Source organism: Rutidosis leptorrhynchoides, chromosome 10, assembly GCF_046630445.1.
Source record: "Rutidosis leptorrhynchoides isolate AG116_Rl617_1_P2 chromosome 10, CSIRO_AGI_Rlap_v1, whole genome shotgun sequence".
NCBI lineage: Eukaryota > Viridiplantae > Streptophyta > Magnoliopsida > Asterales > Asteraceae > Rutidosis > Rutidosis leptorrhynchoides.
In genome coordinates, this window is record NC_092342.1 from 242,433,457 (window position 1) to 242,577,635 (window position 144,179).

The 144,179-nt window shown below is 34.2% G+C and overlaps 3 protein-coding genes across 4 annotated transcripts; 2 read left to right on the forward strand and 1 right to left on the reverse strand.

Moving 5' to 3' along the window:
• The first annotated feature begins 23,728 nt into the window (after window positions 1-23,728).
• On the forward strand, window positions 23,729-67,272 carry LOC139870914 (protein fluG-like). The gene is made up of 18 exons (XM_071858676.1): window positions 23,729-23,899; window positions 26,074-26,325; window positions 61,091-61,162; window positions 61,271-61,394; window positions 61,688-61,793; window positions 61,955-62,111; window positions 62,175-62,270; window positions 62,366-62,414; window positions 62,839-63,116; window positions 63,231-63,403; window positions 63,684-63,804; window positions 64,161-64,213; window positions 64,305-64,434; window positions 64,956-65,101; window positions 65,536-65,724; window positions 65,804-66,036; window positions 66,762-66,904; window positions 67,044-67,272. Exons 1-18 carry the CDS (start codon window positions 23,729-23,731, stop codon window positions 67,104-67,106), a joined length of 2,556 nt encoding a protein of 851 aa, XP_071714777.1. The 3' UTR covers window positions 67,107-67,272.
• Window positions 67,273-71,840: 4,568 nt separating this feature from the next.
• LOC139873285 (protein fluG-like) lies at window positions 71,841-81,051 on the forward strand. 2 transcript variants are annotated; one of them, XM_071861216.1, is made up of 18 exons: window positions 71,841-72,116; window positions 74,650-74,901; window positions 75,100-75,166; window positions 75,264-75,404; window positions 75,790-75,895; window positions 76,441-76,597; window positions 76,677-76,772; window positions 76,913-76,961; window positions 77,236-77,513; window positions 77,622-77,794; window positions 78,157-78,277; window positions 78,920-78,972; window positions 79,064-79,193; window positions 79,677-79,822; window positions 79,908-80,096; window positions 80,203-80,435; window positions 80,535-80,677; window positions 80,777-81,051. In XM_071861216.1, the coding sequence occupies exons 1-18, from the start codon at window positions 71,946-71,948 to the stop codon at window positions 80,837-80,839; spliced, it is 2,568 nt and encodes an 855-aa protein (XP_071717317.1). In that variant the 5' UTR covers window positions 71,841-71,945; the 3' UTR covers window positions 80,840-81,051. The 2 variants fall into 2 exon arrangements, with proteins under 2 accessions (XP_071717317.1, XP_071717318.1); XM_071861217.1 differs by lacking the exon at window positions 71,841-72,116 and having other exon boundaries at window positions 74,882-74,901; window positions 75,090-75,166.
• A 42,276-nt stretch (window positions 81,052-123,327) lies between these two features.
• Window positions 123,328-124,029, reverse strand: LOC139870915 (uncharacterized). Its single transcript, XM_071858677.1, has one exon. The coding sequence runs from the start codon at window positions 124,027-124,029 to the stop codon at window positions 123,328-123,330; it is 702 nt and encodes a 233-aa protein (XP_071714778.1).
• Between the last annotated feature and the right edge of the window lie 20,150 nt (window positions 124,030-144,179).

Below are 144,179 nucleotides of genomic sequence, written 5' to 3' on the forward strand. Positions count from 1 at the left end.
TATTGTGTAAAAACTGCATTCAAGAAACTGATTTCGATGTAACATATTTGTATTGTAAACCATTATGTAATGGTCGTGTGTAAACAGGATATTTTAGATTATCATTATTTGATAATCTACATAAAGCTTTTTAAACCTTTATTTATGAAATAAAGGTTATGGTTTGTTTTAAAATGAATGCAGTCTTTGAAAAACGTCTCATATAGAGGTCAAAACCTCGCAACGAAATCAATTAATATGGAACGTTTTTAACCAATAAGAACGGGACATTTCACAAGGAACCCTAATGGTCTCCAAAACATCAATAATCACTAATACTAGTGATTATTCACTCTTTGCAAGCCTTACAAGCATAAACTTGCACACCAAACCCAAAACCCGCCAATACCAACAACAAACCCAAATCTTGGTGTTAATCTTCAATTAACAACTAAATGAGTTCCATTTACGAACATACAAACCAAAAGCCCTAATTTTGAATGATGAACACAAAAACGAAATTCGGAGTTAGAGCTTACCACTAGTATCACCGTGTAGCTAAGAACGAGGAGAACAAACTTGTCAACTACGCCAAAGATCAAATCCCGCTTCTTCCTTTCCAAAAATCCCTTTGAATTCAATTGGGTGTTTGAGTTTTTTTGAGAGAAAAATGAAAAGAAAAGGAAAAGGAAATTAGGAAAATGAAATGAATGGACCAGATTTGAGGCTATAATCTGCCTCATACATGAAAAGACCAAAATGCCCCTCACTTTACTTAAATATTGCAAAAACAGGAACCAGTTCGCCCACATTCCGCGCCGCGGCCTTAAATGTCGCGCCGCGACCTTTGCCTAGGTCTGGGATCATTTTTTGTCGAGCTCCTGATCTGATTTCCAGTTAATTGCGTGCTTCCTTTGTTGCACCGCGACGTTCAACGTGGCCTGACTCCACTTCTCGCACACAAGACTTTAATACTAGAAAATGTCCCGAACCCTTCTTACACCTATCGTACATACACGAGACACCTATAAATCGTATACGGGGAAAAACAGGGTGTTACACCCTTGAATGTAATCCACCCCTGTTTTAATAAGTCCAGTGACTATTAATCCATCCCCGTGTCCGGTCAAATGAATAATTATTAGTATTTATAGATATCCCGCCCGCCGTACCCAGTCAAGCGTATGTGGTTATATATAAACACGTCAAATTATAAATCTCTATATTAAATCAACGAGATATCATTTAATTAATATAAAGCCCATTAATAGCCCATAGTCCAATTTCCACAAGTGTCGGTCTTTTGTCCAAACCCCAATTATGGTCCAAAGCCCAATAATTCAGTTTTTAATATTTAGTCCAACATCACGATTACTTCGGCTTAAATAAGCATAATAATAACTTAGCTACGAGATATTAATTTAAAAAGGTTGAACATAACTTACAATGAGTATTAATCGCGTAGTGTTATACGGACAGAGTTTCGACTTACAAACCTTAAAACATTCGCTACAATAACCTTATTATTATTATTAACTTAATATTAAAATTATAATTAAAATATAAATATAAATATAAATATATATATAAACTGAGAGAAGATATTGAAGATGGTGTAAATATTTCTTCAAATTGCATCGCCTTTTATAGTGGGATTTGGGTCCTGGTGTGCTCCGCGAGTGCTGAGGTTTTGTGCCTCACAGCTCCGCGAGTGCGGAGCTTCGAATTCCAGCTCACGCAGAAGTTGGATCCTAGCTTGCCGACGTTTATTTATTTAATATATAAATATAATATATATATATATATATATAATTTACATAATTAATTATATATTATATTATATTTATGTGCATAGTTAATTTGTGATTTTAGGTCCGTTGCGTCGTGCGTTGATAGTGGGTTCATGTATTGGTTCCGAATTTTCGAACGTCCTTTCGTACGCTTAGATATCTTGTACTTTGCGTTTCTCGGCTTGTACTTTTGTGATTTTTAGACGTTTCCCATCAATAAATTGAACCACTTGGATTGTATCTTGTACATTTGAGCTTTTTGGTCATTTGCGTCTTCAAATAGTCGAATCTGTCTTTTGTCTTCACCTTTTATTATTTAAACGAATATTACTTGGAATTAGAACAATTGCAACTAAAAGCTTGTCTTTATGGAAGGATAATGCTATGAAATATATGTTCATTTTTAGCATTATCAACAACATTCAATCCACTTCCTCCATTTTGCCCAGAACCCCATACATCTCATGACGTCTAAAAGAAAGGACTAATTAATGCTATCAAAAGCTTTCTCGAAATCGACTTTGAAAATGATTCCTTTTTTGCGGTTTGTTTTCAAGTAATCAATGGTTTCATTAGCAATTAAAATGCCATCAAGTATATATCGCCCTTTTAAGAAGGCACTTTGCTCGTGGCCTACACATTTTGGTATTACCTTACGAAGACAATTGGAAAGTAATTTCGAGACAATTTTGTAATAGCTTCCAATTAGGCTAATCGGACAAAACTCACCAAGTCCATCCGGATTGATTTTTTTCGGAATAAGAGTTACAAAAGAGGCATTACATCCCCTCGATATTTCACTTTTTTCCCAAAACCAATTGATTGCTTCGATGAGATCACACTTGATTACATCCCAAATTTTTTTATAAAATCTTAGGTTGAAACCATCCGGCCCGGGCGCTTTGTTGTTACCACAATCACAAATAGCATCAAATATCTCTGATTCCAAAAACATCGCTTCAAGATCATCGGCCTCACTAACTGAAATGGATGGGTATTGTAGATCTTCAAGTGAGGGTCGAAAATGATCACTTTCCTCGAATAGTTTGCTGAAGTGAGACCATGATTCCTCTTTAATGTCAACGGGGTTTTCATTCCATATATTATTGATCATAAGTCCCCTGATGTTACACTTGTTAAAATTATTTCGAATAATACCATGAAAAAACTTGGAGTTTTCGTACCCATCTACGGCCCAACGGACTCGGGCCTTTTGTTTAAGCATACGTTTTTTTACCATTTCCTTCTCGACCCAACTTTTCCTAGAATCATTCCACTGTGCGATTTTATGTGCGATTTCAGCATCATTTAAATCTTGAACTTCTACCTTTAGTTCTAAGTTTCGAGCGTCTGTTTTGTGGCCATCGATTTCCGAATCTAGTTTCCCAAATTTCTGTTTGCTCCACGACTTTAGAACATCCTTGAGACGCCTGAGTTTATTAAGAAACTTACAATCTTTTCTTGGTACATGACTGCAATCTTCGTTCCACGATTCAGATAATATTTCTTTAAATTCCGGGTCATCCATCCAAAAATCGAAGATTTTGAAAGGTTTCGGCCCAAAATCTTGGTCATCATCTTTTAGTACAACCGGACAATGATCGGAAGTTAATCTTTCCATGGCCACGGCGGAAAGGTTATCCCATAAGGTTAACAAGTTTCGAGAGACGAGAAACCTATCGATCTTGCTAAATTTGATGCCGTTATCACATACTCGTGTAAACTTTCTTCCACCCATAGGAATATCAACCAAGTTGTTGTTCAAGATGAAACTCTTAAAACGTCTAGCTCGGTACTTTATGAAATCACAATTCAATCATTCTGATTCGTCTCTAACTTCGTTGAAGTCACCACAAAAGACCCATGCTTCATGAGGGTCATTTTCAATTAATTTAGATAACGAATCCCATAACAATTGTTTCATTGCATCTTCGTATGGCCCGTATACATCCACGACGTTTAGCTTTTCACCCGAAGTTCTCCATGTACCTCGTATACCAATAACACGATAAAAAACAATCACATCATAAGCATCGAATAAAGTTGTATCCCAAATTAAAAGTTGTCCCCCCGACTTCCCAACCATAGGTTGTTGAATGAATTCACAATCAACCGACCCCCAAAAAGTTTGGATCCACGAAAGATTAACGGAGTGAAGTTTAGTTTCTTGGAGGGCAAAAAAATTCGGGTTTTCATTTAATATGATACGTTTAGTGGGACCATACTTGCTATCTAACCCCGGCCCGAAACCCCTAATATTATAAGTAATGATCTTCATAATGAAAACAATTAATAACGAAAATTAGGGATAGTACCTAGAAACCTGATGGTTTCTTCTGCCACTTAAGTCCCAATTGGCATCCATATTCGTAGACGCTTTTGGAATTTAAGGGGTTGGAGGTGCTCGAGCCACCTTTTCCATGAGTATTGATCTGCTTCGAATTCATGGATCCCTTGGAATTTAGCGTTTCATTGACACTGCCACTGCTTGATCTAGACTTACTGTTTTTAGCTCATGATGTGCATCTAGACCTAAGAGGTTGTTTACTACCATTACCTTTCCTGGCACTATTCTTTAAGTTCATCATTCTCGAAGAGGTCTTCCATTTGGTGAGATTGGACCAACAACAATCACGTTTTACAGATCTAGCATCAATTGGTTCGTTTGTTAGCTCAGAATCAGGAATAAAGGGTTTGATTGCCTTCCGTCGATTGGATTGGCTATTGTTAGGTTTAGTGGGTGTAGAAGTACCCTGATCGGGCCCAGCGTTAACCTTGCCCTGTAACTTGTTATATCCATTAAGACATTTGGAATTGTTAATAGCCTGCACAGGCCCGTCATTGTTTTTACCCGAGAAATTGGTAGGCCCATTAGAAACATGTGGGCTTACATGACTATTATTGACGACTGAGCTTGAATTAGGACTACTAATCTTTTGGGCTGCCATAATGGGAGTTGATGGAGGCCCATTAGAAATGGGATTCTCAACCGTATCCATTACGTAATCAGTAGAATCTTCGCCTTTATTAGGGTTTGGGATGTGGGTCCCCTGTAAGCCCTTATCATCATTATCATTGGCATCAAGATCCTTGGAAGTTGGAGTGTCTCTTTCTTCTATAGCCCTAGCGTCATTAATGTTCTCAAAACCACCACAACCTGACTCTTCATCTTCATGTGCCTGAACACTCACCGGAGTCCGGCTACCATCATCGGAAAATTCATTAATCTGGGAACCATCGATATTGTTTACATCATTATTCGGGTCAGGTTCATCATGATCAGGATTGAGATTGAAGAAATCCTCATCTTCATCAGAAATATCAAAAGTGTCATCCACAAACTCCTCATCTTCATCACTATTATTCTTATCATGCTCTTCAACGAACTCATTCGAATTTCTAGAACTGAATTCAACCTGCACTTTTCTTTGAGCATCTTCTCTAAAGGACACATAACACATAGTTGCACCATCCATTAATTGGACCCAACCATCATAATGAACTGTCGAATTACGAGTGTGGATTAAAACACTAGCTTTATTTAGGTTTTGATTTCCATCCAATAAACTACAGTTATCCATATCCAGGATTTTGCCCCACCAACCGGCTATTTTCTTGAAAGTGGACTCATTCCATGAGGTGACCGGGACCCCAGTAATATCAATCCAAAGTAACTTGCCCGGAGATCTAATAGGTTCATCTTGAAGAATACTCACCTTATCACACCATTTAAAGATGGCATGATTTGAGTTAGAAACGATGGCATTTGCTGCTGTAAAACTCTCACAAATTATTAGCAGAACCATGCCACCAAGGTATTTTATCGAGAAGTTTGACAAACCTTCGGCCTTGCAAAGATCTTCGAATTGAAAAAAGAGGTCTAGATTTTTTAGCTCACACCAAATGGATTTACCGAATAAGAACGTGTTTCTCTCTTGAATTTTGATAGACCATTCATCCGTATACGACATGTTACCAGAACCAAACCCGTGACTTTTTGCCTGGACGTTGAATCCGGGATTAACTCCGGTATTCATATCTTTATCGCAACCCTTATTACACTGTATGTTTGCTTCTTTTCTTTTCAAAAGTTTAGCCCTAAGATCTTCGTCTTCTCTCTTTTGGTTCAATTTATCTCTAAGATCATGGTTGTGACCTTTTGCAACATCACAGAATTTTCTGTCGTCCCTGAAAGCATCACCCACCGGTTGGCGACGGTAGATGTAATTACGATTTAGGTTCTGATGATGCTGTAGTGACCCGAACTTTTCCATGTTTATATATATTAATTGAGATTGATATTTACATGATTAAATGTTTCCAACATGTTAAGCAATCAAACTTGTTAAGACTTGATTAATTGAAATATGTTTCATATAGACAATTGACCACCCAAGTTGACCGGTGATTCACGAACGTTAAAACTTGTAAAAACTATACGATGACATATATATGGTTATATATATAGTTAACATGTTTTTATTATAAGTATGTAACTCATTAGGTATTTTAACAATGAGTTATATACATAAAAATGAGACTATTAATTTAAGAAACTCGAAAACGATATATATAACGATTATCGTTATAACAACGTCTTACTAGGTACATATGAATCATATTAAGATATTGATACACTTGGTTAATTATGTTAAATGATAAGTAAATATATTATTAAGTGTATTATAATCCTAAAGATAGATCTATTGGGACTAACAAACCCCATCCAAAGTACCGGATGCTTTAGTACTTCGAAATTTATATCATATCCGAAGGGTGTCCCGGAATGATGGGGATATTCTTATATATGCATCTTGTTAATGTCGGTTACCAGGTGTTCACCATATGAATGATTTTTATCTCTATGTATGAGATGTGTATTGAAATATGAAATCTTGTGGTCTATTGTTACGATTTGATATATATAGGTTAAACCTATAACTCACCAACATTTTTGTTGACGTTTAAAGCATGTTTATTCTCAGGTGAATACTAAGAGCTTTCGCTGTTGCATACTAAAATAAGGACAAGATTTGGAGTCCATGTTTGTATGATATTGTGTAAAAACAGCATTCAAGAAACTGATTTCGATGTAACATATTTGTATTGTAAACCATTATGTAATGGTCATGTGTAAACAGGATATTTTAGATTATCATTATTTGATAATCTACATAAAGCTTTTTAAACCTTTATTTATGAAATAAAGGTTATGGTTTGTTTTAAAAATGAATGCAGTCTTTGAAAAACGTCTCATATAGAGGTCAAAACCTCGCAACGAAATCAATTAATATGGAACGTTTTTAATCAATAAGAACGGGACATTTCAGTTGGTATCCGAGCGTTGGTCTTAGAGAACCAGAATTTTGCATTAGTGTGTCTTATCGAGTTTGTTAGGATGCATTAGTGAGTCTGGACTTCGACCGTGTTTACTTGAAAAATGATTGCTTACCAAATTTTGTTGGAAACTATATATTTTTAACATGTGAATATTATGTGATATATTAATCTCTTACCGCGTTTGATATTATGTGATAGATGTCTACCTCTAGAACAAGTCTCATTGACTCACCTAATAATAATGAAGAGTCAAATGTAAATTGGAATGATTCGTGGACTGATTCACAAGTTCCCGAAGAGGAACCGGAAGAAGAGTCGGAACCGGAAGAAGAATCGGAACCGGAAGAAGAATCGGAACCGGATGAAGAAATAGAACCGGTGGGGGAAATAATAAAACGGTTAAGTAAAAGAAAATCCTCAACCAACCGACCAAGGTTAATTATGGTCAATGGTGTTTCCGCCAAGGAAGCAAAATATTGGGAGGATTACCAATTCTCCGATGAATCGGATTTCGACGAGAATTCCGATGATGTTATAGAAATTACCCCAACTGAATTTAAAAAGGTAAAAGAAAATAATAAGGGAAAGGGCATAAAAATAGAGAAATCCAATTCCAACCCCGATGAACTTTATATGTATCGTCTGAAGGTTTTTTCGTATGCCCGAGAGACATATTTAATTAATGTGGCTAATATGTTATGATCCAAGTCGGGTCATACCCAATAACAAGCTTACCAATACCTTAATCGTATTTAAACTTAATGAATGGATCATTAAATCAATACGCAACACTTGGATTTTAGAAAATCGGTTTTCTAAAATATTATTACTTGAGATAAATTATTTGGATAATTTATATGATGAGGATTTAATTATTTATAAGTTTTAAATAATTAAGTTGTGTTATATTTTATAAATGGGTTTATAAAAGAAAGTAACTTAACAAATATCTTGTTTTATAAACAAAAAAAAAAAAAAACTGCATTTGATACATCCCACAAAGAGTGGCAGTTTTGGCATGCATAAATGGGTCTCACCCATGCTTATTTGTGTAGTTCAAGATGACACAACTCCTAATGTGCATGCTCAACATGTTTACCAATGTGTTGACTCAAGTAATAAAAGACTAACATGCATTCAAACAAGGCAAGAGAAGAAAAACACTCCCAATTTATTCTGCTGAGTATTCTGGCCGAAATTTTTGAGGTAAAGAGGGAGTGCTTGAGCTTGATTGAAAGCTCATCTTCAAGTGTAAATAAATCCTAACCATAGTATTAGGTGTTGGCATCAAGTTTGGGGTATTATCTCTTGAGGTTTCATTGTTTTGAGGCTTCATTCAACATCATCTTTGAGCTTGCTGCTGTCCAGTTTTTGGGGTGTGAAAGGAGTGGGTTTCAAGCTTTGTTTGCTAGCTCATTAAGGTTCTAAAGCCTAACTACATTAAGGGTAGTGTTGGTGCATCAAAAGCTTGGGCTTTTACACATTGTTCATCACTTTGTTCTTCATACACACCCTCAATTGACTTGAGGAGGTAAATACTTTCTTATCTTCTTCTATTATTTGTAAGCATATTTTCATGACTTGAGGTCCACATGGAATTCAACTAATATGGTTTAACATATAAACTTGTTTTCTTGATCATCATGCTTCCGCTTTCATTAACTATTGTAAAATTGGTTTGTGATTATATTAACATCAAGAACATGTTATAATGTTGAATTCCATCAATGGTATCTAGAGCCGAAGTCAATGAAATATGCTTCTAATATATGGTCTTTAAAACCCACCAACTTTGCATTCTATGTACATGCATGAAAGTAGAATGTAAAACATATTCGGGTTTGGATGGGTTCATGATTTTGGCCGAATTTTAAGGGTTCCAAAAGTAGGTTTGGAACTTGCAAATTGGTCAATTTTGTTGTATGTTGTAAGTTCACAATCTAGCCATGACCATGTGTTTGAATGAATGCTTATTTGGTTGATTTATTATTCAATTGATATGGTTGTAATATTCATTCATTTGGTTTGTAAAATTAATTATTCATTTGGCATGTAATATTAATTTTGGTTATGTAATTTATTTACATTTGGTATATAAAATAGAATAGGTTGTATTTTCATTTTCTAGATAAAAATGTATTAGGATACATATTTTGTAAAATGAAGATACAAGATGATGAATACTTGAAGAACACAAGGAGCATATGGATGCAAGGTTAAGTGGGAGATTTGAAATCTCCTACTTTGTATTTTACCCCTTAACCCGGTGACATTTGTTTTCGGCTAAACAAATGTCCACCAAAATGGCTAGATTGTGAACAAACTTGTTTTGCATGTGTGGTTGTTTGTATGTTTATTGTGTTTGTATGTTTGGTTGATACAATTAATTACAAGATAACAACAAGCATAACGACAATTTAATTGGTTAAATTAGACATATTAATGACATGCAAAATGACAATTTAATTGGTTAAATTAAAAGCAACTAAAGATCTTAATAAATGATTATTAAGAACAAGAAAAGGATCACATATATATAAAATGGTTTATATCAAGTAATTGGCAAATTACATGACATGTAAATGGATTTTCATAAATACCATACACTAAATGCATGTTGGTGTATGGCATAAATGTTTTCTCAAACTAGAAGTAACGAAAACTTAAAATCCCTTTTAACAACAAGACAAACAAGTTAAATGCCATCCTTTTGTGCAAACACTTAAAAATATTAGGGAACTCTTAATGGGATAAAGGCCACCTAACCGTTATGAGCAAACTAATATGATTGAGGTAAATTTCGCACACTTGTGGGATAAAGGTCACCTAACCACTAGTATGTTGAATTTACACGTTAGCACAAGTAGGACGACTTGATTTGGGAATCATGAACTTAGGGTCACCGAAGCATGATGAACAAATAGGCGTTGATGGGATAATATGCCATGCAAAAGGATTGCATGATCCCATAACTTAGAAGTTGCAAAAGGATTGCAATTGTCATATAATGACTACCTAGCTAAATCAAATGACAGGATAAAGGTCACCTAACCGAAATTTGGTTTACCGTTGGATTCTAAAATTTAATAAATATCAATTGGATTTAAAGGGTATTGATTGTTAAATTAAAATTAATACTTAAACAACTTTGTTAAATTTTGTAGATGGCCGCCAATAACAACAACATGCAAAACGCACCTATTAACTTGAACAACCTATCGTTAAGGTCTCTCCTCGAGAAAGACAAACTCAACCATACGAACTTTATGGATTGGTTCCGCAATCTTAGGATTGTCCTCAAACTTGAGGATAAGGCGTATGTGTTGGAAGACCCCATTCCCGATCAACCCGACGAGGATGATACGGAAGGCATGGCTTATTGGGATAAGTATTGCGCCGATTCGGTGCAAGTCGCTTGCCTAATGCTTGGGACTATGATACCCGAACTCCAAAAGGATTTCGAACATCATAGTGCATATGACATGATTACGCAATTGAAGGAGATGTTCCTTCAACAAGCACGTGTCGAGCGCTTCGAAACGGTTCGAGCGTTACATGCATGTCGAATGGATGACACCCAATCCGTATCCTCTTATGTCCTCAAAATGAAAAGCCTTATTGATCGAGCAAACCGTCTTAATCTCAACATATCTAATGAGCTAGCCACTGATCTTATCCTAAACTCCCTGTCAAAGAGGTTTGACCAATTTATAATTAATTACAATATGAATGGGATGGATAAGACCATTGGTGAACTTCATGGCATGTTAAGGACGGCGGAAACTAGCATGGGTAAGAGGGCTTCACCCATGCTAATGATCAATAATGGTGGGTCCAAAGGTAACAACACCTCTATGCCAAAGGCGGCTAAGAGGAAAGGACTCCCCATCAAGGCAAAGGAAAGGGGAGGATGGTTACCCCAACCAAAAACAAGAACAAGAAGCAAAAGGTTGCCGGACAAGCAAACCCTAAGGAATACCCGTGCTTCGGTTGCGGTGAAATGGGTCACTGGAAACGCAATTGCCCGGTCTACCTTAAGGAGTTGAAGGAAAAGAGGGATGCGGGGCAATCCTCAGGTAACATATATATGGTATATATAGAGCTTAGTATTACTTCTTCTAATACATGGGTATTAGACACTGGATGTGGAACTCACATTTGCAATTCTTTGCAGGGTTTCAAAAGAAGTAGCAAGCAAACGGGAACATCAAGTCTCTTTATGGGTAATGGAGCCAAAGTGCAAGTGAAGGCTCAAGGAGACTTTGTATTAAAGCTTCCAAGTGGTTTGGAACTTATTTTGAACAATGTTTTGTATGCACCGGATTTATGTCGAAACATTATTTCAGTTTCCCGTTTAAAACAATGTGGTTTTTATCTTAATTTTGTTAATGATGATATACACGTTTATTTAGATAATGTATTCTATTTTAAGGCTTCGCCTTCAAATGGAATTTATGAATTGGTTCATGATGACACATCATCTAATAGCTCAATATACCATACAAGCACCAAGAAACTCAAAAGGGATTTGAGTGATTCCTACTTATGGTATTGTCGCCTTGGTCACATAAACAAGAACCGAATGCATACACTTCAAAAGAATGGACTTTTGAAATCAAATGAGATGGACTCGTTTGATGTATGTGAATCTTGTTTACAAGAAAAAATGACTAAAGCACCTTTCAAAGGGACCTATGAAAGGGCTAAAGACTTATTGGGATTAATACATTCGGATGTGTGTGGACCCTTTAAGCCCATGACTAGGAATGGTGAAAGATACTTTGTTACATTCATTGATGACTTCAGTCGTTTCGGATATGTCTACTTGTTAAGGCATAAGGATGAAACTTTTGAAGCATTCAAAGAATATCAAAACGAAGTACAAAATCAACTCAACAAGATAATCAAGGTACTGCGTACCGATAGAGGAGGTGAATACCTAAGCGATGCTTTCCAAGAACATCTTAGGAGTTGTGGGATTATCTCACAACTTACTCCACCAGGAACACCCCAACTTAATGGAGTTTCCGAAAGGAGGAACCGAACCCTAATGGATATGGTTCGATCTATGATGGCAAGAAGCTCGTTACCTCTGTTGTTTTGGGGTTATTGTCTATGCTCCGCGGCTCGTATTTTAAATATGGCCCCAACCAAGAAAGTGGAACGAACTCCTCACGAGATGTGGTTTGGAAAACCTCCTTCTCTTTCATACTTGAAAGTATGGGGATGTGAAGCTTATCCAAAGCGCTATAATGCTAATAAGTTGCATGCTCGATCCACGAAGTGTATCTTCATAGGATATCCCAAGGATGATATGGGATACTATTTCTATGATCCGACCGAGCAAAATGTATTTGTTGCTCGAAAGGCTGAATTCCTTGAAACTAAGTTCCTAATGGAAGGCAAAAGTGAAAGGAAGATAGATCTTGAAGAGGTTCAAGATCAAGTAGATGATACACAATTGGCTGACACTAGCACTCAACATGAAAATGTTGAGAGTGATCAGATAGATGATCAAAATACACAAGATGTTCGCAGATCTGGTAGGATTAGTAATCCTCCTGAGAGATATGGGTTTCTCATGGATGGTTGCTATGTGGTTGATTTGGATGAACCAATAAACTACCAAGATGCTTTATTAAGGATTGATAAAGATAAATGGCAGGAAGCCATGAACGCTGAGATGCAATCCATGTATGACAACCAAGTTTGGGAACTTATTGCGCAACCTCCTGGCTCTAGGCTAGTTGATTGTAAATGGCTGTTCAAAATGAAAACCGACATACATGGAAACTTGGATACATATAAAGCTAGACTTGTAGCAAAAGGTTTCACTCAAACTCAAGGGGTTGACTATGATGAAACTTTTTCGCCTGTGGCGATGCTAAAGTCTATTAGGATATTACTTGCCATTGCTGCTCATTATGATTATGAAATATGGCAGATGGATGTCAAAACCGCTTTCCTAAACGGACATCTTGAGGAAGATGTCTATATGGTTCAGCCTGAGGGTTTTGTTGATTCGAAATATCCTAAAAAGGTATGCAAGTTAAAGAAGTCAATCTACAGATTGAAACAAGCATCTAGAATGTGGAATCATCGTTTTAATGAGGAGGCCAAGAAATTTGGCTTCATTAAAAATGGTGATGAAGCTTGTGTATACAAGAAAGCTAGTGGGAGCACTATCATGTTCCTTGTACTATATGTGGATGATATATTGTTATTTGGAAATGATATTCCGGCAATACAAGGTGTTAAAACTTGGTTAAGCAAATGCTTCTCCATTAAGGATCTTGGAGAAGCACAATACGTCTTGGGGATTGGGATCTACAGGGATAGATCCAAGAAGCTGATAGGTTTGAATCAAAGTGCATACATTGAAAAGATCTTGAAAAGGTTCAAGATGGAGAACTCTAAGAAAGGTTTGGTACCTATTCAAAAGGGAACACTTCTCAGTTCATCTCAGTGCCCCACCACGAAAGATGAACATGAGAGAATGAAGAAAGTCCCATATGCGTCTGCCATTGGGTCTATCATGTATGCAATGATATGCACTAGACCGGATGTGTCATGCGCTCTTATCCTGACAAGTAGATACCAGAATAACCCAGGAAACAGTCATTGGATTGCTGTTAAAAGTATATTGAAATACCTTAGGAGGACTAAGGATATGTTTCTAATATATGGGTCTGGTGAGGAGGAACTCGCTGTAAAAGGTTACGTGGATGCGAGTTTCCAAACTGATCGAGATGATTCTCGATCACAATCCGGTTATGTCTTCACATTAAATGGTGGTGCGGTCTCTTGGAAGAGTTCAAAACAGGATGTTGTTGCATTATCCACTACAGAGTCGGAGAACATTGCCGCCTCATTGGCAGCTCAGGAAGCTGCATGGATGAAGAAATTCATAGACGACTTAGGAGTGGTCCCATCCATTCAGGACCCTCTTGAGATCTTTTGTGACAACGAGGGTGCGATTGCTCAAATCAAAGAACCTCGTGCTCACCAAAAGACCCGTCACATTGAGCGAAGATTCAACTACATAAGGGATGAAGTTGAAAAGGGAAAGATATGTATTCGCAAAGTTCACACAGATCTTAACATAGCGGATCCTCTCACGAAGCTCTTACATGGATCAAAACATGCTGGACATGTTTGTGCATTAGGGCTTCGATATTCTAGTGATTGGTCATGATCTGTTTTAAGTATTGTAACGGAACGAAGTAGTTCAAACTCATTTATACAATTATGGCATTAATTTATCTTGAGTTATGTTCCTATTTTGCATATTTTATCCATGAATAAGTAATTATTCTAAAATTCCGTAGTCGATCACATTCGTGGGAACAAGTGTGAGGTTTAGACTATTATGAACTTGGATTGGTATACATTCACGGGATGAATGTGGGGCAAGGTTGCAACCAAGGTTCATAGATATTTGTGGGACACAAATATTGGAAGACCCGCTCTCAAGACTTACTAAATAGAGCCTTTGTGGTCGATCACATGTAGTCTTGATTAAAGGCGAATATCATTGTATCCTCTGACCTGAGATACATATTGGGTTCGGATATTTACCAAGTATTGTGCCTTGATTCTTTCCTTCGCTAGTCTGAAATATGGTAGTTCATAAGGGAGAGCTCAGGTACAATGCAAGATACATATTTAGGACGTATGTAGTCAAGATGGAATTTGTCCCTCTTATTCGTTGAGAGTCAGATGTCTAAGGCCTGATAAAGTTAAATCTAGAAGAGAGTGATCACTCTGTGTCTCTTGGATTTAACATGACATCTAGGACGAAAGGAAATAATGAAAAGATTCACCTATTCATATTCGAGATGGGAACTCGAAAAGGATGATGTTATTGAATGGCACATAGTCATAACATATTGGGGGTGATGGACGGTCGTTAGGTGGTATCCGTCACTTGCATTAATTTCTTATGTTTCTCGTGCAAGTGGGAGATTGAAGGTTTTTTCGTATGCCCGAGAGACATATTTAATTAATGTGGCTAATATGTTATGATCCAAGTCGGGTCATACCCAATAACAAGCTTACCGACACCTTAATCGTATTTAAACTTAATGAATGGATCATTAAATCAATACGTAACACTTGGATTTTAGAAAATCGGTTTTCTAAAATATTATTACTTGAGATAAATTATTTGGATAATTTATATGATGAGGATTTAATTATTTATAAGTTTTAAATAATTAAGTTGTGTTATATTTTATAAATGGGTTTATAAAAGAAAGTAACTTAACAAATATCTTGTTTTATAAACAAAAAAAAAAAAAAACTGCATTTGATACATCCCACAAAGAGTGGCAGTTTTGGCATGCATAAATGGGTCTCACCCATGCTTATTTGTGTAGTTCAAGATGACACAACTCCTAATGTGCATGCTCAACATGTTTACCAATGTGTTGACTCAAGTAATAAAAGACTAACATGCATTCAAACAAGGCAAGAGAAGAAAAACACTCCCAATTTATTCTGCTGAGTATTCTGGCCGAAATTTTTGAGGTAAAGAGGGAGTGCTTGAGCTTGATTGAAAGCTCATCTTCAAGTGTAAATAAATCCTAACCATAGTATTAGGTGTTGGCATCAAGTTTGGGGTATTATCTCTTGAGGTTTCATTGTTTTGAGGCTTCATTCAACATCATCTTTGAGCTTGCTGCTGTCCAGTTTTTGGGGTGTGAAAGGAGTGGGTTTCAAGCTTTGTTTGCTAGCTCATTAAGGTTCTAAAGCCTAACTACATTAAGGGTAGTGTTGGTGCATCAAAAGCTTGGGCTTTTACACATTGTTCATCACTTTGTTCTTCATACACACCCTCAATTGACTTGAGGAGGTAAATACTTTCTTATCTTCTTCTATTATTTGTAAGCATATTTTCATGACTTGAGGTCCACATGGAATTCAACTAATATGGTTTAACATATAAACTTGTTTTCTTGATCATCATGCTTCCGCTTTTATTAACTATTGTAAAATTGGTTTGTGATTATATTAACATCAAGAACATGTTATAATGTTGAATTCCATCATCGTCAACCCCCGAAGTCCTTAAGTTGTAACAATGACCCGGGAACCTCTAAACCACCAGGTTTTTCTAAACCGTTGTGGAAAACGACAGTTGGTATTAGGGCAACATCATATATCCCTAGAAACTTGGCAAAACGAACCAAAACCGAAGAAGAAGAAACGAGCGAGTCGGAATAAGATAGTTGTATTCGTGTGGTGTAATATATGTAATATAGTGTGCTTATGCTTTATGATATATGTAAAAATTGCTTGTATTAATAAGTATTTTTTTTATGAATCTAACTCTTGTCTATTTTACAGTTTAAAAACACAAAATGGATAGACAACCCAATATTTTAAGAGACCTACCCGGAGACATGATTGATGAAATCTTGTCTAGAGTCGGTCAGAATTCCTCGGCACAACTATTTAAGGCGAGATCAGTTTGTAAGACATTCGAAGAACGTTCCAAGAATGTCTTGGTTTATAAGAGACTTTCGTTTGAAAGATGGGGGATATCACATTGGGAAACCCATAAGTTACGATGTGTTTACTTTGATGCATATATTGCGGGGAACCCAAATGCTATTTTACGCAACGGGTTAAGAAATTATTTTGACTCAATATATCCGAATATTGGACTTCGTGATTTAGAAAAAGCGGCTAACATGCAACATAAAGAAGCATGTTATGCTTACGGATTAGTAATGTTCGCTTCTCACCAAAGTGAGAACAAGAACATCGGGCTACAACTATTAAACAAAACGTTTTCACAAGTGACGGAGTCGGTAATTGGGGTAAGAAATGAGGTTTTTAGATTGTTACGGGACTGTTGGACATTACATAACCCTCGTCCCTTTGACGACGTTACAACACGCTGTCTTATCAACGGCCATAACGGTTATGTTCCACAAGACCAAGGATGGGAAGTAGTCCTAGTAAAACCAGAATGCATGACTTGTTTCTGGACGTATGAATTACGTGTCTTTATTTCCTTTGCTGAACGACTTGTGTACTAGCTAGAATTATCTTCACAACCATCTTGTATCAAATTTATTGTGTGCTATATTTCATGCTATATGTAAAATAAGCGGTATTGTAAGTTTGTAAAATATTGTGTAAAAGTTTGAACGCGAAATATTATTATAATCAGTTTTTCATATAGAATTGTAGTAGTTGAATTGTATATTAGCTACTAAGTATGAACTTAACGGGTAGGTACTACCTGAATTTAAACTTATAAAACGCTAATATGAAGAAAAAGCTTTTATAAATGAGTTCATATTATGCTACGAAATACTATTAACTACTCTTAATATTCTGTATGATTAACTTGTTCCATTTGACTATTTTGAAGGAAATGGCACCGACTACTTGACACACCGTGAATATGAATGAAGACGAATTCCGTACTTTTCTAGCTTCAAACATAGCCGCAGTACAGGCTGCGCTACATACCAACAATAACCTTGGATCTAGCAGTACAGGAAATCGTGTAGGATGCACCTACAAAGAATTCACTGCCTGCAAACCTTTGGAATTTGATGGAACCGAAGGACCGATCGGATTGAAACGGTGGACCGAGAAGGTCGAATCGGTGTTTGCCATAAGTAAGTGTACTGAAGAGGACAAAGTGAAGTACGCTACGCATACCTTCACAGGTTTTGCGTTAACATGGTGGAACACCTATCTAGAGCAAGTGGGACAAGACGATGCGTACGCACTACCGTGGTCAGCATTCAAGCACTTGATGAACGAGAAGTACCGTCCCAAAACCGAGGTCAATAAGCTCAAGACAGAACTTAGAGGGTTACGAACCCAAGGATTTGATATTACCACGTACGAAAGACGATTCACAGAATTGTGCCTATTGTGTCCGGGAGCATTCGAAGATGAGGAAGAGAAGATCGACGCGTTTGTGAAAGGATTACCGGAAAGAATCCAAGAAGATATAAGTTCACACGAGCCCGCCTCCATACAACAGGCATGTAGAATGGCTCACAAACTAGTGAACCAGATTGAAGAAAGAATTAAAGAACAGACTGCTGAAGAGGCCAATGTGAAGCAAGTCAAAAGAAAGTGGGAGGAAAACGGTGATAAGAATCACCAATACAACAACAACAGCAATTACAACAATAATCGCAACAATTATCCCAACAATCGCAACATCAATCGCAACTACAACAAACGGCCCAACAACAACAACAACAACAACAACAGCAACTACAACAATCGTCCCAACAACAATAACAATCGCAACAACAACAACAACAACAACAACAACAACAACAATCAGAAGCAGCTATTCCAAAGGTGTGAAAAGTATCACTCGGGGTTCTGCACCAAATTTTGCAATAAGTGTAAAAGAAATGGTCATAGCGCGGCGAAGTGTGAGATCTACGGACTAGGGGTTAACAGAACGAAAGGAACAAATGGTGTCGGAACGAGTAATGGCGGAGCAAGTAGTGTCGGAGCAAGTTATGCCAATGTAGTTTGTTATAAATGTGGAAAACCGGGCCACATTATTAGAAATTGCCCGAACCAGGAGAACACGAATGGACAAGGCCGCGGAAGAGTTTTCAATATTAATGCGGCAGAGGCACAGGAAGACCCGGAGCTTGTTACGGGTACGTTTCTTATTGACAATAAATCTGCTTACGTTTTATTTGATTCGGGTGCGGATAGAAGCTATATGAGTAGAGATTTTTGTGCTAAATTAAGTTGTCCATTGACGCCTTTGGATAGTAAATTTTTACTCGAATTAGCAAATGGTAAATTAATTTCAGCAGATAATATATGTCGGAATCGAGAAATTAAACTGGTTAGCGAAACATTTAAGATTGATTTGATACCAGTAGAGTTAGGGAGTTTTGATGTGATAATCGGTATGGACTGGTTGAAAGAAGTGAAAGCAGAGATCGTCTGTTACAAAAATACAATTCGCATTATACGAGAAAAAGGAAAACCCTTAATGGTGTACGGAGAAAAGGGCAACACGAAGCTACATCTTATTAGTAATTTGAAGGCACAAAAACTAATAAGAAAAGGTTGCTATGCTGTTCTAGCACACGTCGAAAAAGTACAAACTGAAGAAAAGAGCATCAATGATGTTCCCATTGCAAAAGAATTTCCCGATGTATTTCCGAAAGAATTATCGGGATTACCCCCACATCGATCCGTTGAATTTCAAATAGATCTTGTACCAGGAGCTGCACCAATAGCTCGTGCTCCTTACAGACTCACACCCAGCGAGATGAAAGAACTGCAAAGCCAATTACAAGAACTTTTAGAGCGTGGTTTCATTCGACCAAGCACATCACCGTGGGGAGCTCCTGTTTTGTTTGTCAAGAAGAAAGATGGTACATTCAGGTTGTGTATCGACTACCGAGAGTTGAACAAACTTACCATCAAGAACCGCTACCCACTACCGAGAATCGACGACTTATTTGATCAACTACAAGGCTCGTCTGTTTATTCAAAGATTGACTTACGTTCCGGGTATCATCAAATGCGGGTGAAAGAAGATGATATTCCAAAGACTGCTTTCAGAACACGTTACGGTCATTATGAGTTTATGGTCATGCCATTTGGTTTAACTAATGCACCAGATGTGTTCATGGACCTTATGAACCGAGTGTGTGGACCATACCTTGACAAGTTTGTCATTGTTTTCATTGATGACATACTTATTTACTCAAAGAATGACCAAGAACACGGTGAACATTTGAGAAAGGTGTTAGAAGTATTGAGGAAGGAAGAATTGTACGCTAAGTTTTCAAAGTGTGCATTTTTGTTGGAAGAAGTTCAATTCCTCGGTCACATAGTGAACAAAGAAGGTATTAAGGTAGATCCGGCAAAGATAGAAACTGTTGAAAAGTGGGAAACCCCGAAAATTCCGAAACACATACGCCAGTTTTTAGGACTAGCTGGTTACTACAGAAGGTTCATCCAAGACTTTTCCAGAATAGCAAAACCCTTGACTGCATTAACGCATAAAGGGAAGAAATTTGAATGGAATGATGAACAAGAGAAAGCGTTTCAGTTATTGAAGAAAAAGCTAACTACGGCACCTATATTGTCATTGCCTGAAGGGAATGATGATTTTTTGATTTATTGTGATGCATCAAAGAAAGGTCTCGGTTGTGTATTAATGCAACGAACGAAGGTAATTGCTTATGCGTCTAGACAATTGAAGATTCACGAACAAAATTATACGACGCATGATTTGGAATTAGGCGCGGTTGTTTTTGCATTAAAGACTTGGCGGCACTACTTATATGGGGTCAAAAGTATTATATATACCGACCACAAAAGTCTTCAACACATATTTAATCAGAAACAACTGAATATGAGGCAGCGTAGGTGGATTGAATTATTGAATGATTACGACTTTGAGATTCGTTACCACCCGGGGAAGGCAAATGTGGTAGCCGATGCCTTGAGCAGGAAGGACAGAGAACCCATTCGAGTAAAATCTATGAATATAATGATTCATAATAACATTACTACTCAAATAAAGGAGGCGCAACAAGGAGTTTTAAAAGAGGGAAATTTAAAGGATGAAATACCCAAAGGATCGGAGAAGCATCTTAATATTCGGGAAGACGGAACCCGGTATAGGGCTAAAAGGATTTGGGTACCAAAATTTGGAGATATGAGAGAAATGGTACTTAGAGAAGCTCATAAAACCAGATACTCAATACATCCTGGAACGGGGAAGATGTACAAGGATCTCAAGAAACATTTTTGGTGGCCGGGTATGAAATCCGATGTTGCTAAATACGTAGGAGAATGTTTGACGTGTTCTAAGGTCAAAGCTGAGCATCAGAAACCATCAGGTCTACTTCAACAACCCGAAATCCCGGAATGGAAATGGGAAAACATTACCATGGATTTCATCACTAAATTGCCAAGGACTGCAAGTGGTTTTGATACTATTTGGGTAATAGTTGATCGTCTCACCAAATCAGCACACTTCCTACCAATAAGAGAAGATGACAAGATGGAGAAGTTAGCACGACTGTATTTGAAGGAAGTCGTCTCCAGACATGGAATACCAATCTCTATTATCTCTGATAGGGATGGCAGATTTATTTCAAGATTCTGGCAGACATTACAGCAAGCATTAGGAACTCGTCTAGACATGAGTACTGCCTATCATCCGCAAACTGATGGGCAGAGCGAAAGGACGATACAAACGCTTGAAGGCATGCTACGAGCATGTGTTATTGATTTCGGAAACAGTTGGGATCGACATCTACCGTTAGCAGAATTTTCCTACAACAACAGCTACCATTCAAGCATTGAGATGGCGCCGTTTGAAGCACTTTATGGTAGAAAGTTCAGGTCTCCAATTTGTTGGAGTGAAGTGGGGGATAGACAGATTACGGGTCCGGAGATTATACAAGAAACTACCGAGAAGATCATCCAAATTCAACAACGGTTGAAAACCGCCCAAAGTCGACAAAAGAGCTACGCTGACATTAAAAGAAAAGATATAGAATTTGAAATTGGAGAGATGGTCATGCTTAAAGTTGCACCTTGGAAAGGCGTTGTTCGATTTGGTAAACGAGGGAAATTAAATCCAAGGTATATTGTACCATTCAAGATTATTGATCGTGTCGGACCAGTAGCTTACCGACTTGAGTTACCTCAACAACTCGCGGCTGTACATAACACTTTCCACGTCTCAAATTTGAAGAAATGTTTTGCTAAAGAAGATCTCACTATTCCGTTAGATGAAATCCAAATCAACGAAAAACTTCAATTCATCGAAGAACCCGTCGAAATAATGGATCGTGAGGTTAAAAGACTTAAGCAAAACAAGATACCAATTGTTAAGGTTCGATGGAATGCTCGTAGAGGACCCGAATTCACCTGGGAGCGTGAAGATCAGATGAAGAAGAAATACCCGCATCTATTTCTAGAAGATTCGTCAACACCTTCAACAGCTTAAAATTTCGGGACGAAATTTATTTAACGGGTAGGTACTGTAGTGACCCGAACTTTTCCATGTTTATATATATTAATTGAGATTGATATTTACATGATTAAATGTTTCTAACATGTTAAGCAATCAAACTTGTTAAGACTTGATTAATTGAAATATGTTTCATATAGACAATTGACCACCCAAGTTGACCGGTGATTCACGAACGTTAAAACTTGTAAAAACTATACGATGACATATATATGGTTATATATATAGTTAACATGTTTTTATTATAAGTATGTAACTCATTAGGTATTTTAACAATGAGTTATATACATAAAAATGAGACTATTAATTTAAGAAACTCGAAAACGATATATATAACGATTATCGTTATAACAACGTCTTACTAGGTTAAACCTATATATATATGGGATGTGTATTGAAATATGAAATCTTGTAGTCTATTGTTACGATTTGATATATATAGGTTAAACCTATAACTCACCAACATTTTTGTTGACGTTTAAAGCATGTTTATTCTCAGGTGAATACTAAGAGCTTCCGCTGTTGCATACTAAAATAAGGACAAGATTTGGAGTCCATGTTTGTATGATATTGTGTAAAAACTGCATTCAAGAAACTGATTTCGATGTAACATATTTGTATTGTAAACCATTATGTAATGGTCGTGTGTAAACAGGATATTTTAGATTATCATTATTTGATAATCTACGTAAAGCTTTTTAAACCTTTATTTATGAAATAAAGGTTATGGTTTGTTTTAAAAATGAATGCAGTCTTTGAAAAACGTCTCATATAGAGGTCAAAACCTCGCAACGAAATCAATTAATATGGAACGTTTTTAATCAATAAGAACGGGACATTTCAGATGCCCCTTTTCTTCACGTTCTTTTGCCCTAAAGATTTTTAGCGAAGAGCCTTCAATCGTTATCTTTTCCAATCTGCTTAACAGCACGTCAGATTGCTGCACGTTACCAAATCTAACAAACCCGAATTTGCAGCCATTCTTCAACCTCTTACCGGCAACATATACGTCACGGAGATCTCCGTAAGGAATAAAGGTTCGCCACAGGTCAGTGATTCCCCAATTGTCCGGAAAGTTAAAAAACATGAACGAAGTTAGTTGAATGCCGAATAGTCTCCATAACCGATCTTGAAGTCCCCCATTGTACCCATTCCGGTCAGATCTTGCTCCGCCTCTCTCTCTCTCATTCCAAGTTTTCTCTCTCCTCACACTCTCTCTGTCACACACTCATCCATTTCTTTTTACGTTTTTATTTTAAACAAATTGGCAAGGAGACTTCTATGAAAGAACTACGAAAGGGAATCATTCTATTTTGGTGACTTATTTGTTAACGTTGAAGGCTTTGTATCCGTTGAAATGAAGCACCATTTGACCTTCTATATATGGAGATGCTGATGATATCTTTCTTCTCATACAAAGAGATGCTTTCACATTTAAAGTAAAAGGCTTTTGCTTTTACTTTTTAACAACATGATCCGCCACTTTTGCTGACCTATTTAAGAACCAGTTGCTGTCTTATATCCATTTTTTTAAACACAAAGACACACATAAACAGAAACAGAAACACACATAAATCAGCTTGATTCTTGTTTGATTTGAAGAAAAATAAAAATGGGAGATGAGAAATACGAGCAGTTGAAAAAAGCGGTTGAGATGGCGGAGTTAGTTGATAGTCATGCTCATAACCTGGTTGCACTTGATTCGTCACTTCCATTTCTGTCTTGTTTCTCTGAAGCTTCTGGGAAGGCTTTATCTCATGTTACATCCACCCTTAACTTTAAGGTCCCATCTTTTTAATTCTTTTTAATTACGGAGTATTTAATTTAATTTCTCAACAAGTTTAAAGTTTTTTACTCGCGTTCTTATTTTTTATTTTTTGCTTTTGTTGGCACTCAAAAGTCAACAAAGACTAAATTTGTTTAATATTTGCTAAACGGCATATAATTTGAATATACCTAGCACAAAAAGAACTGGTCATCAAAGTTGGTGAGAATCCAAGAGCAGTTTTTATGTGAAGTGGCCCGTTTAGGCTTACTCTAAATGAAGATCATATTTTCTGAAGAGTGATGAACAATTACTTTAGCCTAGGCAAACTAATATATTGTTAGTATTTTTTATACTTATTTTATGTTGTTAAAATTTAAATTTTCCTATAATTGTGAATTTTTTAATCTGTGGGTCGAGAGAGTTGTCAAAATGGTTCGGTCAAATCTGGTAACTCAAAACTGTACATGTGGGGTCAGGCCAACCGGTGGCCAATGGGTCATGAATTTCTTTCCTGTACTAATTATATTTGAATTCTACTGTTTTGTTTACTAAATAAAGCCATAAATTCTAAAAATATATGAGGTTCTATTGTTAAAAATAGTGGTGTTCTATATAATTTAAAGATTACAGTTGTTGTTTACCTAAAAAAACTATATATTGAAAAAATATATGAGGTCATATAATTATATTCAAAATTTAGTTGTGTCCTGTTTTCAATTTGAAGAGTACTTTGTAATAAAAGTTTTCAAACTAGTGGTGTCCCGTGATCGCACGGACTATGAAGTAGAATTGCCAGGAGGCTAACCCATTTACATGTCGTTTATTCTTTTAAACTTGGTAAAACTTTAATGTCTTGGACATTGTTACAATAACACTAGCCAAATCTCAGCACAATTTAACATTTGTTACAAATGTGAAAGTTAGATTGTGGTATGTGTGGGAACTGGTACCGTAAAATTTTTTATAACACAAATTAAATTTATTACAGATCTCATATTCAAGAAACATAAACAAAAACAGTAAGGTAATTGCAGTAATAAGATTGGTTGGAGCTTGCGTTTACCGCAATTCCTTAAATCATATACAAGTTTGTTTCCAGGGGAGTTGAAACTTGCCTGAAAAATGTGTGTGTACGCGCGCGCGCTCGCCCACGCACGTGCGTGTGCTGAGATTTTTATGGTTGTAGCAGTTGATCTCAAATGACGGAGGTGCTAGGTATTTAACAGCAAATCCATAACGTATGATTAAGTTCATTAAATGACTAATCATCAATTAACATCATATGGAGACTCTTTGTCACCTCCAAACCTCCAAAACTAACTGATGGTGAACTAGAAGGTTGGGTCAAAACACATCCATGCGCCTGGTACAAAACCAGACCAAAATAGACCCATTTTCCCTTTAATTCCAGAATCTACCACCTTACTTTGAAGCACGATATCTCATTCATTAACATAACTTTGGTCTCAAAATATACCATTACGAAGCTCTTATCATAAGCTACGCCACTTTATAAAATATCGCTTGTAAATATTATATCTGCATATATTTATTTAGGTATACAAATACAATTTGGAAAAATGTTTTCCAAAAACAACTTTTCCAACAGTAAGTTGTTGTTCTTTTTTTTCTTTCCCCATGGATGCCATGATGGTGAATTGGTGATTATAGTATAACTGAAATTGTGCATTTAGAGACTTGGGGACATGGGATATAGTGGTATAGTAAGTGATTAATTACATATTCTTAACATATATATATATATATATATATATATATATATATATATATATATATATATATATATATATATATATATATATATATATATATATTCAATATTCAAATGGAAAAAATGAAACTGCTACTGTTTAATTATTCTAAAATAGTAATTAAATTCAAATTGAGGGGTAAAGTTATTCTTATTATAAAGAAGTGATACTTCCACTATTCCTGAAAAAAATAAAGTTAAAATCAAGTTGACTTAGCATATTCTTATTATGGAAGGCCTAAGCATTGAAATATATAAGTATTATCTAATTTCAATTTAACATAGCTATTTGGGACTTCATGAATATCTGAAAATATATTTAGCTACTTCTGACCCAAGTTGTTGAACCGTTACCATAAGAATTGGTTGAAATTGCCACTCTAACATGGATCGGTATTTCTTTAATTACTTATTACAGAGAAGCCTGAGGGATATTGCTAACTTATACGGCTCTGAGTTATCTCTTGAAGGGGTCGAAGAATATAGAAGTTCCTCTGGAATTGAAAATATTAGTAAACTGTGTTTTAAAGCTGCGGGAATATCGAGTGTACTAATCGATGATGGGTTAATGTTAGACAAGATACTTGACACTGAGAAGCATAGGGATTTTGTGCCATTTGTTGGTCGTATATTGAGAATTGAACGTCTAGCCGAGGAAATTCTTGATGAAGTAAGATCTCTATCTTTCCATGTTTTCTTATGACTCAGTTTGACTCACAGAATCCAATTGGATTCCGGCAGAATTGGAATTGAATTTAGACACGCAACAACAACAAAACCACATGAGTAGTGTATGAGGAGGTAAGATGTAGACAATCTTTTCCCTATCATAGAATAAAAACAGGTCATTTCTCCACCCAGAATGAAAACACTATCAAAAGTATAGAAACTCATCCCTCTCTCTATTCTTATAAAGTTATTGCTTCCGAGTGGACATTCGACCAATAAGTAGGAAATTGTTTTAAAAAAATAGTAAAATAAAATTGAGACACCATGAAAATGGTAGAATCAAATTTCCGTGGGGTTTTAAATCCTGCCTGTAATTCAATTTAGGCTCTAAACGGCAGTCAAGATGCCAATAAATCGACGCTTGCTGCTGACTCAAAAATAAAATTGAATTTATACACGCGTCATGTCTAAATTCAATTCCAATTCTTCCGGAATACCATTGGATTCCGTGAGCGAAACGGGGCCTTAGTTTCTTTATTTTCTTTGTCACCGAAATAACACATATTAATGCTCCACTTCAAGCCAGCCGACCTGATTTTTCAAGTTCCGAGTAATTAATTGGTCAATGAGTCAAAATCAGATTTTGTTGTTCAAAGTCGGATTTAGTTAGTCAAAATCGGTCAAACTTAATATCGATCAACATTTTAATATGAGTTTGAATTAGAATTTTTGAGTTCTTGAACAAATGAAGATTATGCTTATGTTTTCAGACAATTATGTTAACGTTTATGTTTATGTTTATGTTTATGTGTTTCTTGTATATTTACACATATAATCTTGAAACGACCTCGACTCATAACAGAAAATCGACCAGATTTTTTTAAATAAATGTGGCCGCATCAGGTTCAGATACGCCGCATTTTTTGAAATTTATTATTTAAATGTATAGTGTTGGAAATATGTTCTCGGGTTGGCTAATAGTTTGACCGTGGTACATATGTTCCGAAGGTATGCCCATGACATTAAATAATATAATGTCTATTTATCCTATTCGGTCACACGCAAAGGCTAATCGTAAATTGTTTGATCTACCTTTTAATCGGGAATTAATTTATTGAACATTTGTTAATAGTTTAATAAATTATATAAGTTTGAGATTTATTTAATTAATTAGTTAAAAATTGTTTAACAAGTAATTAATTAAATAAAGTGTAAGTAAACTAGATACATTGTATCTAGACACCTTTGGTTTAACCAATCTTACACTCCACCTCACATGGGAAATGTAAAAGCATGCTTGCTTTTTATTTAACCCATACATGTGACTAGTAGAGCGTGCATTCATCTAATCTCAAACTCTTCCATTTGCTTTTTCTCTCATCTTCAAGTATCAAAACCGAAAATACTTGTGTTCTTGAAGTGGTTTGGTGATCTTGAAACCGAGAAGAAAGGCTTCGTGAATTAGAAGGTGTAGATCGAGCAAGATTGGAACTTTGGGTGCCTACCGTTTAGAGGAACTCTCTTTTGGGTTCACCGCAAGGATCTTGAAAAGGAAATACAAAGGTTGTAATCTAACCTCCTCTTGTTCAATTTATGTTTTGTTTGCTAAAAGTTTTGTACATAGGTCTTTGGAAAAGTATGATTTTATAATGATATAATTGCTTCCGCTCGCTTTGTGTTTAGTATCATACTCCAACAGTGGTATCCGAGCCATCTTGTACAAGTTTTAGCAAACTTTTCTTAAGATAATCGGTTTTGATGGATGTGTTGTACATAGTTCTTGGAGATGATTATGCATAACAAACATGCAAAACTATTATCACGATTTGTGTTTTTATGTTTCCTAAATGATATTTGAATCTTGGATTTTGGCAAAATGTTAAATGGATTATATTTTCTTAAAAGTTTTTTCCATCATGAACAGTCTGTATTCCAAGGACTATTTCGAGGTTTAAAACTCAGTTTTTTCGTATGAGACCAATTGCATTTGAAAGCTAACTGAAAGAACTTAATTTTGAAAAATAAAAATTCGTCGAAAACGGATTAGAAATGAGTTAGATATGACCATTTAAAGTTGGATGTTGAATCTGCCAAAATCATTCCGAAAATTGGAAAAGTAACTTGCATGTTGACTAAAAGAGATTCAACGTTTAGGAAAATAAAGTACATAAATTTATTTCATGTTTTACATGAAATAGTCAAATGAAATTTGTTTATTATAGACTTTTGGTATGCAAATCTCCAACATGTTTTAATTCACTTAATATGTTTGTTTGGATGGTTTTGGAATGAGAACCATACTTACGAAATATGAAGTGGGTTTACATACATATGTTGTGTAAACAAGGATTGATTATTATGCGTGCCATTAAGTGTTGTTTAAATCAATCCTTATCGAGACATGCTATATGAAAATGGATGGTTGGCACTCCATTTGTTATGTGTAGTTGTTGTATGTATTTGGTAGTATGTGCCTCTATTAGACCCTTGTGTGGATATTTGGTTGTGTTGTTTAATTTATTATTTATTCGGGATGAATGTAATAATTTATTAAACGACTTGCATGTCGTATTCTATTTTTCATATGTATTTGTAATAGCATAGAAAATAGAAGAATTATTTTGTAAATGTATACAAAGAAAGTGCAACCAAGATTGGAATCACGAAGATGATCTTCACAAGGTGACCCATCCGAGCATATAATGGAGATGGCGGTTTTAGTGGGAGCCTATTCTCACACAAGGTTTATGTCCCTAGTTGACCTTGTTTTTCCATGTGTTGGCTCACCGAAAGAACGCATAGGATTTGAGGCATACTACCGATATTTTGTGTTATGATTATCATTGTTTTATTATTTGTCTATGTCATGCTAGCTAGTAAATTGTGTTAAAACAAAAGGACTATAATCATATAAAACGGTTTGGTTAAAATTGGTTTAACAAACGCATCACACAATACTAAATTAGCAATGTTTTAAAATGGTATAAAACTACTTTTGCTAAAAGAAAACAAAAACCCGTTTTAAATGCAAACTTTACGCTATCCATGAGTAAGTATACACATCCAAACCTTCTACCTGTTAGAGTTCGCGATACCTAAGATTCTTAGGCCGGACTTTAATTGGGTGCTGGGAAAGGTGAGGTGATTTTCGCGATACCCGAGAGTTTTGGGCCAGATTTCACGTGTATCTATCACGGACGGTTTACAATCTGAACTCTTGGGTCGCGGCAAACCCACCACGAGGAAGGATTAGCGTAGAAGGGATTAAACATGCCACATGATATAATGGATTATCATTGAATCCCGCGGAAATCTAAGAGTTTCATAATGGATGAAATTGGTAATATAGTTATCTACCTAAATAGCTTATGATTAGCGATCCGCGGCAAACCCGTCGTTACCATAAGTGAAATATGGATCTTAGCCTTGTTAATTATAATTGTTTGAATATTGAACACTTGGGTAATTATTTTAACAAGGATTAAGCATGTCAAACTAACTTATACAACTTACTTTAAAATATGTCAGATGTCTACAAAAAACACAAATCCTACTCCGTCATCAATCACTAATTTCTAATTTCTCCCTTAAAGGGCTCCTCGAAAAGGACAATCTTACGCACTTGAACTACATGGACTGGCTTCGCAACCTAAGAATTGTTCTTAAAATGGAAGGAAAGATCGGGGCTATTGAGGAACCCCTACTGGCAGAACCAGGAACGAGATCTACTCAAGCGGCTAGGGACGAGTTTGAAAAACGTCGTTCCGAGTCTAATGAGGTAGCGTGCTTATTGTTAGTGACCATGTCTCCAGAGCTCCAAAAGAGCATGAAGAGCTTAGGGTCGTATGACATGCTTAACCAATTGAAGGACATGTTCTAACAATAAGTAAAGCAGGAACGGTTTGACACTGTGAAAGCTCTCGTATGTTGTAAAATGACAACGAGAAGTAGCGTTAGTGTCCATGTACTACAAATGAAAGGGTACATAGACTAGCTGGGGCGCCTTGGTTTTCCCATAAGTCAGGAGCTTGCAACGGATTTTATCCTAAACTAGCTGACTAGTGCATATGAAGAGTTTATCATGAACTACAATATGAACAATATGGAGAAAACAATCATGGAGCTCCATGGCATGTTGAAAACCGCTGTGACTAACATGGCCAAAGCTAAACTCGCAACTTTCATCCTAGCCATTCGTGCAGGTGGGATCAAGAAGAAGAAAAGCAAAGCAAAGGGCAAAGAGAAGGGTAAGGTTAAAGTTGGCACGTCCAACTTCAAACCTGAACCTAAGGGCGTTTATAACTCATCTACTTCAAAGATTCCGCAAACCAAGTCTCCTGAAGAAGCAACATGCTTCCAATGTGGGGATAAAGGACATTGGAGGCGCAATTGTTCTAAGTACTTGAAGGAACTTATTGAACTACGGGCCAAGGGTGTCGCCGTACCTTCAGGTTTGTTCATGATTGAACTAAAAAATACTTTTATTTCTAATTCCTGGGTATTGGACACAGGATGTGGTACTCACATTTGTACAAATGTGCAGGGACTCACAAGAAGTAGGAAGCTGAAGATCGGGGAGCTTAATCTAATCATGGGGAACAAGAACGTTGCCTCTGTTGATATGATTGTAGAATATAAGCTCACTTTTGATTCTGTTCTATGTATTATTTTGTCTAATGTTTTCTACAGTACCGAAATAACAGGAAACATTATATCATTTGATGCTTTATTTAATGATGGCTTTAATTTTAGTTTTGATAATGGATCAATACTTGTTTACAAGATTTGAATATTTTATTTCAAAGCTAGTCCTTGTAGAGGTATCTTGAAAACCACAATAAAGCTAAATGATGGTTCAATCTATAATGTTGATTCGTCCAAAGATGGTTTGGATAAAACGTATCTTTGGCATTGTCGTTTAGGCCATATAAACTAGAAACGCATAGCAAAACTCCAGTCAAATGGAATTTTAGAATCATTTGATGTTACATCATATGATGAATGTGAATCTTGCTTATTAGGAAAAATGACAAAGGCACCTTTCACAGGAAACTGTGAACGAGGTAATGATCTGTTGGAGTTAGTACACACTTGATGTGTGTGGTCCGTTCAGATCGCCTATTAGACACCATGAACGTTACTTCGTTACATTTACTGATGACTTCAGTAGATATGGTTACGTTTATTTAATTAAACAAAAGTCTGAAATTTTGGCAGTGTTCAAGGCATACCAAAACGAAGTAGAAAATCAACTGAACAAAAGAATTAAGATTCTCCGATCTGATAGAGGTGGTGAATATCTTAATGATGAATTTCGTGATCGGGGTTGTGGGATAATATCACAATTAGCTCCTCCTAGAACACCACAACATAATGGTGTGACTAAAAGGAAGAATGGAACATTACTTGATATGGTTCGATCCATGATGAGTCGCACAAAGCTTCCAATAAGTTTTTGGGGCTATGCCCTACAAACTGCCGCAAGGATCCTTAACCTCATCCCAACCAAGAAAGTTTCTAAAACACCTTATGAGATATGGCATGGTAAAATTGTGTCTCTCTCATATCTAAGAATCTGGGGTTGTGAGGCTTACGTTCGTCGTGAAGCTCAAGATAAACTTGAACCTAGATCCGAAAAGTGTTTATTTGTTGGATACCCAGCTGATTCTTTTGGATATTTTTTTTACAACCCTAATGAGAACAAATTTTTTGTGTCTAGAAGGGGAGTTTTCCTTGAAAATGATCTCATATCAAAAGGAACAAGTGGGAGAAAAATTGACCTTGAAGAAATTCAAGAATCAACCGACATGGAAACCGATATTGGAACTGATTCTCTTCAAGAGGTCGACGAGCCTGCTGTTGAGAGAGAAACTGACCTACAACCACCACCAATACGTAGATCTTATAGAGTTCATCAACAACCAAAGAAATATAGTTTACATATATTTGAGAGTGATGACGAAAATATAGATTATTACCTATCAGGATGCGCTATGACATGCCCTGAGTCTGCCAAATGGAAGGAGGCTATGGACAACGAGATTCAATCCATGCATGATAATCAAGTCTGAACCTTGATTGATCATACACTAGGTACTAAAACCATTGGGTGTAAGTGGGTCTTCAAGAAGAAGATCGACATGGAAGGAAATGTACACACATTCAAAGCCAGAATGGTGGCTAAGGGTTACACGCAACAATATGGTGTAGACTACGGTGAAACTTTTTCACCAGTGGCCATGTTGAAATCCATTAGAATACTTCTTGCCATACCTGCATTTTATGACTATGAAATATGGCAAATGGATGTAAAAACAGCTTTCCTTAATGGTAAGCTAACAGAGGATGTGTTTACGACACAGCCTGAGGGTTATGTACATCCTAAGTATCCTAATAGTGTGTGCAAGCTTCAAAAGTCCATTTATGGAATTAAACAAGCTTCTCGTAGCTGGAATCTTTGCTTTAATGAGAAAATCAAAGAATTTGGTTTTAGCATAAGCGAAGATGAGCCATGTATCCATGTTAGGTCTAGTGGGAGTGTTGTAGTCTTCCTTGTACTATATGTCGATGACATATTACTCATGGGAAACGATATCCTGACATTGAAAGATGTCAAAGCTTGGCTAGGGAAATGTTTCTCCATGAAACACATAGGAGATGCATCATATATATTTGGAGTAAAGATCTATCGAGATAGATCAAGGAGATTGATTGGGCTAAGCCAAAGTGCATATATAGATAAGATACTGAAGAAATTCGGTATGCACAACTCCAAGAAAGGGTGTGTTCCTATGAACCCTGGAATGATATTGAGCAAGTCTCAATGTCCTAATTCCGAATTGGAGTCAGCTACCATGAGTCGGACTCCATATGCTTCGTCTATAGGATCGATCATGTATGCCATGATATGCACTAGGCCTCACGTATCGTATCGTATGCATTAAGCATGACTAGACATTTTCAGACCAATCCTAGTGAAGCTCATTGGATAGCAGTCAAGAACATTCTAAAGTATCTTAGGAGGACTCGTTCTTGGTCTATGGTGGGAATGACGAGCTGAGCGTCAAAGGATATTCGGATGCTAGCTTTCAATCATATAGAGATGATTGATCTTCGCAATCTGAATTTGTGTTTATGTTGAATGGTGGAGCCGTCACTTGGAGAAGTGGCAAGCAAAGTACTATTGCTGATTCTATGACAGAAGCTTAGTACATAGCGGAAAATGAAGCTGCTAAAGAGGTCATGTGGATAAAGAAATTCATCGGGGATCTAAGAGTGGTTCCTAAAATCCATGATCCCATTAAGATTTTCTACGACAATGTGAGTGCGGTTGTCTTGGCTCAAAAGCCCAGGTCACAAAAGCGCATGATGTGCGTAGAGGTGTATACAAAATAGTTATATTTTTGCTACAAAATACTATTAAATACGATACAATTTTACACATGTTATTTATTTATTTATAGAGTGGATATACCTAAACCTTGCTACAACACTTATAGGCAGTGTACCTAATCGTACAGTAGTGTAGTTTTTAGTAAGTCCGGTTCGTTCCACAGGGATCTAATAAACTAGTTCAACGCTATATTAGTTTTAACTTATAATTGTAAAAATACAAATATATATATAAGTAATATTACTATTATAAAAGGGGGTTTTTACCGTTTAATGACCGGTTTGTCGATTTTAAAACTTTAGTCGCAGTTAAAACCTAATGTAAAATATTAAAAATAAAAATAACTTAATTTAAAGCGAAAATTAAATAACGATAATGAAATTGCGATAAAATAAAATGACAATAAATAAAATGCGATAATTAAAAAGTACGATAATTAAAAATGCAATTAAATACAATGACAGTAAATAAAAGTACGATAATTAAAAGTGCAATTAAATATGAAATATATAATTATGCTTATTTAAACTTCCGTAATCATGATGTTTGACGTGTTAATTTTAGTTTATTCCCATGGGTTAATTGTCCTTTGTCCTGGATTATTCAATATGTCCATACGGATTTGTCCATAATAGTCCATCAGTCATAATCATAAAGTGCGAAAATCTTCTTCAAATTATTTTTATTCCCGAAGTCAAATATTCCAACTAATTGGGGATTCGAATTGTAACAAGGTCTTAATACTTTGTTTAATGAATACACCAGGTTATCGACTGCGTGTAATCCAAGGTTTTATTACTTTGTTAACAATTACACCAATTACCCTTGAATGTAATTCACCCCTGTTTCAACAAGTCTATTAACTATTAATCCAGTTCCATGTCCGGTAAAATGAACAATTATTGGTATTTATAGATATCCCGCCCACCGTACCCAGTCAAGCGTATGTGGTTATATATAAATACGTCAAATTATAAATCTATATATTAAATTAACGAGGTATCGTTTAGTTAATATAAAGCCCATTAATAGCCCATAGTCTAATTTACACAAGTGTCGTTCTTTTATCCAAACCCCAATTATGGTCCAAAGCCCAATTACCCAATTTTAATATTTAGCCCAACATCATGATTACTTCGGCATTAAATAAGCATAATAATAACTTAGCTACGAGACATTAATTTAAAAAGGTTGAACATAACTTACAATGATTAAAAATAGCGTAGCGTTACACGGACAGAATTTCGACTTACACCCTTACAACATTCGCTAACATACTCTTATTATTAGAATTTAAAATTAAAATTAAAATTAAAATATAATATATATATATATATATATATATATATATATATATATATATATATATATATATATACGTGAGAGAGATAGAGAAAAAGATATATAAAACTGGCCAAAACACGCGAAATTTATAGATGTGGCCTGATACTTGGGGCCATGCGATTGCATGGCTTTTGTTCTTCCAGGCCATGCGATCGCATGGCCAGCTGGGAGAGTTCACGTGACTTTGTTTTCTTTCTTGCCGACGGTTTTTAATAATAATATAATATATAAATAATTTATAGAATTATTTAAATATTATATTATATTCGTGTGCATAGTTGACTTGTAATTTTTAGTCCGTTGCGTCGAGCGTTGAGAGTTGACTCTGGTCCCGGTTCCGAATTTTCGAACGTCCTTGCGTACAATTTAATATCTTGTATTTTGCGTTTTGCGTCTTGTACTCTTGTAATTTTGAGACGTTTCTCATCAATAATTTGAACCTCTTTGATTGTACTTTGTACTTTTTAGCTTTTTGGTCGTTTGCGTCTTCAATTCGTCGAATCTGTCTTTTGTCTTCACCTTTTATTATTTAAACGAATATCACTTGTAAATAGATTAATTGCAACTAAAAGCTTGTCTTTCTTGAGGAATAATGCTATGAATTATATGTTCGTTTTTAGCATTATCAAATATTCTCACACTTGAGCGTTGCTTGTCCTCAAGCAATATAGTCTTGAAATAAAAATACTAGAATCACTTCTTTATTCTTCACACTTTGTACATCAGTGATTTCTATACGGCGGTATGAACAATGGTAGTAACGATGTGGTTTACAGTCCCACATGACTATAAAAATTTAGATCCTTAAGGAAATTGGATCTTTATGAAAATATTTGATCTTTTGAAAATTAAATCTAGCTTTCACCCTAGATAAGTTTTCCGGAATAACCCTTCACCGGTGTTTGCAAAATGTTTTTGTGGGTTTAGTGGGTTTCAGATTTGAAAATTTTAGCTCAAAACTTATGGTTTTGTGTCACCCACTTGCTAACATTGTATTGGGAAAGCAACACGTCTAGTATACTTGCTCCGTATATTACCTTTCGGTAAACTACCGTCCGGTTATAAAGGAAAGCGTTGAACAAGCAACTGTTAAGGCAATGTCCCCTGACATGCTTTTAATTATGGTCTATAACATGTCGGATGCAATTACTATCCTTTGTAGGAGCAATAGTAAAGATCACCCTATAATTTTTTGGTCTGGCACAAGGTCCTGTCTTTGACCATGCTATGCAACCACCGTTCTTACGGTTGACACCCGATTTGGTTTAGGTGAATTCCTAGGATTTTACGTTCAATGGTAATGAACGCATTAAAAATGGGTTTTCAGAAAACAAATCGGTTTGTAATTTTGATCAAAATATTTTCTCGTTCAAGCTCGAGTTTAGATATAATCGAATTCCATGAGTTTGTAATTCTCAATCTTTAAAAGTCAATCTCAAGGATTGAGTAATATCAGTCTTAAAAGCTGATTTTTGATCTTTTAAGGATATTATCCTTTCTGGGGATCTGATTCATTAGTCTTATCAGCTAATTTGCACGGCGCCCTCCCCATTTTACGAGACAGATCCTCTCATGGTTAGGATAAGTCTGACCACTTGGCGACCCTGTTTGATGCTGAGGTCCGTGGATTTCCTGCTGATTTTAGAGATGACTTTTCTAGATTTTTCGTCAACCTAGAGCTGGTCTGGACGCCAACTTCATGACCTAAATCAAGAAGTGCGTTTCTTTTTCGGAAGACTTTACTTCCTTTTAATGATGGAATTGATTCATCGTGTAGATCCATCTTTCTTTCAAATATATTACAGTTTTCCGGGTAAAACGGTTAATTTTGTCCAAAACAAAAGTATCTTCAGTTATTTGTACAAAAATATGTGACATGTTTAAAATAACTTGGTAAATTCTTCCCACACTTGGCTTTTATTTTCTTTTATTTTCCTTTTTATTGTCCTCTATTCCATTTTAAATGAATTCTAACATTTTGGGTTGTTTCTCAATTTATGTCCTTTCTGAGGTAACAATAATTTCGGTGTTAACACCTAGTTTTATCGTTCATAAATATGTATAAACATGATTTTGAATTCATTTAATTGAAAATTTTGAAAAATTTTACTAGAATTGGGTAGTCAGTATATAAGACTAGGGCTGTTCTTTATTATCAGAGAGCACTAGATTCTAATACAACTACTGCGTTACTAGTATTTTTAATGGTAACCAAGTGTATAAGTTAAAATTTTAAAAATCCGAAAGAATTTAACCCCTTCCCACACTTAAGATCTTGCAATGCCCTCATTTGCAAGAAATCAGTAACAATTTAAATTATTGAGGGTGATTAGCGTAGAAAAATGATTAAATTTTACCAAAGTTTTCAAACATATTGGCGTTTATTTGCTGAATGATAAATGGTGCACATCATTTGTTCATTCCGTCTTGTTGTTATATCAAATTTGTCATTTTTAAGCGTTGTTTTAAAAGCAAAGATTTTTGGGTTTTTTAAATGTTTTTGGCATACTTTAATTCAATAAGATTAAAAATAATGATAATAAAAGTTCTCGTCCCTCCCTTGGGTAGAGCAATTTCGGTTCAACGACCTAGTTTTCAACTCACGACGAATTTTAAATATCAAATTTTTAACTTAGTGAAATAAAGTAAATTTTTGTTTTTAACATCACACCAAACTTAAATTTAAAATGCATAAAATTAAAAATTCACATTATTAATATTTTTATACATACAAACTTTATATTAAAAATTTTAATTTTTTCAAATATTCACAAACTTAAATATATTGATTTTTAAAAATAATTTACAATAATAATTTAATATTAATTTTAAAAAAAAAGTAAAAATAAAATTAAAAATCTTTTTGGTTTTTTTTTCCCACTTTAATCAATCAAATATTATCAAAAATATACGCCCCTCTTTTCGGTAAAGTAATTTTGGTTCAACGACCTATTTTTACTCCTGACGAATTTCTGAAATATTTTGGGTTGATTGATTAAAGATATTTATACCTTAAGTATAAACGGTAAATTTCGCAGTGATGTAATAAATTTTTGTATGATATCAATAATTTCGGTTACGCATACCTAATTTTATTGAATACCAATTTAATACTTTATAGCGAACGATTCAGCGTTTATTATCAAAAGGTTAAAAGCAATAAAAATAAAAATAAAAAACTGTACATACTTACCTGTGAGAAAGAATTCTCAGAGACCTGCTTTAGCCGACTCATACGAGAGTCGTGTGATTTAGTTCTCCATAGCTACATAAGCATAACCTCGAATCTTCAATATCTTTTCTTCTAAACATATAAACGGTCCTTCTCTGCATAGAGTAACAAATTCGGTATTTGAATATGTTTGATTATTTGAACATTTACCTTTGTGTGACCATTTTTCGCATTTATAACATCTTTCAAGGTGTCGTGCTCTTCTTTTTGTTGCGGATTTTGATTTTCCTTTTCCAAAATGTATCTTATTATGATCTTTTCTGAGTTCTTTTCTTACTCCGTCCATTTTGCCTCTTATGAATGATACCAGTTCACTCGGAAGTGTGTCATTATTACGTTTAGTAATCATAGCATGTAGCATTAGACCATGGTTCAGATCAAAGAAATTCTTCATCTTGTAAAACCTAAAAAAATAAAAATTCGAAATGGGGGGAGAAGACTAGTTCTTTAGGGTCTGCTAGGGAAAGACCATACGGATTCCATTCTCGAGAACTACACGAAAACAAAATATCTAACTCTAACAGAAATACATATTACCCTAAAAAGATTCGAACTTCCCCACACTTAGTTAGATGTGGTGTTAAAATTGTGATTAACGTTATTTTCAATTGGATCATCAACAACTTGTATATCTCTGACTTTTGCTTCAATCCATTTGTTGATTTCCTCCGTAACTTTCACAAATTCAACTAACATTGCCTTTTCTTTTAGCGATAAATTGGATACTAATCGGTTACATAACTTAAAGTTTCCCTTAATCCTAGCATCGTGAATCCGTTTATAAAGTTTCTTCGTTGAACTGTTAAAAACGGGTTCATCTAATTTCGTATCATCAACGGGGTTCTTTGTGATCGGATCATCATTAAGTGTTTCTTCATCTTCCCCACACTTATGCATTTTTATTGGTTTAACAGTTTTAGTTGGTGGAGATCTAAACTTTCGGTTCACAAAGGTGATCGATTTATCACCATCCCTAAGTGTTATTCTACCTTCTCTTACATCAATGAACGCCTCGGTGGTTGCTAAAAATGGGCGACCTAAAATTAGAGGGATATCAAGGTTTTCCTCCATATTAATAACTATGAAGTTTGCAACAAAAGTCAAACTTTCCACGTTAACAAGTAAATTATTTGCTATTCCAACCGGGTGTTTAATGGTTAGGTCAAATGATTGAACACCTATTTTGGTTGGTTTTAATTTACCCATACCTAATCTTTTGTATAAGGAAAGAGGCATAATATTTGCACTTGCTCCTAAATCTGCGAGTCCATTATATATAGCACCATCTTTAAGCAAGCAAGAAATGATAAATTCACCCGGGTCTCCTACTTTAGTAAGTCGAGTTGGTTTGTAAACCTTTTTCGGGTGTTCTTTTCTTGGTTCTTTCATTTCTATTTGAACTTCTTGTTCACATTTTTCTTCGTTTCTTGAAATAGGAGGTTTGTATAAGAATTCTTCTCCATCACTCCAATTTGAATCCTCCCTATTTTCCAATTTTGATTTTTCATATGTTGTTGATAACATATTTATGTTTTCATTTTGAAGGTTTTCTTGGTTGGTGAAATTATGATTGACTTCATTGTCAACTTCCATCGGACCATGTATGTAATGTTTAACTCTGTGACCATTAACTTTAAATTCAATCCCATTTGAATTTATTAATTCTACTATTCCGTATGGGAAAACTCTTTTGACTATAAATGGTCCAGACCATCTCGATTTCAATTTTCCAGGAAATAGCTTGAATCGTGAATTGAAAAGAAGAACTCTGTCTCCTTCTTTGAATTCTTTTGAACTTCTGATTCTTTTATCATGCCATTTCTTCGTTCTTTCTTTATAGATTAACGAATTTTCGTATGCTTCATGTCTTAATTCTTCTAATTCGTTTACTTGACTTAATCGTAGACGTACGGATTCATGTAAATCAAGATTACATGTCTTCAAAGCCCAAAATGCTTTGTGTTCAATTTCTACTGGAAGATGACATGCTTTTCCATAAATGAGTTTAAAAGGTGTGGTTCCAATTGGAGTTTTGTAGGCTGTTCTAAAAGCCCAGAGTGCATCCTCCAATTTCATGGACCATTCCTTCGGATTTGATCCTACGGTTTTCTCTAGAATACGTTTTAAAGCTCGGTTGGTATTTTCAATTTGTCCACTTGTTTGTGGATGATAAGCGGTGGAGATTTTATGAGTTACTCCATATCTTTTGAGAACTTTCTCAAGTTGATTGTTACAAAAATGAGTACCCCGATCACTTATTAAAGCTTTCGGTGTTCCAAACCTTGCAAAAAGACGTTTTAAAAAGTTGACTACAACTCGTGCATCGTTAGTTGGGAGAGCTTGTGCTTCTGCCCATTTAGATACATAATCAATGGCAACGAGAATGTAGAGATTATTATGAGATTTTGGAAATGGACCCATAAAGTCAATACCCCAAATGTCAAATACTTCACATACTTGAATGACATTTTGTGGCATTTCATCACGTTGACTTATTTTTCCGGCCCTTTGACAAGCATCACAGGATTTGCAAAGAAGGTGTGCGTCTTTGAAAATTGTAGGCCAATAGAATCCAGCATCGTAAACTTTTCTTGCTGTGAGCTGAGGCCCATAATGCCCTCCTGTCGGTCCTGTGTGACAATGGTTTAAAATTTGACTGGCTTCATCTCCGAATACACATCGGCGTATTATTTCATCGGGACAACATTTAAACAAATGTGGATCTTCCCAGAAATAGTGTTTTATATCACTAAAGAATTTCTTTTGTTTTTGGTACGACAACCCTTTTTCAAGGAATTCACATACTAAGTAGCTTGCATAGTCTGCAAACCATGGAATTTCATTATAATCTATCTTCAATAGATATTCATCAGGAAAGTTGTCTTGTATGGCCGATTCATTTAGAACTTCTAATTCAGGATTTTCAATACGAGAAAGATGATCAGCGGCGAGATTTTCTGCTCCCTTTTTATCTCGGATTTCAAGATCAAACTCTTGTAAGAGTAAGATCCAATGGATTAATCTTGATTTAGCATCTTGTTTCGAAAATAGGTATCTAAGAGCAGAATGGTTAGTATAGACCACCGTTTTTGCTAGAACGAGATATGAACGAAATTTGTCAAAAGCAAAGACAATTGCAAGGAGTTCTTTTTCAGTAGTTGTATAATTCATTTGTGCTCCTTGTAACGTCTTACTAGCATAATAAATAGGTTGAAATCGTTTTTCAATCCTTTGTCCTAAAACGGCTCCCATTGCAAAATCACTTGCATCGCACATAAGTTCAAACGGTAGATTCCAATTTGGAGTTATCATGATCGGCGCATTAGTGAGTTTTTCTTCAAGAATATTAAAAGATTTGATGCATTCATCTGAAAAGATGAATGGAGCATCCTTTTCTAGGAGTTTATTCATAGGAGTGGCAATTTTAGAAAAATCTTTTATGAAACGTCGGTAAAAACCGGCATGCCCTAGAAAACTCCTAACTCCTCTAACATTGGTGGGATGTGGAAGTTTAGCAATTACATCTACTTTAGCTCTATCCACTTCAATTCCTTCCTTTGAAATTTTATGACCAAGAACTATGCCTTCTTTAACCATGAAATGGCATTTCTCCCAATTAAGTACTAGATTTGATTGTTCGCATCTAATAAGCATTCGTTCAAGATTAACTAGACATGATTCAAATGTATCACCGAAGACTGAAAAGTCATCCATGAAAACTTTCATGCATTCTTCTATCATGTCGTGAAAAATCGTCATCATGCACCTTTGAAAAGTTGCAGGGGCGTTGCAAAGTCCAAATGGCATGCGTTTGTAAGCAAAAGTACCATAAGGGCACGTAAATTTGGTTTTCTCTTGATCCTCAGGTGCTATTGGAATTTGAAAATATCCGGAAAAACCGCCAAGAAAACAATAGTAACTGTTTTCGGCTAATCTTTCCAACATTTGATCAATGAAAGGTAAGGGAAAGTGATCTTTTCTGGTGGCATCATTTAATTTTCTATAATCAATACAAACACGCCATCCTGTTACAGTCCTAGTAGGAATAAGCTCATTTTTCTCATTTGTGATGACAGTCATGCCACCCTTCTTAGGTACACATTGAACTGGGCTTACCCATGGACTATCAGAAATTGGATAAATTAAACCTGCATCTAGTAGTTTAATAATTTCTTTCTTAACAACATCTTGCATATTAGGATTTAGTCTTCGTTGGCGTTGCACATACGTTTTATGACCTTCTTTCATAAGGATTTTATGTGTGCAATACGAAGGACTTATTCCTTTAATATCATGAATCTTCCATGCAATGGCCGGTTTATGAGCTTTTAGCACAGTAATAAGTTGAGATTTTTCATTTTCAGTAAGAGAAGACGATATTATTACAGGTAATTCAGATTCACCATGTAAATAAGCATATTCCAAATGGTTTGGAAGTGGCTTTAACTCTAATGTCGGTGGTTCTTCTATCGATGATTTATATCGATGTCTGTCTTCTTCTTTTAGCATTTGAATTTCTTCTGTTGTCGGTTCATATCCATTAGCCATAAGTGTAGCTAACATTTCAGTTTCATCAATTGGTTCAGTTCCTTCTCCTAAAGAACATTCTCCTGTTCCTTGTAATTCTGGAAATTCTTCTAACAATTCTGCATGTGAATCTATAGTTTGAATATAATAACATGTATCATCTGCAGATTGCGGTTGTTGCATTGCTCTATCAACTGAAAAGGTAACACTCTCGTCCTCTATACTTAGGGTCAGTTTCTTACCAAACACGTCTATTATTGCTTTAGCCGTGTTTAAGAATGGTCTTCCTAATATGAGAGGAACTCGAGAATCTTCTTCCATGTCCAGAATAACAAAATCTACTGGAAATACTAAAGTACCAACTTTAACTAGCATGTTCTCCATTATTCCTCTAGGATATTTTACTGATCGATCGGCTAGTTGTATGCTATTTCTTGTTGGTTTTAATTCTCCAAGGTCTAGTTTAGCGTATAGTGAATACGGCATTAGATTTATACTAGCACCTAAGTCTATCAATGCTTCTATTGAACTAAGACTACCCAGAAAACATGGAATTGTGAAACTTCCTGGATCTGATAATTTTTCTGGTATCTTATTCAACAGCACTGCAGAGCAATTAGCATTCATAGTAACAGCCGAGAGTTCTTCCATTTTCTTTCTATTTGTGATTAGATCTTTCAAGAATTTAGCATATCTAGGCATTCCTGAAATCACATCAATGAAAGGAAGATTAACATTTATCTGTTTAAACATATCCAAGAATTTGGATTGCTCGACTTCAAGTCTCTCTTTTCTCATTTTACTCGGGTAAGAAAGTGGTGGTTGGTATGGTTTAACATAAGGTTTAGCCTTAACTGTGTTATCTTCATTAACCTTTTCAACTACCGATTCTGTTTCCTTATCTTGCTCAGATTGTGGTTCTTGTAGAGTAGGAATAGAGTCATCAGAAATTACAGGTATTTCAGGTGGTTTAAGTGTAATACCACTTCTTGTGGTAATAGCTTTAGCTGTTTCATTCCGGGGGTTAGCATTTGTATCACTAGGTAGACTTCCCGGTTTTCTTTCACCTATTAACCTTGCTAGGTTGCTTACTTCTTGTTCCAAATTTTGAATAGAAGCTTGTTGATTTCTAAATGCTTGAGCATTTTGTTCATTCGTTTGTTTCTGAGATGTGAAAAACTGCATTTGAGATTCAACTAGCTTCGACATCATATCTTCTAAATTGGCTTTTTATCATCGGTTTGTGGTGGTTTATTTTGAAAAATAGGTCTTTGCTGATTGTAAGTATTATTGGATACTTGTTGATTGCTAGGACCTTATTGGTTGTTGTATGGAACATTTCGGTTATAATTCTGATTTTGATTGTAGATTGGTCTTGGCGGTTGATAATTATTCTGATAATTATTTCCAGGCCTTTGGTTCATGTATGAAACATTCTCTCTTTGTTCCATTGTTAGTTCAATACTGAGACAATCTTTTGTCAAATGTGGTCCTCCACACTGCTCACAACTAATTCGTATTGAGTGAATATCTTTAGTCATCTTTTCCATTCGTCTCTCGACAGCATCTATCTTTGCGGAAATGGAATCTAAGTCATGGCTAGAATCGGCTCTAGCTGCTTTAGATGATCTAACGATATCTTTTTCTTGGTGCCACTCATGTGAGTGGTAAGCAGTGTTATCAATAATTTTGTAAGCGTCAGTTGCGGTTTTCTTCATAATGGAACCACCAGCTGCTATATCGATGTCTTTTCTTGTAGTGATGTCACATCCTTGGTAGAATATTTGTACTATTTGAAAGGTGTCTAAACCATGTTGCGGACATCCTCACAATAACTTTCCAAATCTTGTCCATGCTTCATATAGAGTTTCATTTGACTTTTGCGTGAACGTAACAATTTCTCCTTGAAGTCTCACGGCTTTAGATGCTGGAAAAAATTGTTTAAGAAATTTTTCAACTAAAACTTCCCATGTATCAATCGCCCCTTCAGGTAACGATTCCAACCAATCTTTGGCTTCTCCCTTTAAAGTCCAGGGAAATAACATGAGATATATCTGTTCATCCTCTACTTCTCTTATTTTAAATAAAGTACAGATCCTATTAAAAGTACGAAGATGTTCGTTTGGATCTTCCTTCGGCGCACCACTAAATTGGCATTGATTAGTTACCATGTGTAGAATTTGTCCTTTGATTTCATAATCTGGCGCATTAATGTCGGGTTGAGTAATTGCATGACCTTGGCCAGTGCGTTTAGCTCTCATTCGGTCTTCCATACTTAGAAGTTCCAGATTTTCCATGATTGAATTTGTTGACTCTGAATCACTAGAGGATTCTGATTTAATGGTTGGTTCCTCGACAATTTCTGTTTGAATGATTGGTGGTTCCGGAGGAAAGATTAATGGTTCAGGATTTCTGAATTGTTCCTGAATATTCTCCGGATTCTCAATTGTGAGGTCGGGTCAAAAAATGGATTATCGGAAATTTGAATTGGAGTACTTGGTCGACTGGATGACGATTCTAAAGAAAAATCAACGGCGACAATATTGGCTAGATGTCTTGATCTGGTTACAGGTGGTGAACGTACAAAAGGTGGTGAACGTTTTGCTCGGTGCATTCACTGAATATCCTATTAGTTATAAAATATAAAAAATTATATAAGTTATCAAATTAATAGACTTTTCTGATTTTGCCCACGTTTCGAATAGCCAATAGATGCAGCAGGTAGCCAGGACCCTTTAAATCGGAAGCCCACAACTCGCCACTAACAAATCCAACTATTACTACGAACCAGAAAATTTAGGATGTCTATCAATTTAACCACTTAAAATAATTTTTCGTTGAAATTTAAAGAAATTTTAGAGAAGAAATAGAAAATTCTATGTCCTAAAAACTAGAGCGGCGAGAAATAAGAAAAAAAAAGAGCGCGTCGAAAAATAAAAATAAGAAAGTAGCGCGTCGAAACTTAAAAAGGAACTAAAAACTAAGAATTAAAAGTTGCGTCTAAAAATATTAAAGCTTAAAAGAAATACTATATCCAAAACGACAATAACTTAAAAAGTACTAAAATCTTAAAACAGCGTCGCAAAATTCTAAAGCACTTAAATCTTATGTCTAAAGAAAAAGCACTTAAGGGATTTTACGGCAAAGCCTAAAAATCTAAAAATAAAAATAACTACGGCAAAAACTATGACTTAGAACTAAATACGAGCGAAAAATACAAATATTACGCTAAAACAAATAAAAAGATACAAAATATAAAAATAAACTTAAAGTTGTAAAAAGTACAATTTTTATAAAAATATTATTTTTATATTATTTATTTTAAAAAAGTATTAATTTTGTATATTAATAAAACTAATTTAAACTTAAAATACAAAAATAATAATACAAACTAAACTAATTAATTAAAAACTAAACCCTAATTAGGGTTTTAATAATAATAAAAATAATATACTCCGTAATTATTGCTGTAATCAGGTCAAACCTGGCGTGTCAGACAGGGCCATGCGATCGCATGTCTGAGCGTTTTAAATCCATGCGGTCGCATGGATTAGGGTTTCGGGCCAGAGTTGGGCTGCTACAGTGTAACAACCCAACTTTTTCCGTTACTTTAGTTAACTGTCCGTTAGTTAGTTAATGGAACTTACGTGAATTTTTTTTTTGTATTTAAAGAAATTAAATGCGTACTTGATCCTTAGTGGATTACTTGAATTAATATGTTATATTAATTAGTAAACTTAATTTGGTTGACGAATTAAACTAGAAACGACACGATTAAAGTTAATCGCCTAGAAAACTTTTCAGTTAACGGAACTTAGAAAAACGATAGAATAATTATTGTTAATAATTATTGAACTTACGAAAGAAATTTAATTTATTATTTACTTAATGAATTAAACACGGTGATTTTGTTTCAACGACTAGTTAACGTTCCGGAGATTCGGTACGGTTAACGGCACTCGAAACGAACCACGAGCGAACGAGCTTTTACACAAAACGAGCCCGAGACCCGAGCCCGAGACCACATGGCCATGACCTCATACCTCATCATCCTTGGTCCCATGAGTAGTCAATGCATGTTGACTATTAGTTTAGGCACATGTTTGTTGACTATTGGTTTTTAGGCCCATGTTTGTTGACTTTTGATTTTAGGCACTAAATAACTAGTTAGATAATCCTCTCATTCCATCCTAACTATGAAAAATGCAGCTCATTCCTCCTCCCTCTCTTTTTTTTCACATCAAACACACACACACACACACACACACAAATCAACCATCAAACTTGCTTGTTTGCTCTTACTCGTTTGATCAATCTTGCTCCGATCGTCGTTCTCTACGCGTGCGTATCATTAATTTTGTGATCAAAGGTATAATTACATAAACCCTAATCTTTAAAATCTAATTTTTGTTAAAGTTTCATGGATTAGGTTGTCTATTGCTCAAGTCTTGATGTTTGATGAATACTAGATGCGATAAATTGCTCGTTTTGATTGATTAATGCGAAAACCGAATTGTTTATTGCATGTACAGTAAATTTTGACTTTTTAAATGTATGATATTATGTGATATTCAGAATCCTTGCGAAAAACTATTGATTTTAGGCTTTGGATTCGCTTATTTTCGTTTCCGGATGATCAAGTTATGTCCATTTGAAATTAACGTTGTGTTTTTGTTGTGTAATCCGAAATCTGGGTTTGATAGACCACGAATTGGCTTGTGAAATTAATACCACTGGATAGTTAATTTAAAAACACACAATTTATTAAACTAGGATATCATGTCGTTTACTTATGTATAACCTGAGATATGCTCGATTTAGTGAAAAAGTTGATTTATACAGCACTTGCATGAAAACAGCCTTGTATGATAAAATGTGTTAAATTCTGGATTTAAAGCTTTTCATATTTGAAATGTACACAAAAAGTACTTCATCTTTCATGTAGATATCATAGGCTAATTGTATCTATATCTTCGGGTAATCGCGTGCGAATGTGACTAGCGAAACTAGAATCGAATCTGTAAATTGCTCTCTGTTTTATACTCTGTTGATTGTGTTTATTGAATGAACATGTAAGCTTCTGGAATATGAATTTTAACATGATATGTGACTTATTGTTAGTTTATGTCAATCTCTGAAACCTTATGCATTGGGCACAATAGAGCCATACTTTATGTAAATTCTGATTTGAGCTGAAAAACTGAATGTTCAACTTGCATGAATAAACTGTACAAATTGGCTAAACCAAAATTGCTCAATTTTTGGTATGCGTTAGTATAACTTGTCCTTGAACCATGGCCACTGGTCTTGTATCAATTGCATGTCCCTAACTCCGGTTATAGAAAAAACGAAATCAGTGCGCGGTCAGAAACTGACTTGGCAAACCATAAATGTATCTCTTCTGATTCCTAACTTTTAATTATCGTATGAGACCCTGGCCAGACTTTTTGGAATCAATTTTGAGTATACTTATGATCTGGAGTTTTCCATGTTTGCATGAATTTTTACTATGAGATAATATGCTAAGTTTGCTACATGTACATGAACTTTGTGCACAACGATAAACTGAAATTGTGAAATTGACCATGTATGACATAAAACGTGTTGTTTGACTTAGGTTTGACATGTTGACCAACATTTGACATGAACCTACTGATGTTGACTTTGGTTGACTACTTTGACCAAGTTTGACTTTCGGTTTGACTTCGGTTGACTTTGTTTGACTTGCATGAATTAGTTGATTGTATGTTGACTTCTACTTTGAAACGCGTCGATTCGAGCAATAAAACAACTTATACTATGAAACCACACTTGTTTAAGACATATTTATTGACCAACCTAAATACATATACTTAGGTTGCATTACTCGGCTATAAACCGTACAAGTAAATTGTCCACTTTTCAATCCGAGCTTTATTCAAAGGTGAGTCTACAGTCCCGCTTTTTACATGTTTTCAGGGATGAGAATTCACGCTGTTATACTTATATTATCAAATGCTTTTTGTATTGACACGAGTACTATATCTGCATATTGAGTTTGTACACAAAGCCTCTAGCTTGAATACTTTAAATACCATCGGTGTAGGCACAATTTAGATGGACGGATCCGTTAGGTTGACAACCTCACCCGCTATAAAAACTGTGGTGCATTTACTTTGAACATAATATATTCGTACAAGTGTATAACATTTTTATGAGGTAAAGGCGGGTATAGTGGATTCTATACTCGGGTCATTGCTAGTATTCAGGTGCTCATAGATTATGCAAACGTTTCGCAACTTGGAGTTGTACTTGTAAAATCTCGTGGTCAAGGAATTTAAACTATTTTCTGATAACTGTTTTCAGATACTATACAACGTTATTTAAAACTGTGGTTTACGAACAAATGAGATAAAACTTGACATGGTATTGTCTACGAATATTTGAAACTTGACATGGTATTGTCTACAAATGATTGAAACTTGACATGGTCATGTCAACAAACTTTTGAAATGGGACACGGTGTTGTCTACAAACTTTTAACGTTAAACCTTGGTGGTCTTCCACTAATAAACATCTTCGAAATATTATTTTTTAAACATACTGTATTGTTTACTTAAAACCTGTAGATTCACTCAACATTGTTGTTGATCCGTTTTGCGTGTTTTATTCTCAGGTATTAATTGCTTCCGCTGTAGAATATTGCTGTTACGTAGAAGTCAAGCCAAGCACTGGGACCAGAGTTAACATTCCGTTAAAGGGATTTTTGACGGGGTGTTACAGTTTGGTATCAGAGCTTTGGCTATAGGGAACTAGGATGCATTAGTGTGTCTAACGGTAGGGCGCATTAGTTGGTCTAGTCTATAGCCGTGTGTCTTGGATGACTTTTATACACCATACTTGCACTGTTTGTGTCACTATGCTATATGTAGTGCAACACAATACATCACATACATATACACACTGTACCCATATAATATGGACTTGAATTAAACACTATACTATGAATTGCATACGTACATGCGACGCGAGATTTAACAGAATTAAGTCGACTACGCTATCTTAAACTTATGGAGGAATGTCGAATGGAAATATGAGATAGCGTAATGTAATGACCGGGATTACATTACGGTAACTCATATAGAAGTTCCGACATAGCAAAACAAGGAATTGGGAATGAGTCAAGTAGGTTACTTGGATAAATACCATTTAGAACATAAACCGTTTAATTTCAAATATGAGTAGAAATTTACATTGTACGATTTAATTGTTATTATAACCTATAAGGAGCGTGTAATCACGTCACAATTCGTCACTACCCAACACTGTCCATCATCCCTGATTTCTACTTGGCACTACGAAGACACTGCCTGGACATACTCATCATCTTATACCACTACTCCTTGCTATTTTTCGTTGCTTACTACTACTCAACGCTGCCTCTCACTACTAGTCGCGACCGATCACTACTTCTCACTGCATATCATTTTTGATCCACCGACATCTTACTGCAATTATTGCGTAAATGGAGTATAGACAAATCATATCTTATCATATCTATCCAATAGACTTTGTCTAAACACTTTTCCTAAATTTCCTCCGTAAAATACGGAAATCTTTTTGCTATATATACATATATCGAGGAGACGAATATATCATTCAGTATTCAACACCCATTCATAACAAAAACCCTTTATCCAATCATATAATATGGATTTCTCACTTGATTCCTCTAACTCCTCGAGCTCCAATGGCAGCATAACCGGAACGAACGAACCAATTAGTCATCATCAATTCTGGATGAATTGGGGATGGGTTCGTAGTCGACTCAATCAATGGAGACAAGAAGAAGGTGATCCCTTCCACCAACCGAATTCACCTCTTGGTGAAGAACCTGAAGCACTTACCGGCGAACCAATCCGGAACACCGTTTTCACCCTCATTTCCAGGATATCCCGCCACGAATATCTAATATCCAGAATTCTAGATCTTATTCATCCACTTGTCCGAACCGCCAATCATCCCGGAATAGTAGAAGAAGTCAACGAGCTTCGCGCTCGAGTAGTGGCTCTGGAGAATATGGTGCGAAATCTAAGAGCATCAGCAGCATAACCAGCACCACTAGTACCATCAACATCACCACCAACAGCATCAGCTTCACCAACAACATCCGCATCCCACACCTCAACATCACACTCGGTACTTCTGATATCAACATCATACGCCCCATAGATACCAAGGAATATTAGTAATTGTGAGTTAAGATGTATTGACTCATTCTTCCTGGAAATAAAAAATTATATATGTATACTTTATATATATATATATATATATATATATATATATATATATATATATATATATATATATATATATATATATATATATATATATATATATATATATATATATATATATATATATATATATATATATATATATATGGTTTGGAACAATAATAAATCTTTTCGTACTAAGCTATTACGTGTGAATCTTAACTAGTATGTACTACTTGGTTAAATCATATCATTAATATGCTATGATGTACATCATTCGTTAATGACTTAACAATCATTAATCAATGCTTCAGCACAATAAACTCCATTTCATAATAAACTAAGTGTATTATTCAAATACATGTTTGATTTTTCACTTTTATTTTTGATGTACTCGAAACTTTCTAGAAAACATTATTCGTGCCTTGTAAATTTCACAAGAACTCCACGAGCATCAATATCATATACCGAGGTATATCAATAAACAATGAACGATGAAGTATTGATTCATAACTTCATTAGCAAAATATTTCACGATAATTATGAAATCTCTAAGGCTTTGGAGATTATCTTCAACAGTAAATCAAATGAGTTTAATATTATATTAACTCATTAAATCCATGATTACATCTGAAGAATAAATACGAATATATATCTTCATAAAAATTGTAATTAAAAACCCTTCTGTACAAACTGTAAATTGTAAAAATATTTAACGGGTAGGTAAAACCCGAGAAATATTTATATCTCACATTAATATGTTACATTATACATTCTTCAAATTCTGATTCAATAATCAGTAACTATACTAATTACACTCACAAGATATGTGTATCCGTTCACTAAAGAACAACTACTACATATTATGATTTTGACGTATCGGAATCTAAGTAAAGCTTTAGCAAGTGTTATCTTCCTAAAGATCACTACATTCATGAATTATATTCATTTGTATTCTATGATGAATTATCACATCAAACCATCGAAATTATCATTCATTACTTTTGAAATCAACAACGCCTATTCGTCAACCATTAGACCCGTTAACGATTACAATCAGCGTTTAATCATCTAAAAATAAAATCTCTTGAAACCATCTTGGATTAATAACCAACGATTCAGATTCGTTAACCTTGAAAATGCTGACGAAGCAACAAAAGCTATAGATGGTCTTAATGGCCAAAAGTTTGATTATAAAGAACAACGTATTGAAAAAGCTCAGATTTGGAACTGAAAAACGGATTGAGCTAACCATGAAGGAGACCAAGGACAAATACAAGGACCAAACCTTATATTCAAAGAATCCAGGTAATTCTGGATCCGATGATATCTTTAGAGAATATCTTGCTCCGAAATCATGCTGAATTTCTAATGGAAGATGATGATTCACAGACCTTACAATCATCATGAACCATGTTACATAACTCTTTCATTCTATTTAACTACTAAACATATCAAGGAAATATATTTCTTGATGATTCAGTCTTTTTCGAATATTCTGGTAATTTGACAAATCAAATCGAGCTATTACCTTTCCTTTCTACCTTGTATATTATGATCATTCGAAACTTCATACCTACGAATTCTGGACCATTACTTGCTTGATTTAAAGTCGAGAAGAGAAAACAAGGTGAAAACGGATACTATGACGATGAACAGCGAATGTTTCTGCATCATCATCTGCTATTGATCCGTATTATTTGACCATGTATAGAAGAACAAGTTGAAGATCTTCTTGGATAAAAAGCATGAGTCTTCGAAAAATAGGTCAGAATATAAAAGACAACAAACATGGAAGATCATAAACCATTTATATCAATAAGTATTGAAAAATAGAGGAGTGGTAGAATTAAAAATACTGTCACCCCTAGAGCATTATAGAAAAACAGAGATTCTTCTGGTGGTGGACTAAAAAGAAGAATGACTGTATACACAGTCAAAATAGTAACGAGAATCAAGAGCGGATGAAGCATCTTCACAAAATTTTCGAAAATAGAATCTTGAAAGTAAGAAGATTGAGGTTGAGAAAATAAGGCCGCAGAGATGATTAATTTATATCAGAACTTTTTACCATAGCAACACGTCAGCCGATTAAGATAATCCTATTAAATCAAAAAGAAAAGGATTCTAATTTCCTTAATTACCGGGATTCAAATCTCTCAGATTTCAAACGATTATATTCAAATCCCTTGAATTTAGGAGAATCAATAGTGATTACATCGAAAAGTCAAGGCGAACAACTATTACTTCAATACATCCATTAGTGACATATTCAGTCGTATTTTTACACATAACCGAATCATTTCATTCATATTCTTGATGAGAAGAAATTCTATACACTTAACTGGTATTCATTATGAAACCTAACGGACCTTATAAGTCCATCCGTATAGAGATCTCGAAAGATTATTTAATCTTATCATATTATTTGACGAAACACTCGTATATGACCAAATTCTTTTATTAAAAGAATCTATGAAGGCTTACGTCTGGAAAGACAAACTATTCAAGCCAAGTATAAACTTTATTTGCAAACTTCGTTATAGAATTCAAGCTCACGTTGAAACGTGGATTTCTAATGATACGAAAATATTTTATTTTCATCAATAACTGCCACCATCCAAATTTCGGGACGAAATTTCAATAACGGTGAGGTAATGTAACAACCCAACTTTTTCCGTTACTTTAGTTAACTGTCCGTTAGTTAGTTAATGGAACTTACGTGAATTTTTTTTTTTGTATTTAAAGAAATTAAATGCGTACTTGATCCTTAGTGGATTACTTGAATTAATATGTTATATTAATTAGTAAACTTAATTCGGTTGACGAATTAAACTAGAAACGACACGATTAAAGTTAATCAATCGCCTAGAAAACTTTTCAGTTAACGGTACTCAGAAAAACGATAGAATAATTATTGTTAATAATTATTGAACTTACGAAAGAAATTTAATTTATTATTTACTTAATGAATTAAACACGGTGATTTTGTTTCAACGACTAGTTAACGTTCCGGAGATTCGGTACGGTTAACAGCACTCGAAACGAACCACGCGCGAACGAGCTTTTACACAAAATGAGCCCGAGACCCGAGCCCGAGACCACATGGCCATGACCTCATACCTCATCATCCTTGGTCCCATGAGTAGCCAATGCATGTTGACTATTAGTTTAGGCACATGTTTGTTGACTATTGGTTTTTAGGCCCATGTTTGTTGACTTTTGATTTTAGGCAGTAAATAACTAGTTAGATAATCCTCTCATTCCATCCTAACTATAAAAAATGCAGCTCATTCCTCCTCCCTCTCTTTTTCTTCACATCAAACACACACACACACACACACAAATCAACCATCAAACTTACTTGTTTGCTCTTACTCGTTTGATCAATCTTGCTCCGATCGTCGTTCTCTACGAGTGCGTATCATTAATTTTGTGATCAAAGGTATAATTACATAAACCCTAATCTTTAAAATCTGATTTTTGTTAAAGTTTCATGGATTAGGTTGTCTATTGCTCAAGTCTTGATGTTTGATGAATACTAGATGCGATAAATTACTCGTTTTGATTGATTAATGCGAAAACCGAATTATTTATTGCATGTACAGTAAATTTTGACTTTTTAAATGTATGATATTATGTGATATTCAGAATCCTTGCGAAAAACTATTGATTTTAGGCTTTGGATTCGCTTAATTTCGTTTCCGGATGATCAAGTTATGTCCATTTGAAATTAACGTTGTGTTTTTGTTGTGTAATCCGAAATCTGGGTTTGATAGACCATGAATTGGCTTGTGAAATTAATACCACTGGATAGGTAATTTAAAAGCACACAATTTATTACACTAGGATATCATGTCGTTTACTTATGTATAACCTGAGATATGCTCGATTTAGTGAAAAAGTTGATTTATACAGCACTTGCATGAAAACAGCCTTGTATGATAAAATGTGTTAACTTCTGGATTTAAAGCTTTGCATATTTGAAATGTACACAAAAAGTACTTCATCTTTCATGTAGATATCATAGGCTAATTGTATCTATATCTTCGGGTAATCGCGTGCGAATGTGACTAGCGAAACCAGAATCGAATCTGTAAATTGCTCTCTGTTTTATACTCTGTTGATTGTGTTTATTGAATGAACATGTAAGATTCTGGAATATGAATTTTAACATGATATGTGACTTATTGTTAGTTTATGTCAATCTCTGAAACCTTATGCATTGGGCACAATAGAGCCATACTTTATGTAAATTCTGATTTGAGCTTAAAAACTGAATGTTCAACTTGCATGAATAAACTGTACAAATTGGCTAAACCAAAATTGCTCGATTTTTGATATGTATTATTATAACTTGTCCTTGAACCATGGCGACTGGTCTTGTATCAATTGCAAGTCCCTAACTCCGGTTATAGCCAAAACGAAATCAGTGCGCGGTCAGAAACTGACTTGGCAAACCATAAATGTATCCCTTCTGATTCCTGACTTTTATTTATCGTATGAGATCCTGGCCAGACTTTTTGGAATCAATTTTGAGTATACTTATGATCTGGAGTTTTTCATGTTTGCATGAATTTTTTACTATGAGATAATATGCTAAGTTTGCTACATGTACATGAACTTTGTGCACAACGATAAACTGAAATTGTGAAATTGACCATGTATGACATAAAACGTGTTGTTTGACTTAGGTTTGACATGTTGACCAACATTTGACATGAACCTACTGATGTTGACTTTGGTTGACTACTTTGACCAAGTTTGACTTTTGGTTTGACTTCGGTTGACTTTGTTTGAGTTGCATGAATTAGTTGATTGTATGTTGACTTCTACTTTGAAACGCGTCGATTCGAGCAATAAAACAACTTATACTATGAAACCACACTTGTTTAAGACATATTTATTGACCAAACTAAATACATATACTTAGGTTGCATTACTCGGCTATAAACCGTACAAGTAAATTGTCCACTTTTCAATCCGAGCTTTATTCAAAGGTGAGTCTACAGTCCCGCTTTTTACATGTTTTCAGGGATGAGAATACACGCTGTTATACTTATATTATCAAATGATTTTTGTATTGACACGAGTACTATATCTGCATATTGAGTTTGTACACAAAGCCTCTAGCTTGAATACTTTAAATACCATCGGTGTAGGCACAATTTAGATGGACGGATCCGTTAGATTGACAACCTCACCCGCTATAAAAACTGTGGTGCATTTACTTTGAACATAATACATTCGTACAAGTGTATAACATTTTTATGAGGTAAAGGCGGGTATAGTGGATTCTATACTCGGGTCATTGCTAGTATTCAGGTGCTCATAGATTAGCTTGAATACTTTAAATACCATGTATGACATGGTATTGTCTACGAATATTTGAAACTTGACATGGTATTGTCAACAAATGATTGAAACTTGACATGGTCATGTTAACAAACTTTTGAAATGGGACACGGTGTTGTCTACAAACTTTTAACGTTAAACCTTGGTGGTCTTCCACTAATAAACATCTTCGAAATGTTATTTTTTAAACATACTGTATTGTTTACTTAAAACCTGTAGATTCACTCAACATTGTTGTTAATCCGTTTTGCGTGTTTTATTCTCAGGTATTAATTGCTTCCGCTGTAGAATATTGCTGTTACGTAGAAGTCAAGCCAAGCACTGGGACCAGAGTTAACATTCCGTTAAAGGGATTTTTGACGGGGTGTTACATACAGTACCAGGCCTCGACACTTTTATATATATTTTTTCTGTTTTCTGTTTTTAATATATATAAATATTTATATAAAATAATAAAATACTTATATTTAAAAACAAAAATAAAAATATTTTTTAACTTTATATATTTTAAACAAACTTTTAAAAATAAATATATAGATACTTTTCTTTTTATATTTTTGTATTTTTAATATTTAAAACGTATATTTTTATATAAAGAACTTAATAAAAAAAATTTTATATATAGCGTTGCGCTTTCGGCGTTTTAGTCTCCCCGGCAGCGGCGCAAAAAATACTTGATGTGCGTAGAGGTGTATACAAAATAGTTATATTTTTGCTACAAAATACTATTAAATACGATACAATTTTACACAAGTTATTTATTTATTTATAGAGTGGATATACCTAAACCTTGCTACAACACTTATAGGCAGTGTACCTAATCGTACAGTAGTGTAGTTTTTAGTAAGTCCGGTTCGTTCCACAGGGATCTAATAAACTAGTTCAACGCTATATTAGTTTTAACTTATAATTGTAAAAATACAAATATATATATATATATATATATATATATATATATATATATATATATATATATATATATATATATATATATAAGTAATATTATTATTATAAAAGGGAGTTTTTACCGTTTAATGACCGGTTTGTCGATTTTAAAACTTTAGTCGCAGTTAAAACCTAATGTAAAATATTAAAAATAAAAATAACTTAATTTAAAGCGAAAATTAAATAACGATAATGAAATTGCCATAAAATAAAATGACAATAAATAAAGTGCGATAATTAAAAAGTACGATAATTAAAAATGCAATTAAATACAATGACAGTAAATAAAAGTGCGATAATTAAAAGTGCAATTAAATATGAAATATATAATTATGCTTATTTAAACTTCCGTAATCATGATGTTTGACGTGTTAATTTTAGTTTATTCTCATGGGTTAATTGTCCTTTGTCCTGAATTATTCAATATGTCCATACGAATTTGTCCATAATAGTCCATCAGTCATAATCATAAAATGCGGAAGTCTTCGTCAAATTATTCTTATTCCCGAAGTCAAATATTCCAACTAATTGGGGATTCGAATTGTAACAAGGTCTTAATACTTTGTTTAATGAATACACCAGGTTATCGACTGCGTGTAATCCAAGGTTTTATTACTTTGTTAACAATTACACCAATTACCCTTGAATGTAATCCACCATTGTTTCAACAAGTCTATTAACTATTAATCCAGTTCCGTGTCCGGTAAAATGAACAATTATTGGTATTTATAGATATCCCGCCCACCGTACCCAGTCAAGCGTATGTGGTTATATATAAATACGTCAAATTATAAGTCTATATATTAAATTAACAAGGTATCGTTTAGTTAATATAAAGCCCATTAATAGCCCATAGTCTAATTTCCACAAGTGTCGTTCTTTTATCCAAACCACAATTATGGTCCAAAGCCCAATTACCCAATTTTAATATTTAGCCCAACATCATGATTACTTCGGCATTAAATAAGCATAATAATAACTTAGCTACGAGACATTAATTTAAAAGGTTGAACATAACTTACAATGATTAAAAATAGCGTAGCGTTACATGGACAGAATTTTGACTTACACCCTTACAACATTCGCTAACATACCCTTATTATTAGAATTTAAAATTAAAATATAATATATATATATATATATATATATATATATATACGTGAGAGAGATAGAGAAAAAGATATATAAAACTGGCCAAAACACGCGAAATTTATAGATGTGGCCTGATACTTGGGGCCATGCGATCGCATGGCTTTTGTTCTTCCAGGCCATGCGATCGCATGGCCATCTGGGAGAGTTCACATGACTTTGTTTTCTTTCTTGCCGACGGTTTTTAATAATAATATAATATATAAATAATTTATAGAATTATTTAAATATTATATTATATTCGTGTGCATAGTTGACTTGTAATTTTTAGTCCGTTGCGTCGAGCGTTGAGAGTTGACTCTGGTCCCGGTTCCGGATTTTCGAACGTCCTTGCGTACAATTTAATATCTTGTATTTTGCGTTTTGCGTCTTGTACTCTTGTAATTTTGAGACGTTTCTCATCAATAATTTGAACCTCTTTGATTGTACTTTGTAATTTTTAGCTTTTTGGTCGTTTGCGTCTTCAATTCGTCGAATCTGTCTTTTGTCTTCACCTTTTATTATTTAAACGAATATCACTTGTAAATAGAACAATTGCAACTAAAAGCTTGTCTTTCTTGAGGAATAATGCTATGAAATATATGTTCGTTTTTAGCATTAGCAGCGCACAAGGCACATACTCAGAAAGTATCATTACATCCGCCAACTTGTAGCAGAAAATGACATATTATTAAGTAGAGTTGACACGACTAAAAAACTTGGATGATCCTTTCACCAAGCCTTTGCCACAGACTAAGCATGATGCTCATATCATGTCTATTGGATTCGTGTCATTCATGATAAAGTTTGATTGTATTTATTATGTAAGTTTGACACCTTAAACATTGGGCAATATTGTACTACAATTAATCTGATGATTAATATATCGAGATTATATCATACACACGATGCGATCACTTCATTGTATATTGCCATGTTTCATTTCGCATGTTTTAGCTTCCAATGAATATTATTTCATAAACCTCCACAGTCGGTCATTCTCTAAGGAAGAGAGAATTGAATTAAGGCTGCTATGAAGTGTAGTAATATAGGCTTATATGAAACTGCATTCATGAGGAACTTGATAGTTGATCAAGGTTTTGGAGTGACCACACTTAGAAGCTACTTCATGGTTTTGAGTCAAAAAGTAAGCTCTAAGATGGCAACATCATTTATCCTAGAGTGGACATGTATGTGGAATCCTAACACAAACTGTGGTATACTTTGACATGTTTCTAACGTTGTGCGTAAATTCCGGTCATAAGGGAGCAGATCGGGTATATCATTGAATTTGGTGGATGTCTATACAGTTGAAGCAATTTGTTCCTTCTTCTTTAAGCGAGTTGAAGCGATATCTCTGGGCCCCTCGTTGATTTGTGCTGATTTAAAAGCATGACCATGCTACGACTGAATTAATGGAATATCAGTCTATTTGATCTCCACAAATCTCTATCGAGAAACATAATCTTGAACGATGATGATTGACACTTAACCATGTCACACGTTCATATAGATATCTTGAACAAAAGGATGTTTGATGTAAATCAAAACATATGAGTGTAACTTAGTAGACTAGTTGTTACACATGGTGTGTCTTTTAAGACTAGCCAATATTATTAATGTCAGTGCAAGTGGGAGTCTGTTGGAAATATGTTCTCGAGTTGGCTAATAGTTTGACCGTGGTACATATATTCCGAAGGTATGCCCATGAGATTAAATAATATAAAGTCCATTTATCCTATTCGGTCACACGCAAAGGGCCAATCGTAAATTATTTAATCTACCTTTTAATCGGGAATTAATTTATTGAACATTTGTTAATGGTTTAATAAATTATACAAGTTTGAGATTTATTTAACTATTTAGTTAAAAATTGTTTAACTACTAATTAATTAAATAAAGTGTAAGTAAACTAGATACATTGTATCTAGACACCTTTAATTTAACCAATCTTACACTCCACCTCACATGGGAAAGGTAAAAGCATGCTTGCCTTTTATTTAACCCATACATGCAACTAGTAGAGCGTGCATTCATCTAATCTCAAACTCTTCCATTTGCTTTTTCTCTCATCTTCAAGTATCAAAACCGAAAATACCCGTGTTCTTGAAGTGGTTCGGTGATCTTGAAACCGAGAAGAAAGGCTTCGTGAATTAGAAGATGTAGATCGAGCAAGGTTGGAACTTTGGGTGCCTACCGTTTAGAGGAACTCTTGTTTGGGTTCACCGCAAGGATTTTGAAAAGGAACTACAAAGGTTGTAATCTAATCTCCTCTTGTTCAATTTATGTTTTGTTTGCTAAAAGTTTTATACATGGGTCCTTGAAAGAGTATGATTTTGTAATGATTTAATTGCTTCCGCTCGATTTGTGTTTGGTATCATACTCCAACATAAAGTTCATTTGGATTACTCCCCGAGTTGATGATTATTCACTCAAAACCCGACTGAGTACTCCTCGAGCAGGGATTTTTGCAACCATGTGTATATTTGTGTTGCAACATGAACATAGTATAGATAGTGACAGTTTTTGAAACTCTCTCAAAAGTGACCGTGATAAAGTTATCTCATTATATGTTACTACAAATCAGGGAATAAAATCCGGGATGCGTTGGACACTACATGGATTTAATGAAGTATTCTTAGAGAAATTGAAGTCATATCCTTTTGTGTTCTTTTCAAAACCACAGTTTAGCATTTTGTTGATATAAAGGTAACAGTTTAGTATGTTGGTTCCTTATCGTTGTGTTGTAACGTTTTCTGTCAAAGCGGGTACTACAGATGTCGCCAAAGTGGTTGGTTTAAAAAGCATAGCCGCATATCGCAGTGGCCTTGATATTAATACACATGTCACCGATGACGAGGCAGCAAAGGCTCTTGATGAAGTTCTGCTTGGTGAGCTTTACTGTACCTTGTTATACTATCAGCATCATAGGTGGCAATTTCTACCCATTTACTTATGAATGAGTTGATCCGGGTAATATTTTGATAGTGTCTTATGAAAAAGAAAAGAAACTAACAGGCTAACAGGTATTAAACTCTATCTGTAATTCCAATAGGTGTTTTGGGCAAATGACCAAAAAGCTACTTGTTTTACTTTAACTGTTTTGACCTATGTTACCAGACCCGCTCATTTTGCCACCTCTAATCTGTAGCAAGATTGTTATCTGACAATTTGTATTTTTCAGGTGGAAAGCCTATTCGAATCTCAAACAAAAACCTCATCGATTATATATTCATCCGCAGTTTGGAGGTGGCCATGCGTTATGACTGGCCCATGCAGATACATACCGAGTATAACAGATGAGAAAAATTGGCTTCACCCTTTTTCTTTAGTGTTTGAGAATCATTTAAATCAAATTGTTGAGTTACAGTTTTTATCAGCAATTATTTAAATCCAAATACCCCATTGATAATTCCTTATTAAATAGTAACATGTATTTGTATATTACTAGCACTGGAGACAAAGATTTGGATTTGCGGCAGGCTAATCCCCTTCATCTTCGAAACGTACTTGAAGACCATAGATTCTTGGACTGTAAAATTGTCCTTTTACATGCATCCTACCCTTTTTCAAAAGAAGCATCATATTTGACATCTGTTTATCACCAGGTATAATTTTGGGACTTGAAAGGGCAACTTAGTAATTCTTATACTGATGCTAAAACTATTCAGGTGTACCTTGATTTTGGTCTTGCTATTCCAAAACTCAATGTCCATGGCATGACATCATCATTGAAAGAACTTTTGGAGCTCGCACCACTAAAAAAGGTGACACTCATCAATCTCTAATTACAGTTTCTATAGTTTGTGTGTATTGTAAGAGTATATTAAGCTCATTTGTATTTTGGACATTGTACACGCAGGTGATGTTTAGCACTGATGCAGTTGGATTTCCTGAAGCGTTTTACTTAGGTTTGTGAAACCAGAAATATATGTTTATCCTTTATGACTTGTACATACATATGCATATAGGATGTGCCAATTTCAACACATGTACATGCATATCTCTGTATCCTTATATCTATGTATTACTCCCTCCGTCCCAAAATAAGTGTCTACCTTACTATTTATATTTGTCCCAAAATAACTGTCCACTTGCAAAAAATAACTCCTAAATGTCATTAAACTCTCTAATTTGCCCTCATTTATTACTCTTTTTCACTCATATCAAAAATAAATTCGGTGAAACTTACCTTTAATATATGGGCAAAACTGACATTTATCAGACCTATCTTAAATCCAACAAAAATTTCTACCAGAAACTTAATCTGAGACGGATGGAGTATATTATTACTACCATTTTGTACTTAATACTAACTAATATAAACTTTGGCAGGCGCTAAGAAAGCACGGGAAGTTGTATTATCTGTTTTACGTGATGCGTGTAACGAGGGTGATTTATCAATTCCCGAAGCTATTGAAGCTGTTAATGACATCTTTGCTGGAAATGCAAAATCGTTATACAAAATCGATACCACTGTTACATCTACACATGTATCTAATACGTTATCAAAGTTGGATAATCACGTGATAAAAGAGTTTAACTCTACCCAACAAGATGCTGTACTTGTTCGCGTTTTATGGGTCGATGCTTCTGGACAACATAGATGTCGTGTAAGTAGTTTTGGTTCGCAAATTCTGTTTCTCATTATCCGAGACTTTCGCTTTTGACTATAGCATTTAAAAGTATATAAGAAGTTAAACTCTTTTGGATACATTTGCTTTCAGGTGGTCCCACAAAAACGGTTCGATAATATTGTGAAGGAAAGTGGGTTAGGTTTAACGTGTGCCTCTATGGGCATGAGTTCAGCAATGGATGGTCCAGGTGATGAGACCAATCTGACTGGGACCGGTGAGATCAGACTCATACCTGATCTATCAACCAGATGCAAAATCCCGTGGTATTATTATATTGCTATCATAACAATTACAGTTGAATAGATTACAGTATTTAAGTTCATGTTCCTTACTAAATGTGTCGACAACCATATGCGATCATTGATCTCTTTGAACACATAGCATTGCAAAATTTGGCTATTAATTTTGATTTGGTTAATAATTTTTATTATGAATGAATGATTATAAGATTGTAGCCACATTAATCAAGGTAAAACAGATAAAGAAGAAACTAAACAGAAGTTCTAACTACTTTTTTAAAGGGATATACTCGTGTGTGTACAGGGTGACGCATGAAGAGATGGTTTTGGCTGACATGCACTCAAAACCTGGTCAACCGTGGGAGTATTGTCCGAGAGAAACTCTTAAAAGAGTTTCAAAAGTTCTGAAACAGGAATTCAACTTGGTATAAGTACATATTATGATTATTATTACTGTTATATTTATTTATTATATTTATTAAATCAAATCAAATGTGGAAGTTTTTGTTTTGACATAACTCTAGTTACGCAAGGTGTTTTGTTGATTCGTTTTTCTTTAACTGTTTACACAATATGATTTGCATTCTGGACATATTCATATATTTGATGTGGCACATTCGAACCATTTACCTATAAGTGGGTCGATTTGAGTTATATTGTATCTCTCACGTGTCAAATCGGTTGTGGTATCATGGGAACAATATAACTTACACTTGTGTTAGCCTCCATAAGAAAATAAGATATTAACTGGGCACTTACATCTGGATGCTTTTTATTTTAGACGATGAATGCTGGATTTGAAAATGAATTTTATCTATTAAAGAGTCAGCTAAGGTATTATGCTGTGCTCTTGATTGGCGACTTTGTATTTTCAGTTTCAAATCTACATTTTATGACTTCTTACTTCAGTCAAACAATTATACAGGAACGGTCAAGAACAATGGGTCCCATTTGACACATCACGTTACTGTTCGTCATCTGCATTTGATGCTGCGTCACCAATATTTCATGAAGTTGTTAACTCATTACAGTCTTTGAATATTGATGTTGAACAGGTAACACGGGAATTTACATAGTCGGCATATTTTATGGTAAATATTGAATATTGATCAGGGGCGGAAATGAAGAGGGGCAAGTGGGTCACCCGCCCCAGTGAATTTTTTTTTTTTAGTGCAAAAAATTTGAGTTTTTTCGTTTCGAACCCAATGGAATTTTTTTTTGCTAAAAGTATTCATATTTTGCCCCCAAGGTCTTAAGATTTTTGCCCCAAATCCTTCAAATTTTGAACATTCAAATTTTGTTCAAAAACCTTCAAATTTAGTAAAAAAAAAAAAAAAAAAAACTCCAAATTTTGCCTAAAAACCTTCGTATTTTGCCCAAAAAAAATTGCTACGCTTTTAAAAAAAATTTCGCCCCTAGTGAAAAAAATGTCTATTTCCGCCACTGATATTGATGCATGGAAGCCACATATCTTTTCACAAGTATTAGAATTTATACGTAAGATGTTGTTTTGTTGATTGCTGAAATCATGATTTGCAAGCCATTAATTCTTTGGTTTCATTGTTTGCAAGTGCAGCTACATGCAGAGTCTGGGAATGGCCAGTTTGAAATTGCATTGCGTTACACAAATTGTTTAGATGCTGCAAATAACTTGATTTATGCGCGTGAAGTTATTAGATCCGTTTCAAGGAAACATGGTTTGTTGGCCACTTTTATGCCAAAGTAAGTATTGTGTGATGGAAAACATCACTTGCTACCAGAGGCGTCTTTGCCACATGTGCAAAGTGGTGCAACATCAACATGGCCCCAAAATTTGGAGTGACCCAAAATTTTGAAAAATAATAATAATGCATTTATTTATATACAGTAGCTGAATATTATTCAAACAAAGATTATAAATTGTAATTAGCTAGTTCACATATACAAAATATGAGCTTAAAAAGATTACTTTATTATTTTCTGGCTTTCTGGCTCCCAACTACTAGATAACCTAAGCCCAAGCCAGCAAGTCTCATTTATCTTATACTTTGAAAACAAATAATAAGGGGCCTATTTCTGTGTCTCGAACAGAGCCTTCAAAATTAATGAGACGACCCTGCTTGCTACTACCATATTTCTCCTTCTGAATGCTTATTATATTTGGTGTTATCAATCAGGTTTGCATTAGATGACATCGGGTCGGGTTCACATGTGCATATTAGTTTGTCCCAAAATGGCCAAAATGTGTTTGCTGCATCTGATGGGTCCGCACGCCATGGAATGTCGAAAATCGGGGAAGAATTCATGGCTGGTGTTCTACACCATCTTCCGTCACTTTTAGCTTTTACAGCACCCATCCCAAACAGGTGATACTAAATTCAGTTATTATATATAGCTACTCCACTCTTACTAACTTCTAATAACCATCCTTAAACGTGTGTATAGTTATGATCGTATTCAACCCAATACATGTAGTGGAGCATACCTTTGTTGGGGTAAAGAAAACAGAGAGGCTCCTATAAGAACTGCTTGTCCACCTGGCATTCAAGATGGCCTAGTCAGCAACTTTGAAATTAAAGCATTTGATGGATGTGCTAATCCGTACTTGGCCCTTGCCGCTATCATTGCTTCTGGAATCGATGGTCTTCGCAGACATCTTGTTCTCCCTGATCCTATTGGTAACACTCAACACTTATTCTAATCTCACTTGTTTCAAAGAGACTGGACTAGTTTTCATATTATAGTTTCAGTGTGGTTTTTTAAGTTGTTTCTACATACATACCAAGTAAGAGTGCATTTGATTGACTCTTAATTTTATGGTTTAACACTGAATGCTTAACCATCCAGCATTCATTCAGTGTGCTTGTTTGCGACACTTAAATGACAAATGATGTTGAATAGTTTAGCAATCTACGATGAACCATTCAGAGTTCAAATACCCTCTTAACTATTCCACACCTCCATTTTCTTTAATATCCTCCTTAAATTATATCCAGAACACTTATCAAAAAATTATATTCTTTTATTTATTCATTTATAAGATCAATAAATTGATTTTATATCATTCATAGAGTTCAGTCAGTCAAACAACTTATCGTCGTCGAGTTCAATCAGAACCTTTAAATTATTCAGCGCTTAATCATTCTGTTTTATCAAACATATCCCAAGTTGTGCTATTAATAGAGGTGGAAGATAGGGTATGCCGGGTAGTGCTTTTATGCGTGTAATAACGTCTTGATGACAGCACTTAGTGCTTATGTTTATAATTAGTAACGTCTTGAATCTTGATGACCACACTAGTATTATTGTTAGATTGTTCTTAACCCATTATTAATCGAGATACAACCCAAATAATTTGACCTATTCCATTTAGCTGACATCAATCTTGTTTCTATGCAAACAGATGACAATCCTGATAGCCTACGTGACAAACTCCAAAGATTACCAGTCTCTCTTGCAGAATCAGTAGAAGCACTATCAAAAGATACTGTTTTCGATACGTTATTAGGAGAGAAACTGATGGTTGCTATAAAAGGTGTTCGCAAGGTACATACATATATCTATCTCAAACATCTTCTGATGTTATATTTCTAGTAATTGTGACCTGCCAAAAGCAGCAAAGTGATCTTAAACATTTTTTTTATTTTTATTTTTATTTTTATTTTTTATTTTATTTTTTTTACAGGCGGAAATCAAGCACTACTCTGAGAATAAGGATGCATACAAGAAACTCATATACCAATACTGATTGTGGGATGTAAAATATAAAAGGTTCTAATAACTTATTATTTCCTTTGTTAGGGCGAACTTGGATCATTTGTCATTTTATGGTCAGAGAATGTAGTCAGCCAACAATATATGTTGGCCATTGGACTTTATATCAATATTTATGAGGGTGGACGAATTTGGAAACTCACGACTAAATCTGCAATAAACGCGTATTTATTGCATATGTTTATTTGTTGATTTGTTATTGTTACATTTAGTTGGTTAATCTTGTTAGAAAATAAAAAAAGAAATAAAAGAGTTGTGTCCTCCAACGGCTAGTTTCCAAACAAGACTAAAATAGCTACAACCTTTATTTTGTAGTATTCTCATAAAAGGCTCCATGCCTAAATTAGAATTAGCCGTTTGATGCATTATAGTATAAATACCTAGCTTTATCAATTGTAAAAAACAACCAATCAATTCACAATGTAGTCCTTAAAGTTTCTTTCCTTCTAGTTCATATCACTTCATAATCACTTCTGTAATTTCATTCAGTATCAATAAACAATCTAGTATTCCGCATATCAATTGTTAACATGGTATCAGAGCTAACGGTGTCGATCTTGGATCAAGACACTCGTATTTAGCTTCAATCATTTACCAAAATATTAAGCCGCAATGTCAGATGATGGTAGCTTAATGTCTTTTGAATGTTCTCTGCCAATGAACTCTTAGGACAAGGTCAAATTATTGGCTGTCACAAGAGAGGGAAATAGAGAGCTCAGAATTATCTCAAATCAAGCTGCCAAGTCAAATGAATGAGTGACGGTAGCTCAAAAATGCCTGAAACAAGCTGCCATGTCAAAGAATTGACTGTAGCTTGGAAATACCGAAGCAATTAAGCTTCATAAATCTAGCAGCCATGTCAAGATGACGGTAGCTTGACTCAGTAATCAACATGAAAAAGCAAATGAAGCCTCAAAATCATCGGCCACCAAACAACAAACAATAGTTGTGGTTGCCATGGTGATTATATTGTGGCTTTAGAACAAAGAAAAAAAATGAGATTTGTAGCGGTGGGTAACCAAGAGGGCAAGAGGCTACCAACAACGGTGGCCACCACCAACCATCAACAGCGAACGGCAACATAGGTGATTACCTGGCACCGAAAAGAGAGAGGAGCAGCAGCGGTGGTTGACGGCGACCATAAGGCTACCAGCAACGACACCACAAATGCTTCAATTAAATGTCTTCAGAAATCTGCAAATCAGGTAAAGGGTTTGAGTTAACACCTCAAATCCTTCTTTACTCAAACTTTTTTTTTGATTTCGTGTTCATAGCGAAAATCGTCAATTGGGAAGTAAAGGGTTAGAGTTTGAGTCGAACCCTTTTCTCATATTCAAACATTTCTCTTTAGTTTGAATCAATTTTACAACCATCGCATGCTCATAATTAGTAAAAATAAAAGAAAGGGGAAAGGTTGATTTAAACTCTAATTTAGTCCGTGACTGATTTTAGGGATGAAAAGGATGTGATGAAAGATAAAATTCTTGTTTTTTGTCTAAAAGACACACACACTTGCCAAAAGGCTTTCAAGTAATATGAGTCAAAAGTTTGCTAATTTACTCTTTTTAAGTCAAAAAGTTGGTCAGTTGCCCCTTATCATATTGAAGAGTCATCATGTACTCATGTTGAAGAGTTAAAAAGAGGTGGTCAAAGTTTTTTTTAAAAAAAATGAAACCTTTTTTAAAATATTACAAAATCTTTTTAAAAGTAAATGGACAAAACCCACGAATTTCATTAACCAAGTTGGAGTAAAACCCTTCATGAAAAATAAATCTTGCCAAAATTTTTTGTTAAAGATCTGACTAATATAATTCTTTTAGAACCCTTAAGTTTTATACTCTGTAATAACTTGGTTGACTTTCAAAATAAACATTAAACCTTTCATGAAAAATAAACAAAAAAAAAAATAAAAAACAAAACAAAAAAAAAAAAAAAAACTTTTTCTCTGTCTTATATACCCGAGGATGTAAAAAGAGGGTCAATGTTAATTTTTTTTATACAACCACAAAAAAAAAACTTTTTTAACTACACCTCAAACTTTTTACAAAAGGAGTTTTCTAATCGATTCTAATCACGTTAGAGTTTTTTAGTTGGAAACAAAGTGGATAAATTCTCCTGAAAGTAATCCTGTTTCGAAAAATAAAGTGTTTAAATGATTTTTACTAAATGTGGGGGTTGATTAATAAACGTTACAAAGCAAAATGTCCTTTTAAGTGTGCATCAATTGGTCCGTTTAATAATGGAGAGTCAAAAATAGTCAAATTGTTTTTCAACAAACAAGGGTCAAATTGGCCCGTTTAATAATTGTTTTTTTTTTATTTTTTTGTAAAATCCAATTTTTCAGCAATTTGATTAGAAGGCCTTTCAGGTCAAATTGATTAAATGTTTCTTTTAGATAACGAAGACTCAAATGATGTTTTAAAGGGAACTTTAGTCTGTTCAATGTTAAAACCCTTCTTTAAAAAAAACTAAAGGGTTCCAAGTTTTTTATTAAGTTTACTCGAATGGCTTTAAAATGACAAAAATGCTTTTGATCAAAAATACATATTATAAAAAGTGAGGGAGTTGAATTCTAATATCATCGTGAGTTGGTGGAAAAGAAATGTGATTACGAGTGTTTTTTGTGATTACAACGTAACTAATCCTTATTTTTATGATTGTTTCCGGTACATATCCAACACATGGTGAGGGGGAGACTGATTCTAGCGTCACCGTGAGTTGATTAACGAAGCATCTAACGGAATAAAGTAAGACACTCCGGGCGAATAAAAAATGGGTTCATGTCAGGAAAAGGAAACTTAAATATTCCAAGCGAACCAAACAAGGTTCAAGAATGAACTGGGTTCATGTTTGGAATCCGAATATTCTTAGGCGAACCAATAAAGGTTCAAGTAGGATTGGGTTCATGTCTAGAAAATGAATACTCTTTGGCTAACTAGTAAAGGTTCAAGATTGAACTAGGTTCATGTCGGGAGCTTGATGATCGAGGAAAAACAAAGAAGTTCAAGTCGGGAATCGACTGAACAAGATTGAAGACTAGCTTGCAGCTAGTCCCAGAAAATTAGTCGACAGAAGACCCCTCAACGATGTATTGGGCAAGTTGAATTGTGGAAATCCCACTATTCAACTTGAGGGGGAGTGTTAGAAAATAAAAAAAGAAATAAAAGAGTTGTGTCCTCCAACGGCTAGTTTCCAAACAAGACTAAAATAGCTACAACCTTTATTTTGTAGTATTCTCATAAAAGGCTCCATGCCTAAATTAGAATTAGCCGTTTGATGCATTATAGTATAAATACCTAGCTTTATCAATTGTAAAAAACAACCAATCAATTCACAATGTAGTCCTTAAAGTTTCTTTCCTTCTAGTTCATATCACTTCATAATCACTTCTGTAATTTCATTCAGTATCAATAAACAATCTAGTATTCCGCATATCAATTGTTAACAAATCTTTGTGATGCATTATTCTTTTACATTTATATGTTTCATAAGTTTAACTCCTTAAAAAGGTTGTATTCCTGTAACCAAAAAACTACACAATGATTGATGTCTTTATCTATGCTTGAATTGCATGATCAACACAAACAGCTGGCTAGCTCGTGCAATCAATAAAAAATGATTCACATACCCTTATGATTGTGATTTCTTCATGTATACATATGCCTATGCCTCGAGAGATTGATCTAATTTTCTGTCCTTTTTGGAATCATTGATACAATGTTATGTTACGATGGCTTCAGATGGGCCGACCAACCTGAATCTGCACTCGCCCTCGGAATGGCGTGAGCCGCATGCGGGGAGACCCGCACGTACGGTTTTTAGGGAGATCTGGTCGAAAGACCGGCCGGCGCCCACCCGACTAGAGGGACTGAGAAATTAATAGAGTACAAAACTTATCTTCAAGCTTTACCTTATTTGATCATTCAGAGGCCATCATTGGGGCAAACGATGCAATAGCTTCGGTTAGAGCAAAGCCCAAAATGGCATAACCAAATGATTGTTTAGCCAATGATGGATTCCGAGCCACGGAATGAATCGAGGAACTAAGAAGTCTCTCTGCAATTTGGAAGCGGAGCATTCAGAAAAATCAAACTGAATAGAATAACTGATAAACGAAATAAAACTGATGAACACCCTTACCTATAAGTCTTTAACTTGATAACTTAAGCAAATATAGGTAAATTTTTACAAGCCCGAGACCGGACATGCAACGGACCTTTCATATAAACAGTGCTTGTTTCCATATCAACTTCATTGTGACCTCAACCACAATGATTTAAAAATTGTGATGTTTAATAATCTTATCTTAACTTTTCCTGATACGTTTTTCAAATTCGTATCTTAAATTTAGTATCAATAATTGTATGGTTGCAAGTTGGCCATAATGTGACCGCTCATTCAAGTGTTGGCTAGCTTCTCAACCCCACAACAGTGACATTGACCATAATACACTTACGATTTATGGTTTCAAAAAACTAGATGAAAAAAAAAAAAAAAGATGCTATACATGTTTGGTAGGTAAATAACTACCAACTATAATTAACATAAATAGTTGAACATGGCAGCATTCACGTTTAATTAAGATTATCACTATCTTATCTATTAATAGAACTAACGTGATTATTCTGGTTTGTGTTATTAACACGTTTTAAATGCTAGCCATAAAGACAATATACAGATATTTTTTAAGACAAAATCACCCTTGAGTGATAACATGATCCGCCACGTCTAACCAATTTTAAGAACCAGTTGCTCTTCTATATCCATTTTTAAACACAAACAGAAACACACACACATATCTGCAGTTAAAAAAATGGGAGATGAGAAATACGAGCAGTTGAAAGAAGCGGTTGAGACGGCAGAGTTAGTTGATGGTCATGCGCATAACCTGGTTGAACTTAATTCTTCACTTCCATTTCTTTCTTGTTTCTCTGAAGCTTCTGGGAAGGCTTTATCTCATGTTACCTCTACCCTTAACTTCAAGGTCCCAACTTTTCATTTATTTATTCAATCATTTTCACAAGTAGTTTTTATTTGCCTTCTTATTATATTTTTGTTTGCACTCAAAAGTCAAAATGTATATCAAAAGGCTAAATTTGATTGATATGTGTAAAACTGCATAAGATTTGGAATATACCTATTACAAAAAAGAACTAGTCATCAAAGTCAGTGAGAAATGTGAGACTGCGAGAATCCAAGAGCAGTTTTTATGTGAAGTGGCCCATTAGGCTTGCTCTAAACGTTCTATAATATAATATTGAACATCATTCAGATGCATATTTTAAAGATCCGAAATGTTACCGCTACCCAGGGTTGATCGATTCCAACTCCATTGCCAGCACCATAAATTAATCTGTGTGATAACTTGACATCCACATCGTATGTATTCTCTATTATCTATTAAACATAATCACACCGATAGTCATTACACATATAGTCCTTTTGGTTTGTATGAAATTGTACTCCGAGTCCCTAAACATTTTTTTTACTTCTCCTCTTCTTCGTGACTTACTATTTTTGCGTGGATAGTCCCTATTGTCGTTCGTTAAATTCCTCCCTCAGGGTTTGTTCTTTGTTTACGATTCTTTAATTTTTGAGAAACGTGTATTGTCGTGTTGATTGAATTTTATAGATAGAAAATTATTTTAGGTTTTATCTGGAGTCACGTGTGGATGATTTTGGGTTTTATAATTTGGGTGGGTTTGATATTAATCTTTGTTGAAAAATTTAGGGTATGTGAATTACCTATGGGTGAGGAAGATTAAGTTTATGAAAAGAAAAGATGAAAAGATCGTTTTACCCCTCACGTGCAACTCACACGACTGATTTAACGAAAATTTCAATGGACTATCCACGCAAAATTGATAAACCATAAGAGCGGGGAGTGTAAAAAATTGCGACACTCTATACAATTTTATTCAAACTACGGAGACTATCCGTGTAATTATACTTATCTACCTATTTTTATTTTTATATTATAAAAATAGATGAAGTTAATATAATATCTTCGATTGTTTTTCATATATTCAATTCAATAGCATATAGAAACCGGATTGTAAATATATTTTTAAGAATGTCTACCTCCCAGTCTATATTCTATATGCTACAATATGATTGAGTCGATTGAAAATAAACTATATAAACATCTAGTTCGTAAATATAGTATTATTAAACAAAAATAAGTTAGTATTTTTGTATTTTTTTTAGAAATAAAAATTTGAAAAGTTGAAGGTCAAAATTGAATTAAAAAGTTAAACGGCCGGAAGTAAATATAAAAAGTTGGGCTAAGAATTATTTAATTATAAATTAAAAGGGTTAAGTTATAAAATGATATAAAAAAAAATAAAAAATCAATGTGAACATTGAACCTGCTTTTCGTATTAAGTATGAGGGTAATATATGAATATAAATTTCATTTTGGTCAAAAACGAAAATATACTTTCAACAAGCAACTGCAATGAACGAACGCTCTTACCTTGCAAAAACTCTAAATACTATCAGAAAAATGTCTCCGAATCTCTCAATACATCGCTACTATGGGAACTTATGATTCCGATTAGCTTCAATTTTTTCAATTCTCGAGCTATTTTCAATAGCTTCGTCATTATCCCTAAACCCTAAATTCTGGAATTATCTTAACTTGTATATGAAGTACTCCATCAATTAATATGTTATTTGGCTATTGAATTTATAATTTTATCACTGGGGGCAGTTGACAGCACTTGCATCCACATGGATCCACCCCTGTGTGTCAGTGTGTGGGTCGAGCGAGTCGTCAAAATGGTTCAGGTCAAATCGGGTAACTTGAAAGTTGAAACTGTAGGCCAGCCCAACCTGTTGGTCCATTTTTTTCATAACTTCGTAAAAGTTTAATGTGTTGGATATTGTTACAATAATACAAGCAAAATGCCAGCACAATCAGGGGCGTATCCAAAGCTTGGGTCATGGGGTCCCATGACCCCACTACATTAATTTTTTTTATTACTCTGTATTATTTATTCCTGAGCCGTAGGATGTATGATTTTTTTTTAAAGGTAAACAACTTATTAATTATTATGGTGAGTACTTTGAAAAAAATATTAGCACCCCATTCGATTTTCATACAAAATTTTGTTACAAATATGAAAATTGATAGAATATAAAAATACCTCATGATGAAGAAGACCACTGGGATCAGAATCAAATTCATCATTTCATGTAAAGATCACGGCTCAGCAACAGGAAGATCGATGACAAGTTGACAACAATATCAATGGCTAACCAGACCCAAACGGCGAGTACATTTTAGCAGATTTTAGATGTATCGTAAGTATTGAAATAAAATTATTACAGTATATAATAATTTGATTACAACATACCAATTTGGAATGTCTCGAATATCTGATTATATGCTTAGCTACTTCTGCCAAGCCCTTCCAACCTGAATATTTAGAATATGAATCATATACAACCCAAGTTGACCCGTTTCCATTTAAATTGGTTGAAATTGCCACTCTAACATGGAGTAATTATTACAGAGAAGCCTGAGGGATATTGCTGGCTTATACGCCTCCGAAGTATCTCTTGAAGGAGTTGAAGATTATAGAAATTCCTCTGGAATTGAAACAATCAGTAAAACGTGCTTCAAAGCAGCAGGTATATCGAGTGTACTAATCGATGATGGGTTAATGTTAGACAAGATGCTTAACACTGAGAAACATAGAGATTTTGTGCCGTTTGTTGGTCGAATATTGAGAATTGAACGTTTAGCCGAAGAAATACTTGATGAAGTAAGATCTATATTTTCCTTTGTTTTCTTAGTTTCTTTATAATTTTTTTTTTTTTTTTTTTTTTTTTTTTTTTTTTTTGTTACTGCAACAACACTTGTTAATGCTCCACTTTCTTATCTATACTTGTGTTGCAACACACAATACTGATAAAATATTGACACAATGATAAGGTTTTAATTATCTGTTAGTTTATTTCAGGAAACGAAAATCGGGATGAGTTGGACACTAGAAGGATTTACTGAAGTATTCTTAGAAAGATTAAAGTCATATCCTTTTATCTTCTTTTCAAAACTACTGTTCATCGTTCTGTTGATATAAAGGTAACAGTTTAGTATGTTGGGTTCCTTATCATTGTGTTGTAACGTTTTCAGTAAAAACGGGTACTACAGATGTCGCAAAAGTCGTTGGTTTAAAAAGCATAGCTGCATATCGCAGTGGCCTTGATATTAATACGCATGTCACCGATGAAGAGGCAGCAAAGGGTCTCGATGAAGTTCTGCTCGGTGAGTTGATTCAAGTAATCCCCCACTTTATCGGTTAATCAGGTGATATGAAAAGGAATAGAAGCTAAAGCTAGCAAGTCAAATGGTTCATATGGGTTGTTAGTCGCCTGATGTATATTTAAATGCCTAGAACATCACAGTTTATTTGATCGAAATATAAGATTGTTGTTTTAGTAAAATAAATTTCGTAATCATATTTGATATTCCAAAAACTTTTTTTTTTTTTAATAGAAGTTCTAGAGTAAAAGTGTTCTGGGTAAATGCAACCCAACCAAAAAAGGTACATGATTTTCTCTAACTGTTTTGATCTTTTTAAACCGGACCCGCTCATTTTGCCACATCTAACCAGTTGCATTATTGTAATCTCACCATTTGTATTTTTCAGGTGGAAATCCTGTTCGAATCTCAAACAAAAACCTCATCGATTATATATTCATCCGTAGTTTGGAGGTGGCCATGCGTTATGACTGGCCCATGCAGATACATACTGGGTATAACACATGAAAAAATTGCTTCACCTTTTTTCTTTAGGTTGTATTCTCGAGTTTTTCTTTTATCGGAAAAGAGTGGGGAAGAAAGGGGACGAGAGTGTTTTACTATCCTTCCTAATCCGCTCAAATATGGGCGGAGAGTTTTGGTGACAAAATCTAAAGGTACTATCCTTTCTAATCATCTCCTCTCCTCTCATTTCCGCTGAAATTTAAAACTCGAGAATCGCTGTTATTTTTTAATCCATCAATCTCCTCTCCTTTCCATCCTAAATAAATCTCGAGAATACAGCCTTAGTTTTTAAGAATCATTAAATCAAATTGTTGAGTTACAATTTCAATCTGAGCAATTAATCTTGCGCTTTTAAGGTGTGTTTGGACGTGTGTTATAAAAATGAATATTTTGATCATTAATAATCATTACCAGATTTAAAACGGGCTGTAGGATTTGACAAATTCTGATTATAAGAATTAGATATATAATATTACCAAAATAAAAAAGCTTTTTTCTTTTGATAATAAAATGACATGTATTAGTATATTACTAGCTTTGGAGACAAAGATTTGGATTTGCGGCAGGCTAATCCCCTTCATCTTCGAAGCGTACTTGAAGACCATAGATTCTTGGACTGTAAAATTGTCCTTTTACATGCATCCTACCCTTTTTCAAGGGAAGCATCATATTTGTCATCTGTTTATCAACAGGTAAATTTTTTAGACTTGAAAGGGCAACTTAGTAATTCTCATCATGATCTCATAACACAAGTGGTACAATTAATTACAGGTGTACCTTGATTTTGGTCTTGCTATTCCAAAACTCAGTGTCCATGGCATGATTTCATCAGTGAAACAACTTTTGGAGCTAGCACCACTAAAAAAGGTGACACTCATGAACAAAAGATTTGTATTAGCTTAGTTTGTGTGTGTATTGTAAGATTGTATTTGATATACTTTGAATAAGCTTGTGTGTAATGTAAGATAATATTAAGCTCATTTGTATTTTGGACATTGTACGCGCAGGTGATGTTTAGCACTGATGCAGTTGGATTTCCCGAAGCATTTTACTTAGGTTTGTGAAACCCGAATTATATGTTTTCCCTGTATGACTTGTACATACATATGCATATAAGTGATATACCTATATCAACACATGAACTTATAAATGTATCCACTTGGGTTATATCTATCTCTAAAAGGTCAAACCGGTGATACTAAACTGATATATCATTCCGATGACTTGAACGACTCCAAAATATTAAACCTTTTTAGATTTTATCTTAATGACTAAGATTACACAGTCGTTGGTTTAATATTGACTTTCTCCTGATAATTACTTTTGGCAGGTGCTAAGAGAGCACGGGAAGTTGTCTTTTCTGTTCTACGTGATGCATGTAATGAGGTCGATTTATCAATTCCCGAAGCTATTGAAGCTGCTAACGACATCTTTGCTGAAAATGCAAAAGCGTTATACAAAATCGATAGCATTGTCACATCGACACATGTTTCTGATACGTTATCAAAGTTGGATAATCACGTGAAAGAAAAGTTTAACTTTACCCAACAAGATGTTGTGCTTGTTCGCGTTCTATGGGTAGATGCTTCTGGACAACATAGGTGCCGTGTATGTAGTTTTTCTTTCGCAGATTTAGTTTATTTGGTTGAGTTGTTATTTATTTATTTAGCTGTATGTAATCCTAAAGCCTTTGAGTTTGTATAAATTTGGCCTCAGGTGGTCCCACAAAAACGGTTCAATAATATTGTGAAGGAAAATGGGTTAGGTCTAACCTGTGCCGCTATGGGCATGAGTTCAGCAACGGATAGTCCAGGTGATGAGACCAATCTGACTGGGACCGGTGAGATCAGACTCATGCCTGATTTATCAACCAGATACAAAATCCCATGGTATTGTATTGTTAGAAAACATTTTCACTATAATAGAAAACAGTAATTTAGTTCATGTATTCCTTACTACTGTCTTTTTATGAGAAAATTACGTGATTAACACACCATATAATAGTTCCTTTTTAACAATATAACACTAATTTTCGTAAAATATAAGTAAGTTTCTATCTTTTATTTTGTTTTCCATTGTCACCTTGCCATTCTGAAAATGTTTGTCACCATACTACATTATGTTTTGACACAATATGTGAATCATTGATCTCTTTAAACACAGAGCAATGCTACATTTTGCTATTAATCTGATTTGGTTAATTAATTTTTACATGCATGAATTTAAAAATGATATAATCGTGTGTGTACAGGGTGATGAATGAAGAGATGGTTTTGGGTGATATGCACTCAAAACCAGGTCAAGCGTGGGAGTATTGTCCAAGAGAAACTCTTAAAAGAGTTTCAAAAGTTCTGAAAGACGAATTCAACTTGGTATATAATTACATTTTATATATTAAATTCATTAAATCAAATGTGGAAGTTTTTGTTTTCCCATAACTCTAGTTACACAAAGTGTTTTGTTTACTCGTTCTTTTTTTTTACACAATATGAATTTCATTATGTAACTTTTCATATTGATTAGAGGTGACACATTTGACCCATTGACCAGTAGATGGGTTGATTTGGGTTATATTGTAATCTCTCATGGGTCAAATTGGTTAAGAGGAGGGATTTGACTAGAGAGAAAACGAATCTAATGGGTTGAAAATATCCAAAAGTCTAACTTCTCCTAAATCACTTTACTATATAAAGAAATTTCATAATATGTTTGTAGTGTATACGTTCTCTAATAATATTTTGCATATTAGTAACTTCTAATATTAAAAATATGGGATAAAGATATATCAGACCCATGTTTTTTTGAAAGACAAGACCCCAAAGTGTAACTAGTATGGATTGAAGTTGGGCTACCAAACCCATTGAACCCGCCCATTTTTCTATCTCTAAGATTATTCAGGAACTTGTAGCTGAATAGGTAGTATCAAGGGCACAATTTAATATTACATTCCTGTTAGCCTACATTAAGAAATAAAATATTAATTGAGGCTTACATTTGGATGCCTTTTGTTTCAGATGATGAATACTGGATTTGAAAATGAATTTTATCTACTAAAGAGTCAGCTAAGGTATTATGCAGTTTTCTTGACGCGCAACTTTGTATTTTGAATTTCAAATCTACATCTAACAACTTCTTACTTGTGTTAAACAATTATACAGGGATGGTCAAGAACAGTGGGTCCCATTTGACATATCACCTTACTGTTCGTCATCTGGATATGATGTTGCTTCACCAATATTGCATGAAATTGTTAACTCACTAGAGTCTTTAAATATTGATGTAGAACAGGTAACATGGAAATTTACATTGTCCGCATATTTTTATGGTGTACGTTAAATATTGATGCATGTAACCATTCAGGCTTGCCTGAGTGGCCACCGAGTTGCCCAATGAAGCACACCACCTGGGTTCAATTCCTGGCTATGCCAAATTGTTCAAAAAGGGAGTGTGACTAGAGGGTGCGCATAATGCGCAATTCACCTGGTATCAGGTCTCGCACTCGGGGGGCTTGATTACCCGAGGTTTTACCTTCTATGGGGGAGCCAATGTGCTCGTTCATAGGAGGGTTTCCTTGCTTACCCAAAAAAAAAAAATATATTGATGCATGTAACCCACATATCTTTCTACAAGTTTTAGAAATTATACCTAACTGTTCTTAATGCAAATAAATTCAAGTATACCTAAAATGTTGTTTTGTGGATTGCTGTATTCATGATATCCAAATCATTTTTTCTTTAAAGATTAGTTTTATTTGATTGTTTGCAAGTGCAGCTACATGCAGAGTCTGGGAATGGTCAGTTTGAAATTGCATTGCGTTACACAAATTGTTCCGATGCTGCAGATAACTTGGTTTATGCGCGTGAAGTTATTAGATCCGTTGCAAGAAAACAGGGGTTGCTAGCCACTTTTATGCCAAAGTAAGTACCGTCTGATTGAAAACATCACTTGCTACTACTATATTTCTCATTCTATATACTTATTGTATTTGGTCACAATAATCAGATTTGCATTAGATGACATCGGGTCGGGTTCACATGTGCATATTAGTTTGTCCCAAAATGGCCAAAATGTGTTTGCTGCATCTGATGGGTCCGCACGCCATGGAATGTCGAAAATCGGGGAAGAGTTCATGGCCGGTGTTCTACACCATCTCCCGTCACTTTTAGCTTTTACAGCACCCATCCCAAACAGGTAATATGACATGTTTCAAATTCTGTCAAATGACATGTTTCAAATTTGTTTACCCTTTTGACCTGTTGGAGAGATACAACTCATCATAACCGGAATGTATGTGTAGTTATGATCGTATACAACCGAATACATGGAGTGGAGCGTACCATTGCTGGGGTAAAGAAAACAAAGAGGCTCCTATAAGAACTGCTTGTTCACCTGGCGAACAAGATGGCCATGTCAGCAATTTTGAAATTAAAGCGTTTGATGGATGTGCTAATCCGTATCTAGCCCTTGCTGCTATCATTGCTTCCGGAATCGATGGTCTTCGAAAACATCTTGCTCTCCCTGATCCTATTGGTAACACTCGATACTTATTCTAATCTCTCTTGTTTCAAACATTAATTTGACCTATTTCAAATAATTAGCTGACATCAAATGTTGTTTCTATGAGAACAGATGACAACCCTGACAGCCAACGTGAAAAACTTCAAAGATTACCAGTCTCTTTAGCCGGATCGGTTGAAGCACTTTCAAATGACACCATTTTTGATGATTTATTAGGAGAGAAACTGATGGTTGCTATAAAAGGTGTTCGCAAGGTACCATATATCTAAAAACATCTGATGTTATATTTATAGTAATTGTGAGCAGAAAAATGTAGCAGTTGATCTTGAGCACATGTTTAATTTATTTTACAGGCGGAAATCAAATACTACTCTGAGAATAAGGATGCATACAAGAAACTCATACACCGTTACTGATAGTGGACTGTTAAAGGTTCCTAATAACTTAATATTTATATTGTTAAATTGAACTTTGATCATTTGTAATTTTATGGCCAGATGAAGTAGTCAGCACTACATGTACAGTATGTGTTGACCATTGGATCAAACATGCTTTAATTGATTATTTTTAAGGGTGGACGGATTTAGAAACTCACAGAGTGAATCTGCAATATAACCATCTTTATTCAGATGTTTATTGTTGTGTTGTTATTGTTAGTAGATCAGATGTTCATGATGCCGGTGTGGTGCACGGATGTTGTACTTTACTAATTAGTTCGAACTAGTGAAAGGCTGCGCGCGTTGCCGCGGCATTTTGCAAGCGATTGTATTTTTACATAGCAAATCTTAATTAAGAAACAAATCATGCACCTTCTGATTTCATCAACTGTCAGAACACCATATATTCATCACCGCTCGACATTTCAATATGACCAAATCACTGCTCTACATTTCAAATTGACTACAAAGATAATCCGTAAGTGCACAATGGAATGGCTTGCTTATGTGCCAATACATCCTCTAGTTTTTCTTGGCTTTCATCAAAGGCGTCTTACGAAGATCATGAACAGTCTCACGGGTGTTCTAAGAAGATACAATAGTGATATCAGTAAACAAAAAACAGATTTGGGTGTAAAAAAAACTTCGAAATTACACAATAAGACATATAATTTTGCTAAAGCTTGGTGCATACGAAGGCTCCATCGTGTGTGTTTAGTGAATTATGGTATGCAATCAAAAATACAAATAAACAACGTATTATAGCATTCCAATAAATGACAGTTTGCAAAAACAAAATTATACAACTATACTGATACGTAGAAAATTAATAGAAGTTAAATCTATTACCCTAATATACTATTTGAAAAAACTACCTACTCAAATTACATTAATTGTTTTTTCTTAAAGTGTGAAGTATAGTACGTGAACCATACCATTATTTGGAAGCTGATGCTGATATGAAATATTGTAGAAGCTGCCAGGAACCAAAAAAAAAAAAAAAAAAAAAAAAAAAAAAAAAAACACATATACGAATAAGAAGCTTTCATATAACAATAACAACTTACAATGGTACTTACCGGATGCTCCACCGGAAGAAGCAACAAAAATTTGAGTAAGTGATGATGTCTGTGTTAGTGCCAACATGAGCAGGAGGCAAACATCCATAAAAAAACATTTTTTTGTTGTTTTAGGAGCCATGTAATAACACATTACGAATAGTAAAGCCAATTCTTAAACAAACTTAGAAAAACAGTTTTAGACAAAATCGGGCTCAGTTATGTAGGTAATTTCTATCGAGAGAACACAATACACCATGGCTGCAACTTATAGGTTGCCTTGTCACCACATGGCTGCAACCTGTAGGTTGCCCCGCCAATACATGGCTACAACCTATAGGTTGCCTCGCCAAGATACAAAATGTTTTCACATATTTATCATCACAGCCCTTAGTTTCATAAATAATACGTAGCAACTAACCAATTAATTAAATGAAACCATCCCCATTGTCAAAAGCATCAGTTAAATTAGAGAATGGTATGGGGTCACAATAACCCAAATAACTATAAAAATGAGTCTGAAAAAGGATACAAAATGACTAAAATACTCTCCAAAATTTTGTGAAAGGACAATTCAATCCAGAGGGAACAGTAACCTCACAGGAGTAGTGGACAATTTTTCATATAGCTAGTATATGGAGAGAACTTAACTCATTCTTACTGTAGGCTGCGAGAAGATTAGAGCTCAAGGTTCAACTAATAAGCATTTGTTATCACAACCTCGTATTCAAGATGCTTCCCAACATATCCTTGCAACAATCATGTGTTTATAAGTTTAATCAAGACCAATCAGTGTGAACAATTTCAACACATACAGTCAATTACCATGGCTGCAACTCGTATGGTGTCATGCCAAGATGTGATCCAATTATTTCTCACTGGAAGGCTCAACATATAAGCACCCATTATCACAGCCTCGCGTTAAGATGTTTCCCAACATATATTTGCAGTTGACATAAAGTCAAGATGGTTGCACCACAATTCACAAACATGTCCCTGCTAACAAACAATACATATCATTTTAATAACGTAGATATGGCAGACAACTTAATAAAACAACTTTGAAAACACTCATCTATCCTAATTCATTATACCCAAGAAAGGAGCAGATATATAATTCAAAAAATGCATAACATGCCCAACTGTTTATGAAATTTATGACAACACATCATATGGAAACATGCAATGTTTAAATCGTATGTAACTAATAGTATAATGAAACATACACTGATACACGACCATGTTGTACTATCTTCTTTTGTTATTTCATACTCGTTTCTGAATTGGCTCGATCAACGCTTCATTTTGCTGTAAGTTTTCTTGATTAAACTGTCCATTTACTAATGAAATTAAGCATGTATTTAGTTCAAGTACCAACAACTTTTATGCATAATTTGAATGACTCCAGTTTCCACTAAATTGAGTCAGAAATATGTAATTATGGTATCAAAAAATGATCAGTGTGTGAAACAGCAAATACTTAATTTTGTTGCAGCAAGTATTCAAGTACTTCAGAACACTTGTACGATAGAAATAGTGAAAAAAAAAAAATAATACAGTAGCACTCAGTTGTTATTTCAATCCTTATGACAGACGAAATACACAACAAAAAAATTGTTAAAATTTTCTGATTCAAATAAACAACAATCAAACAATTACAACCCTAAATCATCTTTTCGATATGTTTGAAGCAAAGAATTATAAAAATGAAACCCTACAAACCATAATAGCAAATAGAAAGTTACCGTGGTGAACAACGATGAATGGAAGGAACCCTAATAGAAATTCGACGGCAAGAAACCATCAGAGAAGCAAACACATCGCCAATAGCGAAAATCGGTGAGCAGGAAATTAGGGCCGTAAATGAGCCGAGCTACTCGTGAGTTACTCGAGCTCAGCTCGTTAAAAACTTGAATCGAGCCGAGCCTAAACGAGCTCGTTTAACATACGAGCTCGAGCTTTATATGTCGAGCTCGTTTAGGCTCGCGAGCCTAAACGAGCTTTCAAATTTGTGTATATATATTCCATATATATTTATCTATTTATTTACATAATATATTACTGTAGAGCCTAAACGAGCTTTTAAATTTGTGTGCTTTCAAATTTGTGTATATATATTCCATATATATTTATCTATTTATTTACATAATATAGTACTGTAGAGCCTAAACGAGCTTTTAAATTTGTGTATATATATTCCATATATATTTATCTATTTATTTACATAATATATTACTGTATATATTACTATTATTATTAAATTAATTTAGTATTAAAGATTAATTAGTAATTGTTGTAATTATAGTAAATGTCAGTGTTTTGTTTCACCCCAAGCATCACGCCATTAAAAGATATTATGTGATTTAATCGAATTTCATTTTCAAATTAGACAATTGACTTTTCACTTTCCTTTCAGATTTTCAATACATCTCTGTATCACCGCTAATGTCATCCAATTAAATGTTTTGATATCAAATTACTAGTATCAATCAATCTATCTATAGAATAGTCTATATTGTTGCATTACTATTCTGCAACTTCATCTTCCTTCTCGGCTTCTCCACTATCTTCATTTCCCTTCACATCCGTCAATCTTTCAAATTCTCAACAACTTCTCATACTTGCATGTTTTCAATTTTTAACACGGTAACATGTCATCAACATCAATTTTTGATGCATATACTATTTATTTTGTTCTAGCGTTTAGTTTTTTTTTTTAACAAACATCAAAGTTCTTAAGAATAAAAATCTTTAGAATCACTCAACTACATGTACAAACAGCAAGGAGGTGAAAAATGATGACTTTTATAGTCGCTCGTTATCGCAAAGGATGTTATTGTATACAAAAGATTAATCCTTCTGTGTTAGATATTATTGTTGATGAAACGATTCAGATTAATGCATTTATTCCTTAAATTGGTACTGTTATTAGGTATAATATTAAATATTAATGGAAGACACAAGTGAAATGAATCTAAGTAGTATGGTGCAAGCTGTTTCTTTAAGATGAATTGGTGTTGAAGAATAAGCGATTGTATGGGAAAATTGTGTAGCATTGTTTAGACTGCAATTACTTTGGTTTATGTTTTCATATGCATACAAACTTTCGATGATTGATATTGCTCCAATTAGACATATCTTTATTCGCAATATCGAGTCCTATTGTTGTTTATTTCGTATGTAAACATAGTATTTCCGTTTGTATTTCATATTATTGTAATATAGTCTAGAATCATTGTAAACTTGAAGAAATATGGAAGATTATGTATGATACTGCTCAGAGATCGAAACCAAGACCAGAAGCCAAAGAACAGTGAGGTGCGCTCAGTGCACCACTAAGGGTGCGCACAGCGCACAAGGCCAAATTTTGATCAGAGGATTTCTTGGCCAAAACCAAAGTGCGCCAACCATAGTGTGCGCCGCGCACAGTAGTGCGCTCAGCGCACCCCTCCGCGCACTTTTACTAGTAAAGCAGTTTTGAACGTGCGATATCGAGCTGTAAAGCGAATGTGTATTAGGTGAACTGTGCGCGCAGCGCACTCACTTTGGTGCGCATGGCGCACCCCACTTTCCAACCACTGTTCAGCCTATTTAATTCTATGTCCAGCTTCATTTCAAAGGGCACCAATTTCCTTTCTGTTCTGAGACTAAAACATACGAATTAAAGTAATTCTTGGACTTATCAAAGTCCATCTAAGCACTCAAATCATTGAAGAATCAAGGATCATTCAAGAGCTTCATCCAAGATTACTCCTAAAAGGTCAATCTTGTATTTACAATGAATTCTATCTTTGTTACTGTTTTGTTTAAGTTTTCAAGCATGATTGTTGGCTAGTCCATTTTATGTTCATCTAGATAAATAATTGAAATGTTGAATGTTTACTATTGATTGATTGATATTATGCACGATAGTTTGATGTTTGAATACAAGAACCATTCTTGTTAAGTTTAATCCTTTCGATTCAACTAGTTGATATGTTCATTTGATTAAGAAACATCATCTTGTTAAATTAATGTATTGATTTACACCTAGTGACATGTGTTTATCCGTCTTTTATCAAAAGGGATAAGTTGAGTTCAAATGGTTAATTTACACAAGGATGTAAGAACGACTATTGTAGATACTTTGGAATAGCTTAATTAGTATGTGTAATCATTTAGGAGAATGGCCAATTTGTAGTAACCCGAACTTTTCCATATTTATTTATATTAATTGAATTTGATAATTACATGATTAAGTGTTTCCAACATGTTAAGCAATCAAACTTGTTAAGACTTGATTAATTTAAATAGGTTTCATATAGACAATTGACCACCCAAGTTGACCGGTGATTCACGAACGTTAAAACTTGTAAAAACTATATGATGACATATATATGATTATATATATAGTTAACATGATATTATGATAAGTAAGTATCTGATTAGGTATTTTAACAATGAGTTATATACATAAAATTGAGTTTATTGAATTAAGAAACTCGAAACGATATATATATAACGATTATCGTTATAACAACGTCTTACTAAATACATATGAATCATAATAAGATATTGATACACTATGTTTAATCATGAAATGATAAGTAAACATGTTATTAAGTGTATTAACAATGAACTACATATGTAAAAACAAGACTACTAACTTAATGATTTCGAAACGAGACATATATGTAACGATTATCGTTGTAACAACATTTAACTGTATATATATCATATTAAGATATATTAATACATCATGTTATCATGATAATATAATAACTTAACATCTCATTTGATATAATAAACAATGGGTTAACAACATTTAACAAGATCGTTAACCTAAAGGTTTCAAAACAACACTTACATGTAACGACTAACGATGACTTAACGACTCTGTTAAAATGTATATACATGTAGTGTTTTAATATGTATTCATACACTTTTGAAAGACTTCAAGATACTTATCAAAATACTTCTACTTAACAAAAATGCTTACAATTACATCCTCGTTCAGTTTCATCAACAATTCTACTCGTATGCACCCGTATTCGTACTCGTACAATACACAGCTTTTAGATGTATGTACTATTGGTATATACACTCCAATGATCAGCTCTTAGCAGTCCATGTGAGTCACCTAACACATGTGAGAACCATCATTTGGCAACTAGCATGAAATATCTCATAAAATTACAAAAATATTAGTAATCATTCATGACTTATTTACATGTAAACAAAATTACACATCCTTTATATCTAATCCATATACCAACGACCAAAAACACCTTCAAACACTTTCATTCTTCAATTTTCTTCATCTAATTGATCTCTCTCAAGTTCTATCTTCAAGTTCTAAGTGTTCTTCATAAATTCTATAAGTTCTAGTTTCATAAAATCAAGAATACTTTCAAGTTTGCTAGCTTACTTCCAATCTTGTAAAGTGATCATTCAACCTCAAGAAATCTTTCTTATTTACAGTAAGATATCTTTCTAATACAAGGTAATACTCATATTCAAACTTTGATTCAATTTCTATAATTATAACAATCTTATTTCGAGTGGAAATCTTACTTGAACTTGTTTTCGTGTCATGATTCTGCTTCAAGAACTTTCAAGCCATTCAAGGATCCTTTGAAGCTAGATCTATTTTTCTCATTTTCAGTAGGTTTATTTACAAAACCGGAGGTAGTAATGATGTTCATAACATCATTCGATTCGTATATATAAAACTACCTTATTCGAAGGTTTAAACTTCTAATCACTAGAACATAGTTTAGTTAATTCTAAACTTGTTCGCAAACAAAAGTTAATCCTTCTAACTTGACTTTTCAAATCAAATAAACACATGTTCTATATCTATATGATATGCTAACCTAATGATTTAAAACCTGGAAACACGAAAAACACCGTAAAACCGGACATACGCCGTCGTAGTAACACCGCGGGCTGTTTTGGGTTTGATAATTAAAAACTATGATAAACTTTGATTTAAAAGTTGTTCTTCTGGGAAAATGATTTTTCTTATGAACATGAAACTATATCCAAAAATCATGGTTAAACTTAAAGTGGAAGTATGTTTTTTAAAATGGTCATCAAGACGTCGTTCTTTCGACTGAAATGACTACCTCTTACAAAAATGACTTGTAACTTATATTTCTGACTATAAACCTATACTTTTTATGTTTAGATTCATAAACTTAAGTTCAATATGAAACTATAGAAATTTGATTCACTCAAAACGGATATAAAACGAAGAAGTTATGGGTAAAACAAGATTGGATATTTTTTTATTGTTGTAGCTACGGGAAATATTGTAACAATTCTATACAAATTATATCCTAGCTAACTTATATTGTATAATACATATATTCTAATATATTATGTAATCTTGGGATACCATAGACACGTATGCAAATGTTTTGACATATCATATCGACCCATCTATATATATTATTTGGAACAACCATAGACACTCTATATGCAGTAATATTGGAGTTAGCTATACAGGGTTGAGGTTGATTCCAAATATACATATATACTTAGAGTTGTGATCTAGCCTGAGACGTGTATACACTGAGTCGTGAATTGGGTCAAAATAAAATATATCAATTTATTTTCTGTACATCTAACTATGGACAACTAGTTGTAGGTTACTAAGGAGGACAACTGACTTAATAAACTTAAAACATCACAATGTATTAAAAGTGTTGTAAATATATTTTGAACATACTTTGATATATATGTACATATTTGTTATAGTTTCGTGAATCGACCAGTGGCCAAGTCTTACTTCCCGACGAAGTAAAAATCTGTGAAAGTGAGTTATAGTCCCACTTTTAAAATCTAATATTTTGGGATGAGAATACATGCAGTTTTATAAATGTTTTATGAAATAGACACAAGTAATTTAAACTACATTATATGGGTGAATGATCGAAGCCGAATATGCCCCTTTTGCTTGGTAACCTAAGAATTAGTAAACCGATCTACTAATTGACGTGAATCCTAAAGATAGATCTATTGGGCCTAATGAACCCCATCCAAAGTACCTGATGCTTTAGTACTTCGAATTCATTTTTATCATGTTCGAAGGATTTCTCGGAATGATAGGGGATATTCTTATAAGCATCTTGTTAATGTCGGTTACCAGGTGTTCACCATATGAATAAATTTTATCTCTATGTATGGGATGTATATTGAAATATGAAATCTTGTGATCTATTATTATGATTTGATAATATTTAGGTTAAACCTATAACTCACCAACATTTTTGTTGACGTTTTAAGCATGTTTATTCTCAGGTGATTATTAAGAGCTTCCGCTGTTGCATACTAAAATAAGGACAAGATTTGGAGTCCATGCTTGTATGATATTATGTAAAAACTGCATTCAAGAAACTTATTTTTTTTTTTTTAATATATTCTTATTGTAAACCATTATGTAATGGTCGTGTGTAAATGGTATATTTTAGATTATCATTACTTGATAATCTACGTAATGCTTTTTAAACCTTTATTGATAAAATAAAGGTTATGGTTGTTTTAAAAATGAATGCAGTCTTTGAAAAACGTCTCATATAGAGGTCAAAACCTCGCGACTAAATCAATTAATATGGAACGTTTATAATCAATATGAACGGGACATTTCACAATTCCTTAGAATATGTTATACACACTTTCAACTACCTAGTTCCATTAATTAACATGTGTTAGTGATTTGCCTTATCTAGTGACGTTTATAGGGAACTTATTATATCACTTAGTTAATTACTTGAGTTGGGTGAATTGAGCATTTAACCGGACCAATGGAATGAACTAAGTTAAACCATTAGTTGATATAGGAGTGGATCATGTACAACACACCATTGACTTGATCATTCTTCAAGTCTTCAAACTAGTTGAATTAGTTATTTACAAATAGGAGGTCTTAGATGACAAGAACATCACTTGCGTCGTGTAATCTCGTTTGAGTGTTTGCTCAAGACTACTCTTGGTAAACCAATTAATTAGTTCTCATGCACAGCCAATCAATCCGATCTTAATCCTAAATAACATTCAACATTAAGGGTAAAAAGTCTAGATGAGCATATTTCCTTAATTTGATATCAAAACTATCTTTTTACTTTCATAAACTTAAAATAACAAAAATATTGTCTTTTAATCTTATTCATCATTTGATTCGCCCATCGTAAAAGGGCAAATCAAAATATCTTGTAATTGTAATTTTATTAGTTAATCACAATTTAGTTTATAATCCTAATTTGACTTAGATATTGTCTTTGGAACGATACACGGATTTTACCATTTACTATACTACTACATGATCGGGTACACTTCCCGTTAGTGTGTAGCAATCTTTAAAACCGGTATTTTCCATACAACAATTCATATACCACGTTTCGCACATCAATGATATTTTGTATTTATTGTAAATTTTGGTTTTATTTTTAAGTATTGTGATAGTAGGATATTAATATAACTCTTGTGAATAGATTTATGACTTATGAATACTTTTGAACGAGTTTACTCAATCAGATTAACGAGCTCGAGCTTTAATTTACGAGCCCGATCTTTAATTAACGAGCTCGAGCTTTAAATAAATATCCCGAGTTTGAAAACAAAACGAGCTTGTCACGAGCCGAGCTCAAGCTTTTCACTTGAATTACGAGCCGAGCTCGAGCTCAAAATATAAGGCTCGAACCGAGCCGAGCCGAGCTCGAGCTTTCTGAAAATCGAACGAGCCGAGCTCGAACGCTATCAAGCTCGGGCTCGGCTCGGCTCGTTTACAGCCCTACATGAAATCGCTTATTAACCGGTGGAGATGCCAAGCAATAGAGATGAAAGGAGTTAAATGACCCTCGAAAGGTATCGTTAAAAGACAATGGAGGACAAAGGAAACAGTAACCTCACTTGGGCGGTAGGCTTTTTTTAAATAGTATATTAAGCAATAGAGATGAAAGGAGTTAAATGACCAAAGTACCCTCGAAAGGTATTGTTAAAAGACAATGGAGGACAAAGGAAACAGTAACCTCACTTGGGAGTTAAATGACAAAAGTACCCTCGAAAGGCATTGTTAAAAGACAATGGAGGACAAAGGAAACAATAACCTCACTTGGGCAGTAGGCATTTTATTAAAATAGTATATTAAGCAATAAAGATGAAAGGAGTTAAATGACCAAAGTACCCTCAAAAGGTATTGTTAAAAGACAATGGAGGACAAAGGAAACAGTAACCTTACTTTGGCAGTAGGCATTTTTAAAAATAGTATATTAGGATAATGATTTAATCTGTTTGCATGGTATAGTTGATGTATGGTACGAAATGCATTACACTCATCATACTTTTGACGACAAACTCTTAAATTATATAAATAAATAGGCCTGATTAAAACAAGAAAACTCAATTCAAACATACGGAGTATTAAATACAAAGCCATTAGAATGGAACCACATAATTCAGAGCCTGACTATAGTAATAAGTACTATAATAAGTATAAGTTAAAAGTAATTAAGGGCCTGTTTACTTTTCTTTTCATTAAGTTCAACATGGATATAGATGGCAGTAGGAGTAATGAATGATTATATGTAGTAAGAAAATAATAAAAATTATTGTTTACTTTTTGTGTTAAATGAATTGACTGAATGATAGTAAATGACCATTTTAACCTTATGAACTAAAATTAATTGTATATTTTTTATTGATAAAAGCATTTTATATTAAAAACTGTATCTTTTTAAACAATTTAACTTTACTTCAACTAGAATTATCACGAGAGTTATAAAACAACCTTTTATTTCGAGGACATGGGTTATTAATCAACCGCTCAACTTTTTATTTCACCGACGTGGGTTATGGGTTATAGATCAACCTTTTTATTTTCAACGAGTTGTAAATACAAACACCACTATCAATAATACATTTCATTCATTTATAATTTTTTATTTCACAGTCTTCGACCTTATAGAGGAAGAATATGGCGGAGGAATTGAGACAGGTTTATGGATGTGGATAAACTTAAAAAAGGTTTGTGTATGTGGAATTGAAACAATTAGAATATAAAATTAGGGTTAGACTTTACCTTGTAGTAGTGGTTACCTTGTAGTAGTGGTTACCTTGTAGTAGTGGTTGGTGGAGGAGAATTGGGGAAAAGTAATGGATTATCTGATGGAGGTTGCTCGTATAATTTAGGTAGCGGTATTTTTTTTTCCAGTCAATTTAAAGAGAAGAGGTTAAGAGTGGAAAGATGAGAGCCAGATGGGGACAACACATGTTTTCTTGGTGACCGAATCTCCTCTCTAGGAAGTAGGGATTAAAATTTAAGTCCCAAGTAAACAGGTATAGATTTTGACCGAATAAGCTTTTCATAACAATAAGTCCTATTAATGCATTAGTAAACAGGCCTAATTTAAGCAAGTAATATACATAAAAAGAAAGCTGAAAAATTGAGTACTTATATTTCTAGAAGTATGGCTTTATTAATTGAGTCAACAACAATCGTCGATTTATTGACGACTTGACTGTCGCTTAGAGCCTAAATTGAACTTCTGGCAGGTTTAAACCCATGAAAATTTAATTCTACCATTTTTATGGCGATTCACACTTTTTTTAACCTATTTATTGGCCGAGGGTCCATTCGCAAACAATTACTTTATCCATAGACCATTGAGATGGAGGACTTTCTCTACTATGGGGTGTTTGAACTTCAAATCACTAACACATGTTTATCCATAGACCATTGAGATGGAGGACTTTCTCTACTATGGGGTGTTTGAACTTCAAACAATTACTTTGAAGAAATGACTTCTCTTTATTCTATTAATAGGGGAAGGATTGTTTATGATCAATCCTATATTAAAGAGTTACTTAATTAAGGATCGAGTGCAATGATATTAAGATGGTTAATGGGATGTTTGATGATTATGTTGGGCCCTGATGATCGTCTTTCACTTTTCAATCAAGTGATCAACCACCCCGACCCGGTCTTGATTGTTAATTAGCAGTGATTCACCTTAACTTAATGTAAATGTTCCTTGGGCAAAATCACAAGTGAAAATTACAAAGGTCTAGGCAAATGGCAGAGAATCAACAACCCATAAATGAGATGCCAAGCTCTCTATTTATAGTTTTCAGAATATTCACGGTGTGCGGATTGTCCAACCATCCGCACTATCTTGGCGAAATCAACCCGCAATCTTTTATTAATGCGCCATAATCCGCAGACTTAACTTTCAGCGGATATGGAAAGTCCTTTAAATATGCTTCGCATAACTTCTGCTTTTAGCCTTTAGCAATTAAAATATACATATACAATGCTATGTATATGATCAAGTCCCCCCAGTTTATTATGATACATTTTGCATAACAAATGTATCATGATAAACTCTAAAAATAAAATTCGCAGTTTTTATGATTGCGAACCGCATTGAAACACTTCGCTATGCCTTTGTTATCGTTAGATTGAACAAAGTTACCATTTATATCCATTGGCGAAAAATATTACCGTTTAATCATCATGATGGATACTTAATCATAAACGATTAACAATCCCATCTCACCTATATATATAGCGGTATCATCGACCACAAAATCCTTACTCGCCACTTAAAACAATTGCAATTAATCAAATTCACAGCCAATCTCCACAACCTTTACATTACTTAAAACTCCTTTATCATCGAAAATGAAAATCGACGAAGTTGATAGCAAAGTAAACCCTAAAACCCTGATCACGAAGCTACTAACAAGTCCGGAGTCTAAATCGACAGCATCTTCTTGGCAAAGAGAAGCAGGCGATTCCAGTTGTCGATTTAACTTCAAAATCACCTCTCACCAAACCAGGCTCTGCCAAACGACCATATCAGATGCCTCTGTCATCTCAAAGCAAGAAGCTAAAACAGCGCGAAACTACCTTCTTTGAGAATCCAGTTACATCCGACTATGAGGCTGAGCAGCAGATGGGTAAGCCAAGAACATTACTGTAACAACCCAACCCATTATACAATCAAATACCCATAATAGATTTATTTTTTTTTGTTATTTCAGTATAGGTGCGCGGCGCGCAGCACATGGCGTGACAGCCCGCTGTCCAATTTTTCCAATTTTGCGTTAAAGATCTCCCACTTCCCGACACTTTTAGACGAAACGCTTTTCACATCATATTATAATAGGTAAAACTCACACGATTCAATAATAAAATAAGTTTTATGAAACGGGGCCCACATCGACCCGAGTAAAGAGTTTCATACAAAATGTAAGTTTCGACCACATTAGTTTAAATTCCAAACGACACTATGGGCATGGTGTTTGGGGTTAAACTGAAATGTCCCGTTCATATTGATTATAAACGTTCCATATTAATTGATTTCGTTGCGAGGTTTTGACCTCTATATGAGACGTTTTTCAAAGACTTCATTCATTTTTAAAACAACCATAACCTTTATTTTATCAATAAAGGTTTTTAAAAAAAAACATTACGTAGATTATCAAATAATGATAATCTAAAATATACTGTTTACACACGACCATTACATAATGGTTTACAATAGAAATATATTACATCGATATATGTTTCTTGAATGCAGTTTTTACACAATATCATACACACATGGACTCCAAATCTTGTCCTCATTTTAGTATGCAACAGCGGAAGCTCTTAGTATTCACCTGAGAATAAACATGCTTTAAACGTCAACAAAAATGTTGGTGAGTTATAGGTTTAACCTATATATATCAAATCGTAACAATAGATCACAAGATTTCATATTTCAATACGCATCCCATACATAGAGATAAAAATCATTCATATGGTGAACACCTGGTAACCGACATTAACAAGATGCATATATAAGAATATCCCCATCATTCCGGGACACCCTTCGGATATAATATAAATTTCGAAGTACTAAAGCATCCGGTACTTTGGATAGGGTTTGTTAGGCCCAATAGATCTATCTTTAGGATTCGCGTCAATTAGGGTGTCTGTTCCCTAATTCTTAGATTACCAGACTTAATAAAAATGGGCATATTCGATTTCGATAATTCAACCATAGAATGTAGTTTCACGTACTTGTGTCTATTTTGTAAACCATTTATAAAACCGGCATGTATTCTCATCCCAAAAATATTAGATTTTAAAAGTGGGACTATAACTCACTTTCACAGATTTTTACTTCGTCGGGAAGTAAGACTTGGCCACTGGTCGATTCACGAACCTATAACAAATATGTACATATATATCAAAGTATGTTCAAAATATATTTACAACACTTTTAATACATTTTGATGTTTTAAGTTCATTAAGTCAGCTGTCCTCGTTAGTAACCTACAACTAGTTGTCCAAAGTTAGATGTACAGAAAAAAATTGATATATATTATCTTGAATCAATCCACGACTCAGTGTATACACGTCTCAGGCTAGATCACAACTCAAAGTATATATATTTTTGGGATCAACCTCAACCCTGTATAGCTAACTCCCACATTACTGCATATAGAGTGTCTATGGTTGTTCCAAATAATATATACACATGGGTCGATATGATATGTCAAAACATTTGCATACGTGTCTATGGTATCCCAAGATTACATAATATATTAGAATACATGTATAATACAATATAAGTTAGCTAGGATATGATTAATATAGATTTGTTACCAATTTTCACGTAGCTACAACAAGAAAAATTATTCAATCTTGTTTTACCCATAACTTCTTCGTTTTAAATCCGTTTTGAGTGAATCAAATTGCTATGGTTTCATATTGAACTCTATTTTATGAATCTAAACAGAAAAAGTATAGGTTTATAGTCAGAAATATAAGTTACAAGTCGTTTTTGTAAGAGGTAGTCATTTCAGTCGAAAAACGACATCTTGATGACCATTTTGAAAAACATACTTCCACTTTGAGTTTAACTATGATTTTTGGATATAGTTTCATGTTCATAAGAAAAATCATTTTCCCAGAAGAACAACTTTTAAATCAAAGATTATCATAGTTTTTAATTAACTAACCCAAAACAGCCCGCGGTGTTACTACGACGGCGTAAATCCGGTTTTACGGTGTTTTTCGTGTTTTCAGGTTTTAAATCATTAAGTTAGCATATCATATAGATATAGAACATGTGTTTAGTTGATTTTAAAGGTCAAGTTAGAAGGATTAACTTTTGTTTGCGAACAAGTTTAGAATTAACTAAACTATGTTCTAATGATTATAAGTTTAAACCTTCGAATAAGATAGCTTTATATGTATGAATCGAATGATGTTATGAACATCATTACTACCTCAAGTTTTCTGGATAAAGCTACTAGAAATGAGAAAAATGGATCTAGCTTCAAAGGATTCTTGGATGGCTTGAAAGTTCTTGAAGCAGAATCATGACATGAAAACAGTTCAAGTAAGATTTTCACTCGAAATAAGATTGTTATAGTTATAGAAATTGAATCAAAGTTTGAATATGAGTATTACCTTGTATTAGAAAGATATCTTACTATAAATAAAAAAGATTTCTTGAGGTTGGATGATCACTCTACAAGATTGGAAGTAAGCTAGCAAACTTGGAAGTATTCTTGATTTTATGAAACTAGAACTTGTAGAATTTATGAAGAACACTTGGAACTCGAAGATAGAACTTGAGAGAGATCAACTATATGAAGAAAATTGAAGAATGAAAGTGTTTGTAGGTGTTTTTGGTCGTTGGTGTATGGATTAGATATAAAGGATATGTAATTTTGTTTTCATGTAAATAAGTCATGAATGATTACTCATATTTTTGTAATTTTATGAGATATTTCATGCTAGTTGCCAAATGATGGTTCCTACATGTGTTAAGTGACTCACATGGTCTGCTAAGAGCTGATCATTGGAGTGTATATACCAATAGTACATACATCTAAAAGCTGTGTATTGTACGAGTACGAATACGGGTGCATACGAGTAGAATTGTTGATGAAACTGAACGAGGATGTAATTGTAAGCATTTTTGTTAAGTAGAAGTATTTTGATAAGTGTCTTGAAGTCTTTCAAAAGTGTATGAATATATATTAAAACACTACATGTATATACATTTTAACTGAGTCGTTAAGTCATCGTTAGCCGTTACATGTAAGTGTTGTTTTGAAACCTTTAGGTTAACGATCTTGTTAAATGTTGTTAACCCAATGTTTATAATATCAAATGAGATTTTAAATTATTATATTATCATAATATTATGATGTACGAATATCTCTTAATATGATATATATATACATTAAATGTCGTTACAACGATAATCATTACATATATGTCTCGTTTCAAAATCATTAAGTTAGTAGTCTTGTTTTTACATATGTAGTTCATTATTAATATATTTAATGATATGTTTACTTATCATAATATCATGTTAACTATATATATAACCATATATATGTCATCATATAGTTTTTACAAGTTTTAACGTTCGTGAATCACCGGTCAACTTGGGTGGTCAATTGTCTATATGAAACCTATTTCAATTAATCAAGTCTTAACAAGTTTGATTGCTTAACATGTTGGAAATACTTAATCATGTAAATAACAATTTCATTTAATATATATATAAACATGGAAAAGTTCGGGTCACTACAGTACCTACCCGTTAAATAAATTTCGTCCCGAAATTTTAAGTAGTTGGAGGTGTTGACGTATCTTCTGGAAATAAATGCGGGTATTTCTTCTTCATATGATCTTCTCATTCCCAGGTGAACTCGGGCCCTCTATGAGCATTCCATCGAACCTTAACAATTGGTATCTTGTTTTGCTTAAGTCTTTTAACCTCACGATCCATTATTTCGACGGGTTCTTCGATGAATTGAAGTTTTTCGTTGATTTGGATTTCATCTAACAGAATAGTGAGATCTTATTTAGCAAAACATTTCTTCAAATTCGAGACGTGGAAAGTGTTATGTACAGCCGCGAGTTGTTGAGGTAACTCAAGTCGATAAGCTACTGGTCCGACACGATCAATAATCTTGAATGGTCCGATATACCTTGGATTTAATTTCCCCCGTTTACCAAATCGAACAACGCCTTTCTAAGGTGCAACTTTAAGCATGACCATCTCTCTAATTTCAAATTCTATATCTTTTCTTTTAATGTCAGCGTAGCTCTTTTGTCGACTTTGGGCGGTTTTCAACCGTTGTTGAATTTGGATGATCTTCTCGGTAGTTTCTTGTATTATCTCCGGACCCGTAATCTGTTTATCCCCCACTTCACTCCAACAAATCGGAGACCTGCACTTTCTACCATAAAGTGCTTCAAACGGCGCCATCTCAATGCTTGAATGGTAGTTGTTGTTGTAGGAAAATTCTGCTAACGGTAGATGTCGATCCCAACTGTTTCCGAAATCAATAAAACATGCTCGTAGCATGTCTTCAAGCGTTTGTATCGTCCTTTCGCTCTGCCCATCAGTTTGTGGATGATAGGCAGTACTCATGTCTAGACGAGTTCCTAATGCTTGCTGTAATGTCTGCCAGAATCTTGAAATAAATCTGCCATCCCTATCAGAGATAATAGAGATTGGTATTCCATGTCTGGAGACGACTTCCTTCAAATACAGTCGTGCTAACTTCTCCATCTTGTCATCTTCTCTTATTGGCAGGAAGTGTGCTGATTTGGTGAGACGATCAACTATTACCCAAATAGTATCAAAACCACTTGCAGTCCTTGGCAATTTAGTGATGAAATCCATGGTAATGTTTTCCCATTTCCATTCTGGGATTTCAGGTTGTTGAAGTAGACCTGATGGTTTCTGATGCTCAGCTTTAACCTTAGAACACGTCAGACATTCTCCTACGTATTTAGCAACATCGGCTTTCATACCCGGCCACCAAAAATGTTTCTTAAGATCCTTGCACATCTTCCCCGTTCCAGGATGTATTGAGTATCGGGTTTTATGAGCTTCTCTAAATACCATTTCTCTCATATCTCCAAATTTTGGTACCCAAATTCTTTCAGCCCTATACCGGGTTCCGTCTTCCCGAATATTAAGATGCTTCTCCGATCCTTTGGGTATTTCATCCTTTAAATTTCCCTCTTTTAAAACTCCTTGTTGCGCCTCCTTTATTTGAGTAGTAAGGTTAGTGTGAATCATTATATTCATAGATTTTACTCGAATGGGTTCTCTGTCCTTTCTGCGCAAGGCGTCGGCTACCACATTTTCCTTCCCCGGGTGGTAATGAATCTCAAAGTCGTAATCATTCAACAATTCAATTCACCTACGCTGCCTCATATTCAGTTGCTTCTGATTAAATATGTGTTGAAGACTTTTGTGGTCGGTATATATAATACTTTTGACCCCATATAAGTAGTGCCTCCAAGTCTTTAATGCAAAAACAACCTCGCCTAATTCCAAATCATGCGTCGTATAATTTTGTTCGTGAATCTTTAATTGTCTAGACGCATAAGCAATCACCTTCGTTCGTTGCATTAATACACAACCGAGACCTTGCTTTGATGCGTCACAATAAATCACAAAATCATCATTCCCTTCAGGCAATGACAATATAGGTGCCGTAGTTAGCTTTTTCTTCAATAATTGAAACGCCTTCTCTTGTTCATCCTTCCATTCAAATTTCTTCCCTTTATGCGTTAATGCAGTCAAGGGTTTTGCTATTTTGGAGAAATCTTGGATGAATCTTCTGTAGTAACCAGCCAATCCTAAAAATTGACGTATATGCTTCAGAGTTTTTGGGGTTTTCAACTTTTCAACGGTTTCGATCTTTGCCGGGTCCACTTGGATACCTTCTTTGTTCACTATGTGATCGAGGAATTGAACTTCTTCCAACCAAAATGCACACTTTGAAAACTTAGCGTACAGTTTTTCTTTCCTCAATACTTCTAGCACTTTTCTCAAATGTTCTTCGTGCTCTTGATCATTCTTTGAGTAAATAAGTATGTCATCGATGAAAACAATGACAAACTTGTCAAGATATGGCCCACACACTCAGTTCATAAGGTCCATGAACACGGCTGGTGCGTTAGTCAATCCAAACGGCATAACCATAAACTCATAATGACCATAACGCGTCCTAAAAGCTGTTTTTGGAATATCATCCTCCTTTACTCGCATTTGATGATATCCAGAATGTAAATCGATCTTCGAATAAACCGACGAGCCTTGTAGTTGATCAAATAAGTCGTCAATTCTCGGCAGTAGATAACGGTTTTTGATGGTAAGTTTGTTCAACTCTCTGTAGTCAATACACAACCTAAATGTACCATCCTTCTTCTTGATAAACAAAACAGGAGCTCCCCATGGTGATGTGCTTGGTCGAATGAAACCACGTTCTAATAGTTCTGGCAGTTGGCTTTGCAGTTCTTTCATCTCGCTGGGTGCGAGTCTGTAAGGAGCACGAGCTATTGGTGCAGCTCCTGGTACAAGATTTATTTGAAATTCAACAGATCGATGTGGAGGTAGTCCCGGTAATTCTTTCGGAAATACATCGGGAAATTCTTTTGTGACGGGAACATCATTGATGCTCTTTTCTTCAGTTTGTACTTTCTCGACGTATGCTAGAACAACATATCAACCTTTTCTTATCAGTTTTTGTGCCTTCAAATTACTAATAAGATGTAGCTTCATGTTGCCCTTTTCTCCGTACACCATTAAGGGTTCTCCTTCTTCTCGTACAATGCGAATTGCATTTTTATAACATACGATCTCTGCTTTCACCTTCTTCAGCCAGTTCATCCCACTATTACATCAAAACTCCCTAACTCTACTGGTATCAAATCAATCTTAAATATTTCGCTACCCAGTTTAATTTCTCGATTCCGGCATATATATTCTGCTGAAATTAATTTACCGTTTGCTAATTCGAGTAAAAATTTACTATCCAACGGCGCCAATGGACAACTTAATTTAGCACAAAAATCTCTACTCATATAGCTTCTATCCGCACCCGAATCAAATAAAACGTACGCAGATTTATTGTCAATAAGAAACGTACCCGTAATAAGCTCCGGGTCTTCCTGTGCCTCTGCCGCATTAATATTGAAAACTCTTCCGCGGCCTTGTCCATTCGTGTTCTCCTGGTTCGGACAATTTCTAATAATGTGGCCCGGTTTTCCACATTTATAACAAACTACATTGGCATAACTTGCTCCGACACTACTTGCTCCGCCATTACTCGTTCCGACACCATTTGTTCCTTTCGTTCTGCTAACCCCTGGTCCGTAGACCTCACACTTCGTTGTGCTATGACCATTTCTTTTACACTTGTTGCAAAATTTGGTGCAGAACCCCGAGTGATACTTTTCACACCTTTGGCATAGCTGCTTCTGATTGTTGTTGTTGTTGCGGTTGTTATTGTTGTTGGGATGATTGTTATAGTTGTTGTTGTTGTTGTTGTTGTTGTTGTTGGGCCGTTTGTTGTAGTTGCGATTGATGTTACGATTGTTGGGATAGTTGTTGCGATTATTGTTGTAATTGCTGTTGTTGTTGTATTGGTGATTCTTATCACCGTTTTTCTCCCACTTCTTTTGACTTGCTTCACATTGGCCTCTTCAGCAGTCTGTTCTTTAATTCTTTCTTCAATCTGGTTCACTAGTTTGTGAGCCATTCTACATGCCTGTTGTATGGAGGCGGGCTCGTGTGAACTTATATCTTCTTGGATTCTTTCCGGTAATCCTTTCACAAACGCGTCGATCTTCTCTTCCTCATCTTCGAACGCTCTCAGACACAATAGGCACAATTCTGTGAATCGTCTTTCGTACGTGGTAATATCAAATCCTTGGGTTCGTAACCCTCTAAGTTCTGTCTTGAGCTTATTGACCTCGGTTCTGGGACGGTACTTCTCATTCATCAAGTGCTTGAATGCTGACCACGGTAGTGCGTAAGCATCATCTTGTTCCACTTGCTCTAGATATGTATTCCACCATGTTAACGCAGTACCTGTGAAGGTATGCGTAGCATACTTCACTTTGTCCTCTTCAGTACACTTACTTATGGCAAACACCGATTCAACCTTCTCGGTCCACCGTTTCAATCCGATCGGTCCTTCGGTTTCATCAAATTCCAAAGGTTTGCAGGCAGTGAATTCTTTGTAGGTGCATCCTACACGATTTCTTGCGCCGTTAGCTGCATTGCTATATTCGGAGTTATTGTTGGTATGTAGCGCAGCCTGTACTGCGGCTATGTTTGCAGCAAGAAAGGTACGAAATTCCTCTTCGCTCATATTCATGGTTTGTCGAGTAGTCGGTGCCATTTCCTTCAAATAGTCAAATGAAACAAGTTAATCATACAGAATATTAAGAGTAGTCAATAGTATCTCGTAGCATAACATGAACTCATTTATAAAAGCTTTTTCTTCATATTAGCGTTTTATAAGTTTAAATTCGGGTAGTACCTACCCGTTAAGTTCATACTTAGTAGCTAATATACAATTCAACTACTACAATTCTATATGAAAAACTGATTATAATAATATTTCGTGTTCAAAATTTTTCACAATATTTTACAAACTTACAATACCGCTTATTTTAATTATAACATGAAATATAGCACACAATAACTTTGATACAAGATAGTTGTAAAGATAATTCTAGCTAGTACACAAGTCGTTCAGCAAAGGCAATAAAGACACGTAATTCATACGTCCAGAAACAAGTCATGCATTCTGGTTTTACTAGGACTACTTCCCATCCTTGGTCTTGTGGAACATAACCGTTATGGCCGTTGATAAGACAGCGTGTTGTAACGTCGTCAAAGGGACGAGGGTTACGTAATGTCCAACAGTCCCGTAACAATCTAAAAACCTCATTTCTTACCCCAATTACCGACTCCGACACTTGTGGGAACGTTTTGTTTAATAGTTGTAGCCCGATGTTCATGTTCTCACTTTGGTGAGAAGCGAACATTACTAATCCATAAGCATAACATGCTTCTTTATGTTGCATGTTAGCCGTTTTTTCTAAATCACGAAGTCCTATATTCGGATATATTGAGTCAAAATAATTTCTTAACCCGTTGCGTAAAATAGCATTTGGGTTCCCGCAATATATGCATCAAAGTAAACACATCGTAACTTATGGATTTCCCAATGTGATATCCCCCATCTTTCGAACGAAAGCCTTTTATAAACCAAGGCATTCTTGGAACGTTCTTCGAATGTCTTACAAACTGATCTCGCCTTAAATAATTATGCCGAGGAATTCTGACCGACTCTAGACAAGATTTCATCAATCATGTCTCTGGGTAGGTCACTTAAAATATTGGGTTGTCTATCCATTTTGTGTTTTTATACTGTAAAATAGACAAGAGTTAGATTCATAAAAAAAATACTTATTAATACAAGCAATTTTTACATATATCATAAAGCATAAGCACACTATATTACATATATTACACCACACGAATACAACTATCTTATTCCGACTCGCTCGTTTCTTCTTCTTCTTCGATTTTGGTTCATTTTGCCAAGTTTCTAGGGATATATGATGTTCCCCTAATACGAGCCGTCGTTTTCCACATTGGTTTAGAAAAACCTGGTGGTTTAGAGGTTCCCGGGTTATTGTCACAACTTAAGAAATACGGGTGTTGATGATACATATAAAGTTCATCGGGTTTGGAATCAAATTTCTCTATTTTTATGCCCTTTCCCTTATTGTTCTCTTTTGCCTTATTAAATTGTGTTGGGGTAATTTCTATAACATCATCGGAATCCTTGTCGGGATCCGATTCATCGAAGAATTGGTAATCCTCCCAATACTTTGCTTCCTTGGCGGAAACACCATTGACCATAATTAACTTTGGTCGGTTGATTGAGGATTTTCTTCTACTTAACCGTTTTATTATTTCCCCCACTGGTTCTATTTCTTCTTCCAGTTCCGATTCTTCTTCCGGTTCCGATTCTTCTTCTGGTTCCGACTCTTCTTCCGGTTCCTCTTCGGGAACTTGTGAATCAGTCCACGAATCATTCCAATTTACATTTGACTCTTCATTATTATTAGGTGAGTCAATGGGACTTGTTCTAGAGGTAGACATCTATCACATAATATCAAACGCGTTAAGAGATTAATATATCACATAATATTCACATGTTAAAAATATATAGTTTCCAACAAAATTTGTTAAGCAATCATTTTTCAAGTAAACACGGTCGAAGTCCAGACTCACTAATGCATCCTAACAAACTTGATAAGACACACTAATGCAATATTCTAGTTCTCTAAGACCAACGCTCGGATACCAACTGAAATGTCCCGTTCATATTGATTATAAACGTTCCATATTAATTGATTTCGTTGCGAGGTTTTGACCTCTATATGAGACGTTTTTCAAAGACTGCATTCATTTTTAAAACAACCATAACCTTTATTTTATCAATAAAGGTTTTTTAAAAAAAAAATATTACGTAGATTATCAAATAATGATAATCTAAAATATACAGTTTACACACGACCATTACATAATGGTTTACAATAGAAATATATTACATCGACATATGTTTCTTGAATGCAGTTTTTACACAATATCATACACACATGGACTCCAAATCTTGTCCTTATTTTAGTATGCAACAGCGGAAGCTCTTAGTACTCACCTGAGAATAAACATGCTTTAAACGTCAACAAAAATGTTGGTGAGTTATAGGTTTAACCTATATATATCAAATAGTAACAATAGACCACAAGATTTCATATTTCAATACGCATCCCATACATAGAGATAAAAATCATTCATATGGTGAACACCTGGTAACCAACATTAACAAGATGCATATATAAGAATATCCCCATCATTCCGGGACACCCTTCGGATATGATATAAATTTCGAAGTACTAAAGCATCCGGTACTTTGGATGGGGTTTGTTAGGCCCAATAGATCTATCTTTAGGATTCGCATCAATTAGGGTGTCTGTTCCCTAATTCTTAGATTACCAGACTTAATAAAAAGGGGCATATTCGATTTCGATAATTCAACCATAGAATGTAGTTTCACGTACTTGTGTCTATTTTGTAAACCATTTATAAAACCAGCATGTATTCTCATCCCAAAAATATTAGATTTTAAAAGTGGGACTATAACTCACTTTCACAGATTTTTACTTCGTCGGGAAGTGAGACTTGGCCACTGGTCGATTCACGAACCTATAACAAATATGTACATATATATCAAAGTATGTTCAAAATATATTTACAACACTTTTAATACATTTTGATGTTTTAAGTTCATTAAGTCAGCTGTCCTCGTTAGTAACCTACAACTAGTTGTCCAAAGTTAGATGTACAGAAAAAAATTGATATATATTATCTTGAATCAATCCACGACCCAGTGTATACACGTCTCAGGCTAGATCACAACTCAAAGTATATATATTTTTGGAATCAACCTCAACCCTGTATAGCTAACTCCCACATTACTGCATATAGAGTGTCTATGGTTGTTCCAAATAATATATACACATGGGTCGATATGATATGTCAAAACATTTGCATACGTGTCTATGGTATCCCAAGATTACATAATATATTAAAATACATGTATAATACAATATAAGTTAGCTAGGATATGATTAATATAGATTTGTTACCAATTTTCACGTAGCTACAACAAGAAAAATTATCCAATCTTGTTTTACCCATAACTTCTTCGTTTTAAATCCGTTTTGAGTGAATCAAATTGCTATTGTTTCATATTGAACTCTATTTTATGAATCTAAACAGAAAAAGTATAGGTTTATAGTCGGAAATATAAGTTACAAGTCGTTTTTGTAAGAGGTAGTCATTTCAGTCGAAAGAACGACATCTTGATGACCATTTTGAAAAACATACTTCCACTTTGAGTTTAACCATGATTTTTGGATATAGTTTCATGTTCATAAGAAAAATCATTTTCCCAGAAGAACAACTTTTAAATCAAAGTTTATCATAGTTTTTAATTAACTAACCCAAAACAGCCCGCGGTGTTACTACGACGGCGTATGTCCGGTTTTACGGTATTTTTTGTGTTTCCAGGTTTTAAATCATTAAGTTAGCATATCATATAGATATAGAATATGTGTTTAGTTGATTTTAAAAGTCAAGTTAGAAGGATTAACTTTTGTTTGAGAACAAGTTTAGAATTAACTAAACTATGTTCTAGTGATTACAAGTTTAAACCTTCGAATAAGATAGCTTTATATGTATGAATCGAATGATGTTATGAACATCATTACTATCTCAAGTTTTCTAGATAAAGCTACTGGAAATGAAAAAAATGGATCTAGCTTCAAAGGATCCTTGGATGGCTTGAAAGTTCTTGAAGCAGAATCATGACACGAAAACAGTTCAAGTAAGATTTTCACTCGAAATAAGATTCTTATAGTTATAGAAATTGAATCAAAGTTTGAATATGAGTATTACCTTATATTAGAAAGATATCTTACTGTAAATAAGAAAGATTTCTTGAGGTTGGATGATCACTCTACAAGATTGGAAGTAAGCTAGCAAACTTGGAAGTATTCTTGATTTTATGAAACTAGAACTTGAAGAATTTATGAAGAACACTTATAACTTGAAGATAGAACTTGAGAGAGATCAATTAGATGAATAAAATTGAAGAATGAAAGTGTTTGTAGGTGTTTTTGGTCGTTGGTGTATGGATTAGATATAAAGGATATGTAATTTTGTTTTCATGTAAATAAGTCATGAATGATTACTCATATTTTTGTAATTTTATGAGATATTTCATGCTAGTTTCCAAATGATGGTTCCCACATGTGTTAGGTGACTCACATGGGCTACTAAGAGCTGATAATTGGAGTGTATATACCAATATTACATACATCTAAAAGCTGTGTATTGTACGAGTACGAATACGGGTGCATACAAGTAGAATTGTTGATGAAACTGAACGAGGATGTAATTGTAAGCATTTTTGTTAAGTAGAAGTATTTTGATAAGTGTCTTGAAGTCTTTCAAAAGTGTATGAATACATATTAAAATACTACATGTATATACATTTTAACTGAGTCGTTACGTCATCGTTAGTCGTTACATGTAAGTGTTGTTTTGAAACCTTTAGGTTAACGATCTTGTTAAATGTTGTTAACCCAATGTTTATAATATCAAATGAGATTTTAAATTATTATATTATCATGATATTATGATGTACGAATATCTCTTAATATGATATATATACATTAAATGTCGTTACAACGATAATCGTTACATATATGTCTCGTTTCAAAATCATTAAGTTAGTAGTCTTGTTTTTACATATGTAGTTCATTATTAATATACTTAATGATATGTTTACTTATCATAATATCATTTTAACTATATATATAACCATATATATGTCATCATATAGTTTTTACAAGTTTTAACGTTCGTGAATCACCGGTCAACTTGGGTGGTCAATTGTCTATATGAAACCTATTTCAATTAATCAAGTCTTAACAAGTTTGATTGCTTAACATGTTGGAAATACTTAATCATGTAAATAACAATTTCATTTAATATATATATAAACATGGAAAAGTTAGGGTCACTATACTATTAACTGAGGACTACCAAGATTGGACAATTAAAATAAATTAAAATATTGATTATAACATATGAAACTAAACAAATCTTTAAGTTTGCCACTTGATTTCATCCTAAACCTCATTGTATCTTAACGATTACAATCTGCGTTCAACCTTTCATGATTCTTGAAAACACCTCAATCGAGAGGATGAACCAACCACAACTTCATCTACGGAAGAAAAGATTGATGCATGTAGTTATGCACCTGAAAACACTCGGAACATGAGTAAACGTTTAACACGTATATGTGCTAGCTCCTTTAGCGTTATTATTACCCAAAATAACTTGGTAATCCTTTTCAGATTAGCCAATTTTGTCACAGCTCCAGCAAGTCAACTTCGATTTTTCAATCATACCAGTCTTATTATAACCTTGATGTATACGATTGCCCTTTCGTCATCAATACCGGGGAACCGTTTATATTCCACCACATTAGCAGACTTACCAGCAACTTCATTACTCATTGGCTTAAGTCTCTCCGAAGAACCATTATATATTTGTTCATTAAAACCCTATCATATACACATCGGCATCTTGTAACGAGAACTGCCATACAAATTATCAAGAATTAGCAATTAGTATTTTGAATATCGCAGTGTTTCTACATCACAGTTATATGTATACATATAACATTTATCTCTTAGAATCATGATCTTCCATTCTGAAATACTGAAAAGTACTCAGTCTACGAACCAATACTCCAAAGTTTGAAAAAGCGAAATGAAACAACAGAAACAATAGACAACCATAAACGACCTTAACCGTCAAAAGTATGATGATAAAGAATGGAGTGTTGGAAACGCTCAATAGAAAATTTGGTACCAAAAAGTGGATTATGCGAAATTATGAAGGAGGCTGTGGACGAATCACAAGGACTAAACTTGTACATAAAGAATCCTAATGATTCTGATTCTGATGAAATCTTTAGCGAATACCTTGCTCCTTAATCGCTCTAAATCATCGTGAATGAATTTCTTCATCACAATTTGATTCAAAAATTCTAAGATATTATCGTATCATTTATTATAAATATCCTCGATATTTCTGAAGATAATTTCATAACTATTCTTATCCGAAATCATTTATCTTCTCACGTTATTAGTGTCACATCAGAAAGGAAACTGTTTTCGTTTCTAAAAAAAATAAAAAATTCGAACTTAAATTATGAATGTTTTTGAAGTAGTGTTGGGAACTGATACATGAGTTAGTATAATATAATGACACTTGATCAACGTGATTATATTGCAGTAAGTCATGCTGAGTTTCTAAATGAAACGTGGTGATTCACAGACTATAACGTCATCATGTACCATGTTACACGACTCTTACATTCTGTCTATTCTATAAACATATCAAGAACATATTTCATGATAGTTCTATCTTTTCTCTTAAATTATGGTAATTCAACCAATCAAGATCGTGCTATTACAATCTCTTTCTTAGGAAATTAGTTATGTTCATTCGAAACTTCATACCTTCAAATTCTGGACCATTATTTGCTTGACTTGAATTTGGGAAGTAGAAACAAAAGTATGGAACTCCAAAATATAAAGAAAACAAAGAGGGTGAATTTATAGTGAAATATCTGATAAAGCAATCGAAATAGATTATCGCATTTAACCAAAGAGGATTCTAACATCCTTATTTATCGGAGAATCAAATCTTATTACGAGGATTCCTTGAATTCCAGAAATCAACTATATCTACTTCAAAAGTTAAGACGAACTTTTATTACCTCGTCTCACTCTTTTGTGATAGCTTCACTCGTACTCTTTGAGTAATCGAATTATTTCATCCATATTACTCTATGATAATAAAACTCTATTTATCAACTTATATTCGTCATGAAAACATTTTTATTGTTAGCCATGACCACCTCACTTAAATTTCGGGACGAAATTTCTTTAACAGGTAGGTACTGTGATGACCCGTAAATTTTCGACCAAATTTAAACTTAATCTTTATATAGTTTCGACAAGATAAGCAAAGTTTGCAATGTTGAGTCTCGAAATTTTTGAACTGTTTTAATATATTCAATTGACCATTGACTAATCCTGACGATTCACGAACAATTGTGTATAACAAATATGTATGTATATATATATTAAAAAAATATAAATATAAGTATATATATAATAATTTTAATTGATAAAATACCTTTAGACAATTAGAATTAAAAATGTAAAATGATATATATAAAATAATTAAGTTAATATTAAAATGAATATGTAAATAAAGAATATCATTATAACCTATATATATATATATATATATATATATATATATATATATATATATATATATATATATATATATATATATATATAATATATAAATATTAAATATTTAATATATGTTATCATATTAATAATTAAATATAATTACAAGTTAAATATAATTATTATATTAATATTAGAAACATTACTTTCATTATAAATGTTAACATTATTAAAATATATATATATATATATATATATATATATATATATATATATATATATATATATATATATATATATATATATACAAGTAAAATTCGATATGTACAAGTAGTGTTAATATTATTGATATTATTATTATTATCATTTTCTATTGTTATTAATAGTTTTATTATTATTATTAAAATTTATATTTAATATTAATGATTGTATAATAAATATTAATATATTCTTTATATATTTAATACACATACATATATATATATATATATATATACAAATATATATATATATATATAAATTTCAATTAGATATATATAAATAAATACATATCTATTTAGATATATAAATATATAAATATGATATATACATACATAAATACTGATAAATTGTTTAATTGCGTATTCTGTTATAACTCGCTTTCAAAGCTGTAGAAGATTGTCCTTCTGATTAATGGGTCGTACTAATCAATGTTTAATCAAGAGTAAAACCAAAATTCTGTGAGAAGTCAATTTTAACTCTTATTCTTGTATCTGTTCGTAATTGAAATTGTCAAGAATTGATTTTTCCATAAAGTAACCCACTCCAGTTGTTAATTAACATCATATGACTTCACCTTATCAATTACAACTTACAGATATCATTAACAACTTTTGTATAATTTAAATTAAACAGAAAAATCATTTACAATAGTCGATACCCTCTGTTCTTCCAACTTTTCAGCCAAAACCCGATTTTGGATAAAATTTAAAAATGTGTAAATTCAAATTTATTGGAAATCATTCCCTCAAACTATCTGTAAAAGATGAAACTCCAATTTGATCTGTCGATCTTTAATTTTGAAGTCAAAGTTATATTCAAAAAAAGTCAAACGTTTTGATTATCTTAAAATTTGTGTTCATTTTAAGTTTTCTGGAATAATTGAGGATTCATAGAGATTCTATGAATGATTTTAGACACAATTCATGTTGTAACTTCAATCCAAAAATGTCTAGAAATCAAAAATCAAATTTGGAGTTCATCGTGATCCTACAGTGGCTATTACAGCCTTTGATTTTTTTAATTAAATTCTTTTTCTGTGTTGATAGACCAACTCACTTCCATCTGAATTGATTACATTTTGTTATAAAAACATAATTAAGTCTTAAACTTATTATTATTGTTACCTGCTTTGGTCGACGGGTTGTAGAAGAAGAAGGAATAAATAGTCATTCGGGTTAAATAGTTTAGGTTGTGTTATTAATCAGAAAAAGTGAGACAGATCAGTGGGTTAGGGATTATGTTGAGGAACGAGAGGTCTCGGGTTCAATTCCGGGCTGGGACATCAATTTTTTTTTTAAAGCTTGCTAAGGTAGTCTTTTATTTCTTTTCTTTTATTATTATTATTATTATTATTATTATTATTATTATTATTATTATTATTATTATTATTATTATTAATATTATTATCATTATTACTATTAATGTTATTGTTATTATTATTGATAATTGTTGTTATTATGTTAATAAATATAAATATAGGATTAATATTATTATCATTTTTGTTATTACTAAACAATATCATTAAGTAGTTTTAGCATTATTATTATTATGTTAATATTGTTACTAATATCATTGCTATGTTTTATAATAAAATTGTCATTATTATTATTATGACTTTAATTATTATTATCATTATTATTATTATTATTATTATTATTATTATTATTATTATTATTATTATTATTATTATTAATATAAAGTATGGTTTTTATTATTATTACGAATATGATTATTACTATTATTGTTACTACGAAAATAACACAACTTATTATTATTTTCACTAATATTGGTATAAGTATCACTTTTATAATTATTAGTAATATTATCATTAACATAAGTATCATTATTATTATTATTATTATTATTATTATTATTATTATTATTATTATTAGTACTATCATTATTAAAAATGATGGAAATAATTATTTATGTTAAACTAATGAACTCACCAACCTTTTAGTTGACACTTGAAAGCATGTTTATTCTCAGGTATGAAAGAAATCTTCCACTGTGCAATTGCTCATTTTAAAGATATTACTTGGAGTCATTCATGACATATTTCAAAAGACGTTGCATTCGAGTCATTGAGTTCAACAAGATTGTTATAAGTCATTTATAGTTTGATATATTATGAAATGGTATGCATGCCTGTCAACTTTCGTTGAAATGAAAGTTTGTCTTTTAAAAACGAATACAATGTTTGTAAAATGTATCATATAGAGGTCAGAACCTCGCGATGTAATCAACTATTGTGAATAGTGTATAATCGATATGAACGGATCCTTTCACCGGTGACCCAATCTTCCCAAGCCCTGGTACCGTTGACCAAATCACTGAACTATTCCGCACTCCACTCAACTCCTATGGGGTGAGTGTAAGACACAAATATTTATTGTACATAATGTATTTATGGTGTACGATGCGTGTATGAAGTGTGCGAGACATGTACGTGTTGCTTGCTCGAACGTCGAAGAAAACTGGACGTTGTTTGGTGTTACAAGGTGTGTACGTACCTTTTTGATCCCAAATAAAGTTTGAGTTGATATTTCAAAACCTTACCATTAGAAAGAAAATCTTATTACATTTCCAACGATATTTGATTCATCGAAAACGGAGCTACGGTCAAAAGTTATGGCCAAAACAAGTTGCTGAAAACTGACCTGAAGGTTGGAGCGGCGCTCCACCCTTTGGAGCGACGCTTCGATCGTGTCTGATGCAATTTTCAGCATTTTTAAACGGTTAAATGAGGGGTACTTTGGTCCTTTCACTTGTGGACGGATTTGTGGCACTTAGAGCAGTTTTAGATCCACTTTTGGATCATTTTGACATCCACACATCTCTCTCATCTTATCTTAGAGAGAGAGGGAGATTCTAGAGAGAGATTTGGAGCTTTGATGAAGATGAAGCTTGAATCGATCAAAGGTGCGAGTGTTAAAGTTGTTCCTTTCGTTCTCGGCTACGTTTTGATTGTTATGGTAAATTCTAAATCCGAATTTCTTTGTTAAGATTATTGTCTGAGTTAGGGTTTGTGTTAGTTAGTGTTATAAACCCATTTTATTGTGAAATTTGGGGGTTTTGGGTAAGATTCAAGTAAGTAAGCCTAAATGGGTGACTTAGGGTTTTGAGTGATGAAATATTGAGTTTGGATCTTGCGTGTATTGGTTAAACGTTAGAACACTTGTGTTGACTTGGTTTTTGGGTGTAAACCCTAATTTAGGTCAAAACGGGTCAAAACGGGTCAAATGGGTATTTTGGGATAAGTAAGCTTGATTCGGTATTAAATTAAGTTTTAAGTCAAGTTTTGGTAAATCAAGTAGGTAAATACTTGATTTAAGTGTTAGTGGTTGTCTTGGAAATATAATCACTAGTCGTTAGTGATTTTGGGGCGTTTTATGACTTTGGTCAAAATGGGTAATTTGAATTGGGTCAAAATTGAGGATGACACTAATTTCGATTAAATGGATGTTAAACGCTTTTGTTAAGTGTTAAATGATGTTTTTGGATGTAATTACTCGGGAGAAGTAATTTTGGGTTAAAAATGATATTTTAAGATTTAGTCAAACATGGTCAACCGTGTTATGGGTCAATATTGTACGTGTTGAGGTTTTGGTGTAATTGGCGTTTAAAATGATTACTACCTAAGTAGTAATTTAGCATTAAGACCTAGGTTTGGTCTAATAGGTGTAAAGTATGATTTAGGTTAAATCGTACTTTGTTGTGTTGGTTTGAATTACCACCCGAAGTGGTAATTGGTTTGAGTCCATTAGTAGATTAAATGGGCGGGTTTTGGCGAGCAAGGTGTGATCCCTCGGCTAAGGGATGTTTGTGTCGAGTTCTCTTTTAGAGAATGGCTATTTATGTGTATATTGTACCTATGTGTGATATAGGTGGTTACTTGCTCGGATTTAAGGACGAAGATCATGATATACATGACTTGTACGGGCATTCCGAGGTGAGTGGAATAATTATATGTGTAGGTATATAATGTATCTATTTGTTGTAGCGTGAGATGTGAAGTGTCGAGGTGCTAAGACACCACATTTCACGTGACGAGTGAAGCATCGAGGTGATAAGATGCCACTCGAGGTGAAGCATCGAGGTGTTAAGATGCCACCTAGGAGTGAAGTGTCGAGGTGTTAAGACGCCACTCCATATTAAAGGGTGAAGTGTCGAGGTGTTAAGACGCCACCCGAGGGTGAAGTATCGAGGTGTTAAGATGCCACCTGGGGGTTAGTGATACGAGTTACTAAGTACACTAATGGATGTTGTGAACTCCGATGGCCTTTCGCGGGCGCCATTCCCTTGTACGATTGGTTAACCATGGTTATTGTGTTGTAGTGTAGCATATTATATTGTTCGAGTTATATATATGCTATTGTTGTGCACGCTTGTGATATTAAAGGTTATAGCTTTGTACTTGTGATGATAAGCTAATTGTGTTGCTAGCATGTATGCGGTATGTGAGTAAGTGTTTGCAAGTAGGTATATTATATGTGTATGTGTATAATTATTGCATTCACTAAGCGTTAGCTTACCCTCTCGTTGTTTACATTTTTATAGATTTGCGTGGAGGATGGCTCGGGTAAGTGTGCGAGACTAGTGGACTTGCGTAGTTTGCTTTAGAAGACGTGATGTTAGATTTGATTAGGATTGGGTAGCGTATTCCCAATCGCCATGCTCGGTCTATGTTTTGTATTAAACCAAAATGGGTCGAAATGGTCACTTTGTCGTAAGTTGGGTCGACGTGGGCCCGGTGCTGTAAAACTCGATTTTATTGTGGGAAACTCTTAGTTTTACTTATATTGACGTGTTATGATAAATTGTTTCATTTAAAAGTGTTGCGGAACGTGTTTTACGAACGAGCATAAAAAGAAAGTGGACAGGCCACTTTGGAGCGGCGCGCCCCTATATGGAGCGGCACTCCATATGTCTGAAACTGGATTGTTTTAAAAAAAAAAAATTAAGCGTTTTCGGTTGGATAACGGGTTGGGTTGTTACAAGTGGTATCAAAGCATGGTCTAAGGGAATTAGGTGACCTTGGAATAGGTGCCTAGTCTTAGACTTATTGACAGTAGTGCGTTAATTGCGGGACTTGTAGGATTACGGGTCGGATTGAGATTTGTTAGTGCCTTAGAGTAGGTGACTAACTAGGACTTGTGCTTGTCCAATGTGGAATTTTGTGGGGCCCTATTTTATGTGTAAATTAGTGCCTTAGATCGCTAGTGCCTAATGTAAGTAGGCGAACTTGGACGTTGTTTTAGTGATAGTCACCTAGGTTGTAGGTTGACTTGTTGTTGTGGTATACTTGTGTATGTTTATTATTATTGTATATTGGTGTATATATACAGGTATCTTTTGGTGTGGTGTCCTAGGGACGAATCTATTGGAGAGATTCGCATGTTTGGCGGTTTGAGTGATCAAGTTCACGGTAAGGACTTAGGTCATTCGGGTACTAGGAGTTATCGCGTGTTATTTTGTGTGAATGTTGCGTCAGTCCGGGAAAGTACTTTGCATGACCATGTGGAAATGGTAAGGTACGCATTTGTAATAGTGACTGATCACCATTATTACGAAAGTGTATTTTGACACCAAGCATGACATGACAAGTACCGAACGGAGGAAACGTGGCATGGTTGGGGTAGAACGGGACGTATTAGGAATCTTTTATTGGTTCCTAGGATATAGTGGTCTCGAGTGATGTGCTTATTGTCACGTCGAGTTCTTTACGAGTCGGGAAGTGTTATGCTGGATTCGGTTAGCTAAGGTGAGTTAGCAACTCATGAGTTTGGCGCGTGCTTAGTCACCCTAAGTAGTGGGTGTACTGTTGAGAATGTTATTCGTTTTAGTTACCTATCGTAACTAGGATGACCGATTTATGTGTGCGTTTGTTCGGCTAAGACTTGAATTCCGTAATGGAATGCAATAAGTCTAATGGTTATAGTTTTAAGTTACACTCGGTAGAGTGTGGTTAGAGAATAGTGTTAGGATTCTTGTTGTGAGTCGCCTTGGAATTGGCGAAATCGAGGAGTCTTCGGGTTGTTAAACTCATGGGAGTGGGACCCGTATGACGGTGATTGCGTAGTGTGTTAGCATGTTGGGGATATTAGGGTAACATTCCTAACGGAATACCCCTTGATGACGTGGTTGTGTCGATGTGTGAAAGAGTGTAAGACTTGGTGTTTCCAAGCATCTCTTTAGTGTTAGATGAAAGGTTTCGTGAGGCTATATCGTTTGGTCTTGTGGACAATTGCGGGTAGCGTGTGATCGCTAGGAATTTTCGATAAGACGATACACCGTAAGGTTTGCCGGGTAGGTATGACTGCGGGTCATTATTATTGAGAGATGGGTGACATCGGGTGTATGGAACCTAAAGATCGGGTTTCTAAAAATTCGGTTGAGTGTGGTGGGAGTCTGCATGACACAGCGTCAGGTGCCCTCTTATACCTGCTAGTGTAATGTTCAACTCCGGTGATGGTGTGATCACTTTGTGCTTAGGGTTCCCGTGAGATACCCTTGGAAGCATCGAAGATTTTAAATAGTGATCAACGGGTGATAGTAATTCGACGGTTGTGAAAGTCGAAGTTTAAGAGCATTGCAGTAAATACTTCTTATGAAGTGGCGGATGAGCGACTATTGTTGCTCTTAAGTGTTAGACGGGTAAGGATGACCGGTGAGCCGGTGATGGACTTAATGATCGGTTAAGCCAAAGGTTATGATGACGTGTTGATATTGTGGTAGACACAATTATGGTGTCGGATTTGGTCACTTTTCTCCATGAGAGTGAGCAATTGTTGATAAAGATTCGTTGCGTAGAAGGTCGGGTGATCTCGACTGTGATGCACGACTGATTAAGCAGAGTGGCATATGCCTAGTCATAGAGGCGTATGTGGGACTTTGATGGAGTTCGCTTTGCGAACGATGAAGAACTATTAATTGTGATTTCTGGTATGAAGGTGTGATGTCGCCGCGTGTACGACGTCTCAAGTGGTTGTGCATGTCGACTCTGAGAGCCTAAAGTGAATTTTCGGTGATTTGATGTTTATGACCAACGGTGAGAATGGTCAGGTGTGACGTGGAATTACAATTCCGCGGGATGTTATCATCTTGGCGGTGAGGATGGGGAGATAAATCCTAAGTGGGGGAGTTTTTACTGCCGCCCGAGGAGAACTCCAGTGGTGTTATGAATAGTGAAATGTCGGAGTGTACCGTGCTAAGCCTCAATAGGTATTCGGGGTTCTTAACGAGGAAGAGTGACGGGTTGTTAATGTCGACTCGAGATCGTGCTTTATGATTGTGAGTTACAATTCCAGAATGTTATGCGTGAAGATTGTGATGGTGGGATCGAAGGGAGTGTAAGTCTTCTTATGTAAAGTGGTCGTGTAGTACCAATGTGCGGTATGAGACCAAATATGAAGTTTGAGATTTCGGAGTAAGAGAATGAAACTGTCGTTCGGGTGCTCTCGTGATGCAAAATTGGGTTCGTGCGAAACCCGGATAGTACTGTTGAGTAGGTACGAGTTCGATTTCGTTATGGATACTATATTTTCCCTTTCAAGAAACGTGATCGTGGAAATCGTCAGTGGATTATTCCATTTTATGGACGATTGTGAGGCGCGGAGTGCCGGTTCCGATTGTCTCACATAGAGACACGCGGATATTGTTTCTTTGCGGGGGTGTGTTCCCTAGTGATGTGACGTGTTGGTTGCATTGAAATGTCGAGGCTATCCTTAACGGACGGTCTAGGTAAGAGGATTTACCGAGTGTTGTTGAATATTTTTGAAGGTCGCGTGATGAATTGTGAATTGTTGGAATGATAATTCACTGTTGACGGGATTCTAGTGCACGAATAGTTTCCATGCTAGTGCTAGGAAGCCACATTGTATGTATGTGTGCAGGGTTTAGGGGAGAAACCCTGTGTCGAGTATTGGTGAGTTGTTTGGCACGTGGTGTATTATTGTCGTCCTGGATTAATTCAGAGACTGATGGTCGTGTGTGGATTAATTGATGGGAAAGTTGTGTCCCTAGTGTGATTATTTGGCTATACCAAAATTTCTTCGTCGAAAAAATGACCCGGTGGTGCAGACAGGGGGAAGTTGGTTCTTGATTCATAGAACATTCTTAATTGGTTGGTTTACGAGTCGTTGAAGTCCGGAGGTTTGACGCGACATAAATCCTTCTCGATTTGGATTAATGCAAGACTTGGTTCACGGCGTAGTGGACCTAGTAGATCGCGTTGGGTGATATAGTTAAGGATGTAGCTTGTTGCGAGTTATAGCCGAGAGAACTTGAAGGGATGTTAAGTGGTAAGTGTTATCCGTAAGGATTTACTTTTACTCGATCTTCGTCGTTTTGGATGTTAACCTTATTGTGGGATGTGGTTACTATTGGCATTGTACTTGTTAAGGGTACACTAAAGGGGTGATATCTCGGTACGAGATTGGTTTAGTTCTTCCCGATATGAGGGATTGAGCAAGTTTCTGGGGCTCGAATTCGTGGATTTGGTAAATCGCGGATGGAGATTTAAGTTGAAAGGGGGTGATTCATCGGAAGAGTCGCTTAAGTGCGGTGTGAGATCTTCGGGTTGCGGGAAATTTCGTAGACTTCGAGTTCGAAAGCACGTCGAAGGATCATAGGGTGTAGGTCCGAATGGGTTGAGTGACGAAGATCACGAGGACGTGATCGAGTTTAAGTGGGGGGGAGTTGTAAGACCCAAATATTTATTGTACATAATGTATTTATGGTGTACGATGCGTGTATGAAGTGTACGAGACATGTACGTGTTGCTTGCTCGAACGTCGAAGAAAACTGGACGTTGTTTGGAGTCACAAAGTGTGTACGTACCTTTTCGACCCTAAATAAAGTTTGAGTTGATATTTCAAAACCTTACCATTAGAAAGTAAATCTTATTACGTTTCCAACGATATTTGATTCATCGAAAACGGAGCTACGGTCAAAAAGTTATGGCCAAAACAAGTTGCTGAAAACTGACCTAAAGGTTGGAGCGGCGCTCCACCCTTTGGAGCGGCGCTCCGATCGCGTCTGATGCAATTTTCAGCATTTTTAAAGGGTTAAATGAGGGGTACTTTGGTCCTTTCACTTGTGGACAGATTTGTGGCACTTAGAGCAGTTTTAGATCCACTTTTGGATCATTTTGACATCCACACGTCTCTCTCATCTTATCTTAGAGAGAGAGGGAGATTCTAGAGAGAGATTTGGAGCTTTGATGAAGATGAAGCTTGAATCGATCAAAGGTGCGAGTGTTAAAGTTGTTCCTTTCGTTCTCGGCTACGTTTTGATTGTTATGGTAAATTCTAAATTCGAATTTCTTTGTTAAGATTATTGTTTGAGTTAGGGTTTGTGTTAGTTAGTGTTATAAACCCATTTTATTGTGAAATTTGGGGGTTTTGGGTAAGATTCAAGTAAGTAAGCCTAAATGGGTGACTTAGGGTTTTGAGTGATGAAATATTGAGTTTGGATCTTGTGTGTGTTGGTTAAACGTTAGAACACTTGTGTTGACTTGGTTTTTGGGTGTAAACCCTAATTTAGGTCAAAACGGGTCAAATGGGTATTTTGGGACAAGTAAGCTTGATTCGGTGTTAAATTAAGTTTTAAGTTAAGTTTTAGTAAATCAAGTAGGTAAATACTTGATTTAAGTGTTAGTGGTTGTCTTGGAAATATAATCACTAGTCGTTAGTGATTTTGGGGCGTTTTATGACGTTGGTCAAAATGGGTAATTTGAATTGGGTCAAAATTGAGGATGACACTAATTTAGATTAAATGGATGTTAAACGCTTTTTAAGTGTTAAATGATGTTTTTGGATGTAATTACTCGCAAGAAGTTAAGATTTAGTCAAACGTGGTCAACCGTGTTATAGGTCAATATTGCACGTGTTGAGGTTTTGGTGTAATTGGCATTTGAAATGATTACTACCTAAGTAGTAATTTAGCATTAAGACCTAGGTTTGGTCTAATAGGTGTAAAGTATGATTTGGGTTAAATCGTACTTTGTTATGTTGGTTTGAATTACCACCCGAAGTGATAATTGGTTTGAGTCCATTTGTAGATTAAATGAGCGGGTTTTGGCGAGCAAGGTGTGATCCCTCGGCTAAGGGATGTTGTGTCGAGTTCTTTTTTAGAGAATGGCTATTTATGTGTATATTGTACCTATGTGTGATATAGGTGGTTACTTGCTCGGATTTGAGGACGAAGATCATGATATACATGACTTGTGCGGGCATTCCGAGGTGAGTGGAATAATTATATGTGTAGGTATATAATGTATCTATTTGTTGTAGCGTGAGATGTGAAGTGTCGAGGTGCTAAGACACCACGTTTCACGTGATGAGTGAAGCATCGAGGTGTTAAGATGCCACCTAGGAGTGAAGTGTCAAGGTGTTAAGACGCCACTCCATAATAAAGGGTGAAGTGTCGAGGTGTTAAGACGCCACCCGAGGGTGAAGTATCGAGGTGTTAAGATGCCACCGGGGGGTTAGTGATACGAGGTGCTAAGTACACTAATGGATGTTGTGAACTTCGATGGCCTTTCGAGGGCGCCATTCCCTTGTACGATTGGTTAACCATGGTTATTGTGTTGTAGTGTAGCATATTATATTGTTCGGGTTATATATATGCTATTGTTGTGCTAGCTTGTGATATTAAAGGTTATAGCTTTGTACTTGTGATGATAAGCTAATTGTGTTGCTAGCATGTATGCGGTATGTGAGTAAGTGTTTGCAAGTAGGTATATTATATATGTATGTGTATAATTATTGCATTCACTAAGCGTTAGCTTACCCTCTCGTTGTTTACATTTTTATAGATTTGCGTGGAGGATGGCGCGGGTAAGTGTGCGGGTGGTTTGCTTTAGAAGACGTGATGTTGGATTTTATTAGGATTGGGTAGCATATTCCCAATCGCCATGCTCGGTCTATGTTTTGTATTAAACTAAAATGGGTCGAAATGGTCACTTTGTCGTAATTTGGGTCGACGTGGGCCCGGTGTTGTAAAACCTAATTTTATTGTGGGAAACTCTTAGTTTTACTTATATTGACGTGTTATGATAAATTGTTTCATTTAAAAGAAAGTGGACAGGCCACTTTGGAGCGGCGCGCCCCTATATGGAGCGGCGCTCCATATGCCTGAAACTGGACTGTTTAAAAAAAAATATATTAAGCGTTTTCGGTTGCATAACGGGTTGGGTTGTTACAGTGAGAGTTGACGGATTGTCAGGTTATACCTGCACTTCTTCATCTGCAGCGTTAGATCAATGTCATCAGATGAAACTGGCGATTCCTGACGAGCTTTGCCATGAATTCGCGAAGCTTGCTGCACCCGAAGCACATAATTGCATCGTGCAGAATTTCTACATGGCGTTTAACTCCGCCTATGATATGATGTGCCGCCAAGAGAAATTTTTTAAAGTTCTTGAGGGTGAGAAGGCCAACTATTTTACTGAAAAGGCCAAAGTTGCAGACAGCGAGAAGCGCTGTTCTGATCTTTCTGCGGAAATCACCATCGCAAAAGCTGCTACTGAAGACCTAAAGCAGCGACTCTCTGCCTCAGCGGTTAAGGAGAATAGTCTTCAAGCAACCGTTAAAGCATTAACAGAGGATGTTGCGAAGCTGACGTCAGAGCGAGATAGCGCTCTAGCCGCTAAATCCTCTGCGGAGCTAGAATTTACAAAGCTTTGCCAACATCTGCCCAAGTTGTCAAGAAAAATTCTCAACTCACATCCTGTTTCTGCAAAATTTCCAACATGCGCTGCTACCCTCTGCCAGAGCCGCTACCGTCTGCAATAGAGGATCGCTTATGCTCTGTAACAGACGCTCAATCGGCGTTTGCTGCTGCAAGGGAGAACATAGCGGAAATTCCTATTCTGAAAATAACGGCGATAAGCGAGCAGGATGATGCCATTGCAGATGACATCATCAAATTTGACTTATCTAAGGAATGAAATTTTATTGTGTAAAAATAGTGCGCAGCTATCTCTGCGTTATTATTAATAAAATTTTCACTGTTTTTTATACTTTTGCAAGTACTTATATTTATATAGCGCTTTGTCAGTAATATTCATAACATAGACTTGCCCTTTGCAATTTCCAACTTTTATTATCGTGCACATAATAAGTATGTACTTTTGCGAAACAATCTGTATTTGTATATATTTATACGTTATGAATCTTCTAAGTCCGCCAAAACGATCCTTAGGCAATTAATTAGCATCGCGAAGCATCTAAGTATGGCAAAATCAAACACTTAGGAAATTAACATCCTTCCGCGATAATTAGTTCTTGCGTAAGTGGGCAATTTCATCACTACGCGACTTAGCCTTCACGAAATGTACCAACATATAGAAACCAAATGTTATAGAGTATTTCATGATATGCCGCGAAGTATTATTAATCTTATCAATACAAGCTTTTTGTGTATTCTTACAAGTGTTTATTTCACATATTCTTACAAGTGTGATCAAGACTTGCAAAAATTAAAATAAAAACACATAGAAGAACAGCAACTGCAGGTTTTATATCTCATTTTGGAATACATATGTGCATTGGCCAACACTTTAGTTTTTTACAAATTTATGCATAATATCGTTTTAACAAAGCAACATGCCACGCATTAGGTAGATTTCGCCCTTCTATGTCTGCGAGTTTATATGATCCTTCCGCGTTAATTGCAACAACTTGATAAGGACCTTCCCAGTTAGGTCCCAACTTACCAAGTTTTTCTGCTCTACACGCATCATTGTTTTGCAGTACCCATTCGCCTACATCAAAAGACAATGTGCGCACTCTTTTGTTGTAATACTTGGCAATTTGTTGCTTGTTATTTGCCTCCCTGATAACAGCCATTAATCTTCACTCTTCTATTAAATTCAAGTTGTCGCACAAAGCTTCGCCATTTGCTTCTTCATCAAAATTAGCAACTCTATGCGTTGGCACAAGAATTTCAGCGGGTATTACTGCTTCAGAGCCATATACTAAACTAAAGGGTGTTTCACCTGTGCTCTTCTTAAAAGTAGTATGATGCGCCCATAGTACATTGGGTAGCTCGTCAACCCAACCAGTTCGCTTTTCATATGACCGCTTTTTAATACCGCTCATAATGTCGTGGTTAGTCACTTCGTACAAGCCATTAGCCTGTGGATGTGCCACTGTCGTAAACTTTTAAACTATATTTAAATCAGTACACCATGTTTTAAAAGGATCTTTCACTATTTGAGCGCCATTATCGCTAACTAATTCGCGTGGAATGCCAAATCTGCAGACAATATATTCCCAAACAAAATTACGCACTTGCACTCCAGTGATAGTTCGAACCGCCTTAGCCTCAACCCATTTTGTAAAATAGTCAATTGCCATAATTAGGAATTTAGCATTGCCAGGACCTGCAGGAAATGGTCCTACAATATCAATATCCTACTTGTGAAATGGCCATGGCGAGTTAACAGGGATCATATCATGTCTTGGCATCCTATTCTGCGGTGCATGCCTTTGGCAACTCTTGCAACGCTTAACAATCTTTACAACATCGCGATATAAGGATGGCCAAAAGTAACCCATCCGCATAATTTTGGCCGCAATGGTTTTATAGCCTGAATGTAATGCGCAAGAACCGTTGTGTACTTCATCCACTATCATCTCGGCTTCAATTGGGCCAACACACCGCATCATTGGGCCGCAATATGACTTACGATATAAAATATCATTTTGAATGAAGTACATTGGTGCTCGCTCACGAACTAAACGAGCTTCGCGTTTATCATTTGGCAAAACATTACTGCGTATATATTGCAGAATTGATTCCATCCAATTTGGTTGTTCTTCTTCAACAGACGCAACCATTAAATCATTATCTATGGACTTTTTTGGCAATTCCTCGACCCAAACTTGCTTTTGAAAGTGTAAAAATGTTAAAGCAGCCAACTTACTTAACACGTCCGCTTTCTTATTTTGACTCCTTGGTACTTGTGCGAGATCAAAATGCTCAAACCGCACAACTGATTCTTGCAATATCTTCAAATATTTTTGCATTGAGGGATCATGTTCGTCAAAAGAGCCACTAAACTGATTTGTCACTAGCTGCGAATCCGTAAAAGTGCGCAACTTGGTGAAATTCATTTTATACGCAATATTTAAACCCGCAAGTAGCGCTTCATATTCATCTTCATTATTTGTTACATCAAATTTAAAACGTAATGCGTATGTGTGCTCCTCACCGCTTGGGCTTTCTAACACTAGACCCGCACGTGTTACATTACTCTTTCATTCTACTTAACTTCTGAACATATCAAGAAAGTATATTCTTGATAGTTCTATTCTCAGTGATTCAGGTAATTTGACAAATAAAATTGTGCGATTACGTTCCTTCCTGTTTAGAACATTATAATCATTCGAAACTCTATATCTACGAATTCTGGACCTTTATTCGCTTGACTTAAAGTCGGGAAGAGAAAACAAAAGCATGGAGTTCCAAAATATAAGGGAGAATATAAAGCCCAATAACAACACATAAATTACAAACCGTGTATATCAATGTTTATCGCAACATAAAGACACGGGAGAATTAAAAACACTATAACCCTAAGTGCGAAGTAGAAGAAAACAGATTCATCTGGTGGAAGTTGGGAGAGAAGGATGATTGTTGCGATAGTCAGAATAAGAACAATGATCAGAACTGGATTAAGCATTTTTACAATCTTTTGAATTTGGGAATTTAGTATAGGAATGGTAAAAGTAATGGAACGGAAGAAGTTAATTTATAATGAAATTTCTGATAAAGAAATCAAGGCAGATTTTCACATTAATTAAAGAGATCCTAATTTCCTCATTTACCGAAGAATCATATCTCATTTAGATTTCGAAGATTTTCTTTAAATCCCTTGAATTCCGGAGTTCAACTAAGACAACGTCAAAAGTTAAGATGCACCTTATCTTCTAAAATCAACCGTGGCTACGTCACATGTTAAGACAAACTTGTATTTACTAATTTCATTCTTTTGTGATAGCTTCATTCGTGCTCTTCGAATAATTGAATTGTTTTATCGATATTACTCAATGATGATAAAAACTCTATTTATCAACTCATATGCGTCATGAAAACATACTTATTGTCAGCCATGACCATCTCACTCAAATTTCGGGATGAAATTTCTTTAACGGGTAGGTACTGTGACGACCCGAAAATTTTCGATCAAATTTAAACATAATCTTATATGATTCCGATATGATAAGCAAAGTTCTGTTAAACCGAGTCTCAAAATGTTTGAACTATTTTCATGAATACATTTGACCTTGACCATTCCCGACGATTCACGAATAATTGTTGCAAATAAATACGTATATATATATATATATATATATATATATATATATATATATATATATATATATATATATATATAAATATAAATGTAAGTATTATTAATATTATATATATAACTATATATAAATTGAATATATTTAATTACTAATATTATGGTTATCAATATTAATATCAGTATTTTAATATATATAGTAGTAAGATTTATGATTCTAGTTATTATTAAGTTTTGTTGTTAAGTTATTATTTTTATAATTACCATTATCATTAAGACCATTATTAATAACACAAAGATTATTATAAAAATAACATAATTTATTATTATTATCAGTAATAATATCATTTTAAGATTTTTATTAAAAATTATTATTATCAACATTATTGTTAAGATTTTTATTATTATTACTTATATAATTATTGAAATTATTAGAATTATTATTATTAATATATTTATTTATAATTACTAATATAGAAAAAGAGATCTAGTTGTTACATTTCATTGTCCATATAATTCGATGAGTATGTTATACAGATAGAAACAAAATCATATTTCAATCCCTTTCAGCTTTCTATTTTTTTTCTGATCTTGAGTGACTACGTCCAATTCAAATTCAGATACAAAACAAAATCAGTTATAAATCAAATCTGCTTTTTGTTTCTTTTATTTCCTCATTCCCTACACCGTGATTCCTTGCTCCCCACTATCTCATTTCAATTACGTATGATATACATACATATAGTGCAAAGAAGGAAGATATATCCATCGGAGTCTTTTGCATCCCTTTTTCTCTCTAATTCCCTCACTCTCTCATAAATAAACTGAATCTATTACCTTAATCACCACACAGCCACCCTAACCTCCAACATGAACAACCATCATCACAAATCATCCCCTTCTTCAACATCATTAACTTATCAATCACCATCACCAAGAGTCATCAACAAACCCATCATAGAAGTCGACTGTTTAAAGTTGTTCCTTGATTCTGTTCGTGATCAAATTCGACCTAATCATTTGACAAAGTTAGGCATTACAGTAAATGGGAATTAATGACCACCGATTTAATTATTTAAAAGGGTGCGTTTATTTTTCTTTCTTTACCTACTGCATGATTGTTTTCTCTTTTGGCCAACAACTCCAAGCTAGATAAACCTCACATTTAAATTGTATGGCACTTTGTCTTTTTTTCTTTTGTATCTACTCAGACGAATTCAAAGCCACCCCATAACCCACTAGTGCTATTATTATTCGCATACTTTACTACACATTAACCCTACCATTTTTACGTTATTGAACTCCTTAAAACAAGCTTTGTAATTTGGCCGAAACCCTTTTCTCATGGTGGCTGAGATCCTAGTATTTCTGTTGAGCTGTACATTGCTGTTTAACAACAAATCCAGCCCAGAATCCTTTGTGCTTCTACGCTGCTATTTATGTGCTTCTATTCCTGTCTGGAACCGACACCCAAAACCCTCTCTGCTGCTTTCTTTTGCTTCGTGACCCACCCAAACAACTCCACTAACAAATAAATATTGGTATACTAGAAAGTGTTTCTTTTCTTTTGGTCGATATATATATACAAGCAAAAGATCACTTGGAATATTAAAAGGATAGTGGATGATGATTCTGTGATGTTTATGTTTCCATGAATCAATAAAAAAAATAAGGTGAGGGTGCCTTCTGTTTTGTCTAGCGAATAAAGTGATGATACATATGATCATACTTAATTATTGTTTATTCATACAAAGTAGTAATACTTAATTTGCTGGTGGGCTGTTATTTATGACTTTGATAATGAAAATGATAGAAGAGATGATGATGATTAATAGACGATAGGATTGATGATGAACATGGGTGATGATGATACTTGTGATTATGATAATGATAATGGAACAATGGATGGGTAAATGATGATGAACGATGATATAAGATGAATAAAGAATGACGATGACATAGTAAGTTGATGATGAACGGAAGTATTTGTTTTTTGCTGCAGCTATCATATTTTTTATTTTTTTTATAATCGTAAACCAGAACCCTCGATCTAATATTGATGAATTATGCTGTTGAGTAAAACTGTTTTGGATCGGGCTTTAAGTGGGTCGTTTGTATTTAAACCTTGGGCCTATCCATAATGATGGATTAAGGAATATTGGACTACTTTTGGGCCAAAGTGAACGGGTTATATAGATTAGGCGGAGATTTAAAACAGATAAGAAGCAGCAGAGCAACGGTTAGGTATGTGTGGGTTTGAAGGAGAGGTCGCGGGTTCGAGCCCTGTCTGAGACATTTTATTTTTAGGAAAGCTTTAAAGGTTGTTTTTATTATTATTATTATTATTATTATTATTATTATTATTATTATTATTATTATTATTATTATTATTATTATTATTATTATTATTATTATTATTATTATTATTATTAGCATTAGCATTAGTAGTATTATTATCATTATAGATATTAATATAAATATTAGTATTATTATTATTATTTGTAAAATCATTATTTTTATAATAATTATTATTAATAGTATTATTATCATTATAATCAAAAATAACTTTTATTACTATTATTGATATTATGTTACCAAATAACCACTTTGTATATAAAAATATACTTTTAGTAATATTACATTAAGTATGTAGTAATCATATTAACATTTTTATATAAACATTCATATATAACAAATTAAGTATTTTTAATATAATACTAACCAAATATATATTAATATAACTATATAAATATTAATCGTTATAAATGTATATACACAAATTAAATATATATAATATATAAAATAGGTTATAATATGTGAAATTGTTCAATTATGATTATTTGTATTAATATACATATAAATGATATAGGTTCGTGAATCCGAGGCCAACCTTGCATTGTTCAATGACGTCATATGTATTTTTACTACGAAATACAGTATTGTGAGTTTCATTTGCTCCCTTTTTAAATGTTTTTGCAATATATATTTTTAGGACTGAGAATACATGCGCTGCTTTTATAAATGTTTTACGAAATAGATACAAGTACTTAAATTTACATTCTATGGTTGGATTATTAACCGAATATCGCCCTTCAAGTCTGGTAACCTAAGAATTTAGGGAAATGGCCCTGATTGACGCGAATCCTAAAGATAGATCTATGGACCTTGACAAGTCCCATTCGGGGTACGAATGCTTTAGTATTTTGAGATTATTATTATACAGACGAGAGGTTCTGTTTTGGGGATATTCTATGCATTAAGTTAACGTCGGTTACCAGGTGTTCAATCCATATGAATGATATTTTTGTCTCTATGCATGGGATGCTTATTTATGAGAACTGGAAATGAAAACCTTGTGGTCTATTAAAATGATGGAAATGATTATTTATGTTAAACTAATGAACTTACCAACCTTTTGGTTGACACTTTAAAGCATGTTTATTCTCATGTACGAAAGAAATCTTCCGCTGTTCATTTGCTCATCTTAGAGATATTACTTGGAGTCATTCATGACATATTTCAAAAGACGTTGCATTTGAGTCGTTGAGTTCATCAAGATTATTATTAAGTCAATTATAGTTAAATATATTATGAAATGGTATGCATGCCGTCAACTTTCGATGTAATGAAAGATTGTCTTTTCAAAAACGAATGCAATGTTTGTAAAATGTATCATATAGAGGTCAAGTACCTCGCGATGTAATCAACTATTGTGAATCGTTTGTAATCGATGTGGACTTCGTCCAGATGGATTATGACGGGTTATCACAGTTGGTATCAGAGCGGTGGTCTTAGTGAACCAGGTCTTGCATTAGTGTGTCTAACTGATAGTCGTTAGGATGCATTAGTGGGTCTGGACTTCGACCGTGTCTGCATGTCAAAAGTTTTGCTTATCATTTCGTGTCAAAAATTACCTGCTTACATTCCTTAGTCTAGAAACGTCCTACTGCCTTTATTGAATAGATAGTGTATAGACAAATTCATATCTTAGCGTATCTATTACGGTAAATTTTGCCTGATATCTTCCGTAAATTGCTCCGTAATTCAAGAAATCCTGGTACTATATATATCTATGCATATTATGTACTGAGAATACCATCCAACTATCATTTGCTGTCACTAAACTTTTCATACCAAAAATCTTTTCTGTGATCGCGTAAGATGGCCTCTACGAATCGACCAAGTTCCTCCGACTCTGAAGACAGCGTGACGGGAGCGCACCAACCGATCAACTACCATGATTTCTTTAGAAAGTGGGGATGGGTTCGCAAAATACTTACCCTATGGAGAAATGAAGAAGGTACTCCATATCACGAGCCGAACTTACCACCTAACGTCGGATTGCTCGATCCACTTACCGGAGAACCTATTCGCAATACTGTTTTCACTCTTTTCGCACTGATTTTCCGCCTCTAAGGTCGACTCGATGTCATTAAAGATAGTATTCATCCTCTACTCCCAAATTCTAATCAGATAGGATTATCATAAGAAGTTAGAAGACTTCGAACTAAATATCAAGAATTGACAAACCTTACGGAAGAATGGGTAGAACTAATTCATAGGCTCGAGCGTAAAGTAGAAACCTTGGAGGTGACGGTGTTCAATTTGGAAGCTAGGCTCGCATCTAATACGCAGGTACCACAAGCAGTACCGACACCAACACCATCAGCACCATCATCATTTCCATCACCACGAGCTCCGTAAGCAGCACAGACACCGAAGAGTACTGAGCATGATAAATTATGAAATAATAATTCATTGCTTTCTGTTCACAATTGAAAGATATATGTATATATATTTATGTATATCTCGAGATCGTAATAAAATTCTTTTCATATTAACTATGACGTGTGAATTTTTAACGGGTAGGTAATACCCGAGAAAGATAAAAGAAGCTTTAAAGAGCTTCTATCATAATTAATTCACATATGTTATCATTCACATCTTTCATCAATGATTTAACAATCGATATCTATAAATTCATGATTACATCTGAAGAAAATATATGTGTAAGTATATTTTCATAAAGATTGTAATTAAAAGTTCTTTTGTACAAACTGTTAATGGTGAAAATATTTTAACGGGTAGGTAATACCCGAGGAATATTTAGATTTCACATAAAAAAGTTACACTGTACATTCTTCAAATCTGATTCAACGGTCATTTACTATCTTACTTACATTCACAGATACACGTATCCGTTCACCGCAGAATAACCATTTTCATTCAAATTCATATTTGGATTTTGACCTATCAGAATCCAACAAGTGGCATAATGAAGAAAATACTGGACAAAATAAAATTTGTTAGAAACAAACAAATTAACTATGAGAAATTCTATTAAGAATCCACGCTAACAAAAATCCTAGCTAACTGTTCCTAGCTAACTGTTAATTTTGTATTACTTTTTATTTATCGCAATTTATTTATCGCAATTTAATTCTCGCAATTTTATTTATCGTCATTTAAATTCTGTTATTTATTTTACGCACTTTAAATATCTGGACACGTATACATGGTTTTGACATATCATATCGACGCATCTATATATATTATTTGGAATAACCATAGACACTCTATATGCAGTAATGCGGGAGTTAGCTATACAGGGTTGAGGTTGATTCTACAATAATATATATAGTTTGAGTTGTGATCGAGTCTGAGACATATACGGGTCACGACACGTATTAATTAATTCGAATATAATATATTAAACTATATATGAATTACTGGACTGTTAACTGTGGATTATCGACTGTGGACGAATGATATTGGATAATTAAAATGAATTAAAATACTGATTATAACATATGAAACTAAATAATTCTTCAAGTTTGCCACTTGATTTCATCTTAAACCTCATTTGTATCTTGACGATTAAAATCTGCGTTCAAACCTTTCGTAATTCTCGAAAACACCTCAATCGGGAGGATGAATCAACCGCACTTCATCTACGTAAGAAGAGATTGATGCATATAGTTATGCACCTGAAAACACTCAGAACCTGAGTAAACGTTTAACACGTATCTGTTCTAATTCATTTAGTGTCATTATTACCCAAAATAACTTGGTAATTCCTTTCAAAGTAGCAAATTTAGTCACAGCTTTAGCAAGTCAACTTCGACTTTTCGTTCGAAACAACCTTATTAACACGTTGATATATATATGCGTACTCTTTTATTGTTACCGGAGAACCATTTATATTCCACCATATTACCAGTAGACGTACCAGCAACTTCGTTGTTCTCAGCTTAAATCTCTCTGATAAATCATTATATTTATTCATTAGAACCCTATCATATACTCATCCGCATCTTGTAACAAGAACTGACATATCAATTACCAGAAATCACCAATCAGTACTTTGAAAACTCACCGCATATCTACATCAACAGTTATATGTATAACATTTATCTCTTAGAATTATGATCTTTCATTCTGAAATTCTGAAAAGCACTCAGTCTGCAAATTAATACTCTGAATTTTGAAAAGTTGAATGAAGCAACAAAAACTGTAAACAATCTCAACAGCCAAAAGTTGATGATAAAGAATTGTATGTTGGCAAAGCTCAGAAAAAGTTTGAAACTGAAAAACTGATTGAGCAAACTACGAAGGAGTCTCTGAACAAATCACAAGGACTAAACTTGTACATTAAGAATCCTGATGATTCTGTTTCTGATGAAATCTTTAGAGAATACCTTGTTTCTGACTACAAACTCTTGCGGACAAATTTTCTTCACCATCCTTCGATATTAGAAATTCCAAGATATCAACGTATCTTTCATTATAAATATCCTCCATATTTCTAAAGATATTTTCATAACTATCTTTATCTGAAATCATTAATCTCTTCGTGCTATCAGTGTTACATCATATAGAAACTGTTAGTTTCTATATTCTGTAAACTTTCGAGCTTAAAATATGAATGTTATTGAAGTAATGTTGGGAACTGATGCATGAGTTAGTATAATATAATGACACTTGATCAACGTAATTATATTATAGTAAGTCATGCTGAGCTTCTAATGGAACGTGATGATTCACAGACATAACATCATCACCTGCCATGTTACATTACTCTTTCATTCTACTTAACTTCTGAACATATCAAGAAAGTATATTCTTGATAGTTCTATTCTCAGTGATTCAGGTAATTTGACAAATAAAATCGTGCGATTACGTTCCTTCCTGTTTAGAACATTATAATCATTCGAAACTCTATATCTACGAATTATGGACCCTTATTCGCTTGACTTAAAGTCGGGAAGAGAAAACAAAAGCATGGAGTTCCGAAATATAAGGGAGAATATAAAGCCCAATAACAACACATAAATTACAAACCGTGTATATCAATGTTTATCGCAACATAAAGACACGGGAGAATTAAAAACACTATAACCCCAAGTGCGAAGTAGAAGAAAACAGATTCCTCTGGTAGAAGTTGGGAGAGAAGGATGATTGTTGCGATAGTCAGAATAAGAACAATGATCAGAACTGGATTAAGCATTTTTACAATCTTTTGAATTTGGAAATTTAGTATAGGAATGGTAAAAGTAATGGAACGGAAGAAGTTAATTTATAATGAAATTTCTGATAAAGAAATCAAGGCAGATTTTCACATTAATTAAAGAGATCCTAATTTCCTCATTTACCGAAGAATCATATCTCATTTAGATTTCGAAGATTTTCTTTAAATCCCTTAAATTCCGGAATTCAACTAAGACAACGTCAAAAGTTAAGATGCACCTTATCTTCTAAAATCAACCGTGGCTACGTCACCTGTTAAGACAAACTTGCATTTACTCATTTCTTCTTTTGTGATAGCTTCATTCGTGCTCTTCGAATAATTAAATTGTTTTATCGATATTACTCAATGATGATAAAAACTCTATTTATCAACTCATATGCGTCATGAAAACATACTTATTGTCAGCCATGACCATCTCACTCAAATTTCGGGACGAAATTTCTTTAACGGATAGGTACCGTGACGACCCGGAAATTTTCGTTCAAATTTAAACTTAATCTTATATGATTCCGATATGATAAGCAAAGTTCTGTTAAACCGAGTCTCAAAATGTTTGAACTATTTTCATGAATACATTTGACCTTAACCATTCCCGACGATTCACGAACAATTGTTGCAAATAAATATGTGTGTATATATATATATATATATATATATATATATATATATATATGTATATATATATATATATAAATGTAAGTATTATTAATATTATATATATAACTATATATAAATTGAATATATTTAATTACTAATATTATGGTTATCAATATTAATATCAGTATTTTAATATATATATATATATATATATATATATATATATATATATATATATATATATAGTAGTAAGATTTATGATTCTAGTTATTATTAAGTTTTGTTGTTAAGTTATTATTTTTATAATTACCATTATCATTAAGACCATTATTAATAACACAAAGATTATTATAAAAATAACATAATTTATTATTATTATCAGTAATAATATCATTTTAAGATTTTTATTAAAAATTATTATTATCAACATTATTGTTAAGATTTTTATTATTATTACATATATAATTATTGAAATTATTAGAATTATTATTATTAATATATTTATTTATAATTACTAATATAGAAAAAGAGATCTAGTTGTTACATTTCATTGTCCATATAATTCAATGAGTATGTTATACAGATAGAAACAAAATCATATTTCAATCCCTTTCAGCTTTCTATTTTTTTCTGATCTTGAGTGACTACGTCCAATTCAAATTCAGATATAAAACAAAAGCAGTTATCAATCAAATCTGCTTTTTGATTCTTTTATTTCCTCATTCCCTACACCGTGATTCCTTGCTCCCCACTATCTCATTTCAATTACATATGATATACATACATATAGTGCAAAGAAGGAAGATACATCCATCGGAGTCTTTTGCATCCCTTTTTCTCTCTAATTCCCTCACTCTCTCATAAATAAACTGAATCTATTACCTTAATCACCACATAGCCACCTTAACCTCCAACATGAACAACCATCATCACAAATCATCCCCTTCTTCAACATCATTAACTTATCAATCACCATCACCAAGAGTCATCAACAAACCCATCATAGAAGTCGAATGTTTAAAGCTGTTCCTTGCTTCTGTTTGTGATCAAATTTGACCTAATCATTTGACAAAGTTAGGCATTAAATTAAATGGGAATTGATGACCACCGATTTAATTATTTAAAAGGGTGCGTTTATTTTTCTTTCTTTACCTACTGCATGATTGTTTTCTCTTTTGCCAACAACTCCAAGCTAGATAAACCCCACATTTGAATTGTATGGCACTTTGTCTTTCCTTCTTTTGTATCTACTCAAACGAATTCAAAGCCACCTCATAACCCACTTGTGCTATTATTATTCGCATACTTTACTACACATTAACCCTACCACTTTTACGTTATTGAACTCCTTAAAACAAGCTGTGTAATTTGGCCGAAACCCTTTTCTCATGGTAGGCTTAGATCCTAGTATTTCTGTTGAGCTGTACATTGCTGTTTGACAAAAAATCCAGCCCAAAATCCTTTGTGCTTCTACGCTGCTATTTATGTGCTTCTGTTCATGTCTGAAACCGACACCCAAAACCCTCTCTGCTACTTTCTTTTGCTTCGTGACCCACCCAAACAATACCACTAACAAATAAATATTGGTATACTAGAAAGTGTTTCTTTTCTTTTGGTCGATATATATATACAAGTAAAAGATCACTTGGAATATTAAAAGGATAGTGGATGATGATTCTGTGATGTTTATGTTTCCATGAATCAATAAAAAAAATATGGTGAGGGTGCCTTCTGTTTTGTCTAGCGAATAAAGTGATGATACATATGATCATACTTAATTATTGTTTATTCATATAAAGTAGTAATATTTAATTTGCTGGTGGGCTGTTATTTATGACTTTGATAATGAAAATGATAGAAGAGATGATGATGATTAATAGACGATAGGATTGATGATGAATATGGGTGATGATGATGCTTGTGATTATGATAATGATAATGAAACAATGGATGGGTAAATGATGATGAACGATGATATAAGATGAATAATGAATGACGATGACATAGTAAGTTGATGATGAACGGAAGTATTTGTTTTTTGCTGCAGCTATCGTATTTTTTATTTTTTTTATAATCGTAAACCAGAACCCTCGATCTAATATTGATAAATTATGCTGTTGAGTAAAACTATTTTGGATCGGGCTTTAAGTGGGTCGTTTGTATTTAAACCTTGGGCCTATCCATAATGATGGATTAAGGAATATTGGACTACTTTTGGGCCAAAGTGAACGGGTTATGTAGATTAGGCGGAGATTTAAAACAGATAAGAAGCAGCAGAGCAACGGTTAGGTATGTGTGGGTTTGAACGAGAGGTCGCGGGTTCGAGCCCTGTCTGAGACATTTTATCTTTAGGAAAGCTTTAAAGGTAGTTTTTATTATTATTATTATTATTATTATTATTATTATTATTATTATTATTATTATTATTATTATTATTATTATTATTATTATTATTATTATTATAAGTATTAGCGTTAGCATTAGTTGTATTATTATCATTATAGATATTAATATAAATATTAGTATTATTATTATTATTTGTAAAATCATTATTTTTATAATTATTATTATTAATAGTATTATTATCATTATAATCAAAAATAACTTTTATTACTATTATTGATATTATGTTACCAAATAACCACTTTGTATATAAAAATATACTTTTAGTAATATTACATTAAGTATGTAGTAATCATATTAACATTTTTATATAAATATTCATATATAACAAATTAAGTATTTTTAATATAATACTAACCAAATATATATTAATATAACTATATAAATATTAATCGTTATAAATGTATATACACAAATTAAATATATATAATATGTGAAATTGTTCAATTATGATTATATGTATTAATATACATATAAATGATATAGGTTCATGAATCCGAGGCCAACCTTGCATTGTTCAATGACGTCATATGTATTTTTACTACGAAATACAGTATTGTGAGTTTCATTTGCTCCCTTTTTAAATGCTTTTGCAATATATATTTTTGGGACTGAGAATACATGCGCTGCTTTTATAAATGTTTTACGAAATAGACACAAGTACTTAAATTTACATTCTATGGTTGGATTATTAACCGAATATCGCCCTTCAAGTCTGGTAACCTAAGAATTTAGGGAAATGGCCCTGATTGACGCGAATCCTAAAGATAGATCTATGGACCTTGACAAGTCCCATTCGGGGTACGAATGCTTTAGTACTTCGAGATTATTATTATACAGACGAGAGGTTCTGTTTTGGGGATATTCTATGCATTAAGTTAACGTCGGTTACCAGGTATTCAATCCATATGAATGATATTTTTGTCTCTATGCATGGGACGCTTATTTATGAGAACTGGAAATGAAAACCTTGTGGTCTATTAAAATGATGGAAATGATTATTTATGTTAAACTAATGAGCTCACCAACCTTTTGGTTGACACTTTAAAGCATGTTTATTCTCATGTACGAAAGAAATCTTTCGTTGTGCATTTGCTCATCTTAGAGATATTACTTGGAGTCATTCATGACATATTTCAAAAGACGTTGCATTCGAGTCATTGAGTTCATCAAGATTATTATTAATTCAATTATAGTTAAATATATTATGAAATGGTATGCATGCCGTCAACTTTTGATGTAATGAAAGATTGTCTTTTCAAAAACGAATGCAATGTTTGTAAAATGTAACATATAGAGGTCAAGTACCTCGCGATGTAATCAACTATTGTGAATCGTTTATAATCGACGTGGACTTCGTCCAGATAGATTATGACGGGTTATCACATTTTGATTTTATCCCTTTCCGCAACTAAAACTGAACCAAAAGCTTCATTTGCCACCGAAATATAGAGGTAAAGAGTTTCGCCTTTAATTGGTGCTGTTAACGTAGACAATGTTTTCAACAACTTCTTCATTTCCTGAAACGCGATTTCAGCTTCGCTTATCCACGCAAAACTTTTTTGCTTTAAGCAACCTTTCAAAGTTTTGAAAAATGGTAATTGTCTTTCAAAGACCTTGGACAAGAAACGTGTTAACGCGGCTAACTTACCCGTCAAACTTTGTACTTCTTTAACTGTTTTAGGCGCAGTCATGTTTTCAATGGCCGCTATCTTTTTTGGGTTAGCTTGAATACCCTGCTCAGTGACGAGATAGCCCAAAAATTTTCCTTCTGTTTCGCCGAAACTACACTTCAACGGATTAAGCTTCATATTTATTCTTCGCAATGTATCAAATGTTTCCCGCATATCGTCTAGAATACGCGTTTGCGTTGTGCTTTTAATTACCAAATCATCCACATAAGCTTCGAGGTTGCGCCCAATTTGGGTTTCAAACGTAGTGTCAATTAGCCGTTGATATGTTGCACCCGCATTGATTAAACCGAAAGGCATCATTATATAAGAAAATATGTCTTTGCCTGTATGGAAAGCGGTTTTATCTGCATCTTCCCTAGCCATTGGGATCTGAAGATATCCCCTCGCCGCATCCAAAAAAATATTTGTACGGAAAAGCATGCAATGATTCCACTTTTAAATCAATTTCTGGAAGCGGATAATTATCTTTAGGGCATGCTTTATTTAAGTCTTTGAAATCAATGCACATTCTCCACGAGCCATCAGGCTTTTTCACCAAAACTGGATTTGTAATCCATGATTGATATTGAACTTCGTGCAGAATACCTGTTGCCACTAGCTTTGTTACCTATTCACATAGCCACTTAGTGAGATCTGGGGCCATACCCCTACGCTTCTGGACTACAGGCTTTAAGGCAGTATTGACATTGAGTTTGTGTTCCGCGATATGACGCGGAACACTAGTCATATCATTTTCGCACCAAGCAAAAACATCCATGTACTCCACGAGTAACTGCACAATCTGTTTTTTAATGTTCGCACTAATATTGAGTCCAACTTTAATTTTTTGAGCAGGATACTCAGGATTAACCACTACCATATTATCCGCAGCATCAGCGCTTTCTTGAATTTCATTTTTCACGTTTACAGCCGCACAAATAGGAATGACACTCGCTAAGCTAATCGTTGTAACACCTTTACGCGTTGTGAATTTAATCATGCCATGAATGGTAGATGGAACAATTCCGAATTTTCCCAACGTGGATCTACCCAACAACATGTTATAGCGAGAAGAAGTCCAAATAACATAGAAATCTAGTTGTGCTTGACGCACTAAATTAGCATCATTTTCGTCAAAAAAACTCGATATTTAAAGACAATAACCCTATAGGCAATGAAGATTCTCTCGCAAAACCAGTTAGCGAGGTTGCAGTTGGTTGTAAGTTTGCTCTAATACTCTCTGGCAATTGAACAAAGCATTGCTCATAAACAATGTCAACACTACTACCATTATCAACATGGACTTTCATAATTGTGATTCCAGTTTGCCCGATTTTGCACGATATTACTATCGGCATCTCAGAGAAATCTTCGCTCTGCATTTTGGAAAAACTTATTGGCGCAAACTGCCAATTTTGAAGCATTTTTGCCAATTTTCGCTTTCTTCCCCTTTTTGAGCGTTTGCTTGCATAGTGATAACAGTGTCGCGAACAATTCCTTTATCATTCATCGTTTTGATAAACAATCAATTTGCCACAAATTTCGAACGTATCCTCCTATGAATCATCGAAACAATACACGATTCAAATTAAACAAGCCAAATTATTGTTCAATAGCACAAAACAAAAAATTCTGAGTTTAATTTTGAACGTGTCCCACGGTTGGCGCCAATTGATCAATCCTATATTAAATATAGAGTTACTTAATTAAGGATCGAGTGCAATGATATTAAGATGGTGAATGGGATGTTTGATTATTATTTTGGGCCCTGATGATCGTCTTTCACTTTTCAATCAAGTGATCAACCACCCCGACCCGGTCTTGATTGTTAATTAGCATGATTCACCTTAACTCAATGTAAATGTTCCTTGAGCAAAATCACAAGTGAAAATTACAAAGGTCTGGGCAAATGGCAGGGAATCAACAACTCATAAATGAGAGGCCAAGCTCTCTATTTATAGTTTTCAGAATATTCGCGATGTGCGGATTGTCCAACCATCCGCACTATCTTGGCGAAAGCAACCCGCAACCTTTAATTAATGCACCATAATTCGCAGACTTAACTTTCAGCGGATATGGAAAGTCCTTTAAATATGTTTCGCATAACTTCTGCTTTTAGCCTTTAGCAATTAAAATATACATATACATCTTACCTTCTCAATATTTCACTTATGTGAGATTGAGTTTATTGTTACTGTATTATATTTTCTAGAAGTAGAATCCTTGTGTTGTTTCATCTGATCTACAATACTAAGAAGAAGCTTCCCACAACTCTAAAGGACTAATAAAAATGTTAGTATTGATTCCTCTTGATACTAAAGTTGTGCTCAGGACAAAATATTGGTGTATAATAATAATAAAGGGTTTTGATAAATGTAGCCCTAAGGGTTACGTCTAAGCATACTATAAATATGTTTACAAACTTTGTTTAATTTATTACAAAGTATAAATATTCCTTTTTTAATATCGACTTTTCTTATATAGATTTTGTATTAATATTATTCATGGCATCAGGGTTGAGTTATAAATATGAAATAAAATTATTTTTAGTATGCTTAAGTGTAGCCCTTAGGGTTACGTTTATCATTTTCCAATAAGAATCTATAAACAATAAAAGAGAAGTTACTATAAATCAAAATGAACAAATTACCACCTTTGAAACCACACTACTTTTGCTCCCATTTCAAATGCGTTTGAAATCAAGAGATTAAGTTGACTTTTAAAAGTTGAAACATAGGATCATCAATACTACTAATAGACAATGCAAGTTGACTTTATGTCAATGAATTGAAGATGGAGTTAAAAAGAAAAGAATATATTTTACTATTATATAAGGACAGGTTTTTTCTCAACTTCTACTTCAGCTGCTGATACGTGTCAGGTTCTAAGTGGCTGAGCACATAACATGGTCGGTTCACCCATTTCGGGTCACCCATTTGACCCGAGTTTTAATCTCATCTGCATTGTTTGATTTTTCCTTACCCACTCATCACTTCTGGTATCGAGCTTACCAATTGACACCTCTTGCTTCATGTCATGTGTTGTTCACCAATGATTTTTATACATAGAGACACCACATCAATTAACAAATCTAATATCCAATTTACTCAACAACAATCGGTATCCAGTTGCAGCAGTGGCGGGTGCAACGAACCATTCGATCGAATTTTTCACGCTCACACCGACCACTCAACTATTATTCATCATTAAGTATATGTTGATTGTTAAAATATAAGGCTTTTGACCTAGCTTGTATACCTAAACTTGAACTGTTAAGCTGAAGCACATTTGACATAATCGTTAAGGATACGCCCGACCAAAGTTAGGTTGGAGGAAAGCACAAACAGTCATTACTTTAGCTTACTGATGTGTGCGAGGTGAAGTGTAGTGACCCGAACTTTTCCATGTTTATATATATTAATTGAGATTGATATTTACATGATTAAATGTTTCCAACATGTTAAGCAATCAAACTTGTTAAGACTTGATTAATTGAAATATGTTTCATATAGACAATTGACCACCCAAGTTGATCGGTGATTCACGAACGTTAAAACTTGTAAAAACTATATGATGACATATATATGGATATATATATATAGTTATCATGATACTATGATAAGAAAACATATCATAAAGTATATTAACAATGAACTACATATGTAAAAACAAGACTACTAACTTAATGATTTTTAAACGAGACATATATGTAACGATTATCGTTGTAAAGACATTTAATGTATATATATCATATTAAGAGATATTCATACATGATAATATCATGATAATATAATAATTTAAAATCTCATTTGATATTATAAACATTGGGTTAACAACATTTAACAAGATCGTTAACCTAAAGGTTTCAAAACAACACTTACATGTAACGACTAACGATGACTTAACGACTCAGTTAAAATGTATATACATGTAGTGTTTTAATATGTATTTATACACTTTTGAAAGACTTCAATACACTTATCAAAATACTTCTACTTAACAAAAATGCTTACAATTACATCCTCGTTCAGTTTCATCAACAATTCTACTCGTATGCACCCGTATTCGTACTCGTACAATACACAGCTTTTAGATGTATGTACTATTGGTATATACACTCCAATGATCAGCTCTTAGCAGCCCATGTGAGTCACCTAACACATGTGGGAACCATCATTTGGCAACTAGCATGAAATATTGTGATGACCCAGAAATTTCGACTAAATTTAAACTTAATCTTTGTATGATTAACATTTCCGACACGATAAGCAAAGTCTGTAAAACTGAATCTCAAAATTTTTGAATTACTTTTATATATTTAAATACCTTCGGTTGTTTTCGACGATTCGCGAACAATTATATGTAAAAAGATACATATATACTATAACATGAAAAGGTAACAATGTATTAATTGTTTGATACCGTACATTAAACTTATTGGTTTAAATATCTATTTGAATGTATATGATAAGTTGAAATATTTATTATTAAAATTTATTTATAAATAACGTCCAATGTGTATTTAAAAACTGATTTATGTATATTAAAAAGATATATACATATATATAATAAACGATAGTAACATTCGTTTATTGATTCAATTGATATTTAGATAAGTTAACTAAAGCGTTTAAGATGAACCAGTTAAACACTAATTTGCTACAGTGTTTTCAAATTGCCACATTACTCAAAATGCTACAGTGTTTTCGAAAATCACTATTTGCTACAGTGAAATTGACTTTGCTACAGTGAATTGCTACAGTGAATTGCTACAGTAAAACACTATTTTAAAAATGTATTTTAGCAAATAGCGAGACGATGATTTATAGAAGTAAATGACCAAAATACTCGAAAGTTTAAGATATACTTTGATTGGTATAGTTTAGGAATAATTTAAGGCTATATTTTAACAAAGGTACGAGTCACGAAATGTAAAATGCAAGTTTTCTCAGCGTACGAAAGGACATTCGAGAAACCGGAACCGGGACCCGAGTCAAGAAGAAACGCCCGACGCAACGGACCAAAAATATCTAGTCTACTATGCACAAGAATAAAATATAATATATAAATAATTATATTAATTATTTATATATTTATATTTATTTTATATTATGTCGACAAGCTAGGAGCCAAAACAATGTGAGCTGTCCCTGGTCCTCATGCGAGTCGCATGGCCAGAAGGCCATTTCCATGCGAGTCGCATGACTCCAAATTTCAGGCCAAGTGCTATAAATTCTCGAGTTTTGGCCAGATAAATCACACACACATATATATTATTTTTACTCCGTATTTATTTATTTTATTATTATTATTATTATTATTATTATTATTATTAATAATAAGATTATTATTAATCTTATTATTTTTATTATTAGTGTTATTATTTTTGCGATACAAAAATAATAATGTACATAAAATATTACGACGGAGTGCTGTCCAAGTAATTTTTCAAAACGAGTTTCCGAGAAAGCTAGAGCTAAGGAAAATATGGGTTATTGCCAAGGAGGTTATGGGTAATATTCGGGGGTATTTTTGTGAATCAAACCTCGTACTTATTATCTCCAATGCGTCTACGTGCTTTCCTACAATATTGTATATCAATATTTAACTGTGAGTTTCATAAGATCCCTTTTACTCTCTATATTTTTGGGCTGAGAATACATGCACTTTATTTTAAACGCAATGGATACAAGTACATACTAAATTCTACACCGAGTTTGAACCGAAAATCCCTTAGCTTTGGTAACTAGTAACTGCCAGTTATAAGAACTGGTGGACGCGAGTAGTAGTATATGGATCCATAGGGCTTGACATCCCCGTCCGAGCTAGAGCGCTAGCCTTTTAACGGACGTATGCTATTTGAGAAGCGTACACGTTGGTTTGCGTGTATTATTAAGATGATTATACAAAGGGTACAAATTATATAAACGTTAAAGTTTAGTTACCAGGGTGCTCAATTTTGTAGAACTGATTGATAAACGTTTCAGATGAAACAACTGAAATCTTGTGATTCACCTTTTATGTAAAACCTATTGATAAACGTTTCAGATGAAACAACTGAAATCTTGTGATTCACCTTTTATGTAAAACCTATTGATAAACGTTTTGAATAAAACAACTGAACTTTTGTAATCCACATTGATATACGGATTATGTGTAATATTAAAACTATGAACTCACCAACCTTTGTGTTGACACTTGAAGCATGTTTATTCTCAGGATTCTAGAAGTCTTCCGCTGTTTGCTCATACGTGATACAAGTTATGTGCTTGGAGTCATACATGCTATATACAAGAAACTTGCATTCATCAAACCATTACCATGTATCTTATTTTGACTGTATTGTCAACATATGTATTATTGTAAACCATTTAAATGGTGATTGTCTATACGTAGGAATCATCAGATGTAAAAAAAAAACTGGAATTTATATATTCATTTATGAAATACCTTTTCAAACGAATGCAATGTTACAAAACGTATCACATAGAGGTCAAATACCTCGCAATGAAATCAATAAATGACGTGTTCGTCCATATGGATTTGGAGCGATCGTCACAGTTATCTCATAAAATTACAAAAATATGAGTAATCATTCATGACTTATTTACATGAAAACAAAATTACATATCCTTTATATCTAATCCATACACCAACGACCAAAAACACCTACAAACACTTTCATTCTTCAATTTTCTTCATCTAATTGATCTCTCTCAAGTTCTATCTTCAAGTTCTAAGTGTTCTTCATAA

Excerpts from the sequence above, each read along its gene's own strand:
- LOC139870915 (XM_071858677.1), bottom strand. The coding sequence starts at position 124,029 with ATGAATTTCACCAAGTTGCGCACTTTTACGGATTCGCAGCTAGTGACA.
- LOC139870914 (XM_071858676.1), top strand. The coding sequence starts at position 23,729 with ATGGGAGATGAGAAATACGAGCAGTTGAAAAAAGCGGTTGAGATGGCG. Across the intron at positions 26,326-61,090 it reads CCGAGGAAATTCTTGATGAA|GGAATAAAATCCGGGATGCG; the intron begins GTAAGATCTCTA and ends ACTACAAATCAG. Across the intron at positions 62,112-62,174 it reads TGACATCTGTTTATCACCAG|GTGTACCTTGATTTTGGTCT; the intron begins GTATAATTTTGG and ends AAAACTATTCAG.
- LOC139873285 (XM_071861216.1), top strand. The coding sequence starts at position 71,946 with ATGGGAGATGAGAAATACGAGCAGTTGAAAGAAGCGGTTGAGACGGCA. Across the intron at positions 78,278-78,919 it reads TGAAAGACGAATTCAACTTG|ATGATGAATACTGGATTTGA; the intron begins GTATATAATTAC and ends CTTTTGTTTCAG. Across the intron at positions 79,823-79,907 it reads CTAGCCACTTTTATGCCAAA|ATTTGCATTAGATGACATCG; the intron begins GTAAGTACCGTC and ends CACAATAATCAG.